Source organism: Schistocerca americana, chromosome 5 (assembly GCF_021461395.2).
Source record: "Schistocerca americana isolate TAMUIC-IGC-003095 chromosome 5, iqSchAmer2.1, whole genome shotgun sequence".
NCBI lineage: Eukaryota > Metazoa > Arthropoda > Insecta > Orthoptera > Acrididae > Schistocerca > Schistocerca americana.
Window position 1 is genome coordinate 177447121 of NC_060123.1, and position 144179 is coordinate 177591299.

General features: G+C 40.6%; 1 protein-coding gene across 1 annotated transcript; it reads left to right on the forward strand.

Annotated features, from left to right (window-relative positions):
* Positions 1-5710: 5710 nt before the first annotated feature.
* Positions 5711-105315, forward strand: LOC124616188 (28S ribosomal protein S29, mitochondrial). The gene is made up of 9 exons (XM_047144482.1): positions 5711-5838; positions 51930-52063; positions 56134-56347; positions 65648-65740; positions 85930-86066; positions 103697-103857; positions 103940-104081; positions 104164-104256; positions 104721-105315. The coding sequence occupies exons 1-9, from the start codon at positions 5817-5819 to the stop codon at positions 104919-104921; spliced, it is 1197 nt and encodes a 398-aa protein (XP_047000438.1). The 5' UTR covers positions 5711-5816; the 3' UTR covers positions 104922-105315.
* The last annotated feature ends 38864 nt before the right edge of the window (positions 105316-144179 follow it).

Consider the following 144179-nt stretch of genomic DNA (forward strand, 5'->3'; position numbering starts at 1 on the left):
CATCCCTCAGTGCCACTCACGCTGTGTGTCCACAGGTGATCCTGCCTTTCCACCTCAGTTGTCTCCTGCACAGTACTAAGACCTAAATGACCATAAACCTTGTAAAAGTGTTATCAGTAGGAATGTTAGCTGTATCACTTAATAAAATAGTTTTAAGGATCATAAAATTCACTAATATTCTTCACTCTTGTGAAGCGATCCGAAATGGATATAAAAAAATAATAACTACACAAAGTTTATAATGGTAATGTGTTTACATGACAGTTGCAAAGGAAGATTCTAACATAACATGAAATGTAGCAAATTCTTAGTCTATCTTAAGATTACTTACGTTGTGCAACTAAAGCGAATTGTTTATGTGGGGTACCTCATTACTATTTTAAGACTACCACTTAATGCCAATGTATACTGATATACACTGAGCAGTCAAAAAAATGTTACACCTGCCTAATATCGTGTAGTGCTGCAACACGATGTGATGTGGACTCGATTAATGTCTGAAGTAGTGCTGGAGGGAACTGATACCATGAATCCTGCAGGGCTGTTCATAAATCCGCAAGAGTATGTGGGGTGGAGATCTTTTCTGAAAAGCACGTTGCAAGGCATCCTAAATATGCCCAATAATGTCCACGTCTGGAGAGTTTGGCGGCCAGCAGAAGCGTTTAAACACAGAAGAGTGTTCCTGGAGCCACTCTGTAGCAATTTTGAACTTGTGGGGTGTCGCACTGTCCTGCTTGAATTGCCCAAGTCTGACGGAATGCGCAATGGGCATGAATGCATGCAGGTGATCAGACAGGATGCTTACGTATGTGTTACCTGACAGAGTCAAAATATAGACATATCAGGGGTCCCATATCACCCCAACTGCAAACACTCAAATCATTACAGAGCCTCCACCTGCAGTTCCAAAGGAAGATCCTAACGTAACATGAAATGTAGCAGATTGTTATTGTCCCTCTTAAGAATATTTATGTTGTGCAACTAAAGCGAATTGTTTGTATGAGGTACCCACTTACTGACTATTTTAAGACTGTCGATTATTGCCAATAAATACTGATATGCACTGAAGGGCCAAAAAACTGGGGCACCTGCCTAATATCGTGTAGTGCCACAACACGACATAGCATGGACTCGACTAATGTCTGAAGTAGTGCTAGAGGGGATTGACATCATGAATCCTGCAGGGCTGCTGACATGCAGGAACCTGGATTCATGAGGTTGTTTCCATACCCGTGCATGTCCTTATGCTTGATACAATCTGAAACGAGACTCGTCCGACCAGGCAACATGTTTCCATTCATCAACAGTCCAATGTCAATGTTGATGGGCCCAGGTGAGGCATAAGGGTACAAGAGTTGGCCTTTGGCTCCAGAAGTCCATATCAATGATGTTTCGTTGAATGGTTCGCATGATGACTTTTCTTGATGGCCCAGCACTGAAATCTGGAGCAGTTTGCGGAAAGGTAGCATTTCTGTCAGAGTGAACGAGTCTCTGCAGTCGCCATTGGTCCTGGTACTGCAGAATCTTTTTCCAGCTGAAGCGACGTCGGAGATTTGATGATTTACCGGATTCCTAGATTCACAGCACAATCATGAAATGGCCATAAGAGAAAATCCCCACTTCTCGCTACCTCAGAGATGCTGTGTCCCATCGCTCGTGCGCCGACTATAACACCAAGTTCAAACTCACTTAAATCTTGACGAACTGCCATTGTAGCAGCAGTAACCGATCTAACAATTGCACCATATATAGGCGTTGCCGACCGCAACACAGTATTCTGCCTGTTTACATATCTCTGTATTTGAACACACATGCCTATACCAGTTTCTTTGGCGCTTCATTGTATAAGACTATCCTCTACCATCTACTATTCATATTATAATTATGAGCTAACATGTAAGATAAGGAAATTAATAAAACTAGCGTGCAATGTGATAAAACTAGAAAGGAAAGTAGGGGATGTTTAAGTGTGGTATTTGTGATCTAAAAAACAGTTACGTAGTCTGGTTTCTTTGTTGGATTAGCGCCATGTCCATGTGTATCCAGTCTCTCTCTGATGTGTTTTGTGAGTGCAGCACCTGTTGAACATATTGAGAACGTACCACCACACAAGGAAACAAAAAAATTCAGGTAACATCGTCTAGGAAAATTCCCCTGTAGTCACATCACATAAAAGATATGGTATGACTTCGATGGGATTTTGAATAAATTTATTTTAATACACATTGAGAGCTAAAAGAATGGGATGGTAGGACACATTAAACCCCTCTAGCGTTTTCATTATGCTGATTGGCGAGGCTACAGAACTAGCGACATGATGAGGCCTTGTATCTTATGATGACTCGCTGTTGAGAGGGTTCATCGGGTTGTGTGCTGGTCAGTGCACATAAGTAGTTGCTCCACATTGATCATGCTGCTGCACAAGAGTTAGGAGTGAAATTCCTCTCATAGATAAATTACAACCTGAAAGGAAGGCATGCGACATTATCGGGTAGACGACTCAACATCTACTGTGCTTGGTCCAGCGTATTGCGTTTGTCATGGGCTACTTCCTATTTCTCCACCTATTCGAGTCTCCATGTCTCAGTAGTCTGCTCACAGGCAGAAAGGTGTGGTGGTACTGTGACAGACTCAAATATCTGCCACAGTGATGACGAGGGTAGGGTCAATAGCCAGCTTAGCACCTTGTGAACTTAGTAATGAAACTTAGTGTACCCAGTGCTGGTGTGCCCTGTCGCTCATAAAAGGAAATCTCAAGTGGATGACTATACACAACAATGGTGAGGGCGAGCATGGTGGCGACCTTAGCACCATAGGCAAACGGCGATTAACATGGAAACAGTCCCACACAAAAATGCATGTCCGTGTTTAACTAAGGAACCAACTGAGGCAGGTGCAGCACTATCAAGGCACGCTCAATGTTCAATGAGGTAATCTCTCGCCTTGACATACCAAAACGCCACCAAAACACGAGTCCAAACTCAGCACATGTCGTTGTTAAAGGTGATTACTCATAGGAGCCTCAAAGGCGACCATACACATGTAGCAGTCAGTTGAGAAAAATCATAGATATGCTAGAACACCTCTGTTATATATGACATCATGACCCTACAAATGCCAGTCTTTTGTTCTTATTAACAGGTATGTGCCCTCAACCTCCGTCACTCACACAAAAATGGAAGGAAAAAAATATCCTATATGATAACCAATATACCTATCCCTTTACATGACTACACTCACGAAAAGACAATAAAAAGGATATTCTATATCTAAAAGAAAACAAACATACTGTTCTAGGAAGTGTTTCATAGGCTGATGTGGTGAAGCCTGATTGATATTTTTTGATCTCAACGGTTTTAGCTCTGCTGCATTTGCATGTGGGAACCTCTGGACTCCGAATGGCCCGTTGCACACGGAAAATAATTTGAGAAGTTTCTTCTTCGCAATCACATGACTGTAAACCCTTTCCATCACCTCCCTTTAGATTTTTAGTATCGTCCATGCGTGTCACATATCGTATATCACTTACGATATATCGCTTATTTTACACTACCTTAGTATGAATGGCGCATAACAGTTACATTTGTACAATTAAATAAATCAGCTAAAACCTAGTGGATATTTTCGAATGTTATAATCAGGAAAATAAGAGTAACATCTGTAGAATGAACTAATCAGCTTTAAACTTGGGGTGCATAAAATAATATGTAACCAGTTTATCTTACACTGCCATTCTTAAATTCTTCTACTGTACAGATGCAGTGCTTCTGAAGCTTTGGTTTTACTTTTCGCCTGAATGCTTCTCTATTCAGCTTTAAGTTTTCTTGTATAGAATAATGCTGATGTGTCTTACACTGCTATGTCCTTTACATTGCCATTGAATATTTATGGATACGACATTGTAATAAAGGATCTGATGATAATAGATTTTTTTTGACATCTTCAGATGACAGGTATTCTGAGGTAAACTCGGGTAGCACCCAACAATGACAACAAGTCACATTGTCATAATATTGTAAATGAACGACACTGATATTCGTCAGCACATACACGTCAAAATGTCAGTAGATCGACAGGGAAGTCTGAAGAATTACATTTTAATTATTTGTAAACCTATTTTCATGAATAAAACATACTGTTTGGTGAATATAAATACAAGTCAGTAACAGGGTAGCGAGATCCATAATACATGTTTAGTTGTGGAGGAGATAGGCATGTGCCTCATTATTTTAATTATTTTGTTCTGCATAATAAATTTCTCTCTTTCGGAGACGATTCAAAGCACTAGCATTGAGTGCTCAGCTGCAGAATATACGCATTTTAATGATTTGATATCATGGGCTTTGCTCAGGGCATGAAAGGCTAACACAATCTGCCCAGCCTATTTACTGACATCTACATACATATCCCCTAAGCCTCTGTGCAGAGCATGGTGGACAGTTTTTTTTCTCCTACAGCTAGTCATTCCTTTTCCTGTCCTACTCGCATGTGGAGCAATGGAAAAACGACTGACTATGTGCCTCTGTTGGAGAAATAATTTCTCTTATTTTGTCTTCATGGTCCTATCGTGACGTGTACATCGGTGGCATTACAATCAGTCATGCTGCAGTAAGTCACAAATGTCACTTCCGTAATCTTGCTCAATAATTCTGAGCTAAATGAACGCCTTCTTTCCCTCGGGGTTTATTTTTCACGGACCAATTCCATATTACTCGGGTGTTGATCAAACCCATCGGTAACAGATCTATCAGTTCACGTCTGAATTGCGTCGATATCTTCCTTTTAATCCGATCTGATGACGATCCCAAACATTCGAGCAGTGCAAAAGAGTGAGTCACACAGGTGTCTGTATGTAGTCTCCTTTATAGATGAACTGTATTTTCCTAGAATTCTCCCAATTAATTGAAGTCGAACATACAATTTCCCCATGACTGACCTTAAGTGTCCGTTCTATATCTTGTAGCTTTGCAATGTTAACCTAGATGTTTAATCAATCTGACTGTCCCAAGCAGCACGTCACTAACATTGTTGTTCAGACATTACAGGATTGTTGTCTTATTTATTTACATTAAGCTACTGTTTTTTTACATTTGGAACAAGCTGCTATTCATCACACCAAAGAGAAACTCTGTCCAAGAGATCCTGTATCCTCCTGTAGTCACTCATCGATAACACTCTCTCTTATATTAAAGCGTCATCAACAAATAGTCGCATTTTACTTCTCACCCTTATCGTGAGATCGTTTGTGCATGTAGAAAATGTAAGCGATTCTATAATACTTCTCAGAGTATTCCTGACGGCTCTGTTACTTAAAAATATACGAGCTACTCATATAATCGAGAACTTATTTAGCAAGCGCGCACCCTTGTTAAGAGCCTTTAGTGTGGCATTGTACCGAAAGATTTCCGAAAATCTGAGAATATGGAATCGCCTGTTGACCTTCATTCATGGTTCGCGGGATAACGTGCTAGAAAATGGCAAATTGGATTTCCCATAGCGATGATTTCTGAATCCATGCTGATTTTTTGACGCAGACTTTTCTCTTTCGTTCAGTTCCATCCCTTTATGTGCCTATGATTGATTGTGTGAATGCCATCACTTGCAATGCACTATGGAATGTTTTTATGTTCGGATCCTTTCCATGTATCGATGCTAATCGACCTGCAGCAATAATTATGATTGGTGCATCTTTCATAGTGAATGTGTTTGCTTTCATGCTGTAAACAACGAGGGCTGTTTAATTTTTACAGAAATTTGGGGAGGTTTATGTTTGTGTTGATTGAACATAATTTTGGTGCTTATTTATGTGATTGTAAATGAAAATGGTGTTGAGAACATGTAAGTGGAAGCACGGAACATGTGTGTGTATGTTTTGCATTAATGCTGTTGGTTATAATATTATACCCTTAAAAAATAAAATGCAGTGCTTTATCAGTTTTTCGTTGTAAATGCCAATTGGTATGCATCTCTGAAGGTCGTATGCGTCATTTTGTTTACTCACTAAAATTAATATTCAGCTGTAATTCGAAATACAGCTCTTCAGCCTTACCATGCGTCTATGTATGCCGTGGGTGTTTAATGCTGTCGTACTGGAAATATGGAGCTAAGATAAAGTGGTGGACCAATGTGCACAATTTTCCTGTGTGCGTCATTGAGATTACAATCTTGTTTGACAATTTACTGTGTTGTCCATTTCCTGTTTTAGATTTATTAGTAAAATTGAAAATATGTTTATGATGAAGTAACAAATGAAGCGGAAATTTTCAGTCTAATCATGCAGCACAGTTACGAATGACCTGTAAAATCTTAGGAGACGGGTTAGAGTTGAAATAAATAGACATGCCTCGTTTGCATGAGAGTATTTATTTGGGATCCCTTCCAGCTTCTCCAAGTAGGCTAGATTTGTTATGTTTTCTCGAACTTTAGGACTCAGTTAGTCCAGATTAGATTTACTGATATTCATAATAACACCACTTGTTGGATTGTTCTTGACGTGAAGCTCACAGTGCTTGCTTTTGCTGGCGTTGAAACCTTATGTACAAATTTGTTTGAGTGTGGGACATATGTTTACGTGCTCACAATTTGACCTTGTATGTGTAAATGATACTGGATGTTTTCTGTGTTGGAAAGGAATTAATAAATTGTAGAATGTTTTGGATAGATATATGCCTAAAGAAACAACATATATTAGCAATTCTCAAAATTTCATTGCACATTGTGTCCACAATATGCATGAGACATTTATACCTTCACTTCATCTCCTGTCTCCAACTAGGTAAATGTTGACAATGTGATGATCTGTACCTGTCATTGGATTGTCAGAACCAGTGCTTTGAAATGAGCCACAACGATTCATTGTGTGTGAACTTCTACCATCTTCCTGTGATCCATTTTTTTTCTATTTTGGCGAGTGGTGAGACAGAACCTACTGTCTTCTCTCAGATATTGTATTGCACAAATGTAGAAACTACTAATAACAGCAGTTTAGATTAATGTTTGACATCCCGTAGTGTTCAAGAATGTGCAGCATCAAGCTCAATATCATGTTGCTAGAAACCCAGAACTACGGATTATTGGCTGTGGCTTGTCCGAAAGGGTGGTGTTAGTTTGAGAACTGTAGCTTTGCGTCCTCCTTGCTGTAACACAGATCCTTCACGGGTATAAACTTACAAATCTTTCACTGTTACATCGCTTTGACCTGTGAATGATTGGCTTCTTTGTAGGCTACCTCCAGTTAACTTTCAGTTTTCTAGTGTTGATAGCAAATGATGATTGATCCTGTTCTTTATCCCGTCCTTCCTCTGTGTTGTTTACAGCCCGTGCTTAATGTTTTGGGGAGATATGTTACTGGGAGTTAGACTGTTTTCATCGATCTTCCAGTATGGTCATCCCTACTAGGTGCCTCATAGTAATTTAAATCTCTAGATCATTGCAAGGTCTCACATAAAGGATACTTGTGATGACCTTTCATCAGCTTGAGACATAACTGAATATTTAGCTCTGTAAGCAGGCAGGCTAATTGTCAGAGAGTTATTGCAGTTATTTTTTATTTTCATCACACAGTTAATGGTGTGTATTACTTTGAGCATGAAGTCATAACAATCTTAATTCCTTCACTGATGATTAGGCATGTGGAGCTTGTGGCCAACTTACGTGTGATCCAACAAGTTGACACTTCTGCACTTGTGACTGCCATTTAAATCTGTGGGACACTACACAACACTTGTTTCCACATATGCTAATCATTTATAAATGGTAATTGGGCAGCAGCGATATGAAGTAGTGTCCTTAACCAGTTGAGGAAGGACTTCTCAGTTGGACATAAAAACTGTGATTTAGAATCGTTGATAAAAGTATCACTGTTGCAATGTCTTTCATAGTTATTCATAGGAAATTTACTGTGGCTTTATCCACCACTCCTATTCATCAGATCTGGCAACATGCAAATTGCAGATGTAATTTTAACAACTGTCACAATAAGATAAAGTGGATGCTAGTATCATAAACCATGGAACTAGAGGTATTGATGCTGTCAACTTCGTGAACATTCTACACAAACAAACTGGTCCTGTGAAACTCTGCACTCCCAGGGCTCTAGTAAATGCCTACCTTGGGTCACACAAAGTCCTTGGAATAGGTGGAGCTACCAACTTCACTGAAGGGTGAAAGGCCCTTTAGTATGCTGGTCTCTAATGATCCAACATATGTGAGGAAATACTTCCAATGTGTGGCAAAAAAGGACGAACTGAAAGTTGCAATTCTCCCTGTCTGCTTTGACCTGTGGTGTCATCAGATGGTGGACGTCCCTATTTCAAGCATATATAATATGAAAATCATAAATTTGCACATTGCACCCATGAAAAAACATAAATAACACATGAAATATTTACAGTGTAGGAAAAGACAGATTGCTGCTTATCGTAAAGGAGACAAGTCAGGTTGCAAACGGGCACAATTAAAAGACACTTACTTGAAATATTTAACTTTAACAATAGAACGAAACTAACAACACAGTTGTGGGGCATGGGATGTTTTGGGTGGGGTCAGACTACATTTACAACAGTAATAATAACACCACCACTCTAAAAATAATATTAACCCAAGTATCAAACACATGAAATTCTCATCATTGAACACCATCCAAAAATGTTAAAAAGAAAAGCATTGGAATCATAAATTTCACTTGATGTATATAGCTTGAATGAAAACCACAGTAACAGTAACCCACACAAAACTCAAAAACCCGTTATCACAAATTTCACTTGATCTATATAGCTCAAACGAAGCCCCCATATTTCACTTGACCTATATGATGGCTAAAATGAAACCCGCAGTAGCAGAAACCAACACAGTAAAATTGTCAAATCACTTCCGAACCTTCACTTACCCTGTCTATTTGAAATGAAGTCCACAATACAACAAACCAAATCTCACTCACAAAACTAATACAAAAAAAACACAACCTAACCAGTGACTGTAAACCTATATCTGTGATACCTATCAACCACAATCCAACACTATTATCAGACACTAACAAGGGAAAATGCGAAATTCAAGAAAATTTGAATCATCACGAAAAATGCAATATACACAAACAACTATAAGCTTAGTCCATATCAATTCAGGCAGGCTAGGAAAAAGTGCTACCTTCATAGTCTCAGATGTTATTGAATTTAACATGTGTTAAAATGAAGGACTAATTAAGGAACATGTATTTTTATGTTTTCTTAAAAAAAAATTCTGCTCCGAGATACAGTCCTCCCAAGATGACACTGTGCGAAGACGCGAATTTTGGAAAAGAAAATTAAAATGCTGTAACTCTGGAACAGTTCTAGATATTTTTGTTTTATTTGAAAGACAATTGCTTTATGATTTACAAAGAAATCCTCATCTGTTACAGTTCTTTTACTATATAGCATTCTGAACCTGCTAATACTTTTTTTAATTTCCTGCTAATTAGTACCATATAGTTCTACATTCTCTGAAAAGGAGAGCTTCCACTTTCAAGTTGAACAGGTTTTATAAACAACTGAAATTTTTGCCAGATGTAAAACCTGTTTTATTACCACAACATTATCACATGACAGGCTTATAAAAATCAAAATCTAGCCTTATTTAACATAATTTTAGTTTTGAAAGATGAGTAAGAGTCTCATTTTTCAAGCATTTTAAATGGTTCCAAAATGTATGTGAAAGGTCCTAAGACTTAAAGGTTTCAGTTTATACAACTTCTGTGCACTTTGTGTTTTTATTGAAATTAGACAGTCAATGAACTCAAAATGTCTTCCACTGCTTCAGTATCTTCATTTGATATAGAGTGATGTCTTGCTGTTGAACCAATAGGAACTGGAGCACTTTCAATCTTCAAAAGATTGTGAACAGGAAGAGAGCACTGATGACGTTGTTGCTGTCCTTCAGCTGGAAACCTATGTCCAGCAGCTGGTCCATGTATTTGCATGAAGTCCACTACAATTTTGTTTAATTCTTAACTGGTGTCTATAATCTGTGCAGTCCACCAGTTGCAGTCATACACACACATCACAAACACCCCCCACTTCTCAGGTTGTGAATCTGAATATTATCCTGCTGTTTCTAAGGTGTTGGTCGAACAACCGAAATTTCTTCTTTCTTCCTCTTTAAAGTGCAGTTTTGAGTCCAAAAATGTGTCTTCACAATTCTGTTCTCAGGAATAGTATGTTTGGAGCATTCTTCTTTTTTCTGTCCACAGAATTTTTCGATTTCCTCTTTGGACAAACGAATGAGGGCTGCGGATGTGTAAGTTTTCACGACTCTCGTAAATTCCTCAGCATTCTGAATCATAGCTGTATTTGGTCTGGAAAGATTATATTTTGTAGCATGGTGCTTCAGAAGGCCTACTACACCATCACAAGGCCCTTGTATACCCAGTCAGTTGGCACAGGTGACTTACTCAATTCAAACAGCTGGTAACAGCTTTTAAAATGACTAGGAGCACCATCAGAAATAATGATGATCTTATCTGCCCCTGTTTGCAGTTGAAGAATTTTGTGCATTGTTGGCAAAGCATGTGCTGAGTAATGTCCTATGTCATCACTTATAACTGCAGCACTTGCGGTCTTGTTTTGAAAATATGTCACTCCTGTAAAAGTTTAAACCTGGTCATTACTCCAATGATACCCTTGTGCTTCTTGTGGGAGAATTACAGACCAGTTCTCAGCAAAATAACAGTGAAGCACTAATCATAGTTCTTCGGCCTGTACACACCTTTTCACTTCTGCAATGTGGTGTTGCAATTTCTTCAGATGTGGGTCAATCCATACCAAGTGGACCAGCACTGGTTGCTTGACCATCTCAGAAAAAATTTTTATTTGCTGGGTGAATTCCCCAAAGTTTTGTAGTCACAAAAATATTTTTTTTAAAAATTTAGTGTTTAATATTTTGAATTGGCGGCCATATTTGTTCAAGGCCGCATGCGTTTTTTCGTATTTGCAAGCACCTACATTTTTTACAATTATTCAGTAGTGGATTGTCCTAAGTTTTTCAGATAAAATGCGTTTAGTTCAACACACACTGGGCTACAGATTAACATCATTATCACTTAGCTGAATATATTCTTCAATATATTTTTAATAGTTCAAAGTTATCAGCCACAAATTTAAAAAACTCAATTTTTGAATAGTAGTTTTCCAAAGAAAGATTAATTTCTCAGCTTTAATATTTTTTCTGCTATTACACTGTATAGTATAGTTACTGTTTATAGAGTATCAATGGTGAGCAGCTTACACTTAAAAAAATACACCATTTTATAAATGGATTTTTTAAAATTTTTCCATTTTATAGCCTGCAATATCTTTGTTGGGGGACCAGATAAAAAATTGAAAATGTCGTAGTTAATAGACTTTTATGATATCAAACTTAAGTATGAATTTCAACTTTGAGATTCAGTTGGAAGTTATGGAAAAAAATTACAAACACAAGTCAAAAATACGTTTTTTTTGGTCTGTCTTATATATCACTCTTTTATGGATATGCAAATAGTCAGCGCACTTCACTCTCCTATGGCCCCAGTCAGAAGACATTTCAGACAGTCCTTTTCACAAAACACACTGCAGCTGTGTCAACTGGCAAATTCCTCATGAAAACACAGAGCTCACTGGATGGTCTCAGATTTCTTAGAAGTCTCTTCAGTAAACAATTAGCACTGAACAACTACAATACAAAAACTAGCAGTGAACAACCGCAACAAAGAAACTGGTAAGAAACTACAACAAACTGCCTGAAATATCTTTAACAAAGAAAGTTATAAGAAAGAACTGCAACAAAGACAATAGAAATAAAAATTGTAACAAAGAAATTAACAAGAAACAACTTCAATGAAGACATACATTACCCTTGAAAGTTAAAAAAATGGTTTTTTAAAATAAAACCTGGCCAACTTAAAAGTGGAAGCTCTCCTTTACAGAGATATCGTACTACATGGTACTAATCAACAGGAAAAAATCTAACTTTTCTGGATTGTCCTTTTTTAAAAAAAAAGAAAAAAAATTTCTGTAAAATTATAAAAAAATTCAAAAGGCGACAGTAAAAGAACTTTGACAGATATGTCCAAGTGGAGGATACCATTGTAACCATAAAGCAATTATCTTTCAAATAAAAAAACTGTAACAAAATATCTAGAACAGTTACAGAGATACAGCATTTAAAAAAGTTTTCCGGAATTCGCATGTCTTCAAAATGATGTTTGGGGTGTCATCTCTGGAGGCCTGTATCTCGAGGCAGGAAATTTTTTTGGAGAAAACAAAAAAATACCTGTTTCTTTCTTACTCCTGAACTTCAACCTATGCTAAATTCAATAACATCTGAGACTATGAAGGTTACCCCCACGCCTGAAGTGATATGGATTATGCCTATAAAAATAAACTCACGTACCATGTATATTACTATAAAAAATAAATAAAACCACAAAAAATACTTAACAACCAGAGACATCATCTGCAATCAGCTCCAATAAATATAGGAACATGACCATAGACAACATATGTTTGCCAAATGCAACAATGACCTACCGAAGAGTTTCTGTCATAGCCATGACATAAAAAAAAGAAAAGAAAAATAATATTAAATCTCTGACCATAAGAACTACATTGAACTAATAATTCCAAACACAAACACGAATCCATCAGCCAAAATATGCAAAATCTTCCAGTAACAACCTGACACCCTCGGCTCACAAATTCAAATGACATACCTAAAAAATAGCTTTGAAACATAAAAAGCCAAACTGTATGCCTTGTGTGCTATGGTTGAAAGAACTGTCTACTTGTGCTAACATACCTGTGTGTTGTAGGTCCCAATGTGCCACGATCGTAGTATACGGGGTAGCCCTCTTTTTTTTTAATTTCTGCATTAAACTGAACGTTTTCGTGGATGGAACTTGGATAATCCAAGTTCCTGCGAAATAGTATGGGTAGAGATTATACTTGTCAATCGGACTAAACTATTAATTGCTTCATTTTACCGACCCCCCTGATTCAGAAGATATAGTTGCTGAACAGTTCAAAGAAAATTTGAGTCTCATTTCAAATAAGTACCCCACTCATACATTTATAGTTGGCGGTGACTTCAGTCTACCCTCGATGTGCTGGAAAAATTATATGTCTAAAGCCAGCGGCAGGCATAAAATATCATCCGAAATTGTACTGAATGCTTTCTCAGAAACTTAGTTTGAGCAATTAGTTCACGAGCCCACTCGAAGCTTAAATGGTAGTGAAAGCAGACTTGACCTTTTGGCAACAAATAATCCTGGACAGATAGGGAGTATCATGATGAATACAGGGATTAGTGACCACAAGGCAGTTGCTGCTAGGCTGAATACCGTAACACCTACAACAATCAAAAAGAAATGCAAAGTACATCTATTTAAAAAAGCTGATAAAAATGCTCTTAATGCCTTTTTAAGAGATAGTCTCAACTTCTTCTGATCTGATCACATAAGCGTAGAAAAGATTTGGAACGATTTCAAAGAGATACTATTGACCGCAATTGAGAGATATATACCACATAAATTAATAAGTGACGGTGCTGATCCTCACCGTACGCAAAATGGATCAGATCGCTGTTGCAGAAACGATGAAAAAATCATGCCAAATTTAAAAGAACGCAGAATCCCCAAGATTGTCAAAGTTTTGCAGAAGTTCAAAATATAGTGCGTACTTCAATGTGAGATGCTTTTAATAATTCTCACAACGACACACTGTCTCAGAATCTGAAAACCCAAGGAGATTCTGGTCATACATAAAGCACACCAGTGGCAAGTCGCAACCAATACCGTCACTACATGATAACAACGGTGAAGTCACTGATGACAGTGCCACTAAAGCAGAGTTATTAAACACGGTTTTCCGAAACTCCTTCACCAAAGAATATGAAGTAAATATTCCTGAATTCCAGTCAAGAACAACTGCCAAGATGAGAAACATACACTATGTGATCAAAAGTATCCGGACACCCACAAAAACATATGTTTTTCATATTAGGTGCATTGTGTTGGCACCTGCTGCCAGGTACTCCATATCAGTGACCTCAGTGGTCAACGTTCATTGCCGGCTGGCTGCAGCGTTTTCACTGCTGAGCTGGTTGCCATCTTTCGTGCCCTAGAGTATATCCGCTCCTGCTCAGGTGAGTCCTATGTGATCTGTAGCGACTCCCTGAGCGGTTTACGAGCTATCGACCAGTGTTTCCCTCGTTCTCGTCTGGTGATGGCTATCCAGGAGTCCCTGCATGCTCTTGCCCGTTGCGGCCGCTCTGTGGTCTTTGTGTGGACCCCAGGCCATGTTGGGATATCCGGCAAAGAAAATGTTGACCGGCTGGCGAAAGAAGCCACCAGTAAACCATCTCTGAACATTGGCCTCCCGGCGCCTGATTTGCGAGCGATCTTCCGCCACAAAATTTTCGAGCTTTGGCACACTGAATGGCGCAACCTGACCACGCCAACCAAACTCCATCCTATAAAGGAGATGACGACTGTGTGGCGGTCATCCCTGCAAGCCACACGCAGGGACTCAGTGGTCCTTTGCCGGCTCTGCATTGGCCACACCTGCTGGACCACAGCTTTATACTGTGGCATGAGGACCCACCTCTATTTCGATGCGGGTCGGCTTTGACGGTGGTCCACGTTTTGTTGGACTGTACACTTTTAAGTGTGCTCAGGCAAACGTTTGCACTGCCTGATGCGCCCTGCCCTTTTAACAGATGACTCTTCCATGGTGGACTTAGTTATGCGTTTTATACAGGCAGGCGGGTTTTTATCATTTAATCTGAGTGTTTATGTTTTTTTGTGTTGATTCTGGCCTTTGGCCTACGATTTTAAACTGAGTTTTTAATGTGTTCTCGGTGGTTGGCTTTTCCTTTTTTATCTCTATGGTCGGCCAACCACTGTCACACTCTGTGTGATTTTAATTCGTTTTGTCTGATCTGTGTCTGCGTCTTTCTTGTCTTGTGTCGTCCGTCGTCTTTTCCACTGTTTGTTTTTATTCTGTGTGGGTGTTTTTAAGTTTTGGAACAAGGGACCGATGACTGTAGCAGTCTGGTCCCTTTAATCCCACAAACCAACCAACCAATCAGGGGTCATCGTGAGAGAGCAAAATAGGGCGCTTCATGGAACTCATGAACTTTGAACGTGTCAGGTGATTGAGTGTCATTTGTGTCATATGTCTGTACATGAGCTTTCCATTCTTCCAAACATTCATAGGTCCACTGTTTCCAATGTGATAGTGAAGTGGAAATGTGAAGGAACACGTACAGCACAAAAGTGTACAGGCCGACCTCATCTCTGATATGACTGACAGAGACCGCCGATCTTTGACTGACAGAGACCGCCAACGGTTGAAGAGGGTCGTAATGTGTAATAGGCAAATATCTTTCCAGACCATCACACAGGAATTCCAAACAGCATCAGAATCCAGTGCAAGTACTATGACAATTAGGCGGTGGGGCGGGCTCGGTTGTCTTCATTCTCTCTCTGAATTATCCTTCCTTCTGACGTCCCTTCACTCAGTAGTAGCAGATACATGCTAGGAAGTGTAAAGCAGTGTTGATGAAACCACTACCTAATACCAACCGCGTAACTCGAGTTGAAAGTCAGTTCCTGAAAGTTCATATTTAAAAAATCGGGCATTTGGAGGATGCAGTCTATTTGCAGAAAGCATTTAAAATCTGCTTTTTATTCATACAGAAACACATGAAATGGCTATCAAGTCTGTATTTAATATGGTAAACTTTATCCTTCAAAATTCACTCTCTGTACAACACATTTTCACTCGAAAAGCAGCCAGAATTTTTGCAAGTCTGACCCGACTAATTTTCCCGATCTAACAGTCACAGACCCACCACTCTTCGTGAGCTAAACATTCGGTCGTTTCAGTGGTCTTCTTAGTAAGAAGTGCTCGCCAAAGTATTCCGCACAGAGCTTGAAATATGCCATGCAGAATTGTTACTGTCACCAGAAAGTTCACACACTCATAAATCTCCAGCTATTTAATTTAGAAACACCAAACTTCCATGAAGATGTTCGTAATTCCAGTTGCTTCAGTCATGACACTTTCTAACCGAAATGAACTCACTAGTTCTTCATCTTACAGACTATTTTAATGGAGATATCTAACATGGTGTTATCCGTAGGTCGGTTAGCAAGTGACTGTCTCGAGCTCCTCTACTCTCTGCCCACCTCACTATATTTGTGCAGGAACAGCTTAATTCTGATTGGCTATTGATCTAAACAACTAATCAAAATGTTCCTTCCTGATCATTCTTGGGGCAAAACTTGTCTTATCCAATCACTAATGTGATAGTAATTCATGTCATTAAAACTTCAATTTCTAGTATATTGTTTAATCAAAATAAGTGAAGTTCATAGTATTCTCGAAATTGATAAATAAATTTATTCCGTCTCTAACTTTCATTCTGGCTGCTTTTTTTTTATCAAAAGCAAACTCACACCGACATACGTCATCTGAATTGTGGTTGCAGCATAACTTTCCCATGGTTCGTTTGTACAAGTTCTTACATAAAATGACGTATTAAGTTTCAGCGTATGTCACAAATACACTCTCTCAATCATTCTCATGCACTCACACAGCAAAATTATAAGCAAATAATAATTTTGGGTGATTTTTATATTATGTAATATAAAGTAACTAGAATTTTGAAAAGAAAATTCTAATTAATTGATTTTATGCACTGATATGGCTTCCAATGACAATGAAAGTCAATTTGTTATTGTTCCTAACTGGGTTTTAAAACATAAGCCATGGTTTTAGGACTTTTGGATAATTTTCATTATCTCTGAAACTATAATAAATAAAAATTTTGACAGCATCATTCCAGTAATAACAAAAGGCTGTGTACCAAATTTGAACTAAATCAAATAATAACTAATATGGATTATTTAGATTCGTAAAGGGTATGAATTTTCATACTGACTGGATGTTACTCTATGCAGTTCTCGCGGCAGGCAGCGACAGCTGCGCTGTGAGTAAAGCGAAAAAAATCGTAGCCATCCAGCAGCCACCATACCAAACGGCTGCGTGCCTTACTGGAATGATTTTCATCTTGTAATAACTTGCTACGTTACAGCAGGAGGTGAGAAAATTTGGATTTCATGAACGAGCGGCTTCTCATAAGCCACAAACCACACCCGGGAATGCTGAACAACGCCTCGCTTGGTGTAAGCAGCATAAACATTGGACCATTGAACAGTAGAAAAACGTTGTGTGGACTGACAAATCATGGTACACAATGTGGCTATCTGGTGACAGGGTGTGGGTATGGCGAATGCCCGGTGAACGTCCTCTGCCAGTGTGTGTAGTGCCAACAGTAAAATTCGGAGGTGGTGGTGTTATGGTGTGGTCGTGTTTTTCATGGACGGGGCTTGCACCGGTTGTCGTTTTGTGTGGCACTGTCACAGCACAGGCCTACATTGATGTTTTAAGCACCTTCTTGCTTCTCACTGTTGAAGAGCAATTTGGGGATGACGATTGCATCTTTCAACACGGTCGAGCACCTTTTCATAATGCACGACCTGTGGCGAAGCGATTACACGACAATAACATTCCTGTAATGGACTGACCTGCACAGAGTCCTGACCTGAATCCTATAAAACGCCTTTTGGATATTTTCGAACGCCAACTTCACGCCAGTCCTCACCGAACAATGTCGATACCTCTCCTCAGTGCAGCACCCCGTGAAGAGTGGGCTGCCATTCCCCAAGAAACCTTCTGGCGCATGACTGAACGTGTGCTTGCGAGAGTGGAAGCTGTCATCAACGCTAAGGGTGGGCCAACACCATATTGGAATTCCAACATTACTGATGGAGGGCACAACGAACTTTTGTTCAGCCAGGTGTCCGGATACTTTTGATCACATAATGTAGAAGGAGATATCCTTGGTGTAGCAAAGCAGCTTAAATCACTTAATACAGGCAAGACCTCTGCTCCAGATTGTATGCCAGTAAGGTTCCATTCAGAGTACGCTGATAAAATAGCTCCATATTTAGCAATTCTATACAACTGCTCGCTCACAGAAAGATCTGTACCTAAAGACTGGCAAATTGCTTGAGTCACACCAATACCCATAAAGGGAAACTGGAGTAATTTGCTGAATTACAGGCCCGTATCACTAATGTCAATTTGCAGTAGAGTTTTGGAATGTATACTGTGTTCGGACATTATGAAGTACCTCGAAGGGAACGATTTATTGACACATAGTCAGCACGGATTCAGAAAACGTCGTTTTTGTGAAACACAACTAGCTGTTTACACTCATGAAGTGATGAGTGCTATTGACAGGGGATGTCAAATTGATTCCATATTTTTAGACACTGTTCCTCTCAAGTGTCTTCTAACCAAACTGCATGACTATGGAATATCGCCTCAATTGTGAGATTGGATTCGTTATTTCCTGTCAGAAAGGTCACAGTTTGTAGTAATAGATGGAAAGTCATCGAGTAAAACAGAAGTAATATCCGGCATTCCCCAGGGAGTTGTTGTAGACACTCTATTGTTCCTGATCTATATTAATGACATAGGTGACAATCTGAGTAGCTCTATTAGATTGTTTACAGATGATACTGTCATTTACCATCTTGTAAAGTCAGCAGATGACCAAAACGAATTGCAAAATGATTTAGATAAGATGGTGCGAAAAGCGGCAATTGACCCTGAATGAAGAAAAGTGTGAAGTTATTCACATGAGTACTAAAAGAAATCCCCTAAATGTCAATTACATGATAAGTCACACAAATCTTAAGGCTGTAAATTCAACTAAATACTTAGGGGTTACAATTAGAAATAACCTAAATTGGAACAGTCACATAGATATGTTGTGGCTGAGGCAAACCAAAGACTGCAATTCATTGGCAAAACACTTAGAAGGTGCAGCAGGTCTACTAAAGCGACTGCCTGCACCACGCTTGTCTGCCCTGTTCTGGAGTATTGCTGTGTGATGTGGGATCCACATCATGTAAGACTGATGGAAGACATCGAAAAAGTTCAAAGAAGGGCAGTTCATTTTGTAATATCATGACATAGTGGAGATAGTGTCGCAGACGTGATAGTGAATTAGAGTGGCAATAATTAAAACAAAGGCTTTTTGATTGTGATGAGATCTTCTTATGAAATTTCAAACACCAGTTTTCTCCTCCGATTGCAGAAACATTCTGTTGGCACCCACCTACACAGGGAGAAATAATCATCACGATAAAATAAGAGAAATCAGGGCTTGCACAGAAAAATTTAAGTGCTCATTTTTCCCGCGTGCCGTTTGAGAGAGGAACAGTAGAGATACGGCTTGAAGGTGGTTCATTGAACCCTCTGCCAGGCACTTTATTGTGAATAGCAGAGTAATCATGTACATGTAGATGTGGATTGTTCGAAGAAATTTCGGGATTGTTGCTGGTCACTGTAAACTTCACTCGATGATATTTCGACTGGACACCTGCCGATCATCTTCAAGTGAGCCATTAGTCTTTGATGGCTTACCTGAAGACAATGGGCAGGTGTCCAGTCGAAATATTGTAGAGTGGAGTTTACGACAATGGCTGCAATCCTGAAACCTCTTCGAATATTTAATTCACCGGAAAATTTTAAAGTCCGCTTAGTCCGTACTTGGTTATTGCCTTGAGGCTGTACCACAAAGGTTTCATCTAAATATTTCCAAAACATTGCTGTTTCCAAACTATCATAATTCAATGTTTTCTTCTCAACAAGAGACTATTAGCCATATGGGTTCCAAGGATGAGTCTTTGGGAGTGTGTTGTCTTGTCTTGCACCAGGGAAGCGATACCCACAAACTCTGGATGAGACGTTTGCTGAACTGTGGTGGTATACTGGTCTTTTACACTTTACATGAACCATGGATGATGCTGAGGTGGCATGGCTTGTACATTTAAACCCACATTGCACAAGCTGTAACATCCCCTCTGCGGAATGACAAACCTTAACTTATAGCGTACTGGACCCCATGGACTGTCTGATATGGTAAGCGGTAGATTTGCAGGGGTGCGTGGCAGGTCCTCTTTGTGACTTATACCAACATGGTGGCAGTGAAGTCAGCCTCCGCACTTCCTTGACCTGTAATCTTACCTGCAGTTCAGCCGCTCTTACATTTTTCAGCATCCTTAGTAAATAAGTAGAACTAAGGTTTTGGAAAGGAATTCCAGTGCTACTAAATAATGCAACGCAGCTCTGATAAAAGCAACTATATTCTAATGATATGTTGGCCTCAAAATCCTTCGATACAATTTTTTACAAACAAGTTGCAAATTCATAGTTTGAATGTCAGGACCCAGCCATATAGCGGTCAGTTGGATATGCCCCTCTAAGTGGGTTTAAGACCACTGTCAGATACTGATTGCATTTGGTTATTGTCTCAGTCAGGCTAACCCCAATTGTGATCGTATTAATATAATTCACTCTGCTACCATGTGGGTCTTTTAGTGCACAAGGCCAGGATCTTGTACTACCGTATGCCACAGAACTTAGTCTTTACTTACACTTGATACACCACATAAAAATAAGCATGATCATAAACAATTGGTCATAATGATGATTGGCAGAAAATAAAAACAGAATTGCAACAGCAGGAGTGAGCACAGCAGCTGACTTACCATGTTCAATGATTGTCGTGTTGTTGCATGCACTAAGCACTGCTCAGTTAACTATTTGCTGCTATACCTCAGTAATTGTCACATATTAAGATAAACATTCATTCACAGTCAAAATAACTTTACCACCTATGCGAACGTTACTTTTTCACGGTCGTATGCAGATTCAGCCAAAAAGTAAAGCAACTAAGCTTTGCAGGGAGCGCAAATGCCGACCATCCATACTGCTCCCTGGTCTAACCGCTAGTCCCTCAACAATGGCGAGGTGTGCGCTCCTCCTCCCCCACTAAACCGCTTGTAATGTCAGCCACCATCTCTGCCCTTAAAACAGACACATTTTACCTTATACTTTCCCTGTTACTTTCTGTACAAATACACTTTTGATTTACACTCCTCTGCAAATTTTACTCTGGCCCTCTGCTCTAATTTAAAGTTTTTTCAAACCAACTACTTTTTTATCCTTCGGCAGCCTCTGGTCGGACCAGTCCACCTTCTCCATCCCCAAGGGGTGTCTGCCTGTGGAAGCTGTGTTGTATTTCTAAGCTATCCCTGGCTTTTTTGTGTCCTTCCGCCTTCATGTTCTTGCAAGTAACTGTGCTGGCGTACTGCGCCCTATTCAGCTCCTATCGTAACCCTTCGGCACGCTACTTCCCCTCTGGCTGTCTGACTGGCTGCCATCCTGCTGCATTCTAATTGGCATTCACTTAATTAAAATGACTAAAACTTTAGTTTTATTGCTTATCTGAAGCGTGGTAATTCGTGCACTGCACATTGCCACATTTCACTCTGCCTCTATTGTTTGTGTAAAATAAGCTTGCCTTTTTCAGAAACAATATAGATAGATATTTTACCTCTGTAGTGCTTTAAATTATGCCTTTATGATTACCCATTTTCTATCTTTTGCTCCTTTGTTTCTCTTTAGGTACATCGTCAATCTGCCGTTTCGATGATTAAGCTTAATACTACTGATTCTCATTTCTCCTCTCAACACACCACTTAATACTATTGCCACTTAAGTACTAGACACCAATAACTTTCTTATTAGATACTACACAGACAGTAACTTTGCACTATGACTGCTATCATTTCATGACTCCAGTTTCTAATTACTGTCTTTGGTTGCCTACCACACCAACTGTGAACATACAAACCTACTGATTTGAGGCCTCAGCATCATTCATGCCACCTCTTACTCTACTTTTTCTGTTTTCTTGTATTTGTTACTTTATCTTATATAATACCCCTTTATTCACAATCTTCACATTGGCATATTACTTTTTTGTGTCTACCAGAACTGCACTCTCAGCTGCTCTCTTATGCTCTTAAATTTTTGAATCACTTTAATATACCTAATATATGTACAAGACTATTCTAGTGTATGTCTGGCACTCATGGCTGCTCAGTCCATTCCAAACATCGTACAGGACTCTCTTTCACATCTTACAACTACGTCATAGCGTCTTGCTCCCTTAACTACTACTACTACTACTACTACTACTACTACAGAAAAACTTTAAACGTATTGCTTCTTTAATAGTTAGTGCTTTCTATGGGCTCTAATCATTATTCCCCATCTTTGCTATCTACTTTCAATTTGTCTCACATTCCAGCAGTGCCTCGCATATAGTACTAGACTCCATGTTCCTTCATCCTAAAAAGTAAACCTTTTCTTTAACCTTAAATACCCCTTTACCACATGTAATTCTGTTACTTTGCATTTCCGCAACTACTTCTCTCCACTAGGACTATTGTCCTCCCTCCTTTTACACCCCAGTGGAGAATTTTTTATATACAAATGGTTAGTAGAAGAGACTGAATCACAGAAAGGAAGAATTGCTTCAGACTGCTGAGGTGCGCACAGTCGCAAACTGTGAAGTCTCTCAAAGACTGAGAGTCTCCCAATGCTTAATTATAACTGTCTCCACTCACATACCTCTTTTTAATTCTACTACATTCCATAGGCCAAAAACATGTTTGGGACCAGGACAGATGAGTCTATAGGCATTAATATGTGGTGAACTTTCCACCTAAAATGAGCCATGATACACTAGCAGAAATTTCTTTATGTCTTGGGAACACCTTTTTTGATCGCTCTTTGGTCTTAACTTGTACCAAATCCCTTGGTTTGGACACAGTTGCCCGAGCCCTAGCATCATGTCTTTTCCTTCTTTAAGCTGCCTGTTGATGCATTCTCTCTCTGGCCAACTTTTCTATTTCATCTTTAGTTAGAACTCTGCTCACCAGAAAAACTACTTCACCCCCAATCACATTTGTTGGTTTACGCCCAAACATTAATTCAAATGGCGCAAAACTTGTTGCTTCGTGCCGTACATATTGATTATCTCTTCAAAATTTACAATAAAGTTTGCCCAAGTTGTGTTTATCCTGTGACATTAAGTCCTACATAACCAGTTCAACTCCTTCATGAACTGCCCATTGGGATTCCCTTGAGGGAAATATGGTGAAATTCTGACATGTCTCAGTCCATGTCGCTCCAACATTTCTGCAAACTTGTGGGATGTAAACTGAGGACCACTGTCTGACAATAAAGCAGCTGGCTTCCCCACCTGCACCAAATAACCTGTCTCCAGTTTTTCAGTCAATATCCTGGCATTCGCCCTCCTTATTGGGTACAACTTTATGTGTTTCACAAATGCATCTAACAGTACAAAAATTTAGGTACAACCACCCCTGGATAATGGGAGAGGTCCAAACAAGTCCACTGCAATCAATTTTCAATGTCCTTCTATTTGCACATTCTGTTGCAAACCTTGAATAGAAACCGTAACTGCTCCCATCTTTTGACATTGATCACAACCTTGGACTCGTCTCTGCACCCTTTGCCACATGTTCTGAAATATTACCAATTCTTGTAACTTTGCAATGCACTTTCGTGCCCTATAATGTCCATAATTTTTGTGCACTAGGTGTGTTAATTCATCTACACATTGCTGCAGAAAACAGAGTTTCCACTCTTCCTGATCCTCTCTCCTCCTCCTAAACAACACACCTTGATGAATTTTATAAAATATTTTCACTTTGCGATGTTGCTTTGATCCTAAAATTTACTTAACATTTGTTAAATATTCGTCCTGATTCTGCTGTCTTTCTGTATCCGTAAACACTCGCCTAATTAAGGCCTCATGCTTCGATCCTCTTATCATCAACACCTTCAAACCATCCTTGTTTCCCCTTTTCTCAAGCTCTGTTCCCCCTACTGGCATTCTGGATAAGGCATCTGCAATAATATTTATCCCATCCTTTAATGTATCTCATTTTCATATCAAACTGCTGTAGATACATCGCCCAACGTCCCAGTCTAGTATTACGCAAACAACATCTCTTCATAAAGCTTAATGACTGATGGTCAGTAAGCACTATTGTGTGATGACCCAACAAATAACCCTCAAACTTCTGAAACCCATATAATATAGCCAGGGCTTCCTGTTCTGCAACACAGTAGTTCCTTTCAGCTACCAAGCGTTCTGCTAGGGAATGCAATTATTTGATGGTGGGGTTCTCCCTCCTTTTTCTCCCTCCTGAAGTATTGCTACCCCAATGCCATACTCACAAGCATCAGAAGACATGTAGAAAGGTCTACTGAAATCTGGATGATACAGAATTTTGCTACTTAATAGTTGCGTCTTCAGTTCCTGAAAAGCCACCTGACATTCCTCTGATCACTTCCAGGGCACATTCTTTTGCAATAACTGATTGAATGCTGGGTTATTAAATGCTTCTGATGACACAAAACACTGATAGAACCCAAACAGTCCGTACATAGCCCTCAAATCTTTCTTATTCTTTGGCCAAGGAAACTCCTCGATTGCCCTAAGTTTTCTACTCTCTGGTTGTATTCCTGTTTGATCAATGATATGCCCCAGAAATTTAATCTTTTCCTTCAGCCAGTCTGTCTTACTAAACTTAAAGTTTCATACTCCCTTTCTTCATTGCCACCAGAACTTTTTCCAATAATGCACAATGGTGCTCCCACGTCTCTGTGGCTATTAATATGCCAACATACACAGTAAGCTGGTCCACTAGCTCAAGTCCCAACACCTGGTACATGGCTCTTACAAAGACACACACAGAAATGTTAAGACCAAATGCCAAGACGCAAAATTGATAACAGATTTCTTTATGCAGGAACGCTTTATATTTCCTAGATTGTTGTGCTAATCTTATATTCCAATATCCACAGGTCACATCCATGGATGAAAAAAAACTTTGCTCCATGGAACTTCTGGAAAAGTTCGTCTATCGATATTGGCCAATCGGTCTCTTGTTCTACAGTTGCATTCAATCTCCTTGCATCAAAGACAAGTCGCACGCTTTCTTCCTTCTTGCTACTACAAACAACAGATTGATATACTCACTACTTGCTCTTTCTGTTAGCCCCCATGACAACATGTGGTCTGTCTCTTCTTGCACTGCTTTTCTCTGGGCAAATGGTACTACATAAGTCTTGGGGAGCATAGACTTCATGTGGCTTAATAGTTAAAATGCACTCAAAATTCTGCACCTCACCTGGTGCATCAGAAAAAACTCTACAATCCTGTTTTAAAATTTTAGTCAGTTCCCTTTTCTGTTGTTCAGACAAACTCCCCAACTCTGACACCCTCTCTCGTATTTTCTCTTGAATCGTCTCCACCACATCCTTACCCCGACTCAAGTTATGTATTGTTACTAATTTCATTTCTACTGTAATGCCTCCCTCTACTACATACTGTGCCTCCTTAGGACTATTAAATACCTCCTTTCTCTTAAAAAAGGGGACCACTAGTTTTCTAGCTTCTACTTGGAATCTCAACTCACATTCTTCAGAATTTAGTTCACCTTTAAACGCATTCAGGAAATACATGCCCACTAATAACTCTGCATTGAACCTGGGAATGAGAAGAAATGAATGTTCTACCATTACTCCCCTTAACTGCACTGGCATCACTACTTCCTGTCGAATAGCCTTTGACAATGTTCCGGTAGCACCAAATATTTTCATTGGGGACACTGGTCACACTGCCATATCTTCTTTTGCTGGCAAACTCGCAAAGTACTCTTCTGATCTGTCATCCACTAACATCTGACTTATCACTCCTCCAACCTCCTCCTCGACAATAGGCTCACTATCTGCAACCATGGCAATGGCTTCCTCTTCAGCTATCAAATCGGCAGTTATCTCTCGTCGGCCAAATTCTGGAAAAACTCAAACATTTCCGGATTGAAATTTACCTACCTGCCAACCGAAGAACCTTCAAGCAATCTGTTGCGAAGCAACAGTTCGCACATAGGCTCAACTTTTGTCCATTCAGTGCGAGATTTGAGGAGCTCAACTTCTCCATCGTTCAACCTTAAGGGTTGTTCATGTTGCTTCTTTCCATCAAACATGAACTCAAACACAACGTCGCTCTCTTGCTCTTCACTACTGGCACCTTCCTGTTCCGTTATTGCAACATTCACATTACTATCTGTACTGCCAGAGTCCATATTTACTCTTGGATGTCATAGTTCCTACACTCTTTGACTAAAAGAGATGTTACTGTTTTTATTATCCTCAGGTCTGGGTGCCGTCTCTTCAAACAATTGAGCAATTTCATAAGTTTTCCTGACTCCTACAATTAATGTGGTGTTTTCATTATCTCCAGCGTGCTCATGGCGCTGCCGATTGCCTGTCAGCTACTCGCATTCTTTCCTGTGTGCGGGATTCCCTACTATCATTCTTCTCTCGCTCTCTCCTTCTCTATTCGCTGTGTGTGCATCTGCTGTCATCTGCATCCAGCCAGCACCAGCTGACTCTCTCCCCTCCAGTGCACCTTGCCAAATGTCAAGGCCATCTCCTACGGCCTCCTTGCTCTTTCCTTTCACTTTGTCCCCCCTGCCAGCTCGGACTTGAACACCTGTTTCTATATGGGCCATTCCAGTGAGCTGCCTGCAGTCAGCCTCTGCTGATTATGGACCTCTTGATGTTTTTCAAGAGACACGCACGTTGCTCGACTAGCAGCCAATGCCTGAATCATATCCTTAACATGCAACTTAAAACTGGTATCTTGTTCAGATCTTATCTTACTACTTTTATTGCCCACTTCAGTATTTATTTTCATTTCAAAATCCCTCTGTTTCACTTTCAACTAAGTTGTGATATGCAGTAGCATGCTCATCCAATGCTTTGGTTACTTTTTCTAACCCCTTGTGCCCTTTAGCACATTCCTGCTTCACTTGGTCCAGCTCACTACCCACTTTATATACCACTTGTTGTAGTTTAATGTCTACATGCTACTCCAATTGCAACTTACATTGGGTGATCTGCTCAGTGATGTCTTTCTTCACCTCCTCAGGCAAATTCGACACTTCCAATGCAGTACTGAAGCTTACTTGTTCATTACCTTGCTTAATGTCTTTACTGATTTCTTCCCGAAATTGCGTCAGAGTTGCAAGAAGCGACAGCAAGAAGACATTTTTCTCTTCCCCTGGTACTGCCAAAATCATCTGGCCTACTACTGATTCTGACCTGCCTTGAGTAGCCTCAACCCCTTCTGAGATTGAATCACTCAAGTTTAATGGCACCTCTTTTATCTGTTTGGTCTCTACTTTGCTATCAACCACCAATAAAATTCTCGTTGAATGCAGATCTGGACTAAACACCTCTGCACTGTCTAATTCTGTCGTTATACTAGCCATTTTAACAACTTGCTCAGTATCACCCTTGGCTTTCTGTGCTATGCTACTTTTATCCTGCCCAGCCATTCTCTTTTCTAAAGCTAAAACGCTGTTCAACAGTTAGTATACAATTTGGTTTTTTAGCTTTTGACGACTTCTCCAGTGTACTGCCTGTTTGCTGCATGCCCCGTGTTGTTCTGCTAGCGCCGTCCTCTTGGTGCTGTGCTTCTGCACCGGCTCCCTCTTCACATGGTCTGTTGTCTGCTGGTCTTCCACCACGTGCTGGTGCCATTCCTCTTTGTGCAGCCGTTCGTCGTGCCCAGTGTAGCTTACCAGATGGTGCTGCACGCCTGCACAACACGCACCCGATCCATGGCTACTACGCAACCCTTTACAACTGGTACTGTCTCCATGTACTAAGCATGCAAGCCTAACTACTTAGTCACTTTACTGCTGCAGTTACTTACAGTGCCCTATCCTACTGTAACGCTTATCCTTTTGCGTAAATTACTTCCTGCTACTCTATGATGCATCATCGTTTACTCGTTTTCTGGCTGATCGTACCACTTTGTAACATCCCCTCTGTGGAATGACAAACCCTAACATATAATTTAATGAACCCCTTGGACTGTATGGTATGATAAGCAGTAGATTTACAGGGATGCGTGGCAGGTCCTCTTCGTGACTTAACTGCACGGTGGCAGCGAAGTCAGCCTCCACACTTCCTCGACCTGTAGTCTTACCTGCCCTTACCTGCAGTTCAGCCGATCGTACATTATTTGGCACGCTGTGGATTCTGGACTTAGTAAATATGTAGAACTAAGGTTTTGGAGAGGAATTCCAGTGATACTAAATAATGCAACACAGCTCCGATAAAAGTAATTATATTCTAGAGACACGTTGGCCTCAAAATCCTTTGATACAATTTATTACAAACAAGTTGCAATTTCGTAGTTTGCAGCCATATAGCGGTCAGATGGATATGCCCCTCTAAGCGGGTTTAAGACCACTGTCAGATACCAATTGCATTTGGTTGTTGTCTTAATCAGGTTAACCCCAATTGTGATCACATTAATATAATTCACTCAGCTGCCACGCGAGTCTTTTAGTGCACAAGGCCAGGATCTTGTATTACCGGATGCCACGGAGCTCAGTCTGTACATACACTAGATACTCCACATAAAAATAAGCATGATAATAACCAATTGGTCATAATGATGATTGGCAGAAAACAAAAACAGAATTGCAACAGCTGGAGTGACCACAGCAGCTGACATACAATGTTCAATGACTGTTGTGTTATTGCATGCACTAAGCGTTGCTCAGTTAACTATTTGCGGCTATACCTCAGTAATTGTCGCATATCAAGATTCGTTCACAGTCAAAATAACTCCACCACCTATGCGAACGTTACTTTGTCACAGTCTTATGCAGATTTAGTCAAGAAGTAAAGCTTAGTTGGTAATCTTGCAGGAGCACAACTGCTGACCATCCGTACTGCTTCCTGGTCTAATCGCTAGTCCCTCAACACTGGTGAACCGTGCACTCCTTCTCCCCCACTAAACTGCTTGTGATGTCAGCCACCATCTCTGCCCTTAAAACAGACACATTTTACCTTATACTTTGCTTGTTGCTCTCTGTGCAAATACACTTTTGATTTACACTCTTCTGCAAATTTTACTCTGGCTCTCTAATTTAAAATTTTTTCAAACATGCTACATTTTTTACCCTTCAGCAGCCTCTGATTGGACCAGTCCACTTTCTCCACCCCCAAGGGGTATCCGCCTGTGGATGCTGCGTTGTATTTCTAAGGTATCCCTGGCTTTTCTGTGTCCTTCCGCCTTCAAGTTCTTGCAAGTCACCGTGCTGGCCTGCCACGTCCGACTTGGCTCTTATCGTAACCCCTTGGCATGTTACCTCCGCTCTGGCAGTCTGTTGGGCTGCCATCCCACTGCATTCTAATCGGTGCTCACTTAATTAAAAAGGATAGAACTTTAGTTTTATTGCTTATCTGAAGCATGGTAATTCGTGCACAGCACATTGCCGCGTTTCAGACCGAACACACAGTGCATCATGGAGGGTACCTTGTACCCCTTGCAGTCATTCCTTTTCTTGTTCCACTCGCAGATGGAGCAAGAGAAAAATGACTGTCTATTTGCCTCTTGTCTTGTCGTCTTTGCCCTTACGTGATATGTATGTTGGTGACAGTAGACTTGTTCTGCAGTAAGTTGCAAATGCCAGTTCTGTAAACTTTCTCAATATTGATCCACAGAAAGAACTGGCCTTTCCTCGGGTTCCCATTTGCGATCACGGAACATTTTTGTAATACTCACATGTTGACCAAATCTACAAGTAACAGTCTAGCAGCATGCCTCTGAATTGCTTCAGTGTCTTCCTTTAATCCAACCTGGGTGAAATCCCAGACACTTAAGCAGCACTCGAGAATGGGTCCACAAGTTTTCTACGTGTGGTGTCATTTGTAGTTGGGCTGCAGTTTCCTAGAATTCTATCAATACAATGAAGTTGACTATTCACCTTCCCTACAGCTGACCTTATGTGCACTTGCTCCTTGTGATGTTACACTTAGATATTTAATCAACATGACTGTGTCAAGCAGCATACCACTAATAGTGTATTTGAACATTAAACGGACTGAAACTTCTTACTTTACTACTTTACTTCTATTAAAAGGATTGTTGTTAATACTTATCTGCATTAGCTTACAATCTTTAGAGCAAGCCGCCTTTCATCACATGGAAGAGAAATTCTTTCAATTTGCTACTCACCCTTTTCATCAGATCATTTATGAATGTAGAGAACAAGAGCAGATCTTATGCACTTCTGTGAGGCACTCCTGATGATACCCTTGTCTCCGATGAACATTCACCAACCACTACAACATTCTGGATTCCATTACTTATAGTAAAGTCTTCAAACCACTCACATATCTGAGAATTAATTCCTTATGCACATACCTTCATTAACTGTCTACAGTGGGGCACTGTGTCAAGCACCTTCTGGAAATTTAGGAATATGGAATCTGTCTGATGCATTTCATCCACAGTTTGCAGGATGTCGTGTGAGATAAAGGCAAGCAGAGTTTTACTTTCATTAGCAATGCTTAATAAATCTTTGCTGTTTTGTGAACTGTAGCTTTAACGTCACAAGGAAATTCATTATATTCAAATTCAGAAAATGCTAAAAAATTCTGCAGCAAACTGACATTAAAGATATTGGTCTGTAATTTTCCCAGGTCTGTTTTTTTTCCCGTCTTATGTACAGGACTCACTTGCAGTTTTATTCCAGTTGCTTGAGATTTTGTGCTGAGTGCGAAATCCTAGCTAAATGAAAGCTACGTAAGGGGCCAATGCCGAAGAGTACTTCCTATAAGGCTAAACTGGGATTCCATCTAGACCTGTTGACTTATTTATTTGCAACTCTCTGAGTTGCTTTTCAACACCGGAGATACCTATTCCTATGCAATGGTCAAATGATGGTATGTCTGTTCGATCTTCTTGTGTGGATGTTATTTTAACATGGGACGTAGAAATCAGTTTTTTTTTTTTTTTTTTTTTTTGCTATTACCACATGAAACTGGTTGGTGACTGGCTTTGATTCACTCAGCGGTTATGCTTAGGACTAGAATTTTCTCAGTTCTCAGCAAGATCTGTTGCTAACGTATGACAGTGGAAGTTTATGCATGCTTCAAGCATTGATCTTTTTACAGATGCATGAATCTCTACTAATTTCTGTCAGTTGACATATCTGTATTCTTTTTTGAACCAAAAGTGTGAAAATCTTGGTTTTCTCTGTGTTTATTTGAATTTTGTTACTGAATCATGGTGGGACTGAAGAGTCTTTAATCCTGTCACTAGGTATATACTCCTCCAGAGGATGATTTACAATCAGTCTGAACTGTGCCTATAATTTCTCTACCTTCATCCATGGGCATCTGCAGAAATTTATCCAGTGGGGAGGGGTGAGACTCTAAAAGTGGCATTTTTGATATAAATGAATTATTGGTCAGTTTTGAGGCTTGTCATGCGACAAGATGTAAATTAATATAATGCTACAATGTTTTGCTGAATCACAGCAGATCATTTCCAGAAGGATAAGAATGCTTACCACTACTTATCTATATAAAAAACTGTACTAGCCTTCTTGATGGTTTTATTAACTTTAGTAACTGGTGTCATTATGATACCAGGATCTGTAAACCTTTTTCTCTATACTGACACTGTTGATAAGTTCAGGTCTGTTTGTAGTTAAAAGGTCTAAATATTTCCATCATGTGCCTCAATTGTATACCATAGGTTTAACCACATCAGAGGATTATCTGTGGAGAAGCAAGATGAACCAGTGGTGGAAAACAGCACCTGTTGTTGTGTTCAAGGTCTTATAACTCTACTGGATAAAATATTCTGATGGTAAATACTCTCCCATTTGTATCTCTGGATGGTGATTACTCAGGAGGATATAGTCAGCAGGAAAAGCAAAACTGGCATTTTATGGGCCAGATTGTAGAACATTAACCCCTTATCAGATAGGTGGCTTAGAGAATTTAATAAGGGAAATGGGGAGTTCGAAGTTAGTCATAATCGGAATCAGTGAAGTGTGGTGGCAGAAAAGGGGCTTTTGGTTGTGTGAATGCAATGTTATAAATACAAAATAAAATAGGGGTAACACAAGAGTAGATCTAATAATGAATATGAAAGTAGAAAGATGTGTAACTTACTATGAACAACACAGTGAAACTGTTATGATAGCCAAGACAAACATGATGCAAACATGTGCCACAATACTATAAGTTTATATGCTTATTGCTTCTACAGATGGGTAATACAGATACCAGTTTCACTGGCATTGAGAAACAGCTGAAATCATTAAAAATGAACAGAGCTCCAAGGCCTGATGGAAGCACTTATTAGATTTTATACCAGATTTGTGGCTGAGGTAGCCCCTCTTTCAGTGATAAACTACCATAGATCCCTTGAACAAAATACCATGCCCAACAGTTGGAAGAAAGCATGCGTCACACCTGTTTACTTGGAGGTAGCAGAATTGATCCTCAAAACCAATGTCCAGTATCCTTGAAATCCGTTTGCTGTAAGAATGTATTCCGAGATCAAACATAATGGGATATCTAGAACAGAATGACCTCCTCTATGCCAACCAGCATGGATTCTGAAAACATCGATCTTGTTAAACGCAATTCACACTTTTCTCACACTACATCCTGAAAGCCACGGGTCAAGGGAATCAGATAGGTGCAATATTTCGTGACCTCTGAAAAACTTTTGATTTAGTACCGTCATTTACGCTTATTATCAAAAGTATGATCATACAGATTACCAAGTGAAATTCCTGACTTAATTGAGAATTTTTTTGGTAGGGAGTACAAATATTTTATCTTTTATGGTTATTCATTGACATATGTGGAAGTAGACGTAACTTTAAAGGGTGTACCCTAGGGAAGAGTGTTGGGACCCTTGCTGTTCATGTTGTATGTTAATAATCATGCAGACTGTATTAATATTAACCTCAGACTTTCTGCAGATGATGCAGTTCCCTATAAAGATGGTTATCTGAAAAAAGCTTCAGTCAGATCTTGATAAGATTCCAAACTGGTGCGAAGATTGGCAACTTGCTTTGAATGTTGAAAACATGTGATATCCTATGACTACAGTACCAACAAGTCACATTTGGAGCCTGTGAACTTTTACAATTCCCTTAGCACAACACTTTGTAGGAATCTAGAATGGAATTATCACGTAGGTCAGATGCAGTAAAGTATGTTACAGACTTCAGTTTGTTGCTAGAATACTAGGGAAATGCAATCAGATTACAAAGGAGGTGTCTTACAAATCACTTGTGCAACTCATCTTAGAATATTGCTCAGAAGTATGGAAACTGTACCAAATGAGAGTTACAGGGGATACTGGACATATGCAAAGAAGGGGCACATGAATGATCACAGGTTTGTTTGTGGGAGAGTGTCACAGAAATGCTGAAGAAACTGAAATGGGAGACACTTGAAGAAAGGTGCGAACTATTCCGAGACAGCCTATTTCGAAGTTTCATGAACTGACTTTAAATTATGTATCTGTACAACCCCCTGTCTATTGCCTTCTTGGGGATCGTAAGGATAAGGTTGGATTAATTACAGCACACTAAGAGGCATTTCAACAGTCATGTTTCTCACGCTCCATAGCCTACATGAATGGAATAGGATGAAGGCCTAATAACTGTCACAGTGGGAAGCACCCTCTGCCATGCACTTCATAGTTGTTTCAAAGGCACACATGTGGATGTAGATGATGAACAGAGTGAAAGACTGTATGATAAGATAAAAATTATTTAGATAGTTAAGGAACACAAAAATTTAATTGTGATGAGAGACTGAAATTTGACAGCAGGAAAGGAAGGGAAGGAAAAGTATTAAGAGATTCTTTATTTTCTGCCTTAAACATAGTTATGAACAAATCACTAAGTACAAGATAGATAAAGCTGTTATCAATAAGTAGAGACAACCTATGATTACACAGCTCACAGATAATGAGTAAGATGATAATGAAACTTGTCATGGCAGATTAAAAAGTGTGTGGTGGACTGGGACTCCAACTTGGGATCTTTGCCTTTTTCGAGCAAGTGCTCTACCAACTGAGCTGCGTGAATGCAACTCACAACCCAACCTCAAAGTTTCACTTCTGCCAGTACCTCATCTCCTCACCTCTCAGCACAAATTCAGCTGCAGAGTGAAAAATTCATTCTGAAAATGATAATAGTAATAGTAATAATAATAATAATAATAGTAATAATAACAATAATAATAATTCACCTATGGATTCCTTTTCATTTATTTCCTTCTTTCTGAAGACACAGATAGTGAACAAAGACGGATAATTATAGTACACCATTCAAACGATTATGGGTCCACTCATAAGTATAAATATTAATATTTAGAAGAAATTATTATTAATATTCAGTCTTGTACTGGCAAGGGACGATAATTAATAAACAGAAAGGTGATGATTAAAAGCTGTTCATGTCTTCCATATCTTATTAATTCATATTGGAATGTTTCTTCCCAGACTCCTATCCTTGACTGTGTAAATTTGTTTATAATATTCCACATTCCAAACCGTATAAAAAATGTATCAAAAAAGGACAAAAATTTGAAAAGAACAGAATTAAAAGAACCGCTTTGTAATAAAGAAAGAAAAGGGAAAGGAATGAAAGGGGAAGCCGACTAGTAGCATTTTGAACAGAGTATAGTGTAATCATTACAAACACTTGGTATGAGAAATATGAAAGAATTTTGTAGATGTGGAAGAGACATGAAGACACTGGAAGGATACAGATAGATTATATAATGGTGAGACAGAAATTTGGAAACTATATTTTAAACAGCAAACTATTTCGAGGGTCACATGTGTACTGTAACCGTAATTTGTTTGTTAAGCACTGAACAGATTGCAAAAAGTTAGGAAATAAAGGAGATGGAACACGGATAAAATGAAAGAACCAGCGGTTGGTAAGAATTTCAAAGGCAGCAGCAAGTAACAATTGACTTAAATAGAGGAAACTAATGGGTAACTTTGGGATATGAAACAGTAAAGGCAGTAGAAGATCAAGTAGACTAAAAGAGAACGTCCAGTAGAAATCCTTGGATAACATGTGTGATGCTGAATTTAGCTGACAGAAGGAGAATATACAAAATTGCAGCAAATGAAATTGACAAATGTGGGTAGAATTCTAAAAATGATGTGACAGAAAGTGCTAAATAGCAAAGTGGGCTGAAGAAGAAATGCAAAGTTTTGTGGCAGACAATGAGAGAGACAGATGCCACATAAAGTAAATTCAAAGAAACATATGGATAAAAGAGAAGCACCCGTATGAATGTTAAGGACTAAGCCGTCAAGCCATTGTTACACAAGGAAGGGAGAGCCAAAAGGTGGAAGGAATATGTAGAAATGCTGCGTAAAGGAAAGAAACTTGAAGACAGTATTGTGGAAAGAGAAGAGGCAATAGATGAGGATGAGAATGGAGTGTGGCACTGAAAGAAGAATTTGACAGAGAGCTGATAGACCTTAGTTGAAACAGGGCACAGTTAACTAAATGTGTACAGTGAAGCCAAGAGGAATTCAGCCATCAGATTTTACTATGTCATTTGCAACTGCCTTGAAGAAAACAGTCATCAAAGTCAATACACCATCAGAAACTCAAGAGACTGAAGCATCTACCAGCACTTGTTAGGGCAAATGTTCCTTAAAATTGGCCTTCATCAGTGCCAATGTATCACCAGTCTATGCTACCAATCCCATTTCAGTGACATAACACACTAAACATAATCAAAAACTTGCTCCATCTCATTGGGAGCTCATACAATCTCTCTGATGTTTACACATAGAGAGAGATGCACAGCACCAACATGCATATGCAATCACGTACCATAAACTATAGAGCCACTCTGAAGATCAGCTGGTAGTCACACTCTTTCATCTACCTGTTTTACAATCACTGCAGGGATGAAAGAGGGAAGGAGAGGGAAAGACGAAAGGATGCGGGTTTTAAAGGAGAGGGTAAGGAGTCATTCCAATCCCGGGAGCGGAAAGACTTAACTTGGGGGGAAAAAAGGATGGGTATGCACTCGCACACACACACACACACACACACACACACACACACACACACACACATATCCATCCACACATATACAGACACAAGCAGACAGCTAGAGGGAAACATTCCACGTGGCAAAAATTATTATATATATATATATATATATATATATATATATATATATATATATATATATATATATATATATAACTTGTAAAACGTGAACAAGTACTATTTTCAATGCAGACTTGTGTGTTTTTAAATGGACATCTCCTATTATTTTGTATGCAATCAATAGCATGAAAAATCACAAAAATAATGACATTGGTTGCATCGCAATATGTCAATTACATCCTGAGCAATTGCGAAGCAAAGTTGATGCTTGAAATAAATGAAGTGCACAGCTAGCGCACATCCTGAGACTTAAGCGTGGACCTCATGCTGCCTGTGTCAGGGGCTCATGCAATGGGAAGGTATGCATAATCCATAAAAATGAACAAGTAACACGTCCAACGCAAATTTATGTTTTTCAAATTGTAAATGTGTGTTTATTCTACTGAAATGACATCTATAGATACAATTAGAGATAACATACTTGTATTCACTTTGCTAAATACATTGACTAGTGCCCTGTCTTCCACAGGAACTGTGTTATTGTGCATTACATCCAGCATAGAAATACACCCACATCTTGACCAGTGAAACTGTGTCACGTCAACATATGTTCGAAGTGCCCTGTGTTTGCATCAGTACAAGTTTGCAGACGGGTAACGAGAGAGTGTTACGCAGATTGCAGAGTTTCTACAGATATTTCCGCACATGCCACAGTAATATAATATTGCATATTCTCTACTGTCGTTGGGGGTTCTTGATACACCCTGTCTCTCACTGCGCCACAGAGAAAGAAGTCTAATGGTATCATGTCAAGGCACTTTGCTGGTCATCGCACAGTACCTCCCCACCCCTTGACACTCCACTGTTGTTAATGAACAACTCGGCAAATCCAATGGGGATTTTGCAGGGACCAGTAGTGCATGTTCCGCAGATTCACATTACCATGATTTGTAAATGGAGCCTCATCCGTAAACAACGTATTGCTCAGGAATACTGGATTACCTTGCAACTGCTGAAATGCAAAACGACAGAATGCAATGCGGGATTCAAAGTTATTCCCGTCCAGTTCTCGGTGCAGTGAGATATGGAACGGATGAAACCGATGTCGATGCAAGATTCTGCACACAGTACTGTGGCTTATTCCTACACCTCGTGCAATTTCTCGCACACCCACCCGAGGATTGTGCGCTACATCAGCCAGAACAGCAATTTTATTTCCATTGCCAGTCGCTGGCGTTGTGCATCGACTTCTTGTGGGAGCCCAGCTTCCTGTTTCCATGAGTGTCTTGCAGATGTTGCCAATGGACACCACCGATCTGGGTAGTATTCAGCATACAGTCTCACAGCTGTGATTGCATTTCTGTGACATTTACCATAAATTAAAATAATATCTAGTTTTTCTTCAGTACTGAAGGCCAGCAAATGTAACAAGCTGCAAGAAAACAGGTTTTAATGTGGTAAAATATGTGAATTACATTCCTGAAGGTAGAGCGTGCCTTGGTGATATTGGTATGTTTATGGCAGGATACAGGCGCCAGTGCAGGTAACCCCTGCTCTGAGCACAGTACTACATGCGATGCATTACGCCAGAAACTGTGACACAGTTGCTATCCTTTACAAGCCACATATTTCAGAACTTGTGAGGTTTAGAAACATGAAACAAAGTGTGTTAAACTAATAGTACCTCTAGTTGTCATTCTGCAACAATAAACATTATGCGCAGGGCATCCATCATTCTGATACCGCATTATTTGACACATTATAAGAGGTGGACTGGTTCAAGTAAGGTACGACTCAAGAAGGGGCGAAACTATCCCCATTTAGGAGCGCCTTCAATGAAATGTGGGCCAATGATGCGTTGTCATAGAATACCACACCATACATTAACACTCCTCTTACGTAGCATGTCAATCACATCACGAGTACTGGCAGCATGAGGTGCATGCTTGAGCCTCAGGACGGGCGCTAGCTGTGTGCTTCATTTATTTCAAGTGCCAATTTCGCTTCGCAATTTGTCGGGATGTAATTGACGTATTGCGATCCAACCAACACCATTATTTTTGTGATTTTTCATGCTATTGACTGCTTACAAAATAATAGGGGTGTCCATTTAAAATACACAAGTTTGTGTTGAAGTAGTACTTGTTTACGTTTTAAAATTTCGCTTAGTATCTAGTTACGTGAGACACCCTGTGTGTGTGTGTGTGTGTGTGTGTGTGTGTAGGAAGCCTTCGGGATCGACAATGACACCTGGGTGGTATCTTCTTTTGACGTATTTCTACACAAAGTCATTGTAGCCATGGAGCATGTCAGAGTAAGACTGGTGTTATTAAACTCAGTCACTCTTGGTACAATAAACTCAATATGTCTTATACAAATGTGCTGCTGAATTGTACACTACTTGACACATGCTCAGTTTCAAATTACGAGTATTGAATTCACAGTTTATAATTAATTAACCATTTTTCAGTAGATGTGAGTTGTTAAGACATGGATGTAGTAAAATGTTGGCTTACCTACATTTAAATCAGAGGAAGTGTGGAAACAAAGAATGTCTGCACAGTGATCAGAGATACCTACTATATTTGGATAGGTGGCACAGTAGCCGTTGCTACAGTGTATTGGTGAGATGATAAAGTGTCAACAAGATGCCTAATGCCAGCTTTGCCGCAGAAGCAGTCCAGAAACAGGTGTGGCACATCTACTAATAGGTTTCCCTTGTCCTTTGTTTAGTGATGTAATTATTCTTTTGCATCTTTTACTTTGATGACCCTTAACTCTTCTTTCCAAGAGGGATGTTCCCTAATATTTCCTGCACTACCATTGGTAGAAGTCTCTCTCCACTAGGGGATTTTAGAAGCAGCTATGTTGTGGTTACAAGTTATCCCAAACCACCGTGCGTTGCACCTAATGTTCAGAAATGTTACATACCATTTCCTCAGTACTTTAATGGTTAAATGATTGAACCAGCTTTGAAATCAACCTGCATGAAGGCACTTTTTCCCCTGGTATGACAACGGAATTAAATTCATGACAATTTGCTGAATGTTTTGGCTCAATTAACATTCAGAAATTGACACTCAAGATTAACTTGAAACCTAGCAGGATTATTAATTATACAAATCATTACTAACTGATGAGTGCTTCTGAAATATGGGCATGGCTTACATTGTGAGGCTACACCTCCCTTCCATTGGATTAAGCAGTCTGAAATCTATAAAATCCATCATTATATTTTTTAAACAAAGAATCATTTTAAACAAGACTTTCGTAATTTAATTGTGTATTTAGTTTAAAAAAATTTTTGACGGAATTGGATAGGTTAAAGTTAGATATAGTGGGAATTAGGAGTTTGTGTTGGCAGCAAAAATATGCCACCAGATGAAGATTATGGAAGAGGATTAATGCAGGAGTAGGTTTAATAATGAATAAGAATATACGAAAGCAGGCGAACTCCTACAGATAGCATAGTGATCTTATCATCATAGCCAAGCAAGACACAAAAATTCTATGAAAGTAGTACAAGATTGCGTGCCATCTAGCTCTGACATTGATGGAGAGTTTAAAATAATGTATGATAAAATAAAAGAAATTATTCAGATTGTTAAGGGAGCCAAAATTTAATTGTGATTGGGGACTGAAATTTGATTGTAGAAAGATGAAGAGAAGGATATAGTGGGAGAACATGGTTTGGGGGAAATTTAATGATAGCTATCATTTGATTTAAGAGGTGTGAAAGATTTTGTATATGTGGAGTCTCCATGGGCAGATGTGTACTCTGACCTCTATTCATTGGTTATGAACTGAGGGTTAAAATGAGGAAACTGGAGAAAGATAAGAAACTAAGCAAATGGGACCTAGATAATTTGAAAGAACCAGGGGTTGGTGAGAGCTATGAAGAAAGCATTAGGCAATAATTAACTGAAAAGGGGAAGGGAATACAATATAGCAAGAATAGGTGAGTTTGAGAGGTTAAGTAGAAAATGTAGGAAAAAAGCCAAGCCCCAGTACAAATTGTTGGGTAATGCACAAGAATTTAATTGATGAAAGGAGAAAATTTTAATTGCAGTAAATGAAGCATGCGAAACTGAATAGACTATAAACATCTAAAAATTGAAATTGACAGAAAGTGCGAAATGGAAAAGCAGGAACAGCTAGGGGCAAAATGCAAAGCTGGAGAAGCATGCATGATTATGGGAAAGAATGCTGCCTAAAGGAAAAAGAACAAGGTTTTCGAGAAAAGTGAAGCACCTGTATGAACATTAAGAACTCAGATGCCAAGCCAGTACTAAGCAGATAAGGCTGAAAGGAGGAAGAAATGCGTAGAAGGACTGCACAGAGGAAACAAACTTGAAATAGTATTATATAAAGGGAAGGGAATATAGATGAGGATAAGATGGGAGATATGACACTGCAAGAATAATATGACAGAGAATGAAAGACTTTAATTGAAACAAGGACACTGGAGTAGCCTTTTGGAGAGCTAATCATGACAAAACTATTGCACCTGGTATGCAAAATATATGAGACATGCAAAATACTATCAGACTGTAGCAAAAATGTAAAAGGGTTGAATGGATGGTAATGGCTTCACCTTTGTAACTCCTCAGAAGGTGGCAGCACTGAAAAATGGAATCTTGTAGAAATGGTCAGTCAATGAAAATTCTTCAGAGAATGAAAGCCATATGTGTCTTTTTGTTAATGTGAGTGCAATGCATCATTGGTCGAGTAACTTTAAAAATAGTGAGTTGGGAATGTCTTACTTATCTGACAGCAACCACTGAGCTGAACATCCAAGATGTTGACAGGCTGATCCAAGATGATCGTTGTATCACAGAGAGAGAGAGAGAGAGAGAGAGAGAGAGAGAGAGAGAGAGAGAGAGAATGGCAAGTATAATCAGCATTTGACAAAAATGTGTGGTCATATTGTTGGTTTGCTTGGTTATCAGGTGATCTGTGGATGATTGGTATGTCAGATCCTGTTGTCTGGAATGAAAGTGCACAAATAAGAAATTTGTCATGATCTCCTTTATGAAATTGACTGTGACACTTTTCTGTGGTTGATTGTGACAGGAGGCGAGACATTACAACACCATTACAAAACAGCAGTCCATCAATAGCAAAACAAAGGCTTTCTCCAGAAAAAGAAATCTAAGACCCTGTTCTCTGCTGGAAAAAAATCATGGCATCGGTGTTTTGGGAGACACATGGTTTTATCCACGTTGATTTTCTTGAAGGTGGAAAAACAGTAATTTCAGAGTGTTACATCCCAAGGTTGCTAACTGTGATATAATTGTTAACAAGAGTCCAAAGGAAAAAGGAAATGTTTTCCAATAGCATGACAGTGCCAGACCACGCATTTCACGTGCCACAGAGCAAAATTTAAAAGACTGAAGCTCAAAACCATATGACATTCTCCATACAGTTCAGATTTGGTGTTGTCTGACTCCCATGTGTTTGTGATAATGAAAGGAGATATCTGGGGATATGAGTACACAGTCAATGAAGAGTTTGAGAGAACTTTTAGAGAATTGTTGTGGAAACAATGTGTTGACTTCATCATTGACTAAGCCTTCAGAAAACTTGTTCATTGTTGGCAGAAGTCTGTCAAATTGTCTGGTAATTGTGTAAAAAAGTCAATATTGGTAATAAGAAGATAATTTTTGCATTTGATTCACTAAAATATACCCATTGAAATACAGGTTAGAAAGGTAGAGCCATCATTTTCATTCTACCTTCATATCAATTACAGGTAAAAGAAAGAGGTGCTTACAGGTGTGATTATTACTGTACCATCTGTTTAATAAGTTGTGATTACAAAATACTAAGATGAATTATTTACTGAAGAATGGAAAGGCCGGTAGAAGCTGCTCTCACCAAAAATCAGTTTGGGTTCCTGAGAAATATAGAAATGCATTGGACAATATTGATTCTGCAAAATATCTTAGAAGATACATTCAAGAAAACTAAACCTACAGTTAAAGCATTTGTATTCTATGAGGTTTTGAAATTGCAGCTGGATCATGTTGACTTCTTGCCACAATATTATGGCTGAATGGTTACCAGCGGCAGTATTGTGGCAAGAAGTCAATGTGATCTGGCTGCAATCCTGAAATCTCATAGAATATTCAGTACACTGGGAAAACGTCAAGAATCACAAAGCTTTAGCAGATTTAGAGAAAACTTTTGACAGTGTTGACTGGAATAAAATCTTTACAATTCTGAAGGTGGGAGGGATAATATATAGGGAGTGAAAGGTTATCTAGAACTTCTACAGAAACTCATCTGCAGTTGTAAGAGTTGAAGTGTAGGTAAGGGAGCAGTAATTGAGAGGGACTGAGACAGGACTGTAGCCTGTCTTCGATGTTATTTAATCTTTGCATTGAGCAAGCTATAAACAAAGGTAAAACAAGGGCAATGGAATGACGCTATGGGAATTAGACTAGGGAGTGAGACATTAAAAGTAGTAGATGCGTTGTTCTATTCTGGCATTGGATTAGAGAGGATATAAAATGCAAACTGGCAATAGCAAGAAAAAGAGAAATTTATTAACTTTGAATGTAAATTTAAGTGTTACGAAGTCTTTGAATCTGTTTGTATGGTGTGTAGCCTTGTACTGTAATGAAATGTGGATGATAGATGGTTCAGGCGAGAAGAAAATAGAAGCTTTTGAAATGTGGTTGTAGAGAAAGACACTGAAGATTAAATAAGTAGATCAGATTACTAATGATGAAGAACTGAATTGAACTGGGGAGGAAAAAGGTTTATGGCATAACTTGACTAAAAGGAGGGATTCATTCATAGCATCTGAGGTATCAAGCGATTGTCAGTTTGGTAATCGAGAAAGGTGTATATTTGTTTGTGTATGGGGGGAGGGGGTTGTAGGAGAAGGGAGAGAGACCAAGAATTGTTGTTTACAGTAAAAAGGTTCAAATGAATGTAAGTCACATTAATGCAGAAGCTTGCACAGGATATGTTAGTCTGGAGAGCTGCATCAAACCAGTCTTTGGGCTGGAGACCACTACATCATCATGTTCCAATGTAACTGTCACCTCAGAAGTCATGACAGTTTCCAAATAACACAGTGTGCTATAAACAACTTGATGATTGGGGTCTGTGATTCAGTTACTGTAATAGATTTTCAAACACCTTGTGTTACATCTAGTTTTCCCTTAAAGAGGAGTAGCCCTACATGTTATCAGCATTTATCATAAGTTAACTTTGTTTTCAAGTTTGCTAACAACTATAATTAGCATCAAAATGTTTTAGGAAACTAGTAATTTTTACCATATGTTTTTCTGTTGCTTTAATAGAAATCTGTTTTGTGTAACTGCTTCAGTTCTTATAGGGAATTAGTAACTTTTTAGCTTAACAGATTAAAAGACAATCAAGAGGCTTAATTTAAAGGTTTTTTTTCTTTTTTCTTTTTCCCCCATTTGTAGTACATTGCACCAGCCAAAATGCAGCCCCACTGTGAATGCTGTTCTCAATCGTGGGTTGAGTTGGTTGACATTCGTAAGCAGCTAGAAATAGTGTTGCCTACTGTCAAATTATTGACAGCTGATGCAAATCGGTGTGTTGTAAGAGCTCCAGAGAGTCGTGTAGCTGTGGAACTGTACCAGAGGTACCTCACGTACTATCCTCTGCTATGACCTGCAGAAAGTACAGGAAATGTCATTACCTGTCCACTAGACTGCAAGTGGTGTAGCAGTGGTAGATGTAGGCATCCTGTACAGGGTGGACAGGGACCAGAGAGGACTCAGGGTGTTGTACCAATCCCCTTAACCAACAACTTTGAGGTCCTGCCTTTCACTGAAACTGAAATGGAGCCAGTGGGACTCACTTCACCTGTTACGGGGATACCTGTTTTGTCTGGCTTCAGGAGTAGACAAATGCAAAAGGGTTGGGGTCTATTAATCATTTGCAGTTGAATCGTATGGCAAATTATGGAAACGGCAACAAGGGACACGAAAGGACACCAGGTACTCTCAGTGTGTATCTCTGGGGCCTCATTCAACATGTTGAATAGGCTATTCCGGCAGCCATTGAGGGAACAGTGAGGAAACAACTGCAGATTGTGGTGCACGTTGGAACAAATGATGCCTGCCGTTTGGGCTCTGAGGTCATTCTTGGGTCAGACCGGCGACTGGCAGGGAAGGTTAAGAAGACCAGCCATGTATGTGTAGTTTCAACGAGGCTCACAATTTGGAGCATTGTCCCAGGAACTGATCGTGGCTCTTTGATTCGGATTTGAGTGGAAGGACTGAACCAGAGACTTTGAAGGTTCTGTGACAAGATAGGCTGCAACTTCCTGGACTTGTGCCATAGGTTGAGAACTGTTGGGCCCCCCTAAGTAGGTCAGGTGTGCACTACACATCAGAGACTGCTAATCGGGTAGCTGACTGTGTGTGAGGTGCACACAAGGGTTTTCTAGATTAGGTGACTCCATCTAATCCAGATATCTATAGCCATAGGAAATCCAGAAGTACCAATATAAGATCGAAAGAAATACATCCCACTGGTGAAACAATTAAAATCATAATGGTAAACAGCCGAAGCATTTGCAACGAATTTCCTGAGTTTAAAGCACTCATGAAAAGCAGTGAAGCTCACATAGTACTAGGTACAGAAAGCTCGTTGAAACCTGAAATTGATAACAGTGATATTTATGGGGAAAATTTAAGTGTATATCAAAAGGAGAGCCAAATGGGAAATGGAGGCAGTGTATTTGTCATGGTAGACAAAAAACTCAAATCCATTGAGAGAGAAATTGATGCTGCATGTGAGATTGTTTGGGCAAGACTCATGTCAGGGGTGAGTGTAGAATGATAATTGGTTCCTTCTGTCGCCCACCTGACACATCACCTGATGTAACCGAAAACTTCAGAGAAAACCTCAGTTCACTTATCTGTAAGTTCCCCAGTCATACTGTAATCATCAGTGGAGACTTTAATTATCCAATTAACTTGGAAAATAACAGTTTTATTAGTGGTGGGTGTGATAAGACATCCTGTGAAACTTTAATAAATGGCTTCTCTGAAAACTATGTATAACAGATAGTTAGGAACCCCACTTATGATGGAAATAAATTGGATGACGCGGTTGTGGCAACAATGATTACTAAAGTATGAAGGACAACTAAAACAAGCAGAAAGATATATGTGTTCAGTAACCAGATAAAAAGTGAGTAATGTCATATCTCAATGAGGAGCTTTTGAGACTCTTAGCACATGTCAGGAGCAAGTAGAGGAAATCTGGCTCAGGTTAAAAAAAATGGTTGACCACATATTGGATAGATATGTACCCAGTAGATCAGTTCATAATGGGAGGAAACCTCCAGTGTATACAGTCACTATAAAGAAACTTGTAAAGAAACAGAGATTACTGATTAATAGGTGTAAAATGAAGTGTAGGGCTATAGACAGACAGATACGGAATGAAAAACATTTGGCTGGCAAGAGAGCAGTGCATGATGCCTTCAACGACTACTGTAACAAAATATTGTCAAATGATCTTTTACAGAACCCAAAGAAATTCTGGTCATATGTAAAAGTTGTTAGCAGCACCAAAGTTAGTGTCCAGCCCGTTGCGAATGAGACAGCCACTAAAAATAGAGGTTAGCAAAGCAAAAGCTGAAATGCTTAACTCCATTTTCAAATGTGTCTTTACAAAGGAAAACCCAGAAGAATTGCCCCAATTTAATCCTCATACCAAGGAAATGATGAATGAAGTAAGAATTAGTGTCAGTGGTGTTGAGAAACAGCTGAAATCGTTAATATTGAACTAAGCTCCAGGCCCTGATGGAACCCTTGTCAGATTGATGGAATCCTTGTCAGATTCTATACTGAATTTGCGGCTGAGTTATGCCCCTCTTCTAACTGTAATCTATCATAGAGCCCTCCAACAAAAAACAGCATGCCCAATTCTTGGGAAAAGGTCACACTCACCTACAAAAAGGGTAGTAGAAGTGATCCACAAAACTACCGTCCAATATCCTTGGCGTCGATTTGTTGCAGAATCATAAAACATATTCTGAGCTCAAACATAATGAGGTATCTTGAACAGAACGACCTCCTCAATGCACAGCAGCATGGATTCAGAAAATACTTATCGTGTGACATCCAACTCTCACTTTTCCCACATGACATACTGAAAGCTTTGGATCAAGGCAACCAGGTAGATACAGTGTTTCTTGATTTCCGAAAAGCATTTGACTCAGTACTACACCTACACTTATTGTCAAAAGTACAATCATATGGGGTATCAAGTGAAATTTGTGACTGGAGTGAGAACTTTTTGGTAGAGTGAACAGAGCATGTTATCTGGGATGAAGAGTCATCGTTAGATGTAGAAGTAACTTTGAGTATGACCCAGGGAAGTGTGCTGGATCCCAGCTATTCATGTTGAATATTAATGACCTTGCAGACAATATTGATAGTAAAATTCGGTTTTTTCCAGATGATGCAGTTATCTGTAATGATAACCATAATGAAGTACTATCTGAAAGAAGCTGCATAAATATTCAGTCAGATCTTGATAAGATTTGAACATGGTGCAGAGATTGGCAACTTGCTCTAAATGTTCAGAAATGTAAAATTATGCACTTCACAAAACGAAAAAAAAGTAGCATTGTATGACTATAATATCATTGAGTCCCTGGGAGTAATATGTCAAACAATGGAAAATCCAGGATGGAATGTAACAATATTAGAGAAGGAAAGTTGCTAATCACCATATAGCGGAGATTCTGAGTCACGATAGGCACAAAAAAAAGATTCACACAATTATATCCTTCGGCCTTTGTCAGCAATAGACACACACACACACACACACACACACGCATGCACGCAGTGCGCGCTCGTGTGTTTGTGTGTGTCTATTGCTGACAAAGGCCTTAATGGCCGAAAGCTATAATTGTGTGAATCTTTTTGTTGCGCCTATCGTGATTCAGCATCTCCGTTATTGGGTGTAATACTTGGTAGGGATATGAAATGGAATGATCACATAGGTTCACTCCTGGGTAAAACAGGTGGTAGACTTCGGTTTGTTGGTAGAATACTGGGGAAGTGCCATCAGTCCACAAAAGAGATTGTGTACAATCACTCATTCGATCCATCCTAGAATATTGCTCACATGTCTGGGACCCATACCGGATAGGACTAACAGGGGATATTGAATGTACACAGAGAAGGGTTGCATGAATTGTCACAGGTTTGTTTAATCCATGGGAGAGTCACAGAGATACTGAAGGAGCTGAACTGGCAGACTCTTGAAGACAAATGTAAACTTTCCCAAGAAAGTCTACTAACAAGGTTTCAAGAACCGGTTTTAAATCATTACTCTAAGGGTATACTACAACCTCCTACATGTCGCTCACACAGGGATTGTGAGGGTAAGATAAGAATAATTACTGCACACACAGAGGCATTCGAACGATCATTCTTCCTGGCTCCATACATGAAAGGAATAGAAAGAAACCCTAATAACTGGTACAATGGAATGTACCCTCTGCCACGCACATCATGATGGTTTGCAGAATATAGATGTAGATGTAGATAACATATCCATACAAATCAAGTTATGACATGATACATGCAAGGATTCAAATAGATATGCAACTTATGTATTGACATAACCTTTATATTGGCATAATTGGCTTCATTAATTCTCATTGACTACCACATACCATCCTCACATTGGCTACTGCCATCTTGGGATTGCCAACATCCACCTACAAGGTAAATGCCTGCACCACTGACACAACGGTTTGGCCCTCTTCTGTGCCACATACCTGTTTAAAGTGTATTGAGCATTACTCTTTAATTGTATAAATTGATACTCCATTTTTTTCAGTTCCAGGTACAAATGTTTGATGTTGACCACTCAGATACGCAGAAATCTGTTTTTTGTCGCACTTGGAATAGATGTAGTTTCCCAACTTTGTTATCATTCTTCTTTCTTGTTTTCTCATTGATGCTGTAACATCTGTGTGATTACTGATTTTCTTCTCTACATTAACTAAATTGGGAAGTTTGGGTATGTTTATCACCAGAAGATCTATTTTGAGTCAATTCTCTAAGAAATTTCTGAACATAAATTTGGACATTGTGTCAGTAATATTGCATTAATCACTGCCCCTGACACTCATTCAGTGTGTATCTGGCTTGTTGTGCTCTTCAGTTACCACAGAATGATCAGTAAACTATGTCTGACATTTTCCAAGTTTCCCTGAAGCATTCTGCAGCTACAATTCCTCTCGAAGATGGTTAATAAAAGCGTCTGATTACCACATTTGATACACCTTTGATGCTTACTTTCAGCCAAATTATTTTACAATCAAAGTCTGTAATAGTGTCACTAAATATGCTAGTGTTCTTTACTGAAATATAAACAACATTGGAAAGAGGATAGATTGCTGCTCATGATAAAAATGACCTGTTGAGTTGCACAGACAGGCATAACAAAAAGACTGTTATACATTATAGCTTTTGGCCAACGCCTTCTTCAGCAAAGAAAGTGCACACAATTCCCACAAGCAAGAACAACTCATGCACACATGATTACTGACACTGACAGCTGCAACTGGAATGGAACTATCATGTGAATAGCAATCTTGAGTGGGGCAGGGAAGGGGGAGGTATAGCTGGGTATGGGTGGGAGGACAGAAGAGCTCTGTCTGATGGGACAGGCAGAGACTAGAGACTGCCAGGCGAGGTGTTGAGAGGTGAGTTGTGGGGGAAAAATTGTATATCTTCATGTTTTTGCATATTTGTGTGTGTTTTGCGTTCTTGTATATCCTTGCATATGTGTTTTTGTGTGCCTGTAAATATTTTGTGTGTCTTTTTCTGTTATCCAGCTCACCTCACAACCATGCGACACTTTCATTTGCCATTTCCTACATCATTTTGTGCTCCATTTTTCTGCCCAGTTCAGCAAAGTACCCATTTCTGTGGCTAAAACACAGTCCAAACTCATGACCTCATTCATCATTCCAATTAACTTCATCCTAATACATAACTACTACTCCTTTGAAGGGAAGATATACAATCAAATCTGAAGTACAGTCACTAGTTCCTGCATGGCACCATCTTATGCCAACCTGTTTAAGGGCCATCTAGAGGAAACTGCCCTAGCCTCCCAAACCCCTAACCCCTGATAAAGTTCAGGTTCATTGGTGATATCTTCATGATCTGAACTCTGGGCCAAGACAGCCTACCCTCATTCCTTAACAACCTCAACAACTTCCCTCACACCTGCTTCACTTGGTCCTTCTCAACTCAGTGTGCCACCTTCCTAGACATTGATCACCTCCTCTCCGATGGCTCCATCCACATTAAACCCATGTACCTGCATTTTGATAGCTGCCATCTCTTCCACACCAAAAAATCCCTCCTGTACACCCATGTCACCGGGGGATGGCATATCTACAATGACAAGAACTCTCTTTTCCGTTATGCGGAAGGTCTCATCAGAGTCTTCACAAACAGGCACTGTCCCCTAGACCTAGGCCACATACAGATTCCTGTGCCATTTCCCCACACATTCCCAATCCTCCCACCACCCCCCAAGAGCCAATTACAAAAGAATGCACCCTTCATTGTCCAACCCCCCCCCCCCCCTCCCCCCTCCCCCCTCCTCCTCTGACTGGAATATCTGAACCGCATCCTTCCTCAGGGCTTTGATTATCTATCATCATGCCAAGAAATGTGGGACATCCTACTCAAGATCCTTCCCACCCCTCATAAAGTTATGTCCTGTTTCCCACCCAACCTCCACAACATCCTAGTCCATCCCTTGCCACTGCCAATCCCAACACCTTGCCACATGGATCATATTCCTGTGGAAGACCCAGGTGCAAGTCCTGCCCTGTCCACTCACACAATACTTCTTATTTCAGTCCTGTCACAGGTTTATCACACCTCATCAAAGGCCAGCCCACGTGTGAAAATGGCCATGTTGTATATCAGCTCTGCTGCAAAAATTGCACAGCTTTCTATATTGTTATGAGTAGCAACCAGCTCTCCACCATGATGAATGGCCACTACTCACTACAGTCAATAGCAAAGTAGACCACCCTGTGGCGTAGCATGTAGCTGAACATATCATGCTTGATTTCAATGGCTGCTTCACAACCTGGGTCATCTGGATCCATCCCTTTACCGTCAGCTTTTCTGAACTGTGCTGAAGGGAGTTATCCTTACAGCACATTCTGAGCTCCTGACATTGCACCTGACAGTCTTAGTTCCTGCATGCTCTCCCAGACAGTGTTCTTCTCTTCCCTAATCCATACCTCACTGTCTCTCCCCCTTCCCTGCCACACTCCAGATTGCTATTCATGTGACACTTGCATTCAAGTCAGAGCTGATGGTGGTAATGGTCTTGTGTGAATGTGTGTGTGTTTTCTTTGCTGAAGAAAGCTTTGGCCAGAAGCTGTCATGTGTTACAGTCCGTTTGTTGTGCCTGTCTGCAACTCAGTGGGTCAGCTTTACAGGGAGTAGCAATCTGCCCTTTTCCTTTTGATGTTACAACGTAGAGTTTCCATTGTTTGTTTTTACTGAAATGTAATAAATATGGCACCACTCTTGATGTCTATCTTATGACTTTGCTGTTATTCACTTCTGATTTGAGTCAGCTTTCTGTTCACTTAAGTATGTGTTATATATGACGGTAGTATCTGTTCCCAATAGTGGTGTGGACTGTTGGGAATGTGGATCTCACGGGGAGCGTGCAAGGGATAAGTCGCTGCAGACGCACTATCCTCTGTGCCCGCGGTGGCTCAGATGGATAGAGCATCTGCCATGTAAGCAGGAGATCCCGGATTCGAGTCCCGGTCGGGGCACACATTTTCAACATGTCCCCAATGAAGTACATCAACACCTGTTTGCAGCTAGGGTGCCCATTTAATTATCATTTCATTTAAATATGTGTTCATTATTACCATCAATATGTGAGACTAATTCGGGGACTTCATTATTGATGCCCATGCCCTTATCCATTGCTGTATTAACATCCTCTCTTTGTGTCTTGCAAGAACAAAATAGTGTCCTCTGTACTTGATGTGGATGATATATTATTCTCTCTGAGTACAGCAGGTCTTTGAACATTAAACCTATGGATGGATTTCTTTAACCTAAAAAAAGTGTCTAATCTGTGCACTCCTGATGCTCTCTGTTTGTGTCATGAGCCAAATCCCTCAGATACATAATACACTGATTTATTGTTTTCATGAAATGAAATGTCGTGTGGCAGGGGCCTCCCGGAGGTTAGGCCTGACCACTTGGTGCCAGTCTTTTGAGGTGACGCCACTTCGGCAACTTGCACGTCAATGAGGATGAAATGAGGATGATGAAGACGACACAAACACCAATCCCTGGGCAGAGACAATCTCCAATCCAACCGGGAATCGAACCTGGGCCCCCCGGCATGACAAGCAGGCGCGCTGTCCACTCAGCTACGGTGGCGGACACTGTTTTCATCTCTTTGTACATTTGTTTATCTTGAGGTATGCAGAGAACCTTTCACCCTTTAAATAGAGATATAAAATCAGACCATTGCATGTCTCTGATGATAAATGAAGAACTCAACTCTGAAAAATATGGGCCAGTATTACGTGTTTGAATATTTCCCTGATATTGTATCATGCAGTGCCTGTCACTTTTTATTGCTGGTAGAGCTTCACAGGCAATTAGAAATTTTATCCCCCCCCCCTCCTCCCCCAGGACCATTAGTCAAAGAAAGGGAAGCAAAAAGTAGTGGCTAGAGTGTGTGTTTATCAGTTAGTCTGTTACACAGTACTGAGATTTGATGTTTTACAACAAAGACATCTCCACTGTTGTGAAGTTAATGCTACTTTGCATAGCTGTATGTTTTCTTTTAGTTTTACTAACATTTTAATTTTCAGTGGTCTGTGATACTATGCGCAATGCTATAAGAAGTCCTTCATCTCGGTTCATGTCAGCTGCATCTGCGGAGCCCGTACCACACATCAACAAGAATGAGAGCACACAAACTTTCCGTACTACTGAAAATGATCCTGTAAGTATGCTAAGTGTAATGCAGTAGATGTAAAGTCTGTCTCTGTAATGGGTTAATATTAAAACAGGAGTAGAGTTTAAAGTAACATTGATGACTGGGGTGTTTGAGATGAATGAATCAGCAGTTTGTTATGTCAGAGATTGTTGTGAATGGTAACATTAAGTTCATTTGAATTATTTCTTTTGCCTAACAGCTAAACTATTACATATTCTTTGTGAGAGACTAAAATAGCTTCTGACCTACGGAGTCTACTCAGATAGTTAAGTATATTACACTGAAGAGTCAAAGAAACTGGTACTCCTGCCTAATTTCATGTAGGGCCCCCACGAGCACGCAGAAGTACCACAACACGATGTGGCATGGACTCGACTATGTCTGAAGTGGTGCTGGAAGGAATTGACATCATGAATCCTGCAAGACTGTCCATAAATCCGTAAGAGTATGAGGGGGTGGAGATGTCTTCTGAACAGCATGTTGCAAGGCATCCCAGATATGCTTAATAATGTTCATGTCTGGGGAGTTTGATGGCCAGCACAAGCGTTTTAAGTCAGAAGAGTGTTCCTGGAGCCACTCTGTAGCAGTTCTGGATGTGTGGGGTGTCACATTGTCTTGCTGGTATTGCTCAAGTCTGTCGGAATGCACAGTGGACAGGAATGGATGCAAGTGATCAGTCAGGATTCTTATGTAGCTGTCACCTGTGAGCATCATATATAGATATCACTCCAACTATTCACGTCCCACACCATTATAGAACCTCTACCAGCTTGAACAGTCCCCTGCTGACATGCAAGGTCCATGGATCGAAGAGGTTGTCTCCATACCCGTGCACGTTGATCTGCTTGATACAATTTGAAACGAGACTCGCCCAACCAGGCAAAATGTTTCCAGTCATCAACAGTCCAATGCCGGTGTCGACGTGCCCAGGCAAGGCAGAAAGCTTTGTTTTGTGCAGCCTTCAAGGGTACATGAGTGGGCCTTCAGCTCTGAAAGGCCAATATTAATGATGTTTCGTTGAATGGTTCAGACGCTGACACTGGTTGATGGCCCAGCATGAAATCTGTAGCAATTTGTGGAAAGGTTGCACATCCGTCATGTTGAATGATTCTCTTCAGTCATTGTTTGTGCCATTCTTGCAGGATCTTTTTCCGGCCAACGTGACATTGGAGATTTGATGCTTTACTGGAATCCTGATATTCACAGTACACTCATGAAATGGTAGTACGGGAAAATCTCCACTTCATTGCTACCTTGGAAATGCTGCGTCTCATCCCTCATGCACCAACTATAACAACACATTCAAACTTTCTTCTTAATGACCTGCCATTGTAGCAGCAGTAACCAATCTAACAACTGTGCCAGACACTTGTTGTCTAAGATAGGTGTTGCTGACCGCAGTGCTGTATTCTGCTTGTTTACGTATCTCTGTATTTGAATATAGCAGTTTCTTTGGCACTTCAGTGTAACATCAGGTGACAGAGCTAAAGCTTTTTCTGTCACAGTTTTGCTTTGCCTTAGTCCATTGATTTTTATGTTTGATTTTGTCACCTATTTCATGAGATATTGAGAAAAATTTGGAGTACAAAATTAATTATGTTTAAAAAAAAAAAAAAACACAGTAAGGCACAGATTAAGTTGCAAGTTAATACCAAATTAGTTACTAGATGAGATAGATTCATTCGTTTGTCTAATGTTTGAGACTGTCTAATATAGTCATAATGAAGTTGGGGTTCAAAGCAGAATTGCTGAAGGAGAAGTTTCTTTAGCTAGAAATAAGGACTTTAACTTGTCAGTGTTAATTTTTGTTGGGAAGCTAAAAAGATGAAATTATGTCCTTTGTTGTGGAATAGCTTTTGTGGGTTGCCAAATACAGTGGTATTCTGGACTGTGGTTAGGAGAGCAAAGGATCAAGTAGATCTGATGACAGTGAGAGTGCAGAAGCAGCAATATCCATTGTAGGCTGCTAATGCAGATACAGCCGTACGAAGTATATATCAAGTATGTGAATGATGTGAAACATCTTTGGCATATTCCTGAATAGTGTGTGTCAGTCAGAAACAAAGGTATTGTTCTACAAGAAGTTTGAAAGGGCTTCTCATGTATCAGTATGTGTAAAAGGTCAATCTGTCCAGAGTGAGAGTTACTCTGATGATTCACTAGCAGTGGTAATGTCCGTACAGAAGTGTCTTTGCAGAATAACAGAAGACCAGCATAGTATGATACAAACACAATTATCTTTTGATACACTGAATACTGCTTACCTTAATCATGCTATAATGACAGATGAGTGTTAAGGAAATGACAAGGGGAATTATAGATGAATCAAAAGAAAGCTACTTCTTTGAAGAGTCAGTCGTTTAGGTTTGATGAATGATTGTTCAGTGTAGGCTGTAATATATTTCTTCATATATTTCACTTTGTAATGATATGGCCACGGAATTATGACACACATGACTGTAAACAAATAGCCATTGTTTTAGCCCCATTTCTGAATAGAACAGAAAGTGGTGCAAATAGTAGTAGTCTGAAGTATCACTTCACATGTGTTGCTCTGGCGTGAAGTGTTCATTTAGAGCCAGCCGGTGTGGCCGTGCGATCTAGGCACTTCAGTCTGGAACGGCGTGACCGCTCCAGTTGCAGGTTCGAATCCTGCCTCGGGCATGGATGTGTGTGATGTCCTTAGGTTAGTTAGGTTTAAGTAGTTCTAAGTTCTAGGGGACTGATGGCCTCAGATGTTAAGTCCCATAGTGCTCAGAGACATTTGTTCATTTAGAAAAGAGCATTGGTAGTAATAAGTACCATAGAGAGATGTGTCTCTGCCAGACACTTGTTGTCTAATATGGGTGTTGCTGATCGCAGTCCTGTATTCTGCCTGTTTACTTATCTCTGTATTTGAATACGCATGCCTAAACCAGTTTCTTTGGTGCTTCAGTGTAACATCAGGTAACAGAATTAAAGATTTTAATCATTCATTTTCTGTCACAGTTTTGCTTTGCTGTAGTCCATTAAGGATAGAACAAAGAATGAGGAAAACTTAACTGAGAGAAAACTAGAGTGGTAGGAGACCAGTAAACTTGTTTATGGAAAAGTAGTTCCATACATGCATTCCAGCAATATGTTAATCACTTTTTATCATAGTTGATGCCAATCCCTTTTCAGAATATTCCCATTATCAGTTATTAAATATATTAAACAATGGAAAATCCTGGATGGAATGTAACAATATTATGAGAAGGAAAGTTGCTACTCACCATATAGTGGAGGCACTGAGTCACAAACGGTGGTTAGAACACTGGACTCACATTCGAGAGGACGACAGTTCAATCCCGTGTCTGGCCATCCTGATTTAGGTTTTCCGTGATGTCTCTAAATCGCTCCACGCAAATGCTGGGATGGTTCCTTTGAAAGGGCATGGCCGACTTCCTTCCCTATTCCGATGAGACCAATGACCTCGCTGTGTGGCCTCCTTGCCCAACCCAACCCAATCCAACCCAACCCAACCCAACCGTTGCAGATAGGCAATGTGGTTTCAGTTGCCTGAGACTGTAGTAGTGTGTGCATGCGCACGCACATGTGCGTGTGTGTGAGGGGGGGGGGGGGGGGGGGCCATGCGCGCAGTTGCGTGCACGGACGTGTCTGTTGACAAAGGCCTTAATGGCCGAAAGCTATAATTGTGAGTGTCTTTTTATTGTGCCTATCTGTGACTCAGCATCTCTGCTATATGGTGACTAGCAATTTTCCTTCTCATAATGTTAAATTTGATAAGCCAGAGAAGAACCATAACTGTGTATAACCTAGATATATTTCAGGCAATGGAAGATGCTTCATAATAAATTGAGATGAAACACAAAACAAAATACATATTGCATTTTTGTACAAGTGTAACCAAAACAACACAGTTCCTATTTTTAAGAGTTCTTTTGTGTTTCAGCCATATAAAATCTTTTAAATGTTTTGCGTAAAAATTGCAGATATTACCCTAAACAAATAAATTACTTTATAAACAACTGTTCACTATAAGCAAAACAAGTTTAGACTATACTTTTCATAAAGAACATATCTATTTTTTGCAGATTCATCACACTATATCACAGGAAGCCAAGTATTACACAATATCTCCTGAGGTGCAAAAACAGCTATTTACTTTTGGAGGATTACCTACAATATTTAAGAAGCAAGTGAAGACTTTTGCAGAAACTTGTGTGATGGTGCGAAGACCTGCTTTGGAGGTTTTTGAGTATCTCAGATCTGCTGATTACTCAAAGCCGGCTATCAGATATGTGCTTTGTATCCTTCATTATCTGGCACGTAATGAAATAGGGTAAGAATACATGTTCTGTTGACTGCTGATCCATGGACGTTGCTGAGATGCCATGGCTTGCGTGCCTCAGTGACACATGTAGCTGCATTGTAGATACAAACACACTGGAGGGGTATCATTCTGGTTGATTTAATGATTTCATCTTGTGCCAGTAGTGTTTTTTATAGTCTTACTTTCAATTGTTGTGATATGTTTCTACATTTTAATACCAGGTTTAACAAGTAATAGCATCTGTTTTCCATGCTGTATGGCGTAGCCGTGTGATCTGAGGTGCCTTGCCACAGTTTATGTGGCTCCCCCCTCCCCTTTGTAGTGTGTAAGCCTAGGAACCGATGACCTCAGCAGTGTGGTCCCATAGGAACGTACGATCCTCCACCCCCACCACCACCACCACCACCACTACTACTTCTCTTTTCCACCTGCAGTTTTGCCACAATTTCTGCTGATGTTGCCTCAGTAACCTGCCCATTCAGGCAGTGTTACAATAAGACCACATCCCTGGGAGAGAATGAGTAAGAAATAGGAAAGTTGGGGTTGGAAAGTCAACACTGTTAGAAAAGAAAGATTGATACTCACTGTAAAGACGACACATTGAGTTGTAGAGAGGCACAACAAAAAGACATTTAGCTTTTGGCCATAGCCCTCTTCAGAATAGGAAACAAAACACACACACACATTCACACAAGCAAGCACACATCATGCATATATGACAGCTCTCTGCACTGGCTGCAGCCAGAATGCAGTGATGTTGTGTCCAGCAGAAGCAGCAATTAGATGGCAGGTGTGCGCACACGCGCTTTGTGTGTGTGTGTGTGTGTGTGTGTGTGTGTGTGTGTTTGTGTGTGTGAGAGAGAGAGAGAGAGAGAGAGAGAGAGAGAGAGAGAGATGTGCTTGGTTGTGTGAATGCACATGTGCTTCTCTTTTCTGGTGAAGGCTGTGGCCACTCAACATGTCGTTTTTATGGTGAGTGGCATTGTACCCTTCCTTCATTGTTGATATATCAACTTGGGCTTTCAATTGTTTGTTACAGTTGGCATCATTCAGACTTTCATGTTCACTATTTAAGAATACATAGGGTTTGATTTTATTCTCGACCATTCCATAGCAAATTTTCCATGTCATTACACATTTCCATATCCACATTTAATTCAATATCACCTGTAAACATAGGCACAACAACATTATCAATAAGCATTTGCTGTATTATCAAAGAAAGCACTCATATTACCCTTTAAATCACAATGATTAATCATATCCTCACTTTCTGCATAATTCTCCGTACTATTCACTAGAGACTTTACCTGTACTCAATCTCCTTTGTCACACCCATGATTACTGAGAACATTGCCCCTTGGTTACATATTCACTTCTGTTGCTCCTTTTAATGAAACCACATCATCTGTCTCATGATATTTCAATGAATTTTGTTGCACACAAACCAATATTGTCCTTATCATCTGCCTCTGATTTCTCTTCTCTCTTAAACATCTTATAAATGCTTAAGTCACACTGTTAGTTACTGATATTAGAATTGTACCATTTTGTCCTTTTTACCTTTTGTCTCCATAAAGTTTTGTTACCTAAGACAGTGTCCATATGACACATCCCAATTTCTCTGTTTTCCTTCTTAATTTTATTCCTTATCCCATCATGTCCTTGTCTGGCCCTGTTTACATTATAATTACCAGCCCCCCAGTGGGCCTTATGAGAGGCATCAGCAAATTTTTTGACTACCTACCCTGTCCATTTTTGCATCTGGCAATTCCTCTATTCCCATACTCTCACCAGGACTCCTCTGATCAAAATTGTCCCATCTCCTTCCAAAATTTGTGTTATCCATTTGTGCCCTGCTTCTCCAGTCTCAACCCTGATTATTCTGACCATTTGTATCCTCTCTCCCCCTCTTATTGTGAGTACTTTGTGTTTTACTGTTTCCCTTTTGTAATAACCTTCCATTCTCCCTCTGTTCCATATATCTAGGTCTATAACACAAAGCCTTGTCCATGTGCTCCACAAAATTTAGAAATTCTTCCACTGAATCTGTTGCACTATAAATCAGATCCCATTGCAGATTGTCTGGTAACCTTCTCCTTAGTGCCAAAATTTATGTTAACACACCTAGTGGCCTATCGCACTCATTTAATTTATACATTTCTCTAAAGCAGAACTCTCGTACTCTCTTTTCCACTTCTGTAACTAGGTCCATTCAAAAAATTGTTTTGCTGGGTCCCAGTATTTATTCAAGAACAGAGGGTCAAAGGTTTTAAGATTAGAGAATTTAGTAACATTTTGGTTAGCCCATTTTTGAGCTCCCCCTTCCAACTGCCTCTTAACACAGTTTTGCCGTATTACTCATCCCTGCCAGAAAGAAATCCTTGCATGCAGCCAAAAATATTGACAACATGGTATTTAATCTCTCTATGAAATGGTTTTGATTGAAATCTTTGCCCCATAGGATATCCCACCTACAAATTTCCATTCCCTGCCACTACAGTATTGTTTCCCCTCAGCACATTCATTTCCCCTTCTATTCCTCTTTATCACCAGGGATCCCCTTATGACAACCTGAAATTCCTACACTGATGGAATTTATGTCTGCCTCTGCTTGTTTTTCAAATAATTTGCATCTTTGTTCATGTAATGGGATTTGCTCCAGAAGATTGCTTTTCATGGCTTCAATTTTATCAGATAATATCTTTTGCAACACATCTACTTGATTAAAAACTTCTTCAACCATTCTGACATTATTTTCAAGGTTATTTTCTACCTCTACAAATTTATTCTCGAGCTGATCAGTCTTATTACTTGCAGTACAGTTTTTATTTCCCAACTACAGAAATTTTGAGTCCATACTACTTTCAGTTTTACTGCTAAGCTTTGGATCCAGTTCCCAAACTAACTCAAATTTCATTCTGTTGCATATGAGGACTGCTGCCATCACTTCCCACATGTGACTCACACTCACTCACAGATTTCTGAATTTCATTTGCCATGGCTGGCAATTCGAATCTCAGTACAGAAAATGCAACTGCTGTTGTACTTATCTTTTTACATCTTTGTGCAATGCAATGTCTGCAGTCAGCGGTGGCAGCACAGCAACATGATGACTCGTAGTCGGCGGAGCAAGGAGGTGTGACAAGGACACCTGACAGCACGTGAACATGTCTGTTGGTGGTGCAGATGAAAGCGTGGACCCTTGGCAGCATGTGGACATGCTGTCGAAGATGGCTTAACCTGTGGCAAAGTGTGGACACAGCACGGACGACTACGTGTGTTCGGTGATGTCACCCGTGGTAGAGTGTGTTCACGATTCATCAGGCAGTGAGAATGACTACGTCACAATCATCGTGGTCCTATAATATTGCTGTAAACATGTGGCGGCACACATCTTGTCCTGTCGTAATTGCAGCACAAACGTGGCCTAACTGAGCTGGGGTGGAGACACACAACAGTGCAAAAATGCCTAATATTATCCTACTGCACAAACTTAGCTGAGAGCCTCAAATAAATTATCTACTGCAGATGACACAAATAAATATTGGGATGCCAGATCCCAAAAATACATAAATAATGACTAATGAGCACAATCATGTATGAGTCAAACCCAGTCACAGTGGTACCTGTGGGGTGTGTGACTTGAATTTTTGATAACTACGATAGAGCGAACCTAACAGTCACCCTATGGATGGACAAGCATGCAACCTGTTAATTATGTGACTTGTGCTCTCTAGGGGTTTGACTGAACACTGTTGCCTTTTGGCCCAATTAACACAATATGTAAGTGGCATACAAAATATCAAATTATGACTCTTGACAACCAAGCAGTTGTAAAGTTATATGGTTAAAAAATGAATGAGATGATGATATAGGAATGTTTATCCTAAGAACTAAATAATGATGGTGAATGCACTATATTGAATATTACCTTGCAGTATTTTTATTGCAAGTGAAATAGCCAAAGAATAATTACATACTATGGTGGTAAAGCTCTACAAAGATTGTAAGTTCTTGAATCACTGATACAATAAATAAACCTGTGTGTAGCAAGGAGAGCATTAGGCAACATTTCATGCACTATCTAACTTAAAGTTTGCACCACGAGTAACTCATTTTAGAAAGCTACATATAAAACTGTTAAACAGTTACAATATTATGAGAAAGAAAGTTGTTACTCACTACTTAGCAGAGATGCTCAGTCACAGATAGGCACAACAAAAACAACTCTCACAATTAAAGCTTTTGGCCATTGGCCTTTGTTGACAATAGACAATAGCGTTTATTGTTGATGGAGCCAGTGGCCAAAAGCTTTAATTCTGAGGTTCTTTTTGTTGTGCCTATCTGCAACTCAGCATCTCCATTACATGGTGAGAAGCAACTTTCCTTCTCATAATATTATTACATTCCATCCTGGATTTTCCATTGTTTGTTAAACAGTTATCCACATTTACCAATAATACTATTACTGTTACTCGCAAAAGTTCTATCAGTCACACTTGGAGACCTTAAGACCTTAGGAGTTCAGTCGTCATCATCATCATCATCATCATCATCATCGTCAGGATTTCCCTCCTGCGAGCCAAGCAGAAACTTTGTGAATGATATGTCTCCGTTGATTTCTGTTCTTGTATAGCCTTTCTCTCACCACTGCATCCACATTATTCCTCTCTTGAGATCTTCATTAACCTGTCTGCCCATATTTTCCTAGGCTGCCCAATCGGTCTTTTTCCTGGTACCTCCATCTCCAAATACTGATGCAGAATTCGAGTTGGGCACATAACCTAACCTCACAATTTTGCAGCACTCATTCTTTACTTTATGGTCAATGTGTTCTGCAGATCTCACCTCACATATTGGTTCCTGACTTTGTCCCTCCTGCCTTTTTTTTTTTTTTTTTTTTTTTTTTTTTTTTTTTTTTTTTACAGCTGACCTAAGGAACTTCATTTCACATGCCTGTATTTTACTCTCTTATTTATGACACAGGTCTCCAGACTGTACATCTTGATCTTGGTTGGCGAGAGAGAGGTTTTATACACGATCTGTTTAGCTCTTAAAGGGACTCCCTTGGTTACTTATTGATTAAAGTGATTTACACAGGAGCAGATGATGGTTGTTGTTGTTGTTGTTGTGGTCTTCAGTCCTGAGACTGGTTTGATGCAGCTCTCCATGCTACTCTATCCTGTGCAAGCTTCTTCATCTCCCAGTACCTACTGCAACCTACATCCTTCTGAATCTGCTTAGTGTATTCATCTCTTGGTCTCCCTCTACGATTTTTACCCTCCACGCTGCCCTCCGATGCTAAATTTGTGATCCCTTGATGCCTCAAAACATGTCCTACCAACCGATCCCTTCTTCTAGTCAAGTTGTGCCACAAACTCCTCTTCTCCCCAATGCTATTCAATACCTCCTCATTAGTTACGTGATCTACCCACCTTATCTTCAGCATTCTTCTGTAGCACCACATTTCAAAAGCTTCTATTCTCTTCTTGTCCATACTAGTTATCGTCCATGTTTCACTTCCATACATGGCTACACTCCATACAAATACTTTCAGAAACGACTTCCTGACACTTAAATCTATACTCGATGTTAACAAATTTCTCTTCTTCAGAAACGATTTCCTTGCCATTGCCAGTCTACATTTTGTATCCTCTCTACTTTGACCATCATCAGTTATTTTGCTCCCCAAATAGCAAAACTCCTTTACTACTTTAAGTGTCTCATTTCCTAATCTAATTCCCTCAGCATCACCCGATTTAATTTGACTACATTCCATTATCCTCGTTTTGCTTTTGTTGATGTTCATCTTATATCCTCCTTTCAAGACACTGTCCATTCCGTTCAACTGCTCTTCCAAGTCCTTTGCTGTCTCTGACAGAATTACAATGTCATCGGCGAACCTCAAAGTTTTTACTTCTTTTCCATGAATTTTAATACCTACTCCGAATTTTTCTTTTGTTTCCTTTACTGCTTGCTCAATATACAGATTGAATAACATCGGGGAGAGGCTACAACCCTGTCTCACTCCTTTCCCAACCACTGCTTCCCTTTCATACCTGTCGACTCTTATAACTGCCATCTGGTTTCTGTACAAATTGTAAATAGCCTTTCGCTCCCTGTATTTTACCCCTGCCACCTTTAGAATGTGAAAGAGAGTATTCCAGTCAACATTGTCAAAAGCTTTCTCTAAGTCTACAAATGCTATAAACGTAGGTTTGCCTTTTCTTAATCTTTCTTCTAAGATAAGTCGTAAGGTTAGTATTGCCTCACGTGTTCCAACATTTCTACGGAATCCAAACTGATCTTCCCCGAGGTCCGCTTCTACTAGTTTTTCCATTTGTCTGTAAAGAATTCGCGTTAGTATTTTGCAGCTGTGACTTATTAAACTGATAGTTCAGTAATTTTCACATCTGTCAACACCTGCTTTCTTTGGGATTGGAATTATTATATTCTTCTTGAAGTCTGAGGGTATTTCACCTGTCTCATACATCTTGCTCACCAGATGGTAGAGTTTTGTCAGGACTGGCTCTCCCAAGGCCGTCAGTAGTTCTAATGGAATGTTGTCTACTCCTGGGGCCTTGTTTCGACTCAGGTCTTTCAGTGCTCTGTCAAACTCTTCACGCAGTATCGTATCTCCCATTTCATCTTCATCTACATCCTCTTCCATTTCCATAATATTGTCCTCAAGTACATCGCCATTGTATAAACCCTCTATATACTCCTTCCACCTTTCTGCCTTCCCTTCTTTGCTTAGAACTGGGTTGCCATCTGAGCTCTTGATATTCATACAAGTGGTTCTCTTCTCTCCAAAGGTCTCTTTAATTTTCCTGTAGGCAGTATCTATCTTACCCCTAGTGAGACAAACCTCTACATCCTTACATTTGTCCTCTAGCCATCCCTGCTTAGCCATTTTGCACTTCCTGTCGATCTCATTTTTGAGACGTTTGTATTCCTTTTTGCCTGCTTCATTTACTGCATTTTTATATTTTCTCCTTTAATCAATTAAATTCAATATTTCTTCTGTTACCCAAGGATTTCTATTAGCCCTCATCTTTTTACCTACTTGATCGTCTGCTGCTTTCAGTACTTCATCCCTCAGAGCTACCCATTCTTCTTCTACTGTATTTCTTTCCCCCATTCCTGTCAATTGTTCCCTTATGCCCTCCCTGAAACTCTCTACAACCTCTCGTTCTTTCAGTTTATCCAGGTCCCATCTCCTTAAATTCCCACCGTTTTGCAGTTTCTTCAGTTTCAATCTGCAGTTCATAACCAAGAGATTGTGGTCAGAATCCATATCTGCCCCTGGAAATGTCTTACAATTTAAAACCTGGTTCCTAAATCTCTGTCTTACCATTATATAATCTATCTGATACCTTTTAGTATCTCCAGGATTCTTCCAGGTATACAACCTTCTTTTATGATTCTTGAACCAAGTGTTAGCTATGATTAAGTTATGCTCTGTGCAAAATTCTACAAGGCGGCTTCCTCTTTCATTTCTTCCCCCCAATCCATATTCACCTACTATGTTTCCTTCTCTCCCTTTTCCTACTGACAAATTCCAGTCACCCATGACTATTAAATTTTCGTCTCCCTTCACTACCTGAATAATTTCTTTTATCTCGTCATACATTTCATCAATTTCTTCATCATCTGCAGAGCTAGTTGGCATATAAACTTGTACTACTGTAGTAGGCATGGGCTTCGTGTCTATCTTGGCCACAATAATGCGTTCACTATGCTGTTTGTAGTAGCTAACCCACAGTCCTATTTTTTTATTCATTATTAAACCTACTCCTGCATTACCTCTATTTGATTTTGTATTTATAACCCTGTAATCACCTGACCAAAAGTCTTGTTCCTCCTGCCACCGAACTTCACTAATTCCCACTATATCTAACTTTAACCTATCCATTTCGCTTTTTAAATTTTCTAACCTACCTGCCCGATTAAGGGATCTGACATTCCACACTCCGATCCGTAGAACGCCAGTTTTCTTTCTCCTGATAACGACGGCATTTTGAGTAGTCCCCTACCGGAGATCCGAATGGGGGACTATTTTACCTCTGGAATATTTTATCCAAGAGGACGCCATCATCATTTAATCATACAGTAAAGCTGCATGGTATAATATAAAAACAATTTAATAGTGGTTTGATTTCTCACTTCCTCTTGTGAGGGATAGAGGCACAGCTGCATATCATAATAAATTCCAGATATGAGAGATAAGATTTCTCTCAGCTCCTGTATGAATCCAAGAAAAATATTAAATAGAACAAAGAAAGAAGAATGGATGGAGAAACAAGATACATACCAGGCACTGTTGTGTACTGTAAGGTGATAATTTTTTCTAGATGGCTGCTTTGGAGAAGTGTTGGTAGATAGTTTACACCTTTGATGTTAATCGCATTGAGAGAAAAGGCATGTTCGCCTCAGCTGCTTTTTGTTTAGTATCACTTCCTCTTGAATGTGTATTGTTATTTAGTTTCCATTGCGTCAGCAGATGGTAGTAAAAAGTAAAGTTGTGTGGCATTGTTGGCTGGGAGACCCTGAAGGGCAGGTTCAGCTGCCTAATTGGAAAGGTTTATCTGTCCTTTGCACACAGCACCACCTTCCTTTGCAAAGTGTGCTAGTTGTGTATTTAAGTGTACCTGATAAGTGTAGGTGAAAGTTATGGTGGAGTGTGGTGTCATGTTTGTGTTGGACGATGATGAGAGAAGGGAGATGGAGTAACCCAGTGCTGGCCATAACCTATTCCTCTCAAACAGCATCAAGGCGGTTGCTGAGCTTGATGTCCCCATCTGATGAATGGATCATGTCCAACAGTGTCACATGCCCTCTCTTCATGAGACACTATGGAGAAATTTGAAATGTAATCCATGGTATTGGTACAAAGTCTGTTTATTGGGAAATTTTTGCCACCACACCTCTTCCTCTTTTTGTAAAGACAGAAGTGAAATAACTGACAGAGTACCCATCCAAGTACTGACCATGCCCAACATTGCTTAACTTCAGTAATCTGACTATAACCAGTATATTCAAGAAGGCTGTTGGTTCAACACGTGGTAATAATTGAAGTATACAGTTTCCAGTTTTTCGTATATATTCGTAAATATTGTGGGAAGTTGATAATACAGTTTGCATTTGCTGCTAGTTAAATAGTGATGACTTTTCAGTAAACTGAGGAAAGAACACTTTGCCATCACTGCCTAAACAACAGTCATATGCTGTCTTCAAACTTTTTCTTTTATTTTGCTTAGCACAACTTTCAGTTGGCCGTGCAGGCAGTGGGAAGACCTTGACTTTGGCCCATGTTCTGCATTACGGTCTTTCTTCTGAGTGGCTGCTTTTTCATGCACCAAAAGGTAAGGCATTTAAAATAAAAAATTCTCAAAAACTATTTATCTGGGTGTAAACCAAATTTGCTTTTTGTTACAGTTGACAGATAAAAGGAGTAGGTAGGATGCAAAACCATTCCCGTAATGCAGGGTGTACCAGGTATACAGTAAGAACCTTTAGCAGGACAGCGATGGCATGCTCTTATTGCGATGACACTGCTGCCGCTCTCAACTCCATTCATTAAGGGACTGATATGATCCAATGATTGAGGAAGTGGATAGTGACGGTTGCTGTGAAGAACAGTTATTGTTATGAGGTCATGAACAGTACTATTTATAGTCGAAGATATGTCACAGCAAATACTTTGAAATGTTCACAATTAATTAATATTCTGCATGCCACTATGTGACTGCTATCATTGCACACTGAAACTCTTAAATGTGAGATGTGAGTAATTATAGGCCAAAACATATTAAAAACTTTAACTGAACATTGCCGGCCCATACATATTCCACAGCCTGACTGTGAGGCTCATGCAACACAGCTCTGCCTGCTGACTGCAGACTGTCAACTGCCATCCAGTATTGGAACTCAGCAACAACAGTCACACTGCATTTAAAAACATTGCCAGTGGGCAGCAATTACTCTAAAATTCTATGTCAGCAAAAGCAGAGGTAGCTGCAACAAAGTCATTGTGATTAATTAGTTCGATAAATTGGCTCCCAGCTATTGGCACAAAATATTACTGTAGCAGCTGATGGTGGCTCGACTACAAGTTTTGGGAGCTGAGCATGGGAAGAGGCAACAAAACTCGATGTGCGAGTCACTCTACGGAGTAGCAGAGATTCCGAACACTGTGCAGCGATGAGCACGCAGCAAACACAACACAACTAGCATGAGCAACGGAGTAACTAACTACATGTAAAACATATCACAGTGCAAGGCAAAGGCTAGGTCTGAGGTAGCTGATGTCTGCGTAAGAACTACTGAGCCAGGCATTTTGCCGTCGGCGATCAGTGGCTCTGCCACATAACTCCTCGCAGTCGCCCTCGGTGTCAGTGTTTTGCACTATTGTGCTATGATACCCGTGCTAGCTCATCTGCACCCCTCTTGACATCTGCCGACAGGAATACTAAAGGGGCCATTGGCTCATTTGTCATAGTTGGCAGGCTTAACTGCTTTTAATTTTCTCTCTTTATTTTGATGGTGTGACTGAATTAAAGAAGTGTGTTTTGCTGCCAGTAGCAGAGGCACTTTAGGATAGACAAAGTGCATCAAGTCAGGGCAAGACTGATTAAAATGTGGAAGGCATGTTGAAGACCTCTAAAAATATAATTTATTCTTATTTTAAAATAATATTTTCTTTTAACATGTACAGTGACAAGAAAGGATATTGTTTTCATTGGAATGGCAAGAAATTTCAGTATCTCTTTATCATTATTCAACTTGCCAGTACCAGGAAGACATAAAATTTTTGAAAACATTATCAGCGATCTTATATTAATATGATAATTAAGAAACAGTCTTGATCGCAAATTTCTTTTAATCGGAATGGCAGGTGGACTTCCATAGAACAGGTTGCGCCGATCCACGACACTGAACTGGCTGCTGCAGTTAAAAGAAATTTGCGACCAAGACTGTTTTTTAATAGTCATTCGAGGAAGACTATTTGGTGATTTAGGGTAAAAAGTTAGAGAGACAAAATAATTTCCAGCTTTTTCAGTACTATTCAGTGATATTAATTTTTTATTTAAATCATATCTGATGTTTTAGAGTGGACTTAGTTTCTTCCAGTTTGTGGTAGAGTTTAGTGATGTAGGGGTTACCAGTCAATTCATCCTTAAAGGACACACAATTTGCATGTCATCTAAAAAAGTGGATGTGCACTTTTTGAGGAAAAGGGCTTGTAAGATAGGCTTATGACACTCACTAGATGAAATGATGATCATTGACCAGTCGACAGTTACATATGGGTTTAAATTTACTAAGCATTTTCCAGAACTGGGAAAAAAAATTGCAGCTTTCTTGTTGTCCTCTTGTAGAGTTGAATCTATCATCTCCATTCTTTGTGTCACACTCACCAGACACTACACTCACGTAATGGCTTGTCCTCTGTCACTCACATGCCTCTAGTTTTCTTAGTGTGGTTTCATACCTTGCATACTTCTATCTCATCTGAGAGAAATTGTGTTTCTCCTCTTTCATCATCACAACTGTTAAGTACTTTTAATATGAAACGTGTACCTGAAATATGTTAATAAGAACTATTAGATGGATATTTATTGCTTGTACATAATTAATTTGCTGGTAACATTAACTAATGGTTGTATCTCGTTACTGTTAGTGTCCTTTTCTTAATCTTTGACAAAGTCTACATCTACATCTCTGTGACTACTCTGCAATTCACAGTGAAGTACCTGGCAGAGGGTTCATTGAGCCGTCTTCAAGCTATTTGTCAACTGTTCCACTCTCAAACAGCACGTGGGAAAAACTAACACTTCAGTCTTTCCCTGTGAGCTCTGGTTTCTCGTATTGTACTACAACAATTGTTTCAAAATATTCATGCACTCAGAGGAGAAAGTTGGTGATTGGAATTTTGTGAAAAGATCCTGCCACAATGAAAAATGCCCTTTTTTTCTGTTTTTTCTTTTAATGATTGTCACCCCAGCTCATTTATCATATCTGGGACGCTCTCTCCCATATGTCACGATAATATAAAACGGGGCCATATGTCGCGATAATATAAAACGAGCTGCTCTTTGTTGAACTTTTTTGATGTTTCTGTGAATCTTATAGGCTGCGAATCCCGCACTGTGCAGCAACACTTCAGGAGAGGACGGACAAGTGTATTGCAGGCAGTCTCTTTAGTAGACCTGTTGCATCTTCTAAGTGTTCTGCCAGTAAATCACACAGTCTTTGGTTAGCTTTCCCCACAACAATATCTATGTGAATGTTCCAGTTTAAGATATTTGTAATTGTAATGCCTAATTCATCATTTGCATTTAATTGTTACTATACGGATGCCATATCTAAATCATTTTGCAACTGAGTTTGATCGTCTGTTGACTTTATGAGACAATAAATGACAGCATCATCTGCAAACAATCTTAAGAAGGCTGCTCAGATTGTCTCCTAAATCCTTTATATAGATCAGGAATAGCGGAGTACATATAATACTTTCGTGGGGAATGCTAGATATCACTCCTATTTGACTTGATTTGACTTGATGTCTTTCCATCAGTTGCTACGAAGTGCGACCTCTCTGACAGGAAATCATGAATCTATTTACACAACAGACACATTACTCCATACACACACAATTTGATTAGAAGTTGTTTGTGAGGAACAGTGTCAAAAGCCTTCTGGAGCTCCAGAAATATGGAATCAGTTTGAAATAGCACCCATTGCTTCATGTTGGTAAGAGTTAGTTGTGTTACACAAGAATGATATTTTCTGAATCCATGCTAACTACTAGTCAATAAATTGTTTTCTTTCAGACCATTCATAATATTCAAACACAGTATATGTTCCAGAATACAACTGCTAATTGGCGATAGTGATATGGATATGTAATTCAGCAGATTACTCCTATTTCCTTTCTCAACTGTTTAGGTGACCTGTGCAACTTTCCGCTCTTTGTATACGGATCTGTTTGCTGAGCTAGCAGTTGTATTTGATTGCTAAGTGTGGAGCTATTGTATAAGTGTACTCTGAAAGGAACCTAATTGATGTACAGTCAGGACTGGAAGAAAAGCCTTTATTAAGTGATTTAAGCTGTTTCGCTACACTCACATTGGCAGCTGTTCTCGATTTGAAATCTGCACCATGCACTTAGTCTTCTTTGGTGAAGGAATTTTAGAAAATCATGTTCAGTAACTCTGCTATAATGGCACTGTCATGGGTAACATTAACATTGCTATTGCACAGTGAAGGTATTGATTGTGTCTTCCTACTGATGTGCTTTAAATATGTCCAGAATCTCTTTGGATTTTACACTAGATTTCAAGACAAGAGTCTTGTTGTCTTATTACTTGCTATGTTTTGCACATCTTTACTTTGGCCACTTTGAAAGTTTTAAACCAGCAACACAGATTCCAGTCTTTTTAACATACAATGATGTTTTTTCTAAGCATTTTTGATAGAGTTTAATGGGTTGGTGTACCCTTACTGACAGCTCCGTAAAGCACCTGTTTGGTAATGATACTGGTCTGGGAGCTTTGAAGGCAAACAGCCATTTCTAAGAGCACAAAGAAAATCACCTTTTTCCATATATGTACAGATAAGTGGTTTTAGAGATATCAGGACTTCCAACCTTTCAACCCAGAGCTGAGCATATTAGTGCCTGTTGTCCTAGTTTTATCAGCTGTGCTTTTGATTGTGTGTTCATTTGCAAGTGCGAAAGTGACTATTATATTTTTACTCACTCCATATGTTCTCTTCATTTGCTGGACAGTATCATCAAAAAACGTACATCTGCATATGGATATAAAGAGAGAACAAGTTGATGTTCTAATTGAAAAAATGGGGTTCTTCAGTGAAAGGATGTCAAATTTGTCCTTAATACACTCCTGGAAATGGAAAATAGAACACATTGACACCGGTGTGTCAGACCCACCATACTTGCTCTGGACACTGCGAGAGGGCTGTACAAGCAATGATCACACGCACGGCACAGCGGACACACCAGGAACCGCGGTGTTGGCCGTCGAATGGCGCTAGCTGCGCAGCATTTGTGCACCGCCGCCGTCAGTGTCAGCCAGTTTGCCGTGGCATACGGAGCTCCATCGCAGTCTTTAACACTGGTAGCATGCCGCGACAGCGTGGACGTGAACCGTATGTGCAGTTGACGGACTTTGAGCGAGGGCGTATAGTGGGCATGCGGGAGGCCGGGTGGACGTACCGCCGAATTGCTCAACACGTGGGGCGTGAGGTCTCCACAGTACATCGATGTTGTCGCCAGTGGTCGGCGGAAGGTGCACGTGCCCGTCGACATGGGACCGGACCGCAGCGACGCACGGATGCACGCCAAGACCGTAGGATCCTACGCAGTGCCGTAGGGGACCGCACCGCCACTTCCCAGCAAATTAGGGACACTGTTGCTCCTGGGGTATCGGCGAGGACCATTCGCAACCGTCTCCATGAAGCTGGGCTACGGTCCCGCACACCGTTAGGCCGTCTTCCGCTCACGCCCCAACATCGTGCAGCCCGCCTCCAGTGGTGTCGCGACAGGCGTGAATGGAGGGACGAATGGAGACGTGTCGTCTTCAGCGATGAGAGTCGCTTCTGCCTTGGTGCCAATGATGGTCGTATGCGTGTTTGGCGACGTGCAGGTGAGCGCCACAATCAGGACTGCATACGACCGAGGCACACAGGGCCAACACCCGGCATCATGGTGTGGGGAGCGATCTCCTACACTGGCCGTACACCTCTGGTGATCGTCGAGGGGACACTGAATAGTGCACGGTACATCCAAACCGTCATCGAACCCATCGTTCTACCATTCCTAGACCGGCAAGGGAACTTGCTGTTCCAACAGGACAATGCACGTCCGCATGTATCCCGTGCCACCCAACGTGCTCTAGAAGGTGTAAGTCAACTACCCTGGCCAGCAAGATCTCCAGATCTGTCCCCCATTGAGCATGTTTGGGACTGGATGAAGCGTCGTCTCACGCGGTCTGCACATCCAGCACGAACGCTGGTCCAACTGAGGCGCCAGGTGGAAATGGCATGGCAAGCCGTTCCACAGGACTACATCCAGCATCTCTACGGTCGTCTCCATGGGAGAATAGCAGCCTGCATTGCTGCGAAAGGTGGATATACACTGTACTAGTGCCGACATTGTGCATGCTCTGTTGCCTGTGTCTATGTGCCTGTGGTTCTGTCAGTGTGATCATGTGATGTATCTGACCCCAGGAATGTGTCAATAAAGTTTCCCCTTCCTGGGACAATGAATTCACGGTGTTCTTATTTCAATTTCCAGGAGTGTATGTATTGTACATGGTTCGCTCAAGAGTGTGACAAACTTACTGTCCATATTTGATACAGATAATGCTAATATTTATGTACAGTTCCACAAGTGGACTGATTGATTCATTTATATCACATATGTTGCTTGATAATGACTCTGCAGTTGAAATTGGCCAGTAGCAAATAAAAGAAAACAATTTTCAGCCTGTAGTGGACAACATTTTCTTTTGAAATTTTATCAAGATAGAACAATACTAACCTGGTTGGAGCCCTACCTTCTTGTTCTTGGCAGTGTTCAACAGTGTTCATCGCCTCAAAAATCCAGACTTTTGGATATTGGACTATGTTGTACGATTGATGCAACTCCAGTGTTGTTGTCGTTTTTTTTTTACTTATATTAACTTTAAATTGATCTGTTGGGCAATGGCCAGTTCACTAACACTTCTGTTCATATACATATCAATAAAAGGGTTGCATCACCCCGACATTTCGTGCAAGTGTGATGCTTTGTGACTGTTCCTGTACTGATTGGATGGTCACCCCTGACATTTGTTTGTAACTGTTACCTGCGGGCAGAACACTGCACTTGAATCAATTGCAGCATTTCAGTTACAAGTAGTTTACCGGTAGGGACGTAGTGGAGACATCCATGGAGCTGTAGAGTGAACATCCAGCATGTCGTGAAGGACAATCGCGACCAGTGATCGTGTCCGCATCATTACATTACGTGTAGAAGGTTGGTCAGCCAGAGAAGCTGCTCATTGTTTACACCAGAGTCAAAGTGACGTGGTGTGGACATGGAGCCAGTTCCAGTTAACAGGTAGAGTTACATCACACAGGTCACCCAGCTTCGACAGGTGTACGTGATCAATATTTAAGATAAAAAATCAAAGGCACTGTGGGCTGAGTGCTCCAGTATTGAATTTGGTGTTCAAAGAAGCTACAAGAACATTAGGTATTACATCCAACTGTTAGGAGATTATTGCGTGATGAGAGTCTCCATTCCCGATGGTCGCAGTGAACACCACATTGAATACCACAACACCATGGACTAAGTGACAGAACGACAAGAAATCATGCAGAATGGATGTTTTAAGATTAGTGTTGAATGCTGTTTGTGGATGAATCTCAGATCTGTTTGTACCCTGATAATCACAGACAATGTTTTTGGAGACAACTTTATAACATTCACTGTCTGCAACAATGTGTCCCATGTCTACAACAAGGTGGTGGTGGAGTGATGTTCTGGGGTAGCATTAAATGGGGCTACCATAAACCTCTTGTGTGTGCTGAGGGCAGTCTCACTGCTCACTGCTCCACGAGGTTCTGCAACTAATAGTGGTACCATATCACCAGTATTTAGGTGACAGTTTCATCTTGGTGGATGACAACTTGCTCACTGTGCTGTTCTCCAGAACATGTTCATTCAGCTTGCTAGGATTACCAGAATGGAGTGGCCTGCCTGTTCCCAGAATATGAATCCAATTAAACATCATTCATTTAATTTATTTCTGTGTCCAGTCAGCATTTCCAGAATGTAACAACTCCGATTGCCTTGTTGTTTCTCTCCATCAGGTCCTATGTTGTGTAGGGTTGTTGAAGTTGAGGACAAATTAGCAGGTTGGCTGGGTCTTGGGTTGTTCTGCACTCTCCATCAGCTGGAAGAATGCCCCAGTTTTGCATGTTGGTCTTGCAAAGAGGAATGCCCACCCTAAGACGATTGAGCGATCTCCAAATAGGGTAGGGCATGTCATTTCCAGGAGCTAGCTCTTCCTTTACAGCGATATCAGGTGGTAGCTTGCTCTTGTGCCTGGTGATGCGGTTAGACTCTGGTGTTCCCTCTAGTGGCCGAGTCCTGACGATGAAGCTCTTTCTTGACTTCAGTCAACTGACTACAGCCTGATGATCATGCAGTGGATGTCGGGGATCATAAGTTTGCTTAACTCTCTCTACAACAGCAGCAACAGCCCTTCTAATAGTGGGCGGAGCTATACCAACAGTCGGATAGATTTTATCAACTGGAGTTGGCTTCATACATCCCGAAAAGATTTGGACAGTCTCATTGATTGCAATATCAACCTGTTTGGTCTGAGTGGATGCACTCCACACAGGTGAAGCACACTCCGCAGTGGACACGCACAAAGCAAGAGCCGAAATTCTCAGGATGAGAGGACTTGCTTCCCAGGTGGTGGATGTGAGCTTCCTCAAGATGTTATTCCATGAACTAACTAACTTTCAGCCTGGTGTTACGGCAATGTTTCTTGAAGGACAGAGTTTGGTCAAGGATAACACCCTGATATACTGGTGTTGAAAAATGCTCCAGTCGTTTGCCTTCCCATGTAACCTCCAGTTCACGCCGAGCTTCTCTATGTCTGGGATTGATTGAAACAAACTCTTTTTGAACATCAACAATGACTACGTACTCTGTGTGACTTATGCAGAATTACAATTGAAGAGTGGGACTATTTGGACCAAGTCTGGCATGAAGGTCTCATTTTTGGTCTACCACGATGGATTCAAGCCTGTATCTGAGCAAGGGAATGTTACAACACATACCAACATTGCTCAGGAATGCTGTGAAAACCCTCCCATGATAAACATGATTTTTTTGTTATACTTTTTTTGTGATCTGGACACAATGCAAATGCATTGAATGACGGGATTGCAAATGAGTTGCATGCCAGGAGCCCATTTTTGTTTTCTGTGCAATGAATGTTGAATTAAATGTGTGATGCAAAACTTTTGTTGATATGTGTGTATCAAGATAACTAGACTAGACCGTCCAGTCACTCACAGTTTCAGTGCCAATACTTATCATGAATCTCCTCATCCCATAAACCACAGTTTTGTGAAACAGAACATTGAATACAGTTTGTTATTAAAGTCACCATAAACAGTTATATGGTATTGCAGTGCCTGTGTTATTCTGAATTACAGTGTAATGCTCCTTTGGACACACATGCATGTCCAAAGGAACATTACATCGTAATTTGGAATAACACAGGCACTGCAATATTGTATTTATCTGCTGACACTGGCAAGCGACTTTCGGGTAAAATGTCTCCCCTGTGCGGGTGTATACATAATGGATATGCAAGTACAGGTTTTAGACACATGGTTGACGAAAAATGGAAGTTTGGGTCTGGTCGTGAGTCATGCTCAGATAGTCTAAGCAGGAAATCCGGGTTCCACTCCCGGTCTAGCACAAATCTTCATTGTCATCATTCCATTATACAGCTGATGGTAGTCCATACACGCAACTGCAAATACATTTGATGTAATTATATATTGTGACACAGACACTCTATACATCCATCAAATGTAGATTGAAAACACAGTTTATGTTCGCAACAATCAAAGTAGTTCTCACAGATATTCCACTAAGACATGTAGTTAACAGGAGAAATAATTTAGAAATGTTAATTGTTCCATAAATGGTGGACTTTCATGTCTTTCATTGCATAACTTAATTAGATGAGCACAAACTTGATTAAAATGTTAATTGATTACTTCCTGGCCATTGAATTTGCTATATGATTGTAGCTAACTAGCTTCAAATGAAAAATTAGGGGGAAAAAATTCATTGTAACACAATAGCAGGTGGGAGACTTCCATTTTGCTTTGTTATATAACCCCCCTTTTGAATCATACAGACATATATTGATAAATAGATGACTGGATGATTCAGTGCTGAACAAACAGGCAAATGTCTTAATCTATATTTTGAAATTAGATGCAGATTGTGGATTGTAAATTCCTGGGCAGTAGAAACCCCCTGGCCATGGTCCTTCATCACAAAAAATAGAAACTCTCTACTATCATTTATATATACATGTATAATGTTTTTGAAACAAAGAAATTAATTTTCAGAATTTGAAACATTGGACAATAAATAACAAAATACACTTTTCAGAAATACAATACCAGAAATTTTTATAAAACTTTTAAAACCAAAATAAAGGGGTACCAACCCCAGAATCTTTGCTTCAAGAAGGAAAATGGACAGTTGGCTCTTAACAACCAAGAAAATTGCAAAGAACTTTCTAAATATTTTAAGAATCTTCTAAATTGCCCCGAGCCCACAGAAAGATTTCCACCAAAAATTCCCCAACAATGCAATCCAGTTTCACTTGCACCAAATGAAGAGGAAATCATTAAAGAAATTCATAGGTTGAAAAACAACAAAGCATCTGGTGAAGATGGAATTGTTGCAGAACTTTTAAAGGCAGCTGGTCCAAAAACCGTTAAAGAAATTACTTCAATCATGCAAAACATTTGGCAAACTGAAAAAATTCCTGATGAATGGAAAACCGCCTTGATTCACCCACTTCGTAAGAAGGGAGACAAAACTGATGTTAATAATTACAGAGGAATTTCTCTTCTTCCAGTCACATACAAAATCCTCTCTCAATGTCTTCTGAACCGAGCACAACAACAACTTGAATGGAAAATTGGCGAATATCAAGCAGGTTTCAGGCCAAATAGATCTTGCCCAGAACAGATTTTAGTCCTCAAACTAATTCTCAGACATCAAAAAATTTACAATAAAAAACTAGTTTGTACCTTTGTAGATTTTAGAAAGGCTTATGACTCAGTGGATCGTGAATCTCTTTTCCAAATTGTGAAAGAACAAGGCCTGGATCCTAAAACCACGGCAATTATCAGAGACACGCTAACTGGTACAAAATCAAAAGTAAAGTTCAGAGGAGAAATTTCAGAATCCTTTGAAATAAAAACAGGCGTGAGGCAAGGTGATGGACTCTCTCCATTGCTATTTAACTGCGTTCTAGAAAAAGTAATACAAGAGTGGCGCGAACGAAAATTAGAGTTCAAAATTGACCAACCAGTGAAATTAGGACGAACAAATATTCGAATAGACTGTTTGGCCTTTGCAGACGACTTGGTTATTCTAACGCAGGACATCCAAATTGCTCAGAAACAAATAGAAATTCTTAAAGAAACAGCAGAAAGAGTAGGTCTCCAAATCTCATTTGAAAAAACACAGTATATGACTAGCAACAAACTGGCACCCAAACTTTTGGAAACTAAGTATGGAAAAATCAAAAGAGTTTCGCAATTCAAATATCTAGGTGAAACAATCTCAGAGACTGGTCTAGAAAAAATTGGAAATGAAATTCATTGTCAAAAGATGGAGACAGCTTTTAGACTTACAAAAGACATCTACAACAAAAAATGTCTCTCGAGGTACTCTAAATTGAGACATTACAACACGGTCATAAAACCAGAGTGCCTTTATGGGGCTGAAACGCTAATTTTAAACAGAAAAAAGGACATTCAAGAAATCCAAAAAAGAGAAAGAAAAGTAATCAGAAAAATTCTAGGTCCAAAATATACTGAAGAAGGAACATACAGGCTAAGAGCAAATAGTGAAATTCAACAATACACCAGCATATATTCGGATATGAAAAAACGCAGATTAAAATTTTATGGGCATATTAAAAGAATGGATGCTACCAGACTAACTAAACAAGTAGTGGAATTCTACGAAAATCGAAGTAAAGCTAAATTTGAGACGATAAAATGGATTGCTGCTATAAAAGAGGACATGAAAGAGGCATATATAAAACAAGATGAAATTCAAGACAGAAAATTATTTAGGCAAAAAATTCATGACTGGGTAGTTGGTCAAGCTGAAAAACCAAAGAAAACTGGAACCACATGGTCTGATGAAAGGAAAAGAGCTCATTCCGAGAGAATGAAAACAATTTGGGCAGAGAGAAAGTCTAAAAGAAAATAACTGAATGCCCCGTGATTGTACTTCGCGTGGTCCAGTAGGGCCCAAACGTGAATAATAATAATAAAATACACTTCGCAAATTTAATCATTCACTATATTGCTGAGTTTTGGAAACCACACTTTTGTTTTGAGTCTGACCCCCAGCTTCCAGTGGCCCAGGCTGTGAGTCTGTTTTCCAGGTACTTTTGTCAGTCCCGTGGTTCCAATAGTACTCAGTGTCCATATATTCAAAAGAGTGTACAACATTTTATATACTTGTCAGTTAATTAATTTAAAGGTATGGAAGCTGCTGTTAAGCACTCAGTTCTCTTGAAATAAAATCTGAATTACTCAATTTCTCAATATTTGCTAAATTGATAAAAAAATGACTTTTTTGTTGTTTTTTCCTGTCAGATTCCAATATAGTTTCTTCATTTGTTGAAACTGATTAATTATCAATTTAATTCTTTTTACTTGGAATCATTCAAATAGAAATAAGTTTACGTGAGTCTTATTTCATGAATAAGTTAAGTATTATAACATTTTGAAAATAGAATATGCAGCAGTGTGTATTTGATTAGCCATTAAAGTTGTGAATTCATTTGGTTTTTTACTTATATTGCCATAGATTAGATAAATTATTTCGCTGGTGCTTCCAGTCATATAGGTGTCTTATCACTACAAAAACATATTGGTTTACCCACAATTATACTTCATTACTTGCTCATGTCTGCTTTCTCATTACATTTTTCTCGTACAAACCTGTTGGTTGAAGTAATGCATTTGCAAAATAAAATAGTGCAAAGACAGGTTTTGTAATTGTTGCTGCTTCATTTACCTCATTACTATTTCATTACAGTCATCATTCCATACATTCTGTTATTATTTCATCACAGTATTACTTGATTAGACTTCATTGACCCATTCCTTACTTATACTTTGTCAGTTCATTGGCTAATTATCATTAATCAATGTTGCTGATGTATCATATATTCCTTCATTACATAATAATTAAACATGAAAGTCCATGCTTTGTCTTTTATTATAAAAAGTGGCTCTACTAAATACCACATCATAGCAACAAAATTTCTTCATTATTAACAAACTTCTCCCTCGCATTATTGACAGACAAAAGCTTATTTACTGTATTTTATTGCGCCAGGTGAGGGTATTACTTTACTTTAAACCTAATTCACTTAAGTTTCTTTAGTTTGTACTTCAACCTGAAGGGCGGCATGGTGATATGTTTTTATGAAACTGGCCCATTAGTGCAGCCTTACCTTAGTTTAAGTAATTAACTTAAATTTAATGTCAAACATTTGCGAAAATGAAACCTAGTTGCTCAACATTTTTCATCTATTGCTGCTATTTAACATTTGTATTACTTGTTGCATTTTAATTTTACTACTCATTGAGCTGAAAAATATTTTTTAAATTATTTATGTAATTTTCACCATAACTAAATCTGACCATGTAGAAAACATTTTTTCATAAAATTTAGCTGACACAGCGTATGCTTCCATACTCTTATTGGTGTATAGAAAAATACAAATACAGACCTGATACTTTTACACATTAGAACTGAAAATAGTAGAGGATGATTATTTTTTTCTTGCATTCTATGGGTGGAATAGTTAGAGAATTAAGTGATTCAAAAAAGGGGAGTCAAATCACTCAGCTGAGAAAGGCACTGTTTGCCAAATAGCGTGTTCAGTAAAGTTCTGTGAAGTTCCTACATATTCATAGAGTCACAGTTACCCTGACCCCCTGCTCCTCCATCTAATTTTGCAACACTGGGTGAAATTTTACTCGTATTATTCACATCACCTGCAAATATTGCACTCCACCCAAAATCTTTGAACATTCCACACCTCACAAAAACAATTCCCTTAAACATTGCATTCATGCTGAAATTTGTCATAAGCCCATGTATATCGAAAACTACATTCAGCATAGTGTCTGCTTCATTATCAGTTTCTAATATGTTCGAAATAGCTACTACTGGTAATATAGCAACAGGCTTATTTACCTTAATAATATTTTCTTCTCCAGCATGCACACATTTCCTCACAATTTTGCTTGAATCAGTCTTTACTAACTTCATTTCCTTTACTTTATTACTAATTACTAAGGCTTTACATTCCTTTTTAATAAGATCATTAACTTTGTCTTCACTTTCATTTCCTACCTATGCCCCGTTCAACTCAACATTGTTGACATTATTCGTAACCATTTGCATCTCATTTACACCATAGTTAATTACTAAAGTTCTACATTCTTTTTGAAACTGGCGCTCATTCACACTGCCATATATTTTATCAGTAATTTCATTCATTACTTGCATATCTTCTGTTGCAGCATAATCACATGCGTTAGTATTTACATTAACAATTTCCTCATCTGCCTCCAGATTCTGAACATTGATGTTACCTCTATGCTTAGTATCAGAAATCAGTTCATTACACTAACATTACCAGAGCAAATTTGCATGCCTTCTGCAACTTTAACCTGGCAATAATTAAAATCATCAACTTCCATCCCCGTATTACAAATGTTTTCCATTTAATTTTCTTTTCGTTTCATTTCCAAAAACATCTAATTTTGAATCCAAATTTTTTGTTATTTCTTCTAATTTATTTTCTAAACAAATTTGTACAGAGTCCATCTTTTTGTTCAGACCATCAGTATGAACCATTACCTCATTAACTTCCTTCTTAATGTCACTGTTGGTATGTTCTGACTCCAACTCTAGATCACTAATGTCACATTTTATTTGGTGTTTAAGGTTATGGACAATTCTTTCGCTCAGTTTACTCAATGCATTCAATAGCCACTCATTATTATCAACATTTACTGCTCCTTGTTGTAAATATCTTTCTGCCTGTATTTTTGGCTTTACATCCACTTCACTCATTACTCCTGCTTCACTTCCCTCTACTTCATTGTCACAGTAGTCTGTAGGGAAGCCCTTGATGTTTCATTGATAACTGGACAGTCATTCACTTCTCCAAACAAGATTGAATCTAACTCTGACTTGAACCAACTGTCCGCACAAGGTACACTTTTAATTTCTACTGCCTATTCTTCATCTAAAGCACGCTGTCTTTCACTACTTTATCACTCATTTTGAACAAATAGTGAACAACACTTAGTAGGAGGACTATGTTACCTTAATTCTTACATGTTAGTTGATACTGTTAGGAGGACTATGTTACCTTAATTCTTGCATGTTAGTTGATACTGTTGCTTGGTCACTCCAGCTAACTCACATCCCCACCCCAGGTTGCAGTGTTGACATCTGAACTCCCAGTTGGGTCCTCATTGGCTGGTGTATCAAGTGTAGCTATTCAATTTCTGCTCTTCTGCTGGCTGCAATTACTTTTAAAGATAGCAGCTGGTTCTCACTTTTCTTATTGATTGTTTTTCAATTTGGGAGCTTTCTTGTTGGGTCTTTCTATGCGGTTTAGCCCATCTCATTCTGTTTCTTCTTTTTAATCCCATATACATTGTTATGTTCACTGCCCTAACACTTTTTTTCACTAATGTACCACATATAGTTTTATTTACATACTGTATGCTGTCACTGTTCTTGAGGTCACTGTCTTTATTAACAGCAGTGCCACTGTCCACTAGGTTCATAAGTTCTTTTCACCGAGCCAAAACAAGAACATTTCTTAACGTGGCAGCACTACTTGGAACAGCGCTAACCTGGTTCCAGCCTCACCTTCTTGTACTTCTCAGTAATGTAGAAGTACAAGTATCTTGAAACCAAAAAGTTACTTGGTGTTGAACTATGTTATATACAATATTTGATGAAACACCATTGTTTTTTAATTTCACTTGGTCACACATTTATTAACTTGAAATTGACCTGTTGGGTGATGACCACTTCGTTAACACTTCCAGTCATATACTATCAAGATAACCAGGCTAGACTGCCAAATCAGTGACATATTCAGTGGCAACACTTACGGTAAACACATTTCATGTCTGCAACAACCAAAGAAGTTCACAGAGATATTTCTCTAAGACATGTTGTTAACAAGATAAATTGCATGCAAATGTTAATTATTCCATCCAGTAGGATGGGGGCAACTTTTGTATCTTTCACTGGATAACTTGATCCAAATGGACACTAACTTGCATAAAAATGTTAATTGATTACTTTCTAACCACTGACTTTACTAACTCATTGAACAACCAAAGTACCATTTGTTATGGAAGGATAAGAAGCTGTATAAATGTTGACTGCTGTTCAAGGCACTGATTTGTAGTCAAATCCACTTTCAAATCATAAAAGATTTCTCATGCAAACCTGGATTCTTCAATGGTGTCCGTGAATGAATACTGTGTGAAGCATGAATGTGAAAGACCTTCCTCTATCAGAACAATCCTCATGTAAACATTATGCTGTGTATTCTTCCATGTTTGCTATTACCTCATTGGATTTTATTTCCTCCAAAGCCTCAGCTGAATACAATAGTAACCTTATGTTTTATGCGGCAGCATAGCTCACTCGCAGTGCTCAGCGAAGAGAACACAGTGCACAATGTATTACTGGCACTTTTAAACAAAGAAGCAGGTCCAACAAGACCGCAAGGATGTGAGCAACTGCAGATAATCGTGCGGAAGCTTTTTGTTTCTCTTCGACATTTCACAATTGAATGTTAATAATGTTTAATGTAATCTATTTCCAGTTGTTTTATTTTAACCCTTCTCTCAGACGGGTATTTTAAAATGCTGGAACACTGAAATTATTCACATCAGAAGTATTACAATTAAAACATTTGGTAACAGATTAGACCAAACATTACACCTGCAGATAACAAAATCATCAAACAGCAGATAAATAATAAATCTTGAAATACTATTAAAATTTTAAAAGGGATGGCTTAATTTGGAGTAATACTCTGGTAATAACTTAGAAAAAGAGCATAAAAAGAATATTAAAAAAATACGTGAATAAACACAGTATAATTTGTCTGTGAGAGTAATTAGTGATTTTAAGAGTATATTGCAGAGATTTCACTTTATAATGAAATACTGAGGTCACTTAAGGTATTACTCATGTGATAACCTCTGAACTACTTCAAACGTCCACCCCCACTAGCTGAATGGTCAGTGTGATGGATTGTCGGTCCTCTGGGCCTGGGTTCGATTCCTGGCTGGGTCGGGGAATTTTCTCCGCCCAGGGACTGGGTGTTGTGCTGTCATCATCATCATTCTATCGTCCTCATCGACTGCAGGTCGCCGAAGTGGCGTCAAGTTGAAAGACCGGCACCTGGCAAACGGTCTGCCCGGCGGTGGACCCTAGCCATACGATTAAATAAAAAACTCCTTCAGTCTCTGAATCTGAAGAAGATACCTTCAACTTTGATGAGTCGCCAATGAACAACACAATCTATGAAACCCTAGAAATGCCACATTTTGTCATCTTCTTTTATTACGTGTTGTTCTGCATCTCACCAGCATTTGGCAGTGATATGCGACAGAGCCTCTTGCATTAATTTAAGCACATCTGGTGCCTTACATGTCTTATTATTTCTTTCGACATATCTTTTAACATGTCTCCAGGCAAGTTCTAGGGCGTTCAAGTTGCAGTGGTATGGCAGTAAGCTAACAACAGTGTGACCAGCAAACAGTGCTGTTTCATCAGTACTGTACTGATCTACAACGTAAGCTTCAACCTGTTTCAGTAATTCAGGCTTAGTTGCAGTAGAATCAACATGTGCTCCCTTTTCCATCAGCCAATATACAATGTCTTCCTTCCTCCAATGTTTTTGTTGCCTATATTCAAACTAGGATATGAAGCATTGTCCATAATTTCAACACTGTAGGGATTGAATTTGGTTGGTATATCAATGAATCATTTTATAACAGAAAAAAAAACAATCAATTATTGACAAAATTATTTCATTGTATAGAAAAAAAATCTATTCACCAAGTGGCGGCAGAACACACGTATAAAATGCCGGTTGTAATTGGCAAGCTTTTGGAGCCAATGGCTCGTTCTTCAGGCAGAAGGCTTGAAGGGGAAGGAAGAAGGATGAAGGAAAAGGACTGGAGAGGTCAAGGAAAAGGGATATATTTTGGGAAACTCATCCAGAACCGTGGGTCAGGGGAGACTTTCTGTATGGGATGAGAGGGAAAGACTTTATTTTGGAAAGGAAAGTTTGCTACAAACCATATAGTGGAGATGCTGAGTCGCAGATAGGCACAACAAAAAGACTGCCACAGATAAAGCTTTTGGCCAGTAAGGCCTCAGTCGACAATATACACACACACACACACACACACACACACACACACACACAACGGCAGTCTCAGGCAACTAAAACCACACTGCGAGCAGCAGCACTAGCGCATGATGGGAGTGGCGACTGGATGGGGGTAAGGAGGAAACTGAGGTGGGGAGGAAAAGGGATAGTATGATAGGGGTGACAGACAGTGAAGTGCCGCAGTTTAGACAGATGGCAGGGGAGAGATGGCGAGGGACGGGAGTGGGGGTGGGGTGGGGGGTGGGGGGGTGGGGGGGAATAGTGGAGAAGGAGAGAAGTAAAAAGACTGGGTGTGATGGTAGAATGGCAGCTGTGTAGCGCTGAAATGGGAACAGAGAAGGGGCTGGATGGGTGAGGACAGTGACTAATGAACATTGAGGCCAGGAGGGTTAAGGGAACGTAGGATGTATTACAGGGAAAGTTCCCACCTGTGCAGTTCAGAAAAGCTGGTGTTGATGGGAAGGATCCATATGGTACAGGCTGTGAAGCAGTCATAGAAGTGAAGGATGTCATGTTGGCAATGTGCTCAGCAACAGGTTGGTCCCTTGGAAACAAGGCCACGGTTTGTCGGTGGCCATTCATGTGGACAGATAGCTTGTTGGTTGTCATGCCCACATAGAATGCAGCACCACACACCCACCCCCAACCCTCCCCATCTCTCCCGTGCCCTCTGTCTAACCTGTGGCACTTCACTGTCTGCCACTCCTACCATACTATCCCCTCTCCTCCCCACCTTAGCCTCTTCCTTACCCCCATCCAGTCGCCACTCCCATCATGCGTTAGTGTTGCTGCTCCCAGTTGGTTTCAGTTGCTTCCTGTGACTGCAGTCACTCGTGCGTGTGTGTGTGTGTGTGTGTGTGTGTGTGTGTGTGTGTGTGTGTGTGGTGTGTGTGTGTGTGTGTGTGTGTGTGGGGGGGGGGGGGGGGTGTCTATTGTTGACAAAGCCGTTACTGGCTGAAAGTTTTATTTGTGGCAGTCTTTTTGTTGTGCCTATCTGCGACTCAGCATAGTCAGTTTTTGTTACCTTGGTGATAGACCTGCAACAAAAGCTTTTCTCTATTAGTCACTGTTTTGTCAGTGCACACTTTCTGTGTTACATGTCCCGCGTTAACCCATGTTTTGTTAGGTAGTAAATCTTCCATTTCTCGTATCTGAACTTTGAATCTGCTGGAGATAACATCTCCTCCACAAAGCAATATCCTCTCTAACGGTAATAATGCTATTTCATTTCCTACTTTTGAAATGAAAACCAATATCCTTTATCAGTTTATGAAATGTTCTTTTAGAAGCAGGCAATTCGTCATCATTATCTACTGCTTGAAGTATCTTGTTCATTGTAGGCACTTTGTTCCTGAAGAAAAGTGCATGCACCTTTGAGCACACAGCATTTTTAACGAAATAGTGATGGTTTACTAAATTATGTGACATATGTAACTGAACACTCATGTACAGAGAGATCACCACTAACAAACTAAGAAATGATTAGCAGGAATTTACTCTCAAGTGTACAACACAGGAAATCATCTTGATAAACATTAAAAAAAAGAAGAAAAATTTTGGAGTGTGATCGAACCACAACCTTCCATATACAAGTCAATTACTATATTCACTTCACTTGGTGATATTTGGTGATATTTTTATAATGATGTTATACAATGTTTCTCAAATTTGTTAAAAAGGAGAAAATTTAAGTGCTTTGGCATTTCACATGCAAGGGAGAAATGGAGAGACTATTTACAAACCAGGCCAATATGTACCAGTCAGAACTAACTATAATGTTGCGCACAGAACTGTTCAGAGAAAGTGATTGTACACTGATATTAAAAATAAGAAATATGCATTTAGGGTCCTGATCAGCAAAACCATTGCTGTCTGTCAGTGCTTTAGACTGTCCTAAAGTCTCATTAATGGTAGTAAAACATAAAATATTTAATATGTAATTAGGGTGACAACACTCATGAATGTGTGCTACAGCAGGTAACCTATTACCACATATGTGTTTGTTTACATCAGGGTTGTTCTTATGAAGAACATAGGATACATATATAACTTGTAATTTTCAACTGTGGGTTAAATAGAATGTTGCTGTCACATGTGATTCTTGAAAATATAACAACGGATCAAAACCCAGGTTGTTGCAACTTTCAATAGTGACTGTTTTCTCTTTGTTTATAACTGATATATTTGAACTGCCTGTTTTGTGAAATCATTTTTTTTTTTTCTTTTTGAATCAGTTCGAAACTGGCTGAACATGCCCAAAGAAGTTGCCAATTCACAGACAAGGGAGGGTTGTGTGGATCTACCAATAGATGCTGCAGAGTGGTTGGCTCATTTCAAAATGCAGAACAGTACTCTCTTAAACAGGCTTGATGTAAGCATTTTTACAGAACAAGAAGTTTATTTATTTTGTATTCTATCCTACTATCTTTCTACTGTTTGAATAATCAACTATAACTCACTTGACCCAACAGCAGCAATTGCAGTATGACTGACAGAAACATTTATGTGGACAGCCTGTATAACATTCACTATTTACTCACTTTAGACATTTATGTAATTATTTAATTAATGACCCGTATAAAATGTAGATAGCTAGACAATCAGACAGTAATTGTTAGGGATTTCTTTATCTCCCAATGATTCATAATTAATTAATCAGTTTAATTATTAACTTCAATAATTATAGTCAATAGCATTAAATGGTAATAATAATAATAATAAATATGTTTATACTAAAGTGAATAATTGTTCTAATGTTGGTCACCTTGAGCTAATAAAATCTTAGCTAATCACCTATTCTGTAAGTCCACACAATCATTACCTAGTCCGCTACTAGGAAGAATGTATGAAAACTAAGTATCATTTATTGCACATCAAATAAATAACATATCAAAAAAAGCAGTTCTGATTCCTTCATCATCTCCCACATTTTCCAGTTCAATAATAGATGACTTACATAACTTTGTGTGCTATACGTAACTCGACAGGTAAACTGAAAATCGTCCGTTTTAGTTCATGACAGTATAACAATGTAAAGTCTGGTCATTGTTCAGTTTTTAAGCATCATTAAGTGAGAGATCAGAGTGAAAAATATAAAACAATACTGAGTACTGTTTATCAAAGAATACTCAACTGATAGATATCTAGTCCAATAATAAACATACAATGCATACTGTTGTGGTTGTGGTTTGGAGACAGCTTTGTTTTACATGGCGGTTAAGATCCTTGGACCTTTTCTCTTGATTGTGCTATTGTGATCAGATTATTATTCTCCAAAGGCAAATTATTAATTCGTGACTATATGTATCAAAACCTCTAAAATATCTCTGTCGAGATACGCTTGGCACCAGTCGCCACCCGTGAAAATATAATGAACACACATTTGTTTCATCATGTTGTATATAGACTCAAGATATTTGAATTCATTCTCTCACTTTTACAAAAAAACTTTTTTACAAAATATTCAAAAACTTTAACATTCACACATTAATAATTACAATATATTCTTACAAACTAATAGGACAAAAATACAGCTAGATCCATATAGCAGACTTTTACCATAGTTGTAGTACTACTATTAGAGATGGGTGGTGGCTTTCATGTACTCTTAGCTGCTACAGTTCTCAATCAAGCATTTGATATCCCATTATGTCAGAGGGTCTTTATGAGTAACTAAGAGGTAAACAACTGAGAGTAAAAAGTGCTTGAAAATAACTGGAGAAAGTGGCAAAGTGTTTCTGATAAAGATTTTGAAAGGTGAAACTGTCTCATAAATGTTTCTGTCAGGTATGTTCCAGTTTTTGCTGTTTGTAAGTGCATGTAATGTGAATATATTGCATCTGAGCGGGTCAGAAGCAAAGGGTTATAAGTGTACTTCATGCTGTTTTGAGAAGGCTGAAGTTAAAGTTCACAAGGTTTCAGAATTGTCTTTAGATTTCAAAATGGAATTTTAGAATTTTTTATGTGTATTAGGCACAAGAATACTCTGTAGCACTTTCTTTTTCCATGTTGGAATAGCAAGTGATTAGTTTTATATCACGTATCGCAAAATCCATATGCACTTGTACTCCTTTGCTTGTTGTACATTGTGAGTTAAGAAGAATGTGATTTATGCTTACTCTATAATGCTTTATTATTGGTTGTTAACAATTCAGTATCATGAAACTTCTATTTAGAGCTGTAACAAGGAACATTTCTGTAATGCTACTTGAATACCATTTCTTTTGTGGCTTACAATAGTGAAACAAGATAAGAAAGAATTCTTGTCAATGCATTAACCCATTATTGAAAATATTTCGATCAACCTGGTCAGTGATCTCTTCTCATGTATTACAAAAAGATTATTTTGATAATATCAACATTAAAAATCACTATACCCTATGTGAATATAATTCATTTTCTTAGTATAGCATGTAAAATAGTGCTACAAAAGAAGAAACAATCTAGAATGAGATTTTCTCTCTGCAGCGGAGTGTGCGCTGATATGAAATTTCCTGACAAATTAAAACTGTGTGCCGGACCGAGACTCGGTCTCGGGACCTTTGCCTTTCGCGGACAAGTGCTCTACCATCTGAGCTTCTCAAGCACGACTCATGCCCCATCCTCACAGCTTTACTTCTGCCAGTACCTCATCTCCTACCTTCCAAACTTTACAGAAGCTCTCCTGCGAAACTTGAAGAACTATCACTCCTGTAAGAAAGGATATTGTGAAGACATGGCTTAGCCACAGCCTGGGGGATGTTTCCAGAATGAGATTTTCACTCTGCAGCGGAGTGTGCGCCGATATGAAACTTCCTGGCAGATTAAAACTGTGTGCTGGACCGAGTTGTGCTTGGGTAGCTCAGATGGTAGAGCACTTGCCCACAAAAGGCAAAGGTCCCAAGTTCAAGTCTCGGTCTGGCACACAGTTTTAATCTGCCAGGAAGTTTCATATCAGTGCACACTCCGCTGCAGAGTGAAAGTCTCATTCTGGAAACATCCCCCAGGCTGTGGCTAAGCTATGTCCCCGCAATATTCTTTCTTTCAGGGGTGCTAGTTCTGCAAGTTTCGCAGGAGAGCTTCTGTAAAGTTTGGAAGGTAGGAAACGAGGTACTGGCAGAAGTAAAGCTGTGAGGACAGGGCGTGAGTCGTGCTTGGGTAGCTCAGATGGTAGAGCACTTGCCCGTGAAAGGCAAAGGTCCCAAGTTAGAGTCTCGGTCTGGCACACAGTTTTAATCTGCCAGGAAGTTCCAAGAAACAATCTATTAATAATCTGATTCCAGGAAGTCTTTCTCTTCATCTGGTTTAAGTACTTCAAGTGGGTCATCCCTGGTTGTTCTTTTTGGTTGTCTGTCTTCATGTGAAAGTGAACAGAATAATTCATGATGGTTAGCTGGGATAAATGGAAGCAAATTCAAAAGATTTTTGTAATTTGGAAGCTTAAACTTTGGAGATTGGTTGTATAGAGGTGACAAGATGACATTTGTGGGAGTTCCACCTTTTCTGTTGTGTATTGTTAGACACAAGTATGCCTGTATCTCTTTGGTGTCAACTGTTAAGTGATTTTTTATAACTAGTTTTCTTTTCATTCACCAGGGAGCAGCTATGTTACATGCCTTAGCATGCACCAGATGCACTTATCCCATTTTCTAGGAAGTGTCACTTGTATCCCATTGCCTCTGACCCCTCATATATTAGGACTATATTAGCCACTCCTATAATTTATCAGAATATTATCACTCTAGGACATAAAATCTGCATAACCCTATGTTCCCATTAAACAGGTTTTAATTTTGCCATAAGTATATACATGATAGAGTTCTATGGAAAATTGAATAAATGATTTGGTAGAAGAATTTTATAAACAAAATAGTAGTTAAGTAGTGTAAGAGAAAGAGCATAATTTTTTTATTTAGTACTTACTTATTTTCAAATCAAAGTAGTGGCTTCGCTCCTAATATACATATATAAAGTTATATAGAAGTAATTTCAAAAATTATCAGTTTCACTAGATTGCAGTGGCTGCTTCTCATTCCACATTCCTGAAGGTTGTCCTTTATGTAGAGATTTACAGAACAGGAAGTGCGAAGAAATGTTTTTAGCTTTCATTAAATTATTAGGGTTATTCATTGTTTCTAGATGGTAATTACCAAGTATAATGTAACAAGATGTTTCATATGACTTTGCCACATCGAATGACTTCTGTAACCTTCCTCCTGTGACTACTAAATGTGTGAAACGTTATTAGATAATTTACACAAGACTATAGAATTTGCTTTTCATTTCTCTTCTCATTTATTGGTACCAAGTTCAGTTTTGATGATCAGCTTTTGAGAATATGTGAGCATCTGTATGTTAACAAGGACTGGTAAGCTACATCATCTTGAAGTTTGAAGTTTCAAACATTTCATAAGTGGCAATGATCAACAAAATTGTTATACAACTCCATAAACAATGAATTGCTATTAGTATATTAAATGATTATTTACAATAGATTGACACTGAAATTACACGTTGACATAGTAACTGTACAGACTGAAAGCTAGTCCATGATTTCTGAAAACTATACTGTATTTATGTATTGAATGCTCACCTCTGACTGATGGTGGGTTTGTGTTATACATCTCTTTATGATACCTGTAGTATGATATTAAAAAATATTAAAGTATAGAGCCATTACATTTTAAATGTTAACATAAATACAGTGAAAATAGAAGATGCAAAGCTATAATAGGCCGTTAGGTAAATTAGCTTAACCAAAATCTGAGTAATTAGAAAATGACAATAAGTACTACTTTATTAGCAGGAAGTTTTAATATGCACAGGGATCCTCAAAGTTCCCCAAGAATTTTCTAGAAAGTGAGATTTTGTATTTGGGAAAATTAATAAACTGACATATTATTTTAGATAAAGTATACATTTCCATAAACATAAAAATTGTGGCTACTAAACTAATACTGGATTTTGAAAAGAATTACACTTTAGTATTGGAACATTATGTAACATGGAAATTTTGAATGCAAAGGAATTCAGGTACTACAGCAGATGATGAGTAGAACGAATAGTAGCTTATTATCTAAATCACTTTATTCAGCAGATTAATATTGTACATATATATTGTCACAGAAGAAGCTGAGTAGCACTGTGGTGTAGTGGTTATGATACTAAACTGTTGCATGGAGGGTCGTGAGTTCAAAATTCACCCGGAATGTACAATTTTAATTTCTATGTTTGGTTCAAGTACATTCCAGAAATATCCACAGATGTCAAGCATCATTGTACTGGAATGTTCTGTAGCTGTATATATACTGTATGTATTTTGGCTGGAGGTAGTTCGCTCCGCACTCTTGTACGTGCAATTGCTGAATAAACCTTTGTTAAGTGAAGTTAGTGTTCATCATTCACCTAATTACACCTTCTTTTGTGTGACACTGTTTTGGTGGAGGCGCCAGGTATTGAAACTTCTGATAGCGCACATTATCGACAACACAGTGGCTCCCGTCAGACAATGACAGAGCCACCATTTACATGGCGAGAAACCCGAGTTCGAGCCGTATTCAACAGATTGCAATCTACCAGAGACAGAAGAAGGAGAGGACGTTACGATGACAGCAACTGTGTGCCATCACATGAGACATCCTTCCGGGTTCTCTGGGTATGATGGTCAAGATCCAAACAAGTGGCTGAAGGTATATGAGCATATAGCCAAATCTAACAAATGGGATGAAACCGTGTGTTTGGCTAACGTATTTTGTTACTTAGAAGACACTGCCAAGCAATGGTATGAGAACAACGAGGAGAAGTTCACAAACTGGGAAGTATTCCAGGCGGAACTGCGAATGTATTTCGGCGACACACAACAACATAAGTGCAAGGTTGAAAATAAATTAAAGTGCAGGTCACAGCGTCCAGGAGAAACTACAGCACTACAGCATCCTACATTCAAAATGTCTTGGATCTGTGTGAAATAGTGTATCCTAGAATGAAGGAGGAAAATAAGGTTGCACATATCATGAAGGGTTTGCTGAGGACATGTATCAATCCCTACTCTTGAAGGAGGTATCGACAGCAGATGATTTAATAAAATGGTGCCAGTATATCGAGACAATGCATCAAAAAAGAATTACATGCAAGAAGTTTGAATGGCTTCCAAACGTTGTATTGATTACTGTGATGGAGGAAGCAACTGTTTTCGCAAGTGTTCTTCATCAGATAGTGAGAGAGGAAGTTCAGAAGGCACTTGGATTGCACGGCAAGCAAAAAGCTGAGACCTTTCAAGAGGTCATAAGGGAGGAAGTGGAACAGACATTGAACCCAATCTCTCATCCTTCATTTACTTTAAAGCGTTGAAAAAGTTGAGACCCAGGCGGAGTTATGTTCCTACAATGCCGTACAAGGAACCTGTTTGGGCACCAAGGAAGACTGACGTCTGGAGGATCCCTGATGTCTGGAGGACCCAGGATGACCAACCAGTATGTTTCCACTGCGGATGAATGGGACATGTGGTGTGCTGTTGTCGAGAAAGACGGTGGATATTTGATGACGCCCACGCCAAAAGACAGCAGACAGATCTTAGCTGATGCTAACTCTGGGGCGATGAAGATGAACAAGAAGATGTGGGTGCAGGATGACGCAGGTCACCATTGCCGCAAGCTAGCCGCTGGAGAGGACGCTTCCCAACATGCCAATCAAGGTCTCCATTGCTGTTTTGAAGCTCCAGCCGATCACCTAGCCGGTGCAACCTGGAAAACTAAAGGGTGCGACCTTCCTTGGAGGTGAGGCCACTGAAAAGAAAAATCCTCTGTCGTCGATCACTACAGAAATGTAGGAAACTACGTCGATATCCTCATGGATGGCCAACCAGCCCAAGCTCTTGTGGACTCCGGAGCATCAAATTCAGACATTTTGGAGTAGTACTGTCACCTGTTGCAGAAAATCATGTTTGTTGACAGCAAAATATCTCTGCTGAAGGTGGCTAATGGTAAATTTGTAGAATTTACAGGAAACTGTACCATTCGTGTGGGTATAAGTGGCCATACACAGCCCTTAGAATTCTTCGTCTTACAAGAGAGAAGTCATGACGTCATTCTCGGATGGCTTTTTGAAAGCTTCCCAGTTAATTATAGATTGTGGTCGCTCGAAGATTATGCTAGACGAGATAAGATACTGTGGACAGGAAGATGTGTGTGTGTGCTGGATGAAGTGATCATTCCTGCAGTCAGTGCTAGAAAGGCAACTGTCATGTGTCATGCTATGCATCACCCCGTGGATCTTGTAGTGGAATGTAAGAGAAGCACACCACTGAAGCATAACTTGGTTATCCCAGCCTCTGTCGTCTCGTTTAAGAACGGAATCAGTGAATTGTGGATAGTTAACTGTCGCCGAGAACCGCAGATCCTTCCAAGATGCATGTGCGTAGCAAACACTGAGCTGTTAACTCCCATGCCGAGTCTGTATGCGAAATTAGCGCTACCACTACGAGACAAGATCTTCTAGTTTGACTATCAACAGATCTCTTTAAGGAACAACAGAAGTCAACAGATCTCTTTAAGGAACAACAGAAGTAGCTACTTGCCATTCTTCAAGAGTTCTCTGAATGCTTCAATCCACAGGTGAAGAGCAAATTAGACAAATCAATGGTGAAGCACCAGATTAACACTGGAGACCATCAACCAATAAGCTAGAGAGCATACCATGTGTCAGCAATGGAACGTTGAATAATTCGCGATGAGGTAGAGAAAATGATGATGAATGACATCACTCAGTCGTCACACAGCCCATGGTCGTCACTAGTGGTTCTTGTCAGGAAGAAGGATGGTAGTTGTCGCTTTTGTGTTGATTACAGGAAGCTTAATAAGATGACTAAAAAGGATGTTTTCCCTCTTCCACGAATTGATGGTACACTGTATTGTCTGAAGGGTGCTAAGTTTTTTTTAACCATGGACATGTACTCGGGATCCTGACTAATCGAAGTAAATGAGGCTGATCATGAGAAAACTGCATTCATCACCCCTGAGGGCCTGTATGAGTTTAAGGTAATGCCGTTTGGTTTGTGTATTGCACCAGCAACTTTTGAACGGATGATGGATAATCTTCTACGTCACCTGAAGTGGACGATGTGTCTTTGTTATTTAGATGACGTTATAGTGTTCTCAGAGACATTTGATGAACATATGAAAACACGGAGAGCCATTCTTAAGTGTCTCCAACAAGGCGGACTGAAACTTAATCCAAGAAAGTGTCTCTTTGGAGCAAAAGAAATCAAAATACTTGGACACCTTGGGTCAAATGAAGGTGTGTGGCCAGACCCAGAGAAGGTGAGATCTATAACGGAATTTCCTATTCCTAAAAGTATTAGAGATGTGAGAAGCTTCCTTGGATTATGTTCTTATTACCGTCATTTTACCTAAGACTTTTGTATCAAAGCCAGGCCACTCTATGAGTTGTTAAAAGCTCATGCTAAAGGTATCTGGAGTGGTGCTCAACAAGATTCTTTCGATGTGCTGCGAAAAGCTCTGACGACTGACCCTGTACTTGGTCTGTATGATGAGAGAGCACCTACATAACTACACACGGATGCCAGTGAGTATGGGGTTGGTGCTGTTCTGATGCAAATTTCGGATGGAGAAGATAAAGTTATAGCCTATGCTTCTAGGGCACTTACAAAAGCTGAGAGAAAATACCCAACTACAGAAAGAGAATGTCTTGCTGTGATCAGGGCCATGTGCAAATTTGGACAGTATCTCTATGGAAGGCCATTCACAGTTGTTACGGACCATCATTCACTTTGTTGGTTGACGTGTGTTAAGGATCCAACAGGACGACTCGCCAGGTGGGCACTACGTCTTCAAGAGTATGACATTACCATAGTGTACAAAAGTGGAAGAAAACACCAAGATGCCGACTGTCTCTCAAGAAACCGTGTGCAAGACCATCAAGACTTTGATGAAGATAGTGACTGTCTCGTTGCACTCCACGATCTCTTTGCTGAGCAGAAGAAGGACACCAAGGTATCTCAAATTATGCTTGCTTTAAATCGGTCAGAGTATGTGAAAGGACAATTTAAGGTTGTTGATAGATCACTTTGCAAGAAAAACTTTGATTCGTTTGGAAAGAGGTGGCTACCAGTGGTTCCTAAACATATGTGCTTAGATGTTCTATAGAAATTCCATGACACACCTGAGGCCGGACATGTAGGATTTATTAAGACCTACGATAGAATCCGCAAAAGATTTTTCTGCTCAGGTTTGTTTAGGAGTGTCTGTCACTATGTGTGTCACTGTCAAGAGTGGCAGAGGAGAAAGGCAGTTCCTCAGAAACCACCTGATCTACTCATACCAATTCCACCAGCCGAAACACCTTTCCAGCATGTTGGGATTGACCTCATCAGACAATTTCTAATGTCTGCTAGTGGCAATAGATGGATTATTGTTTACACTGATTATCTGACACGCAATGCCATTACAAAAGCCATGAAAACAGCCGAAGCATCCGAGGTAGCCAAATTCATTGTGGAAAACATTGTATTAAAACACGGTGCCCCAAGGTCGTTAATTATGTATTGAGGGAAAGTTTTTCAATCAAATCTTGTGACAGAGATAAACCATCGGTAGAACATTACTCATCACATGATGATTGCCTACCATCCACAAACTAATGGGCTTACTGAACGCCTTAATAAGTCCTTGGCTGACAAGCTATCAAAGTTCGTTAATGTTGAGCAGAACGTATGGAATGAGGTGCTACCTTTCGTGACTTTTGCCTACACCACCGCCAAACAAGACACCATAGGATTTACACAATTTCCTGGTGCATGGGCGTGAGGCGACTGTGACGATGGACACTGTGTTTCCGTTACAGCCTGATGACATGGACGACGACTTCATCGGCCAGGTGTTAACCAGAGCTGAGTTAGCCCGGCAGTTAGCTCGACTCTGCACGCTGCAGGCTCAAGAAAACGACCGCTGAAGGTATGACACGAGCCACCGCCCTGTTATCTACCAGCCTGATGACCTCGTCTGGATCTTCACTCCTATTCGGAAGGTTGGTCTCTCTGAGAAGCTCCTTAGGCGCTACTTTCGGTGTCATAAGGTTGTAAGACAGTTGTCTGATGTTAGCTATGAAGTTGAAGATTTCGACCCCGGCGCAAGATCAGAGATATGGTCCATGTCCTTCGAATGGAGCCCTACAAGGGTCCTGCCACCCAGGGTAAATTTGAAGCTAGAGCGATAGGCAACAAGCGGCAAGGTGATGAAGAGTGTAGCGGGTAGCGGCAAAAGAAGTTATAAGAAGATCACCGCCTGGGCGAGCACCAGTTATTGGGAGTTGGAGTATGCTGGACTGATGACTTGTTCCCGGACTAAAATGACGTAACACCGAGACACTGTTATCTTAAGGAGGGAGCAATGTCGCAGAAGAAGCTGAATAGCACTGTGGTATAGTGGTTATGATACTAAACTGTTGCATGGAGGGTCGTGAGTTCAAAACTCACCTGGAATGTACAATTTTAATCTCTCTATTCAGTTCGAGTACATTCTAGAAGTATCCACAAATGTCAAGCATCATTGTACTGGAATGTTCTGTAGCTGTATATACTGTATGTGTTATGGCTAGAGGCAGTTCGCTCCGCGCTCTTGTATGTGCAATTGTTGAATAAACCTTCGTTAAGCGAAGTTAGTGTTCGTCATTCATCCGATTACACCTTCTTCTACGTGACAATATTAAGGACATGGCGGAAGAACAGAGACTAAGAAAAAAGCAAAGATTTACAAAATATATGCCAAGTTATGGCTTTCAGAGCTTTCTTTGTGGTTGATGTTCACCACAGAGGGTGCCTCACAGTCCCTCAGTAGCATGGAGCATGGTGAATATGGCAAGAGGGTGAGGCTGAAGACTGAGAGTGTGTCATCACGAGGTCAGCCGCACTGAACTACTGTCAGTAAGAGGAGTGGATGTTGGGGGTTCATCAATGGCAGAAACATCCTTGGACAATAGCCTTGTGTACCAGTGACACAGTGAATGCTGTGATGTAGTGTGGCACGTGCATTGCAGTTTAACTGACGTGGCAGTGGTCCATTGTTTGAGGTCGACATAGCAATGCGTGGGGCGTCATTTGTGGAGTGGTTGAAGGGAAGCTCGACCAGTAAAGTGATGAGCTGAGCAATCGGTGTGGAGCATTTGTTGTAGTAGTAGTAGCAGGCAGCGTCATTGAATGGCACGGTATTGGCATGTGGTGGCAAGGGAAGACGTGAAAATCCAACCTTATGATGTGTAGTTAAGATGTTTGTCATAGGTGGGGTGGAACATGCCATGTCTTGCTGTATATGGCACCATGCATATTGAGTTGGTGAGTGTGGTAACCAGGGAGGATAAAACCAGTGTGGCTGAGTGTAGTCTGGGTGAAGTTGGTCAGCATGTTCATATCCATGAGTCACTGGGCTTGAGTCGTCGATAGATCTGGAAGGACTAGTGAAATCAGGGTGATCGGTTTCCTCAGTGGTTGTGCATAATCAAGGCATATGCGACATGGAGAGTAATGCATGTGTGGCGCAACAGTGTCACCTGGAAGTTGGGTTTGACAGTTTCACTCATGGAGAATGTCCATTAAAGGCAGCTTGGAAGGGTATAGATGAGATCCAGGGCATCGAACTGTGAAGAGGAATGAGGTCATTGTCGGTTTTGGGAAGAAGCAATGGCGAGTGCCCATTTGCCATCAATGAATCAAAACACGAGGCACGTCGAATTCGGAACTTGTGTCAGTCGAGTGCAACAGCTTGGAACTGACCGCAGAGTCACATTCAATGCGAGCACAGCCTGGAGCATGCTATTCGACAGCAGTCGTAGTCAGTGAGGGACATGAAGAATTGATGCAGTGTGAAGTGAGAAGGCAGCTAGAGAAGAGCCAAGCCGGAAAATAGACACACTCAATGTCTGCAGCACAGTAAGCATGGGCACGCAGCTTGTTATTGTGGGGGTATGCTGGCAACAAACTCCTCCCGCATGAGTGCACCAGCGTAGAGGGCACGGTCGCCCGACGTGTTACTGTTTGTGTTGACAGCGTGAAGGTCCAGTTGCTGGAAAGTGACTGTGACGTCACTGTCAGTAGCACTCTTGTGGGTCCAGATGGACCATGGTGAAGCATGAAGGTGGGCATCACACGTAATAGGAATGACCTGGGGCTGCATGTTATTGTTTATGTTGACCAAGCAAATGCTGGGTTGCTTGGCAACATCTGTGATGTCACCATCGGCAGCATTCTGTGGGTCTGGACAGACTCAGTTGTAGCACTGTGGTGGGTGTCGTACACAGTGGGAATGTGTTGATACTGTTAGCTATAGTAAACTTGTGGAGGTGGCACAATGGAGGCAGGCAAAACTTGTTACACGAGTGCCGAATTCGCAGCACTGTACTTATCGTGAGTCAGTGGTACAACAGTAATGTCACTGATAACCACATAGTAGCCACTTAAATGTTGGCATCTTGCATCATGTTGTTAACAGCAAGCATATTTTCCATAATTGTAAACAATGTTTGGGAGTTGTCTGGACAAAATGGTGGCAATAGCAGGTTTGACAGGTTTTGACGGCAGGAATGGTTGTGAGTGGCAAAATCGTGATTGATTAGAGTAGTTTATCCAGCAGGATCATCACCCGAGGTCATCATGGTGTAGTACATAAGGAACCAAACGTAGTGGATGTGGTGACAGAGTCAACCGGCGTAGCAGCAATGATCAGTCTGTGGGTGTGATGAGAATGTGTTGCACGGTGGATCACCCGAGAGTCCCATGGAGGGGTGGGTGATACAGAAGCACAGTCGCCATTCACAGAATGTAATGCGAACACCAGATCAGTGTGGCTTCGATGGCCGTGGTCACTGAGGGCATTGCCCTTCATGGTGGCACGTAATGTGAGTGCCTGTTGTGGTGTCAGTGTGGCTGTGATGGCTGTGGTCATTGATTGCATTATCGGTGTCATTGCAAGATGTGGTGTGTCACATGGGACCCTTGTGGAAGGGGTGAGGAATGCAGAAGTGGGCAGCCCATTGCGACAGGCTGCGTTTCACATGAAAGGCAACTGTGTGGGAAATGAGTGCGGAAAACAGGTGGCCTCGTGCATGGAATGTTGCGCAAGATCGCGCCGTCATGGGTTAGGGTGTGCGATTGCAGTGTGCTTCACATTCTTATTACGTTTCTACAGTATTCTGCACTGAGTGTTGCACTGGAGCTCCACAGTTCCATTGCAGAATGTTCTGTGAAAGCACTGGGTATGGCGTTGGAAATGGTGGATGAGGCATTGTGTGTAGTAAACAACATTGTGCAATAAATAAACTTTGCAATGATGAGCTGTCTAGCGAATGATATTTGGCATCGCCACTGTGGTGTGCAGTGCAGTGAACACTGTTGGTGACATGTTGAATGTTTGGAACACAATTCTCAGTAACAATCAGGTCCTGTAGCAACAACAATATGAAGAGTGTCATTATCTGTTGTGTAGTAACACTACAGGAAAACACACAAGTCAAAATAGTCAATGGAAGAACACAGTATCACTGTTGTGCACTGTACATGCCAAGTAGATAATCCATGTTGAAAAATCTCTTGGATATGATGAAAGGCAAAACATCAGAACAGCACTGAATTGCCAGCTCGTGGTGGATGTCAAAAACACATTGTAGTCATCGAAAAACTGATTGTCTGAGTGTTGGGGTCTTCGTGATCATTAGGGTCAGCAATGTGGGATTCAGGTACCGTGCTGGATTATGAGTAGAACAAATCCCAACAACTTATTATCCAAATTACTGTATTCAGTAGACACAGTAAACAGATGTGAAGGACATGGGAGAGAAGCAGAGACTGAAGAAAAGTCAAATACATACAAAAGATATGCCAGGATATTGATTTCAGATTTCTCTTTGTGGTTGATGGTCACCACACAATGTTTGAAATATTGCGTTTTCAGAGAAAGTAAAATACACTCCTGGAAATTGAAATAAGAACACCGTGAATTCATTGTCCCAGGAAGGGGAAACTTTATTGACACATTCCTGGGGTCAGATACATCACATGATCACACTGACAGAACCACAGGCACATAGACACAGGCAACAGAGCATGCACAATGTCGGCACTAGTACAGTGTATATCCACCTTTCGCGGCAATGCAGGCTGCTATTCTCCCATGGAGACGATCGTAGAGATGCTGGATGTAGTCCTGTGGAACGGCTTGCCATGCCATTTCCACCTGGCGCCTCAGTTGGACCAGCGTTCGTGCTGGACGTGCAGACCGCGTGAGACGACGCTTCATCCAGTCCCAAACATGCTCAATGGGGGACAGATCCGGAGATCTTGCTGGCCAGGGTAGTTGACTTACACCTTCTAGAGCACATTGGGTGGCACGGGATACATGCGGACGTGCATTGTCCTGTTGGAACAGCAAGTTCCCTTGCCGGTCTAGGAATGGTAGAACAATGGGTTCGATGACGGTTTGGATGTACCGTGCATTATTCAGTGTCCCCTCGACGATCACCAGTGGTGTACGGCCAGTGTAGGAGATCGCTCCCCACACCATGATGCCGGGTGTTGGCCCTGTGTGCCTCGGTCGTATGCAGTCCTGATTGTGGCGCTCACCTGCACGGCGCCAAACACGCATACGACCATCATTGGCACCAAGGCAGAAGCGACTCTCATCGCTGAAGACGACACGTCTCCATTCGTCCCTCCATTCACGCCTGTCGCGGCACCACTGGAGGCGGGCTGCACGATGTTGGGGCGTGAGCGGAAGACAGCCTAACGGTGTGCGGGACAGTAGCCCAGTTTCATGGAGACGGTTGCGAATGGTCCTCGCCGATACCCCAGGAGCAACAGTGTCCCTAATTTGTTGGGAAGTGGCGGTGCGGTCCCCTACGGCACTGCGTAGGATCCTACGGCCTTGGCGTGCATTGGTGCGTCGCTGCGGTCCAGTCCCAGGTCGACGGGCACGTGCACCTTCCGCCGACCACTGGCGACAATATCGATGTACTGTGGAGACCTCACGCCCCACGTGTTGAGCAATTCGGCGGTACGTCCACCCGGCCTCCCGCATGCCCACTATACGCCCTCGCTCAAAGTCCGTCAACTGCACATACGGTTCACGTCCACGCTGTCGCGGCATGCTACCAGTGTTAAAGACTGCGATGGAGCTCCGTATGCCACGGCAAACTGGCTGACACTGACGGCGGCGGTGCACAAATGCTGCGCAGCTAGCGCCATTCGACGGCCAACACCGCGGTTCCTGGTGTGTCCGCTGTGCCGTGCGTGTGATTATTGCTTGTACAGCCCTCTCGCAGTGTCCGGAGCAAGTATGGTGGGTCTGACACACCGGTGTCAATGTGTTCTTTTTTCCATTTCCAGGAGTGTATTTCCTTCAAACAGGTGTTGGCATTTGAACAAGCTGTCAGTCTGGAAACAAGCAGTTTTTAGGTGGATGAAATTTTTATGAGCACTTGGTTTACAGGTGTAGTAAATTATTAATATTACTTTAAATAAAGTGTTTCCATGTGAACTAAATATACCATTGTCATCAATAATTGGTTAGTTATACTGTGAATAATGAAATTTTGAGAAATACTGCATGAATAAGAATCTGGTAATTCTGTGTACACATAGTATATGCATTAGTAATGAACAGAATCAGAAAAGGGGAAAAATATTATTGGCATCAAGACTGGTATGGGAACAAGTAAGATAATCCAACCTTGCTCTGTTAAACAATGTCATCATAAAATGGTTCAAATGGCTCTGAGCACTATGGGACTCAACTTCTGAGGTCATTAGTCCCCTAGAACTTAGAACTAGTTAAACCTAACTAACCTAAGGACATCACAAACATCCATGCCCGAGACAGGATTCGAACCTGCGACCTAGCGGTCTTGCGGTTCCAGACTGCAGCGCCTTTAACCGCACGGCCACTTCGGCCGGACTCATCATAAAAATTAATTTTGAAGATAAAGAGGAATGTTACTCAGGATTGTTAATGCATTACTACGTCTGCTACATACTGAAGGCCTTGATCTGTCTTGTTCACACTGTGGATGACATTTCTGCTTAATTAACTTAATAAATGTCCTTTATTTGGTGTCTTAGATTGGAAATTGTACAGTACCAAGATTTATGAATGGAGTTTTGATGTGTGAAGTATGATAAGAGGCACTTGCCACAGGAACTGCTGAGACCAGTGAAATTAGTAGAAGTCAGCTGGTGTTGAATTGTTTTTGCTCATAGCCAACCTTAATTAGCAAATAGTACTGTTCACATTGCATCGTGTAGCAGTATTTTGTGATTTGCATAAACAGTTTTTCAGTGTTGATTATATCACATCATTTAACGAAAATAACAATATTGTGAGAAGGAAGGTTGCTACTCACCATATACTGGAGATGCTGAGTCGCAGATAGGCGCAACAAAAAGATTTTCACTCTTAAAAGCTTTCGGCCAATGGCTTTTGCCAACAATAGACACACATATGCACACAAACACTCGTGCAAATGCAATACATGAGTCATGTGTGTGAGTTGCGTTTGCATGTGTGTGTGTGTCTGTGTGTGTGTGTGTGTGTGTGTGTGTGTGTGTGTGAAAATCTTTTTGTTGTGCCTATCTGCGACTCAGCGTCTCCGCTATATGGTGAGTAGCAACTTAACTTCTCATAATATTGTTACAGTCCACCCTGGATTTCGATTGTTTCATTTAATGAAAATTTTGACTATATAAAACCAGTGCATATTTGATTTACATCTTGCCTCACCTTTGGGAAGAGAGTATCTGGGAGGCAGGGTTCACTTACAACTGCACCTACCGCCCCCAGGTGCCAAGTTACATAGTGTGTACAATGCCTTGAGTTGTACTACATCCCTGGAGAACCTTATTTGAGAAGGAATCTGTGTAACTCAGAATGAACTGTTGAATTAATATTTTCTGTGTGAGATATGTAGCATGGCAGGATACTTTTGGTGGATAATCATTCTACTGTCCTTTACTACATTTACAGACTGGTTGTGTCACCATTTTGCAGTAGGTTTGTGTTTATCATAAGGGTCTTAAACTGTGCTGTCAGCTCTTGGATCATGTTGAATCACGCAAAGTCCATAAACTGGAGGGGCACTGTCGTAAACTGCTGGACACATGTTTGATAAGAGCTAGCTTCAAATCCTAAACCAGGTGTTCTAATTTAGATTTGCCATCATTTTCTCAGTTACTCAGGTAGCGGCAAACAGTCTTCTGGAGCTACAGCTAGTTCTACTCTTAAGTCACTAGTCGTTAGAAATAGAGAAAGGGAAATTACATTTTTAAACAAACACTATATACATGCACAAAAAATATTATTGAAAGTCTCTGTTAGTATGAGGATTTCATAGACCTTCCACATATAAAATGGCCTTTACATATTACCAGTCCACTGCCCACAAAGAGACGTCTCTCTCTCTCTCTCTCTCTCTCTTTCTCTTTCTCTTTCTCTCTTTCTCTTTCTCTCTTACTCTCTCTCTCTGTCTGTTCAAGCAGGCCTTAGAAGGCTGTATCATCCTCAGGTGGTAGGCATTAGGCATCACTGGATGCAGATATGAATGGACATGTGGTCAGCACACTGCTCTCCCAGCCATCATCAGCTTTCATGACTGGACCTGCAATGTCTCAGTCAAGTAGCTTCCCAATTGGCCTTACAAGGGCTGAGAGCACCCCACTCACCAACATTGCTCAGCAGACCTGGGCAGTCATCCATCCAGGTGCTAGCTAAGCTTGACAGGCTTAACTTCGGTGATCTGATGGGGACTGGTGCCACCATTGCAGGAAGGCCATTGGCAAAGAAACTTTTAAACTTCCACAATTTAATTATTTAACTTATTTAGGCTGTTATCTCAAACTCAGTTCTAGGGCTTGATGGGAGAGGTTTGTAAGAGGTTAATGTCTTCACACTCTTTTAGTGATTATTTATTTGTGTAGAAATTTCTTACCAAATTTGTGTTAGATTCATAAATATATGAATTAATTTGCAGCTCAGGGTATCTAGGGATCTTACGTGGAGTAAAAGAGAATCAACAAGTAAAGATGCACCCTTGATGGAGTTGATTGAATTGGGAATTAACCGAGTAAAGTATGCTTGTGACATTGTCAGTGTAATTGCAGAAGAAATTAAATTACACTCAACTGCTGGGAGGTAAATTGGAACATACTGAAATCATAGTTAAAGAAAAAATAAAAGAAAACTCGATTATTTCCTACTCGTTATTTTGTTTCAGGTGCAAGACTCTTGTTGTCATTGATGGCTTCAATGCATTCTTCTACCCCACAACTCGTGTCTTTTCAGAGACAAAGAAAGCTGTTCCTCCATCAAATATAACTTTAACTGAAGCATTGTTAAACATCACAAAGTTTGACTGGGTATAATTTTATTAATTGACTGTTTATAATAGCACCGTAAGCATAATAATGTGCAAAATTTTGATTAATTTTGTAATTTCAGTGCAATGGTGCAATAGTTCTCACTGTAGATAAACTTCTCGCTTATGGGGAGAGACGACAGAGTGATTTACCAGTAAACCTGCTTGGGAAAGAGGTGGGTTACATTTTATGTAAACACTGTTTTTAGCGTAGCGTGATTTTTGCTGCTGTTGTGTGTATACTGAATATAAATAATATTGAGATAACATCAAACTGCATGTCATGACAAACTGCTGTCTTTCTTCAGTAAAAAAATTGAAACAGAAAATGGATTAGGTGCAAATAGTTCACTAAATAGATCACTGTCTTTCCACTCTAGTTATTTGATACATAAATAATGGCACATGGGAAGCCTAGTTCTTTTATAAATTTCCTAAAAATAAATTTGTTAGCGTGATCAAGTGAAATTCATGGATTCCTGCTTTTTCCCTATTTAACCATTTGTGCAATGTAAACTGAGAACACTTCAACAGTGTCTGTCATGTCACATGCACTTCTTTGTGTTTTACTGCCTATCTACTAAATTTGTTCTCTTTTTTCCCTTTTTTGCCATGGTGCTGTATGCTCTATACATTTCAGGGTTTTGAGCATCTGGATCCATTTGTTCCAATTCATGTGCCTGAATACAGTGATAAGGAAATCCATAGCTGCCTGGACTATTATGCAGACAGACGATGGATACAAAATGAAAGAGGACTATCTGAAGACGGGCGCAAGGAATTGATATTTATCAGTGCCTATAATCCAAGACGACTAATGTTAGAGTGTGCCTCTTTATAATTTTCTGTTCTTTTTAAAAAGTATTTATATAGTGAAAAAGAGAGTTATTAACCATATGCATGAAACTCATAGGTATGAAAGCTACATATGTGAAATGTCAGTCATTAATTGTTTGTAAGGCTTTACTATGTATTGGTGAGTGAGAATGAATTCTCTGGTTTGTCAGCCATCAGAAACTTGTCAGAGAGTGTAAAGGCATAGAAATTGCCACACAGTTAATGAAAAATAGTAGTGATTGTGGTGTACTTAAAATATGAAAATGGAATGAACAGTTGTGACACTGAATGTATTTATTATAGTGCAGTACAGTGAAAAATATTTAAAATTTGTGTTCACAGAAAATAACATTAACTGAATGTATTTAAGTAAAGATAAAAAATTGTTTGCTTTTTAATTTAATTTTTTATTTTTCCCTGATACGTGTTGTTGATTTGCAGTTGAAGTGTTAGGTGTGGCATAAGGCCAACACTACACAAGCCATGTGGAACTGGTGGCACTGTAGCCGTCCATTCTGTGCTACTGACAGTTTCTTATTGGCCCTTTCCTCAGCAAAAGTGTATGCTTATGAATTGTTAAACATTATTTGCTGTATCACATAACAGGGACTACATTTCACGTGAGGCATCAGGAAAATTCAACAGCATGTTCTGAAAAATAAAAAAAATAAAAATTTATTGCATCCCCCAACTTGCCTCACCAGAAGAATCAGTGATGATCACTGGGAACTGAATCGAAGACTTCATTTTCAGTTGCTAATGACACTAATCACTAGATCATGGAAGTTGCTGCCAGAATGATGAAGCGTGTGACAAAGAGGAAATGCATAAGATGTTTTTAGATGGCTGTGAAACCAATAACGAAGTAATTGATTTCAGAAGACCTCAAATACTTTAAATGTAGGGTATAAAAACAATGAATTCGTTCATAAGACTAGATCATTTATAACAATGAGGCTTATAACAAGCAAAATTATATTAATTATTGAGTTATGTATGGACTTTTAATTCATAAAATAAATACAGAGGCAGTCTTTGCTAGAAATGTCAAGGAATTTGTATTTGGGTTGATGGAAAATCACTGAAAATATGTTTTGCAACTTGTCCAGCCATCTATCAATTATTACTGAGATAGCTGTTGGCTGGCTGTTGATATGCAAGAAGGTTGCAGAGAAAATAAGCAAATGGCCAGAAGGTTTCATTTGATTCTCTGACAGTCATTGGATCATCACAGAATGAATTTTTTACCTTGAAGACAAAGTAATGAAGTCTGCTGTCATGCAGCAGTGATTAGTTATTTGGGTGCTTTATTACAACAGTACTTGTTTATGAATTTCTAGTCTATTTCAGAAGCCAAAAGGTTACCATTTCAGATTTTAGTCCATGTGGCATTTTTATTTTATGTGTAGTTGCTGTGCTGTTTGTAGCACTCTGATGCCGTAAAGGACAAAATGAAAGTGATTTTTCTGTAATGTGACCAACTCAATTTGCACTATTTTTGTGAAGGAAACAACTCTGTTGGTAATTATTTTACAGCTGCTTTATTACCCTCCTGTTGGAAACTGTTATACTTACGCACTGAGGACAGATATTTACTTTGTGCGCTGACCTTTCACAGGTCAACACATAATGTAGCATGTAAGTTCCATCCAGCTTGGTGGTACCACTGATAGTGCTCTCTCTTTAGTGGCTTATTTGAATCATTTGCCTGCTGCGCTGCTTACATCCCGTATAGGGCCACAAACTCACCAAGGGAAATGGTAACTCATAGCTCATGGTTCCATCCATCATAAGTATATGCAGTCCGGCTTGTAGACCGTTGACATTGTTTAGAAGTGAGAAGAAAGTTATTGTGATAGAAACTATAGTTTCTTTATAGTAAACAAACTGTGCTATCACTCAGTATTTTGCACTTCTATATGAAAAACAGATTTCTTCTCTATGGAAATACTCTCACAGTGGTTTTTCATTTATGTATTTGTGATAGTCTTCCTGCTGTAAGCAGTAGCATCAGCAAGTGGAACGGATAGCACCAGTATCAGTAACATTCCTTTCAATTTGCTTTGTACATTCAAAGATTACTGTGTCAGTACAAATAAGCACAGGCCATTTTGGCATATACAGTAAAACTTTGTTTATACGTTTTTTTCAATGGACTACAGCCGGCCGAAGTGGCCGTGCGGTTAAAGGCGCTGCAGTCTGGAACCGCAAGACCGCTACGGTCGCAGGTTCGAATCCTGCCTCGGGCATGGATGTTTGTGATGTCCTTAGGTTGGTTAGGTTTAACAAGTTCTAAGTTCTAGGGGACAAATGACCTCAGCAGTTGAGTCCCATAGTGCTCAGAGCCATTTGAACCAATGGACTACAGAAAAAAAAGTTTAAGAGTGAAAAATGTATATATGAAATATAGCACCGTACTATCAAATTAATTTGTAAACACAAATGAAACATCCAGTAAATAAAAAGATTACATTCTACAAAACGCAATATAGGCTTACTAGATACCATACTTAACAAAGATAAATGTAAACCTCTACACAGAAGAAAACGTCATTTTGTAAAAAAGATCATAATTTTTGCTTGTTTTTCTTTGACTCAGCAATAGCATACACTGTACCCCTCAAAACGGGATAACTTTGTCATTATTTCATCACAAACATTGTGGTGCGTCACAAATTGTTTAATTAATTCTAATGCATTTACTGCATCGGTAGTCATGGAGGAATGCTGATGCTCTTCTGTTTCATCCTCATCGTCAGTTTCTTCCTCGTCCATGTCCCGCGATGCACACTGAACTATCTCAGCGATAGTCATGGGTTCTGTAGCGACGATGCTTTCATCAACGTTCACGTAATCCTCAAATGATGCCTGCTGATCAAATTTGTTCCATTCTTCGTCATTAGGTGAAATATCATCAGTATGACCATTTCCACCATGATCGTGGACTTCATTTCCAAATCCAGATTTTCGGAAACTGTTCCGAATGATATTGTCTGAAACTCTGTGTCATGAAGCTGAAATGGAGTGCATTGCCTATCAGAAGAAACAAATTCATTAATGATTTCTTGAAGTGTTCTTTGTCTCCAGTAGCTCAACATGAAATAAGTGGCAATTAAAAATCGTACCTGTAAAATGTTTATTTTCATTTCTTCTTTTTTTTCAATGTTTACACAGTGAGGTCGATTTCACGTGGAATCAAATTTTTAAACAAATGCCCATGTTCTTCGAGCACTTCCTTTAAGTGTAGAATATATAACGCGCACGAGAGTGGCAATCACTTGATAGAATCTCCTTTCGGTCATTACCATTTTCCTTTCTTCTGTTCAATTCTAATACCTGTATCATTTAAATATACACTACTTGCCATTAAAATTGCTGCACCACGAAGATGGCGTGCTACAGACGCAAAATTTTACCGTCGGGAAGAATATGCTGTGATATGCAAATGATTAGCTTTTCAGAGCATTCACACAAGGTTGGCACCGGTGGCGACACCTACAACGTGCTGACATGAGGAAAGTTTCCAACCGATTTCCCATACACAAACAGCAGTTGACCGGCGTTGCATGGTGAAACATTGTTGTGATGCCTCGTGTAAGGAGGAGAAATGTGTACCATCACGTTTCTGACTTTCATAAAGGTCAGATTGTAGCCTATCGCGATTGCGGTTTAACGTATCGCGACACTGCTGCTCGCGTTGGTCGATATCCAATGACTGTTAGCAGAATATGGAATCAGTGGGTTCAGGAGGGTACTGCAGAACGCCGTGCTGGATCCCAACGGCCTCGTATCACTAGCAGTCGAGATGACACGCATCTTATCCGAATGGTCATAACGGATCGTGCAGCCACGTCTTGATCCCTGAGTCAACAGATGGGGACGTTTGCAAGACAACAACCATCTGCACGAACAGTTCAACGACGTTTGCAGCAGCATAGACCACGGCTGCGTTTACCCTTGATGCTGCATCACAGACAGGAGCGCCTGTGATGGTGTACTCAACAACGAACCTGGGTGCACAAATGGCAAAACGTCATTTTTGCGGATGAATCCAGGTTCTGTTTACAGCATCATGATAGTCGCATCCGTGATTGGCTACATCGCGGTGAACGCACATTGGAAGCATGTATTCGTCATCGCCATACTGGTGTATCACCCAGCGTGATGGTATGGGGTGCCGTTGGTTACACGTCTCGGTCACCTCTTGTTCGCATTGACAGCACTTTGAACAGTGGACGTTACATTTCAGCTGTGTTACGAGCCGTGGCTCTACCCTTTATTCGATCCCTGTGAAACTCTACATTTCAGCAGGATAATGCACGACCGCATGTTGCAGGTCCTGTAGGGGCCTTTCTGGATACAGAAAATGTTCGACTGCTGCCCTGGCCAGCACATTCTCCAGCTCTTCAAAGCTACAGCGGTGTCTGTCAGAAATGTACTGGTCCTGAGAGAGCGTCTGGAGAGGTCTGTAAATTGGTTCACACAGATGTCATCAGTGAGTGGATTCCCCTCCACATCATCTTGAAAGCTATAGAATTGTAAGGAAAGTACAATCGTCTTACAGGGACCTTCTGATTGGCCAGCTTCTTTTTTATCATGATGTTTCTCCCCTCAGTGACGGTACTCCTACCCACTTTAGTGCCACATGTAGCACCTTTTTAGCTATCTACCTCCCCGGTCTCCTCGCACAGTATCTTGGCTTTGCTACAATGGTTCTGCATGCCAACTTTTCTGACAATGGCAACTTTTCGGTGATACTGTCACTTTCTTGTCACTGTTCAGCAGGCCACTTACCATGCTGGTAAGAAGGACCGACTAGCAGCTGTATGCTTCTGTTACCCTAGGTGTGGGTCAAGCTCTGTAGCGTTCTGGGCCACCAAAGATCAATAACTTTCTGGTGTCCTCTTTATTGGTTGTATGTCTACTGATACATTGGTTCTTGCCCAACACCTCATGATCTACTTGGCTACTGCACTGGTGTTCTCTTACTACACAGCTACCTTTCGAACACATAAAAGACCAACTGAAGACATCTCTCACCATCACGCAGAACCATACAATGAATTCTTCACTGACTGGGAACTACTTCAAGATCTTGACTCATCACATGACATTGCCTCCGTTCCTGATTCGATTCATAATGAGATGCCCCGAAACCTGAATGTTACTCAAAGACTCCATCTTCTCAGAGCTTTCTACTGTATTTCGCTGGAAGGTGTTTTCTCTTCACATTGGCGAGATAGCATTGTTATCTCAATCCTTGAACAAGGCAAAAATCCAATGTCCATGCACAGATAACATTTGGTTTGCTGCCTGAAACGATGATAGCTTGACAATTATGCTGTATCCTTATCAGTGTGGTTTCTGGGTGGGACAGTCCACACCAAATCATCTGGTTAGATCAGAAACAGCAATCTGAGAGGCTTTTCTAAACGCCAACCTCTCATTGCAGTCATTCTGACCTACATAAGGGACACGCAATCACTTGGTAACGTCACACTTTATTCACTCTCTTTGACTTGAGCTTTCAAGGCTCCCTAATGATTTTCATTCGACTTTTTTTTTAATTTACCAGTGGTTTTGGGTTGGGTTGGTACAACACTCAGCTCCTTAAAGGATGAAAAGAGTTGAGGGCTCATGGATGAATGTTACAGTCTTCCTCATCACCATCAGTGGGCTAGTGATCTCTGTTGGTCCACTGGCCACCAGCAGGTTACATGTCAATGATTTTTCCTCCTGATACATATCCCTATCTATAGCCTTGGCTTAACGCCAGCTCAAAGGCGCTATCTGTAGGGCCTCCACTTGGACCATTTCCCATGGCTTCCAGTTTTCTCCTGAGTAAGCGCGATTCATTCATTGCTGTTGTTGTACAACAGTCAATGCTGGTGGGTGCTAATAGCAGCATCCAGTAGTGTCAGTGATGAGATTGCAGGCTGATGAAGCCTAGTAGATACGCTGATGACTGAGAAACAGTAATTTATTAACATCACGTCATTAACAATGCGAGGCAGACACGTCCAACTCGTGCAACCCAGGCCGGTGAACGCTCGCAGGCGTCGGATTCTGCTCTGGCTAGAAAGAACAGTGTCAGAACTCTGCGGTACTTAAGCTGGGCAGCATGATGGCTGATGGCCTGACTGTGGGTCTCGACCTTGTTGTCAGCATCACCCTGTGTTGTGCTGCTGCGACAACACCCTGCAACAGTGGACACTCGTACTTAGGCTACTCAGTCCCTACGTTATACACTGTGGTAGCTTGATGCAATTTTACACAATGGCTTCTTACAAATTATTGAAAATTCTACTTAAACTAGGTAGTGACAATACATTAACTCCTTCCATGGCGAAGACATGGACCCTCTGGTCTTGCTTAGGGCTGGTTCCACGATAATACTAAGCTGCCAACTACAGATATTGTACATTTACTATATTAAATAAGTTTTTTTAATTTACGTCTATGGTCACAATCTTTTTTGTTTAACAGACTACCGGTTTCGATCTTTAATGACCATCATCAGATCTGTTTCATAAAAACAACGTCCTAATGTACTGCAGCCATAGTGGCATCGTCAAATGTTAAATGCGGAATCAGCACCAGCATCGTTAAATACATATAAATCACATCACATGTACGAGTCATGTTGTCAGTAAAACTATATTAAAATTTTATAACTACTTCCTATCCTCTTCACTCTACAGTTTCTCTTTCCATATCTTGCACTTAGGATCTAGTCCACCAGATTGTGGATTACCCATGGATCAGATTTCTGAACAACTCAACGTCTCAGATATACAAAAGCTAGGGTAAGCGAAATCAGAGTCAGTCACAGTTATTTACTGTCTACCAACTTGATCCAACTCCACGTGCTGCATTAACTGCTCTGCAGTGATGTGCACTTTCTGTGTGGCTATCGCCTGACTTAGTGAATGGACTAGGCTTGGTTCCCATGTATCATTCAAGAAGGTTAGTTTCCGCTTAGGAAACATCTCCATGCGCTAGTCTGGCCAATACAGCTGCAGTTGCGTTATATTTAACAGAGTAACTCATGTCGTGATAGCCAGTAAATGAAAATTTGGTCACCTAACATCACACATGGTTCTGTTTATCAGCTACCCACTGCATCTTAATTCTTAGCGTCTGGCCCCCTGCACTTCCTTTGCTCGTAGCAACTCCCAACCACTACTGTGTTCTTTGTGATGTAACAAAATAAAAGTGATGATGTCATTCAATGGAAAAGTTGGAATTTGAGATTTCACTTACTGTTTTATTAATCACAATTGGCGTAAGAATCATGGATTGACCATTATCATAAAATATTGCATTATGAAATGTGAATAATCTTTACTTTCAGTTTCTCATGGCTTGAAGCAGTCACAGCTAGCGTGCTATTGATTAAGAAATTGCATTATTGTCTTTCTAATTACTTCATGATCGTAGATATGCTACAAATCTGCGTCCGTCTTACTTAAGAAAAAGAGTACAAGTCTCTTAGCGCTCAAGGCTTCATTTGTTCTCTAGCGAACAAAATAGTGAAGGATCGCATATCTATCCATATTTTTCTGTTTATATGGTGCCCAAAGACGACGAGTTACATTATTTAGAAAATTCCACCGTCGCTATGCGACGCCTATTATACATTAATCATTCTTTATAAACAAGTATTTGCCTTCTGGCTGAAAGTATTAACTATTTGCTGTTTTAATGAAGCCAAAAATAGTGAATACACATCTTGTTCACTGAAAACACTCAATGTAGCCCTGCTCGCTGGAGGTTCAGCTTTGGTTCCATCACTTCTTTTTGGTATGAACTACCCTCTGCATTGCCCATGAACAGCTGCATGGCACGAGTACCTCCTCCTATCTGAATCTCACGAATAGAACATACAGTAACCTTGAGAGGCACCCACATGCCTTGCTCATACTGTGGCATCAAGCAGTCAGGCCTGCAAGATGAGTGGTCTGCCAAGCGAGTGGATTCATTCTTATTTATCGAGTAACATGAACTCTTGTACTCACAATTAAGTTACAAATTATCCTCCTGTATGAATAATACACAACGGAAACGCAACCCTGACTATCAGTAATTTACAGAACTCTGACTGTTCACTACGCACTGGCAATAGCACATTTTCTTTTTTTTTATTTAACAGCTTTTATCAACACGTGGCCATTGCACTGAATATGAGTGGCGCACACATTATAAATTCTGGATATCATGACAACATACAATTCGAAAGAAAAGGCCACCAATCTTTTTCTTTTCACTATCTTATTTATTCCGATAAATTCTATAACCTAAACACACAAATTCTATAACCTACAACAATAACACATGAGAAATTCCGCCCAGTGGGCATGGCTTTACATTGGTGATTCTCTATCTTATGGTCTCGTAATTATTTAACACTACAGTGCACTTTCTGGATAGGATGGTGGATCTTTTTCTATATCTCACACTTCGACTCTCACAACCATCATCACGAAACTTTCCTCCAGACCGAGCGGTACAAAAGGAACATGCATAACCCACTACCTCTGAAACTACCTAGCTACTCTCCCATGCAAACCACACATACTTAAATTACATGACATACACCACACTACAACATGGAATACAACACAGGGAATAGTCACAACATTATCACTTTCAGCTTTCCCACTTCAATTAGTATTTATCCCAGTTTCACACGACACTGCCCCACTTCGTAATTCTACTTTCCTACTATGAACTCTGGAGATATATGGACGTCTTCCTGTGCAATGCAAGCCAAGTGGCGTTGCTGGATAGACGGCTGACTCACCTTGCTTCTCTTTCAGAGTTTGAATCAAGCGTCACACGGAAACATATCACACAAAGTAATATTAAGAACATATTCATCACACATGCGAGTCCTCAACTGATACCATGGACGAGTACTTCTCTTTATCCTTTGTCTCATACACAGATTGAGACTCACACAGTACTCACCACGTGGAAGCACTCGTCTCTAATTTCAAGTCCTGCACACGCCATTTCTTAAGTATTTCAACTTATAGTACACACGCTAGTAATTCAGCTTAACTTAAGCACACGGAAGTATTTCAACTTATTGCTACACGTGGTTTCATTGTGACCGTTGGTGACTTCCGAAGATTACTAAGGTCCCATTAATAGTACTTGCCTGACATTTAATTCTCCCCACAAAAGTTCCTGAAATAGAGAAATTATTATTTCAAACTACTGTTAAGTATTCCACATGCATACCAGGTCTCCACTCTTTTGTCTTTATGGAGCACACCTAAGACAGGTCTTAACAACACAAGATCCAGTGGCAGAGTGCCGAAACATGGCCGTTCTTCAGGTTCTCTCGCACCTCTGCCGAAGTGGGGGAGCACCTTGCTACCGTATTGGTCAGCCACATTTCAGGCGCTCAAAGCTCAGGTAAATTTCATCTCTTTGGTCCCACCAAAGGTGGCCAAAGGATCGTCTCAAAGATGATCATATATTCACATTCACTATCTGCGGTTAGCAGACGACCATACATTCATTCATTTCACAGATCTCACCAAACTGGATGTAGGGATTTATTTTGTGTGAGTGCACATGTGATCAATTAAATAAATAAATTGTCATTCTTTCCCACACTGGTATCCGGCTTTGCTGTATGAATTGAAATTGAGTTATTATTAGAAAAAAATGTGTTGTTCTGATAAAAATAATGAAGTATGTTGTACCTATTTTCAATGTCATGCGGTACTGTACCCTTTCACCACCGGCTACCCATGCAGAAAAAAATGGCACGGTACTATCCTTGCAATGCGAGGGTAGTTCCGAACATTTTTTTTAAGAAAGCTGTATTAGAACAAACGTAGCAAGTCATCAAAATAACCAGGGGAGACCTTAGCCCCTGGTGACCTCAAATAGACGACCAAATGCTGTTACTTTACCAAATTATTGACACAGTTGTTGCATTATTGTACTCTCCACAATCCGGAGTAACGTACACATACAAATTTACAACAATCCACATGACAAATAAAACATTACATCATACAAATAAAAAATAATGGTGAGATAAAAATTTGCTTAGTTACCGGGATCTCCGTTATTTTTAGGAGTAATCCAAACTTCAATAATTCTAAAACAAATAAAAAAATACTAATTGTACTCATAAAATTTTAACTAGCTCACCGTCCAAACACAGAACAAGTAATCTGACATTCATAAATTGCATTGTAATAATCTTTACACGGCAATGTCTAAATACAAAACAAAATCAACAAAAGAAAAAAAATTGCGTACACTAGTTACATGTAGAATATCAGGCTCCATACCATTACTCTAAAATGTACATCAAACCTACAGAGAAATTAAACTGAGAAAAAAAAAAAAAAAACAACGAAATATACCACAAGTTACATGCTGGTTACGTAATATAGTCAGTCTATGACATCATGTCATACCTCATAAACTATCATCACTTAAGCAATAGCCACCACTACTCGACTGTGAGTTTAACCTTATCCTTGTCCACCAGTACAAAGACCTGCTGCTGAGCTAGTCAGTCCACCAACTTTGATCAATACACGCAGTAAATAGTTAGCAATAAGTGCTTGAATCCACCAGTAGCTCTCGTATCTTACTCTACTGCTCATTTCTCTGTTGTTACACATTTAGACGACAAGAACTTGCATTTCGACTAGCCTTCGTTACACTTTAATGTGAAATATCACCACTGTGATAATCCAAATAATTGGCTTCAGTAAACACACCAACAAGATCATTACTGTCTACGACATCAAAATGCATCAGTTAATTCCGATATTTGTTGTGCAATGCAAACTCTTGTCCCCTGTGACAACCTTACTGACCAATGCAACAAGAGCCGCTACGTTAGTATTACGTCACTGGCTAATAATTAAAGCATCATTGTACCAAATATTCTAATAAACATGCTATGTGAACTGGTAACCCAAAACAACAACAAAAAAAACACTAACTATTCTAAACACAAATGTTAATGAAATACAATTACACTTGCTGTCCCTTCAGGAATGAAACATATAAAAAAAATTACACAATTACAAGTACAAATACATTATTCCCTATTTTGCGAGTCACACGGAATCATTTCATTCTGTGATTTTCTTGGGGTCAAAAAAGTTGCTGACAGGTTCCCTAGTAACACTGTCTCAGTGTCAAAGCTCTCCCATGGTTACCCGGACGAAAGTCTTTAGGTCACTCAAATCGGCCTTTTGAACATGCACTGAACAGTAAACTGTCTCTCACATTAAACACAAATGTCATACGCACTCTCAGAGTACCATCCACACGAATCTGGTCATCCAGAAATGGCCCTACAACTACTATTACCCACGGTTCTGTCCTTTCAGTTCATGGTGTAATTAAAAGTCATAAGTTCCAACAAACAGCACTTATTCCCGCACCAATTAAAGAAATGTCTCCTACTACAAATGCAAATGTCAATGTCCCACTCGAGTCTCTTGCGTTCATACAATAATTAGTCACCAAACGACAACTGTCCTCTTTAAGTATACCAAGCGTCCCACATGCAATTCACAAAGCACACTTAAGAAGTCACTGCCAAAAGTTTATGGATCCCACCGTTCAGTGGTCACGATAAAACAAAACAATCGTCCTGTCTGCTAAAGACAAAATCTTTTCCACCACTCACAATGTGTGAACACCAGTCCTTCACTTTCCACCTTATGGAGACATACGAGCAGTCATCTTGTTTCACGGCTCCACAGTCCAGTACTAGTTAATAGTTGCTGGTAAAAAATGCCCGCCGGACTTTGCCGTGCGTCGTTCATTCTGCCGCACGAGCCGTTGAGGAGAAGAAACCACCCGCTGTTGCCTCTGCGGGATAATGTCTCCAGTCGTAAGGGTGGCGGAACTTATGAATGGCCAGTGGTATGTGCGTGTCGCTCCAGGCCGTTGACCTGCTGTAGCGTGCGCGTGGAGTGTACCCCGACCAGCAGTGGAGTGGGGAGTGCCGCGGCTCTGTCGCCTCTCCCATGGCGACGTCAGCTCGGCCTCCCGCTAGTGGTATGGGCGCGTTCTGCGTAGCACCTCAGCGCTACGACACCCAATCAGTCAGACCCTTCCGTGCATCTTGCAACATTACAGACAAAAGGATATTCTTACAGTATTTAAATACTCATTGATTACATGTATGATCTATTCGATAGATTGGTATTAAAAGAATCTTTGTTCTAAAAAACGTAAAATCATACACCCTAGTTTTCTACACATACAACATCAACATTTATCCCTTTTCTATATACAGCCCACACTTGTGCTATTGGTTGTACCTGTCATCCCTCATACAAAACATGCGACAGACTGAAATTAGTGTCTCTTTATATATTTTACCTTTTTATTATATATAACAACATTTCTAGGACATGTGTGAACCATCCACATGATGTCAGATCTTGACCTGCCATCGAGGTTCATCCAAATCAAACAATAAAACACAATAATGTTTTAGTTATGGATCGGTAGCATCCCCTTTGCAGGAGTGTGCGCATTGATCACACTACTCTACGACTCTCACTCACCAGACATCACATTTTCCTTCTCATTCAATCCATTAATACACTAACAGAATATGTCTAGAAGTCAGCTAACCTTAACACCACCACATTCACGACAACATACCATACCTTTGCTCCCTTATACTCAACCACATAACACATGAAGCTGTTTCGGAGATAGCATTCCAGTCTCCGAATTCGTCCTTTCACTCTGGCACCTCTCTCCATCGGCTTACCTCTGCATTCACTTTACCGATTATTCATCCTGCTAAATATCAACTTAGAATTGCGACATTTCATCTAAGAACAAAAAATACACAAATTATTCATCCTGCAAAATAACTATACACATTCTTGGTACCGTTTTGCATAGTTATACTGGCACCAGGCTTCAACAACAACAACAAAAATATTATTTTTGCAATATTGCAAATGTTATGGTAAGAATTAGATTTACACTCATACATCTTACGTCAGTATTCCACAACGTTCACCATCTGGATCTCATACTCCCTTTATGTCCTTTCACGTTGTGCAGTTGTCCTCCTCTCTTCATTCGTATTTCGGCTCTCCGTCCGTCCATTACTCCGTCATTTCCTGGTCTTCCTTCGCCATTGGCATCAATCTCGATTGCAGTATACACAGGCCTCTCTGTAACATACATCTAAGACATCTCCACATTATTTATTCTACTCACCTTTATTTACCACTGTTTCATCACGTCGAATCTCTCTTTATTAATCACACTGCTTCACGTCGCTTCTCTCCTTAAATATCACCTTTATCCACTACTATTTATCACGTCGCTTCTCTCTCTATCTACCATCTTTATCCACTCATTAATCATCACATCGTTTCTGCTTGATCCTTATTCATATGACAAAAAATACGTACATACACCACTCTGTCGACTCCTGTTCATGACTCATTCGACCAGTCTATTCCGTCATACTTCCTGAGATCCCGCCTGAAAATTGTTATGTTCGATTTGACCCTGCACAACGTTACACACCACAAATAAATACACTGACTATCTACCATAAATTGCCTACTTTCGATCTATCCTTAACTTTTCCATAATTTGATGTTAGAAATGTGATGAAGCCCACGAGATTGTTTTCCCTTGATCGTCTCAATCAGTACAGCATTTTCATGGACAATCCGCCTCACTCTAAATGGTTCACTGTATACAGTCAATAATTTGCTAGTTAGGAATCTGTGCTTACATGAAAATTAAATGTGTGCAGAGAATATACAAGCTGAGAGAAATGTACGGCACAAGTGTTAGAAATTTTGGTGCTAGTGGCCTCTTTCCCTAACCCCAGATTTTGAACAACCATACGCAGCACTTTATTATAACTGTCACCGCAACAATGACATACTATATATCAGATAGCAGCTAATCTAAAAACTTCGATCACATTGCTGATATTACCTGTAACAGCAGTGTAAATGTACCCCATGCCATACAGATCACAATGTTGACTTTTTACATTACATGTTAAGTACCTCCAATAGTCAAATTGCACTAATTAATCTGGACTCATTGGCATTATTACATAACATTTTTAGCAACTGGTTTTTGAGGAAACAGTTCTTTTACTTTAGTGTTCCAAATAATAATTTGCAAATTTTGCTCTGAGAGACCAGCCTAACAGATGCCGTTACTGGTATTTTTTTTCTGTGATCAGAAGTATGGTATTTGCATTCCTACATATCAGTAGAGTATGTCTGCTACCTAGACAATTTTCAGTGCCAGCGGCATGTGTTTTAAGGCAAGATGCTAAGGGCTGATATGTTGGATTAGTTTCTCCTATCCTTCAATCCATTATGACAAGAATGAAATGCCAGGATTCCATGCTCTCCTGTCATTCTGATAGTTTCTGCCATTCCTATCCTCGACACTGTCTGACCTATGAGTCGTGTCTCCGTTCACGATGTTGCTCTCATTACCCAGTTCCTGTAAGTGCTGAAATGACGCGGAATCGTCTAAGCCTCTGCCTGCTATCACTATATCTCTGTGCAATCGCACTGGCAACTTCGTTATACAGATCCTAATGAGCTCCCCAGTTTCGTATGGCACATCCAAATACCTATTTCGTCTCAGCATTTCATGATAACACGCCACTGGATCTCTTGTACCACCTTCGTTACAATTTGGCATCATCAATATGCTTTGCTTAACCTGGTCCTGCATACTTTTCGACCAGAATTCATTTAAAAACTTATCACAAAATATCTTGTAACTACTACAGTCTTTAATAACTTCCTGCATTTTCGCTCTAGCCTCGTCCCTCAAATGATTACACACAAACTTCATTTTGAGGAGCGGTCCCCATGAGGAAGGTAATGAATCTTGAAATTGAGACAGCCTTGGACTATACCCAATTGTGTTTGCCACCTGCTTTATCTCACACAACTGTTCTTCTGACTCTCTGAATTCGTCTTCCTCTTTCTGCCTATTTTCCTTTTTTGAATTTATCTCACCCTCCGTCTGCAGTCTACCTGGTGGTGTGTCACCTTCGCTACTGCACGCTAATTGCAACTGTGCTAGTTCTTCCCTATGTTTCCTATTTGTTTCTAATTGTGCCTCTTTAAACTGTAATAGTGATTGTATCTCCCCCTGGTTGGCACAAACTTTTCGCTGCATACTGTCAGAGCCTGTCTCGCCTCTTATACTGATCTTTTCTACATCTGCACTAATCGTATTCATTCTGACCACTACCTCTTTGATTCGCTCATCTGGCAACACGTCCCTACGTTCTGTAATATCACTCTCTATTGCAATTATTCGTACCTCCAAATTATTGGCTTTTTCTTTCACGGCGTCACATACTTGCTTCAACGCACCCAGATTCTTCTCCCCTTTATCTAACCGATTATTAACTGCGGGCAGACGCTCATCGATAACTGAGTGTAGCTTCCTCATTGCCTCTTTATTTCCCTTATCCATTGCCTCCAATCTTTCTATCTTTATCCATCGCCGCCAATCTTTCCTTATTATCTTTATCCATCGCTTTCAATCTTTCCTCATACGCTTCCCATCTTTCCTTATTATCTTTATCCATCACTTCCAATCTTTCCTTATTATTCCTATCCATCGCTTCCAATCTTTCCTTATTCTCCCTATCTCTCTCCTTATTATCTCTATCCATCCTCTGTAAAAACTGCAGTAGCACATTGTCATTTGCTACTTTTGGTGCGCTCACCTCGTTCGCCTGAGAAACTGTAGCTTTGCTAAGGGTAGCTACACTTTCACTGCATATCTGTCCTAGTCCCGGCTCGCCCGCGTCGTCGGGAAAAGCCCCCGATTGTGGACAAAGCCCGCCGCTTAAAGGATCACCTTGCCGCGGTCCGCTGACCAATTCAGCCCCTTCCGAGTGTTCGCCGTTCTCGCTCATTAACCCAAGGTCGACACCTACTTCCTGCTGCACTGCTACGTTCAACTTTCCCTGTCTGATGTTGCTGCAATTCTTTGTTAGTCATCGCCACGTGCTAATCTCCATCTTCTGCTATGAATAACACCTATCCTCTTTAATTTACATCAACTGCCCCACTATTTTCAGCCTCACCAGGCAGGAGAGTACCACGTAACTCTTGAACAAGGTATGCTTGTCCGCCACTGCTGTTTTCACTGATATGTACAAAAAGTGCTTTATCTGTTCTCACTTTTACCTTTACCCATGGTAACAGACAGGCCGATTCTGGTTGCTAGGCTCTACTTGGTACTTTGTGTGGTAATTCTTCCCCATTTTCCTCAACCCATTCAGATAACGTTTGGGTAACATTAGGACCACACCCAGTTGCCCATGTAAAGCCTGACGAACAGCTTCTTGCAAATTGGTCAGGTCCACTTTTGCAATGCAGGTATGGTTGCCTAGCGACTTCTACAGTGTTATTAACTTTATTCTTGCATCTAAAGCTTGCATCTAAGCTTGCATTGCCTCTAAATCCGGGTTTAGAGTGTCAGCTGATATTTTGGCGCACTCCATTGCCTCTCTAGTTAGCTGCTGAAGGATATGTGTATTGTTGAGAAAACCGGTCTCCAAGTTCATGATCTGCGTGGAATGGCACTGCACAGTTGTCCTGTTCTCCTCTGCCATTTCTCTTGCGTCTTCTGCTGTCCTATTCAGCTCATTTACGTTACTCGCATCTGCTCTTCCAAATACTGTCTTACGTAACCTGCCTCACCTTTTGCACTTCGCGCTGCACAACTTCCATTATTTCGTGTTTTCGCGTTCTGCGTCAGTGGGAAGAGGAGTGGCTGGCAGTCGGTGAAAATAAGCTGCGTCTGGTCAAGGCCACCACGCGGCCATGACGTACGTCCTACCAGTCATGCAGGCGGGATGAGGTTCTCCTCCGCATCGGGAACAGTCCCTTCACACATGGCTTTTACTCCGGTGGGAGGATCCCCCAATCTGCAGTGCTTGTGACGTCCAGATTACTGTCCGCCACATTTTACTTGACTGTCTTTTATTCTCTGACCAGAGGGCGGTGGTTTCTTTGCCACCAGATTTGCCCTCTATTTTGAAAGACGACGCAACGTCTGTGGTTAAGGTTTTACGGTTTTGTGCCCTGTCCAATTTGTTTCCTCGGATTTTAGGGAGAGGGTTTTAATGTGCTGCTGGATGACTGGCTCACCCAGATTTTAGGTAAGAGGTCCGCCAGTCACGAATACCTCCTTGTTTCCTTTCGGTTTCTGTGCTCCCTTCCTTGTTTTTCCTTTCCTTTTTTAGTACACTCCTTCTCCTCTTGTTTTGCCTCTGTATGTGAGGATTTGGAACTGCGTCAGGTCTGTGTCTTTTAGCTGTTCCCCTTGTTCGCTGTTCGTCTTAGTCCCTTCACTGCATGTGTTCCTGTTTTTATGCGTTTGGGCGCTGATGACCCCGCTGTTTAGCGCCCGTAAACCTCAAACACACACACACACACACACACACACACACACACACACACACACACACACACACACTTCCGAAATCTGCTCCCACAGTCGCACATATGCCAAAAGCAACTTCTTGTGTTCTTCTGACACCTCCCTAAATACTCCCTTACTGCTCGCTAATTCCTGAAACTCTGTTAACATTGCCTCCAACCTTCTTATCTCACTCCTTAGTTCCCATTCATTGAATACTAAACTTAATTTCCATTTGTGGCTAGATATTATCACATTGCGCTGCCTGGAAAACAAAACTCCTCCATTCAACGACGGTTCCGCAGCGCCCCTACTCTGCCCCAGGTGAAGAGATAGGCATTACCCTAAAATATCCTTCCTTCTTCCCCACTTCCACCAAATGCCAACCTAAGAACAGGGATCATCATTGTCTCCCCTCCCCTCAGAAGCCCGCTTTCTGCTACCAGCATCCTTCATATAATTACTACAAATATTTCATTGTTGTTGTTGTTGTTGTTGTGGTCTTCAGTCCAGAGACTGGTCTGATGCAGCTCTCCATGCTACTCTATCCTGTGCAAGTTTCTTCATCTCCCGGTAGCTACTGCAACCTACATCCTTCTGAATCTGTTTAGGTATTCATCTCTTTGTCTCCCTCTACGATTTTTACCCTCCACGCTGCCCTCCAATACTAAATTGGTGATCCCTTGATGCCTCAGAATATGACCTACCAACCGATCCCTTCTTCTAGTCAAGTTCTCTTCTCTCCAATTCTATTCAATACCTCCTCATTAGTTATGTGATCTACCCATCTAATCTTCAGCATTCTTCTGTAGCACCACATTTCGAAAGCTTCTATTCTCTTCTTGTCTATCTATCGTCCACGTTTCACTTCCATACATGGCTACACTCCATACAAATACTTTCAGAAACGACTTCCTGACACTTAAATCTATACTTGATGTTAACAAACTTCTCTTCTTCAGAAACGCTTTCCTTGCCATTGCCAGTCTACATTTTATATCATTTCATAGCCTTACAAATACACATGACCCTACTCATAACGGTCCTAACAATCTACAACACACAAACATAGTAACCAAAGTCGCAAAGACCGTAACAAAACATATCACATATTAATTACTTCCTTGAACTTAATGCGTATGGTGTACAATGTGTATGGACCTCCTCCTCCTGTCGTTAGTTCGTCTGTTCCTTCTTTCTTGCATCGTTCCTTGGTCCCACTAATATTCTCCCTGTAATTTCTTCTGGGACACCTTTGAACAGGCCTAGATGCCCAAGAAGTACAATTGTTGACCTCATTGACAAATGTAGCTACATATTCACAAGTGACGTGGTATCAGTCACTTAGTGCTGGCACTGGTACCGTGTCACAATCGTCTATATCTTTCCTTTTGGAATGCACAGACTTGACAACATTACCAACTGGTTCGCTTTGTACTCAGGTAAAAGACGCCCCTACGTTTCACAGCCTCTTCTTGCGTTTACACTGCCTTGATTTTTTCTTTCTGGACCTTCTTCAAAACTTCTCTTACTGTTCTTGCATATTCCGGGACCGACTCTCCGTCCCTGCATCCTTCCTGCTTAGTCATATCGAATGGCGATAGCATCTTCTTACATACACCACCTTGAATGGCGAAAACCCATTTCTAGCGTATGCTTTCAAATTATTAGCGCTAACCACATTATGCTCCTCCATATCCTTTGAAAAAACATTTACGTCATCTAGATACACAAGACATTGAAAAGGCTTGAGTCCTTTCAAGACCCTGTTTAACAAACGCTAGAATGTTGCTTAGCCATTCTTTAAACCAGACAGCATTCTTGTATGCCGATAATGTCCCCAAGGTACTGAAAATGCAGTTTTCGCTCTATCCTCCTGAGCGACTTCTAACTGGTGATAACCACTCTTCAAGACCATTATTGAGAAGTACTTGCACTATCCAAGATTATCAATCATCTCCATGATGTTTGGAATTTCTAGGTATCTATTGTAGTCTTACTATTCAAATGGTGGTAATCACAACAGAATCGATATTTCCTTGAATCCCACATAGTACACTTACAGTTGCTGCTCCCAAGGGGCTACTACTCTCTTCTATTATACCATCGTGCGACTGTTTATTAATAAATTCTGCTAAAATCAGCTGTACAGCCTCCAGTACAATGGCGGCTTATTCCCTGTTGGTATCTTGTACTGCGTCATAGGTGCTGCAGGCAATGGCCCTCATGGAAAGAACAACTCCTGAAATCCTAAAACACATCTTCCATCTGTACCCCCTCAGATCCTTCCAAATGCTTTAACTTTTCAAAAAATGCAGACTCAGGAGTATCCTGTGCCCTCATATAGTCTGCATATTCCGTGCAGCGACCCTTCTCTTCCAGATTTTCTAACATCGCCACCAATGTTCTCTTTAACAACTTAACCTCCTCAGTGCCAAAATTAACCACATTGACAGGCAGTACCTTACTTTATCCCCCTCTTGTATGTGTATGATACTTTGCTTCACTAAACAACATCGTGCATCTAACATATCACTTTCTCCCACCACACGCAACACACCTGCTGGTAAGTTAGGCTCCACATTCATTCACAGTGTCTTTCTGTCTCCACTTGACACACAGTCATGTGATTTAAGACTTAAAGACATTAAATAAATGAAACTATATGGTTCCAGAGACTTTTTCAAGTCTCAGACATCTATGATCTACATATGCAAACAGAACCGATGAATAAAAATTTGTGTCAAGGCTGGGAGTTGAACGCAGGTTTTCTGTTCATCAAGCAGATGCACTAACCACTACGCCACACTGGCACAGTGGCTGTGCGTAACTGCATGGACTGCCGTAGCACGTCATACTCCTCAATCCAAATTCCCATTCATGCCTCAGTTCACTTGGTATTTCCCCTAAACTCGAACAGCGTTGCAGAGGCTCGCTAACTGTACTGGAATGGCACCTCAGCATCGAACGAAATGGGCCGTTTGTTGCGATTTACCTGTATTGCCTGCTACAACAGATGCTCCTCGCGACAGATCAACATTGACGACATCTTCGTCTAACTGGGATGTTTTTCCATTAATGTCCATCAGTTGTCGTCAAAGGTCAATTATGGCATGATGCTGATACACGAAGTCTAACCCTAGGGTCATGCTATAGCTTTCGCTTGCACGAGACACCACTTCCACACACTTAACTTTGTTGCCTCTAACGAAAAATTCTTCATTATCGACTTCACTGAAGTCGTATATCGCTATCCCCTACCCCACACATAATGTGGTGGGTTCCATTGCCTCTTATCCAATAACTCTCTCGAAACTAGCAACACATGAACTGCCAACACATGCGCCCCTGCCGGCCGCGGTGGTCTAGCGGTTCTAGGCGCTCAGTCCGGAACCGCGCGACTGCTACGGTCGCAGGTTCGAATCCTGCCTCGGGCATGGATGTGTGTGATGTTCTTAGGTTAGTTAGGTTTAAGTAGTTCTAAGTTCTAGGAGACTGATGACCACAGATGTTTAGTCCCATAGTGCTCATAGCCATTTGAACCATTTGAACATGCGCCACTGTCTCCAAGAAAACCTCATACTCTCACATGCTATGGAACAGTCCGCCTCTGCATTTGTTTTCACCGCATTTAATTTTTCTAGGCAGGTCTGCAGTTCCCTATTCAGTTTAATGGGTGACTATTGCTGCCGGCCGGAGTGGCCGAGCGGTTAAAGGCGCTACAGTCTGGAACTGCACGACCGCTACGGTCGCGGGTTCGAATCCTGCCTCGGGCATGGATGTGTGTGATGTCCTTAGGTTAGTTAGGTTTAAGTAGTTCTAAGTTCTAGGGGACTTACGACCACAGCAGTTGAGTCCCATAGTGCTAAGAACCATTTTGACTATTGCTACCCAGAGTACCCCTACCATTACTCCCATTCCACTGCTGCTGATCCATACTACCCTTATTGTTATTCCCATTAAACCTCTGGTAGTTCATACCACCCCTGTTACTCTGTGGCTGGGGGCATTGCTTCTGTACATGCCCCATACTCCCATAGTTAAAACATCTTATATTTGATGTGAATACGTTTCTCCAACATTTTACCCTCGTCGAAATATCAGTCCTCTCAAATTCCAACGCTAATCTAACACTCCTTAGCTACTCACATTACCAGGGTTATTTCTTCTGTCTAATCATGAGCCACCTGGATTGCCTACATTGCTTAGGGTTTCGCTACTGTTAGGTCATATGAGTAGGCAAGTACAACAAAACGCCCAAGTAAATTACACTGCAAGCATCGCAAAGGATCTAGCCATTCAACCCTTGATTAACCTTCAGAATGAGCGGTATTCACTACTTCTTCCGCCCTCACAAAGTAGCTCTACACTTGTCACGACCGTTAACTCTTGACCCCATGATTGTCACCACACTCAAAAACACTCACTCCACAACGAAGATATCGTAGACTGTGGTCTGGACGACTGGCTTTGTGCAGTGGTGGGAAGACAGTGCAAGACTTCTGACAGTCAAGAGGGTGAGATTTCTGACGAGGTAGTGAACAGATCTTTGAAATTCTAAAAAGAATAAGTACAGGCTAAAGGAAAAGAATGGCAATCAACAAGATGTAGGAGAAATTGTAGGTAAACATAAGAATGTAAGTTCAAGAGAAAGATTCTTGGATTGAAAAGGGATAGGACAAAGTTGCAGGCCTACTAACCTAGAGTTGAACCTATACATCGAGTGAGAAATGAGGGCTACCTTGATATTTCAGACAGTTATTACAACATCTATTTTAACATCAGTCAATTCCACTTTCTATTGTATGATGACAGGCTTTTTTTAGATAGCTCCCTGTCAGTTTACCCAGTATTCCTCCTGCTGTCGCACTGTCATTGCAGTGAACGAGAAATAGTGTTTCTTCCGTGATGGTGTCTCTCATAGAGATGAACTTGGAGAATTTACCATGTATACAGCTGTTAAATGCGCCACATACATTTCAAATCCTTCTACATTTCAAATCCTTCATCAGTTGAATTCTTCTTCCTACCAAAAAAATGAAGGTTGTTAGACACTTTAGAACAGAACACGCATGCTTGTGGGATGGAGGCTGCTCCCTGTGAGTACCACTCTTACGTATGGGATAGAACAATATGGCAACCAGCGAACTAACAGCATTATGCAGTGTCTAACACAGTTCTCTGATTACATTATCTCGACTGTGTGGTGTGCAATGCGATATGCTGGATGCAATGTCTGGATTATGCAGTGTGTGATGCAGTATGGCAGTCTCAATGCCTGGTCTGTGAACCACACTGCATGGCATCTGCACTTGATATCCGGTGTGTGGAACAGTGTGGCGTCTGTGAGTGGCAGCCTTCATCCCACAAATGTCTTGTATGCTTACAGGGCTATTACAAATGATTGAAGCGATTTCATAAATTCACTGTAGCTCCATTCATTGACATATGGTCACGACACACTACAGATACGTAGAAAAACTCATAAAGTTTTGTTCGGCTGAATCCGCACTTCAGGTTTCTGCCGCCAGAGCGCTCGAGAGCGCAGTGAGACAAAATGGCGATAGGAGCCGAGAAAGCGTATGTCGTGCTTGAAATGCACTCACATCAGTCAGTCATAACAGTGCAACGACACTTCAGGACGAAGTTCAACAAAGATCCACCAACTGCTAACTCCATTCGGCGATGGTATGCGCAGTTTAAAGCTTCTGGATGCCTCTGTAAGGGGAAATCAACGGGTCGGCCTGCAGTGAGCAAAGAAACGGTTGAACGCGTACGGGCAAGTTTCACGCGTAGCCCGCGGAAGTCGACGAATAAAGCAATCAGGGAGCTAAACGTACCACAGCCGACGGTTTGGAAAATCTTACGGAAAAGGCTAAAGCAGAAGCCTTACCGTTTACAATTGCTACAAGCCCTGACACCCGATGACAAAGTCAAACGCTTTGAATTTTCGGCGCGGTTGCAACAGCTCGTGGAAGAGGATGCGTTCAGTGCGAAACTTGTTTTCAGTGATGAAGCAACATTTTTTCTTAATGGTGAAGTGAACAGACACAATGTGCGAATCTGGGCGGTAGAGAATCCTCACGCATTCGGGCAGCAAATTCGCAATTCACCAAAAGTTAACGTGTTTTGTGCAATCTCACGGTTTAAAGTTTACGGCCCCTTTTCCTTCTGCGAAAAAAATGTTACAGGACACGTGTATCTGGACATGCTGGAAAATTGGCTCATGCCACAACTGGAGACCGACAGCGCCGACTTCATCTTTCAACAGGATGGTGCTCCACCGCACTTCCATCATGTTGTTCGGCATTTCTTAAACAGGATATTGGAAAACCGATGGATCGGTCGTGGTGGAGATCATGATCAGCAATTCATATAATGGCCTCCACGCTCTCTCGACTTAACCCCATGTGATTTCTTTCTGTGGGGTTATGTGAAAGATTCAGTGTTTAAACCACCTCTACCAAGAAACGTGCCAGAACTGCGAGCTCGCATCAACGGTGCTTTCGAACTCATTGATGGGGACATGCTGCGCCGAGTGTGGGAGGAAATTGATTATCGGCTTGATGTCTGCCAAATCACTAAAGGGGCACATATCGAACATTTGTAAATGCCTAAAAAAACGTTTTGGGTTTTTGTATGTCTGTGCAAAGCATTGTGAAAATATCTCAAATAATAAAGTTATTGTAGAGCTGTGAAATCGCTTCAATCATTTTTAATAACCCTGTATTCTGCTCTAAAGTGTCTCACAGCCCTCAACTTCTTGGTAGGAAGACAACTCCAACTGATGAACACCTCGAAATTTATACGCTGCATTTAACAGCTAGCTTCGCAGCAAATTCTCCAGTTCATCCCTGTGACAGACAGTTTCAAGGCAGAAACACCATTTCTAGTACATGGGAATGACAGTGTGATAGCAGGAGGAATGATGAGTAAAATTAGCAAGAAAGCATCTGAAACACATGCGCTCATACCTCATAAAGTAGGATTCACTGATATTAAAATGGATATTCTGATGGAGCAACTATCTGGAATATTACAGTAGCACTCAGTTCTTCTTCACAATACATTTTCAGTTGTAGGTTAGTAGGTTGTCTTGCCCCTTTTCAATCCATGCATTTCTCTCTCAAACTTACATTCTTATGATTTCTTATAGTTTCTTCTACAGGTTATTACCAGACTTTATGTATTGGCATTAGCTGTCGCCAGCACCCTGGTCGGCAAAAATGAAGTGCGAAGGTCGATTAGTTGGCGGTGGATCAAGCATGCCTTTCATGAGAATGGCCAGAGACGTACTTACAAGCAACATGCCGCCAACGCCCTCTCGACAGCGTGTATTTAGGCTGCTGCCGCTGACTAGAGGGCTTCACTCACTCAATCGTCCAATTTGGCGTCTGTCAGTTTACTCGCACAGCAGGTTTAGTTTGTCACAGGCTATGACAGTACATAGCGACCAGATTAGCGACTATAGTGGGACTAGTTTACCTCAACCCGAATTGTACCTTACTAGCAGTTCAAATGGTTCAAATGGCTCTGAGCACTATAGGACTTAACATCTGCGGTCATCAGTCCCCTAGATTTAGAACTACTTAAACCTAACTAACCTAACGACAGCACACACATCCATGCCCGAGGCAGGATTCGAACCTGAGACAGTAGCAGTAGCGCGGTTCTGGACTGAAGCGCCTAGAACCACTCGGCCACAACGGCCGGCTTTACTAGCAGTGAGAAACTAAAGTGTGTAATATCAAGATTACTGATATTGAATTGCATCAGTCTGCAAGAAGACTATTACTGATGAGCTACACCACAAAGTATGGACTCTGTTCAAGTTAAGTAAATGTTTCCAGTTCATGTAAATAAAGAACCGTATTAATCCATGTGTGAATTGTGTTGTAGAAAGAGGATACCGCCAACCCACAACAAAATCCTCTTCCTGGCTTCCTTGCGGTACAAGTCTCTCCAGTGGCAATGAGGATAATTCAGTGGCTATCGAAGTTAATCCGCTTGGCCAAAGATTTTGCTTGCAGGGGTTTGTTAATTTGTTGTTGTGATCTTGCATGTATTTCAGGAGGGGAACCGCAGAACTAATCAAATTTCTCTTTCCAGAAGCTTTGCTTGCTTTTTGATATAGCATCTTTGTGTAAACCACAAATTCTCCGCCCCCAGTCGCCGTGCCTCAGCCGCAGACGGTCAGTATGATGGATCTAGCACACGTTTTTTAGTTTCAGAACCAAAAAATCGCTGCCTTACTGACGACGGTACAAATGCTGACTGCACAAGCAGAGACCACAATGGACCAACCACCCAGCCCAACAAGTGCCGCCGACCAGTGTACCAGTGTTCTGGCAATTTAAGCACATTGTCAAGTTCTTCGTGTTCAAGGTACTGTAAAGTTACAATACTTCCCTTCGATTGCAGGGTCACCAGTGTTCATGTTAATACAAAAACTATTCCCAACTGCGTCTCCCGGCGATCTCGTCTATGACCAAGTATTCGCTACATTAACTCAATACTGTGACCAGATAATCCTTGTATCTGTAGCTGGATATCAGTTCTTTTGCTTCCAGAAGAAGCCGAAACAGACATACCGCCAGTGGTACACAGAATTAACGGGCATGAGTAGGAAATGTAAATTTCAGTGTAGTTGTGGCAATTGTTACAACATTTGCAGTGAATCTTACTGTGTTGAAATCAAGAGACAGTGAGAACATATTCGGTTTAGATGCCTTTGATTTGTTTGTCCTTAGCATCCAAGACAATGTACCTTCAGTGTCTACTTTTGAACCAAAAGACAGTGTAGCCAGCTTACTTAAAAAATATCCCGAATTATTTTCAGAGAGGATGGTTTTGCTAGTAACTTTGTAGTGCATGTTACATTGAAAGACAATGCACAGTCTGTTTTTCCGGGCCCGCTTCGTTCCAATTGCTTTATGAGACAAAGTAGCATGTGAACTGAAATAATTGCAAGACAGTAGTGTAATTGCTCCCATTCAAGCTAGTCAATGGGCAAATCCTCTCGTTTTGTTGCCTAAGCCTTCTGGTCACATTCGCATTTGTGTTGACTTCAAGTCTACAGTGACCCCGCAGTCAGTAGTTGGCTCTTATCCGTTACCTCGCCGTGACGAACTCATGGTCAGGCTTGGTGCAGGGCGTTACTTTTCTTAGATAGATTTGCGTCATGCCTACTTACGAATTCCATTGGATGAGAATCACAGAATGTGTTTGTTGTAAACACACACTTAGGACTGTTCAACTACTTGCATTTGCCCTTCGGCAGTGCTTCAGTACCCGCCATTTTTCAACGTTACTTGGAACAGCTGACTGCAAAGTGACATTTTGTTCCAACTACCTTGACGATATGGTCGTCTCAGGTGGTACACCAGAGGAACACATTGCTAATTTGCGCACTCTTTTTTGAGTGTTGTCAGAAGCAGGACTCAAGTGTCGTCTCGAAAAGTTGGACTTTTTTTCAAACTGATCTACAGTACTTAGGCCTTGTGACAAACAGTCAGGGTGTGCACCCCCTCCAATCTCATTTCCTTGCAATCCGTTGCCTGTTCCTCGAAATGTATCTGAACTGCAGCCAGTCCTTGGCAAGACGACATACCACATTCTGTTCATATCGAACGCCGCTCGGATCGCAGCTCCATTGTATCGCTTGCGTCTGAAAAATATGCCTTTCTTGTGGACCAAACAGTGTCACGACGCATTTCAGAAACTCAATAATGCCTTGCTCAGTGACAGATGTTTAGTGCATTTTGACCCTGCCAAGCCAGTAGTTTTGCATTTCGACGCTTCTTCCTACGGAAACGGCGCTGTGCATTCACACAGAATTGGTGCACAAAACAGACCCATTGCTTTTGCCTCAAAGTTGTTAACACAAACTCAGTGGAATTATTCTCAAACAGAAAAAGAGGCCCTCGCTATTGTGTATGGTGTGACCAAATTCCATCACTATTTGTGTGGTCGCAAGTTCTATTTAGTGACAGATCACAAGCCTTTCCAGTCCCAAGCACTGCTCAAAAATTGCAATGATGGGCTTTGTCGCTTTCGCAGTATCAGTATGAAATTGTGTACAGACCTACGGCAAAGAATGGAAATGCAGACGCGCTATGTCGCTTTCCGATTGGCCCAGACTCTGATTTTGATGCCTCTATCGCATATTGTTGCCAAATCAATGCGCAGGACTCTGAATTGCTGATATCTTTCCCTTTGCACTAAAGAAAAATTGCACAGGCCACGGAAGTGGACCCTGGTCTGAAGATTTTGTTGTATTACATTCGCACATCTTGGCCTCGCTCACTGAACCGTGTTCAGAACCCAGTAGTGCACCGATACGTTGCTCGTCAGCATAACCTTTCATTACAACAAGGTGTGTTGTTTATTCAAAATGACAGTGGACAATCACATGTGCTCATTCCCAAAGTGTTCCAAAAGGATGTGTTGCGATTGCTCCGCCAAGGACATTGGGGAATTGTTTACATTAAACAGTTAGCGCGACGGCACTGTACTTGTCAGGATATGGACGCCCATACTGAACAGATGACATCACAGTGTAACGCATCCGCGGAAAACGAATCCGCTCTGCCACAGACATCCTCAGCTTGGCCTCAGACTCAATCCCCATTGCAACGAGTGCACACAGACTTTGCAGAATCAGTCTGGAACACTAATCGGTTTACAGTGGGAGACTCTTTTAACCAGTTCCCATTCGCGGTGCCTATGGCTCCTACCACATCATATAGCACCATTCAAACATTGTCTTCCATATTTTGCATAGAAGGTTTGCCAGAAGTACTTGTGTCAGACAATGGACCACAGTTCACGTGATTTTGAACAGTTTTGTGAACGAAATGGCATTCGTCATCTAACAGGTGCTCCGTTTCACTCCCAGTCCAACGGAGAAGCAGAACGCTTTGTATGCACTTTTAAACATCAGATGGCAACGCTTCGCATCACCCGCACACAGGAAAAGGCGCTGCAACTCTTTCTTGCCTCTTGTCGCTACCACTCACTAGATGGACCATCACCGGCAGAGCTTCTGTATGGCCGCCGCCATCGGACGCTGCTACACTTGCTACACCCACAGCAGCATCCGAGACAGCCAATGGTCCGCAAGTATAGCTTTGCGCCGCGCGATCTTGTTCTTTATAGTGTTTATGGCAACTGTGGGCACTGGGAAAGAGGTGCGACACAGGAACGCATTGGCTCTTTTATAAACTTGATTGCAGGCCCCAATTGTTTCAAGCGCTGCCTCCAGAACCAAATTCGTGCTTGTCACTTGCCCCGTCATTCTGCTCCTTTCTTCACCCAGATTCACAGCCTCACGGAATCGCACGGCCTTCGCAGCCGCCCGCTGGTGCCACCAAGGCACCACAGGACGAGTGGACGGACGATGCGCCCCCACCCCCGCCCCCGCTGTCCCTGATCACCGACCCGATGGACGTGAACCCATCGTCACCGTTGCTGCCACTGTCGCAGTCATCATCCCAGGACCCGCTCTCGGGCCTGGACATGTGCCCCAGCAGCAGTTTTCTGGGGGATGTTCCTGTTGCCTCGCAAGCCAGGTGGCGGGGTACGGTCGGGAGTACGAAATTCTCCACAGTCACGGCTCCGGGCTCATCTCTACGTCCTCCCTACATGACAACGGTGTGGCATTTTGAGGGTGGGGGAGAGGAATGTGCTGGCGAAATTTGTCACCAGCACACTGGTCGGCAAAGATGAATCGTAAAGATCGATTAGTAGGCGCTGCATCAAGCAGACCTGTCACGAGAGAGGCCAGAGACACGCCCACAAGCAACTTGCCACCAAAGTTCTCTCCACAGCACGTATTTAGGCCACCACTGGTGACCGGAGAGCCTCACTCACTCAGTCAACAGGTTGGTGTTTGTCAGTTTACCCGCAGAGGGAGTTTAGTTCGTCACAGGCTATGACAGTACATAGCGACCAGATTAGTGACTGTAGCGGAACTAGTTTACCTCAAGCAGAATTGTACCTTATTAGCAGATGTGAAAATTACCGAACTATCAGTTTAATAAGTCACAGCTGCAAAATACTAACGCGAATTCTTTACAGACGAATGGAAAAACTGGTAGAAGAGGACCTCGGGGAAGATCAGTTTGGATTCCGTAGAAATGTTGGAACACGTGAGGCAATACTAACCTTACGACTTATCTTAGAAGAAAGATTAAGAAAAGGCAAACCTACGTTTCTAGCATTTGTAGACTTAGAGAAAGCTTTTGACAACGTTAACTGGAATACTCTCTTTCAAATTCTGAAGGTGGCAGGGGTAAAATACAGGGAGCGAAAGGCTATTTACAATTTGTACAGAAACCAGATGGCAGTTATAAGAGTCGAGGGGCATGAAAGAGAAGCAGTGGTTGGGAAAGGAGTGAGACAGGGTTGTAGCCTCTCCCCGATGTTATTCAATCTGTATATTGAGCAAGCAGTAAAGGAAACAAAAGAAAAATTCGGAGTAGGTATTAAAATTCATGGAGAAGAAGTAAAAACTTGGAGGTTCGCTGATGACATTGTAATTCTGTCAGAGACAGCAAAGGACTTGGAAGAGCAGTTGAATGGAATGGATAGTGTCTTGAAAGGAGGGTATAAGATGAACATCAACAAAAGCAAAACGAGGATAATGGAATGTAGTCAAATTAAATCGGGTGATGCTGAGGGAATTAGATTAGGAAATGAGTCACTTAAAGTAGTAAAGGAGTTTTGCTATTTAGGGAGTAAAATAACTGATGATGGTCGAAGTAGAGAGGATATAAAATGTAGACTGGCAATGGCAAGGAAATCGTTTCTGAAGAAGAGAAATTTGTTAACATCGAGTATAGATTTAAGTGTCAGGAAGTCGTTTCTGAAAGTATTTGTATGGAGTGTAGCCATGTATGGAAGTGAAACATGGACGATAACCAGTTTGGACAAGAAGAGAATAGAAGCTTTCGAAATGTGGTGCTACAGAAGAATGCTGAAGATAAGGTGGGTAGATCACGTAACTAATGAGGAGGTATTGAATAGGATTGGGGAGAAGAGAAGTTTGTGGCACAACTTGACTAGAAGAAGGGATCGGTTGGTAGGACATGTTTTGAGGCATCAAGGGATCACAAATTTAGCATTGGAGGGCAGCGTGGAGGGTAAAAATCGTAGAGGGAGACCAAGAGATCAATACACTAAGCAGATTCAGAAGGATGTAGGTTGCAGTAGCTACTGGGAGTTGAAGACGCTTGCACAGGATAGAGTAGCATGGAGAGCTGCATCAAACCAGTCTCAGGACTGAAGACCACAACAACAACAACAGCAGTGAGAAACTAAAGTTTGCAATAAATTGTTCAAATGGCTCTGAGCACTATGGGACTTAACTTCTATGGTTATCAGTCCCCTAGAACTTAGAACTACTTAAACCTAACTAACCTAAGGACATCACACACATCCATGTCCGAGGCAGGATTCGAACCTGCGACCGTAGCAGTCGCGCGGTTCCGGACTGAGCGCCTAGAACCGCGAGACCACCACGGCCGGCTAAAGTTTGCAGTAAAAAGATTACCATATTGACATTAAATCAGTCTGTAAGAGGACTGTTACTGATGAACTTTTAACACAAAACATGGACTATATTCGAGTGAAGTAAATGTTTCCACTCCACGTAAATAAAGAACCGTAATATTCCACGTGTGCATTTGTGTTGTAGAAAGGGGATACAGGCCACTCTTAACAACATCCTCTTCCTTGCTTCCTTGTGGTACAAGACTCAACACTTTACCGATAGCCTATGCTTATTTTTTTTTAGAGTTTCAAACATCTGTTCACTATTTAGGCGGAAATCTTGTCCTTCTGACAGTCGAATGTGTCGCACTTTTTTCCACCATGGCAGGAATGTGTTAGGTAGATAAAATGGCTCTGAGCACTATGGGACTTAACTTCTGAGGTCATCAGTCCCCTAGAACTTAGAACTACTTAAACCTAACTAAACTAAGGACATCACGCACATCCATGCCCGAGGCAGGATTCGAACCTGCGACCGTAGCGGTCGCGCGGTTCCAGACTGTGGCGCCTAGAACCGCTCGGCCAACCCGGGCGGCGTTAGGTAGATATTCGGTAATGGTCATATGTTGGAAGAAACTGCGAGAAGCCATACCAGAAAATATATCCTGTAGATCTTTCGTTTAATGACCATACATGCATCGTAATGGTTTTACACATTATTTATCAGAATATTTAGAGATTTGTTCTATAACATTAAAAGGCACACACGTGAATAATACTCACTTAACTTAGACGTTAAAGTCATTTGTCAATGGCTGACTTGTGCTGTCATATAGTGGAAACTAGAAGACATTTCGATGAAACAGCATGTTAAACACTAGTAATAAACATGTGTATAGGAAGGAAATGAGAGTTGTCTTGCTTTCAACTGATGTTGTTGTTGTTCTCTTCAGTCTAAAGACTTGTTTGATGCAGCTCTCCATGCTAGTCTATCCTGTGCAAGCCTCTTCACCTGCGATTAACTACTGCAACCCACAACCCTCTGAATCTGCTTACTATATTCATAACCTATCCATTTCCATTTTTAAATTTTATAACCTACCTGCTTGATTAAGGGATCTGACATTCCACGCTCCGATCCATAGAATGTTTGTATCTTCTGATAACGACGTCCTCCTGAGTAGTCCCTGCCCAGAGATGCGACTGAGGGAGTATTTTACGTCCATAATATTTTACCCAAGAGGATACCATCATTATTTAACCATACAGTAGAGCTGCATGCCCACAGGAAGAATTATGGCTGTAGTTTCCCCTTGCTTTCAGCCGTTTGTAGTACCAGCACAGCATGGCCGTTTTCGTTGATGTTACAAGGCCAGATCAGTCAATCATCCATCCTGTAACTACGGAAAAGGCTGCTGCCCCTCTTCAGGAACCGCCCCCATGAACCATGGACCTTGCCATTGGTCATTGGTAGGGAGGCTTTCATGCCTCAGCGATACAAATAGCTATACCAAATGTGTGGCTTTCAACTATCCACATTCAACTACTTTAAAAGTCACCCAAACATTGTAATGTCTCCATGATAATTAACATTATCTTGCAGCTCAGAACGTCTGCCATCTTCTGCTGACAGTGTTAAGTTAATCAATCACACAGTGACAACTACATGACACTTAACCCACCCTACATCGACGCGTTACAGTAAAACTGAAACAAAACGACTCGTATAGCGGTGGAAAACCTAGTAGGATGAGTATCTTCTACTTTATACTTAGTTCAAGTGGTCATCTTAGGTTCTAAAGTTAGACAAATAACCTACTTCCATCATGATGTCAGGAAAAACTCAGCAGGAGATGGAAAATCTGTCAGCCATACAGGCTATGGTAGGTACGGAATGTTTGTGAACTAGAAAGCCGATGGAATGTGCTACAGTCCCCTCCAGGTTGCCTGTACGGTAATGCCATAGAAATACCGTTATTATGCTAAATGGTTTACTGTGTTACTTTCCTCACAAGTGAACAACATGTTTGTGTGCTTGAAATAGTGTTGGGGGAAGTAGGTCAGGTATAAACAACTGATGCAATGTGCTTCTGGATTAGACATGTCCATGCTGGTTACTGCATGCACGGTAACAGTATAGGGGAATGTAGACCAGAAATAGCATGCTTCGTCTAAGTGGTTTACCATTTTGGAATGTCAGTTTCCTACTGAGTGAATAATATGCTCGAAATTCATAGCAAAGACTTCTTCTGTTGCCTTCATCAACTAATTTCACAAAATCTGAAGATGTAATGATGTCAAATGCTGGATGACTTTACTGACATACATAAGGCTTTTAAATGTGGATTCCTATAATGTGCGTGCATTGCATGGTATTCTCGTTGTTGATGTATATTTTCACTATTTCTAATGACAATCCCATAACAACAAGTTTAACATAGAAGAGAGTAACACAACATTCATAGGTGCACTATGCATTATTAGTGGCATAAGACAATGGAATCTCGAAGTCTGGAAACAATACTGTGTCTGTTCTTTCGCACTTGTCCAACTGTGACGCTATTTCAATTACCTTTGGACAAGAGAGGGCAAAACCAGAACTATTTACGGGGAAAATCCTGATCTATTTGATTTAGTTCAGTCAGACCTTGATAAGATTTCAAAGTGGTGCAATTATTGGCAGCTTGCTTTAAATGTTCAAAAGCGTAAAATTGTGAATTTTATAAAACAAAAAAACATAGTATCCTATGAATAAATATTAGTGAGTCATAGTTGCAATGTGTAAACTCATACAAATACTCGGATGTAAAATTTAGTAGGAACATGAAGTGGAACGAACTCAATAGGCTCAGCCGTGAATAAAGCAGATGTCAGACTTCAGTTTATTGGTAGAATACTCACTACGGAAGTGCAAACAGTTTTCAAAGGAGATTGCTTACAAATCACTACTGAGAAACATCCTAGAATATTGTTCGTGTGTGTAAGACATGTAACAAATAGGACTAGCAGGGGATATTGAATGTATACAGAGAAGGGCAGCACGAATACCCACAGTTTTATTTGAGACATGGGAGAATGACTCTGAGATGTTGAAAGAACTGAACTGAGAGACTCTTGAAGGCAGAGCGAAACTATCTCAAGAAAGTCTACCAACAAAGTTCCAACAACCGGCTTTAAATGATGACTCTTGGAATATATTCCATACCCCTAAATATCGCTGCTTTAGGGATCGTGAGGATAAGTTTAAATTAATAACAGAATGTGCAGAAGTATTTAAACAATCATTTTTCCTGTGCTCCATACATGAAAGGAACAGGAAAAAGCCCTAATAACTGCTACAGTGGGGCATACCCTCTGCCATGCCCTTCACATTGCTTCACAGAATATAGCTGTATATGTGGATGAGATTTCATAAACAAAAAGCTAGCGTTTCTAAATTATTCGTTTTATAATTTCAGTTCCAACCTCCTACAAGTTCTTCATTATTCTAGTTCATTTCACAACTCACTTTACACGTAATTAATATAATTCTTGCGTCATTTTATCGGCATTTTCTGGCCATTTTAGCGATAATTTTTTATAAGGACAGGGGAGGGGGAAATGGAGTGTAAAGTGCTAGGGGTAAACCTATTTGCCAGGAATATTGCACAACATTTTATTAATAACCGTTTAACACAAAGTTACAAAACCTATTAATCGCAAGATCAGTAGGAGTTATAAAATTACTGACGGAAATTCAAAAAAGGATACAGAAATTGTAGGAGCCATTTTAACACACAGTTTCAAAAATTTTTAACCAAAGAATCAACAGATAACCATTTCAAAATGGTTGACGAAAATTCAAATCAGGATAACAGAATTCGTAGAAGACTATGAAAGGAATCAGAAAGCAATGCAGTTTATATAACAATCACTGATTGCCGAAACTGCAAAGAAGATGACTTGCCGCAGTCAGAGAATAACACATCAATAAAAATTTTAGTCTAAGTGCTTCCATAATAACAAAACAATTTAACAAACTCGCAAGCAAATTAAAACTGAAGGATTGATTAGCTGAAGCCTTAATTAAACAAAAGTCACAATCATTGAATTACAATTCTGCAAGAAATTCTATTGTAAAAAATATGGATACAGGGCAGTTTAGCAGAAATGTGTGATTACTCAAATTGCACAGAAGTCAACTTACAGCATTAAGAAATTATGTTATGAAAGTAACAATAATATTAGGAAAAGGATAAGCTGCTACTCACAAAAGCCATCTTCAGCAAAGAAAACACCACACACACATTCACACAAACAAGCACATCTCAGCACACATGACCGACACCACCGGTAGCTCTGAGCAGAATGCGACTGTCATGTGAATAACAATCTGGAGTGGGGTGGGGAAGGGAAAGGGATAGCAGGTACAGGTGGAGTGAGAGAAGAGAGCTGTCTGGCGGGGCATGCGGGAACTAGAGACTGCCAGGTGCAGCATTGGGCATTGGGGTATGGGGGAAAAACTGGGAATGGGAAAGGAGCGGAATGGGGAAGGGAAAAGAACAAGTAGGTACTTTGGCTTAGGGTGGCACACAAAGAAGGTGAGGGAATATGAAAAGGGAGGAGGTATTGGGACTAGACGGCAGAAAGAGTTGGGTGGAATATGTTGGGACAGTAGGTTACCTTAGGGTAGAGCTGGTATAATTTCGAGATGGAAGAATGTGTTGTAAGGATAACTCCCATCTGCACAGTTCAGAAAAGCTGGTAGTGGCTGGAAGCATTCAGATGGCCCAGGTTGGGAAGCAGTGATTGAAATCAAGCACATTGTGTTCACCTGTATGTTTTGCCACAGGGTGGTCTACTTTGCTACTAGCCACAGTTTGGTGGTGGCCGTTCATCCTGGTGGCAGCTGGTTTTTTGTTGTTTTTATTTCTTCTCCCTGAATTTTAATTCCTACTCCAAACGTTTGGTTTGTTTCCATTACTGCTTATTCAATATACATATTACATAATATCAAGGATAGACTACAACTTTGTCTTACTCCCTTCTCAACCAATGCTTCCCTTTCATGCTGCTCGACTCTTATAACTGCCATCTGGTTTTCTGTAGAAATTGTAAACAGCCTTTGTTCCTTGTATTTTATCCCTGCCACCTTTAGAATTTGAAAGAGAGTAGTCCAATTAACATTGTCAAAAGATTTCTCTAAGTCTACAAATGCTATAAAGATAGATTTGTCTTTCCATAACCTATCTTCTGTGAGAAGTCGTAGGGCCAATATTGCCTCGTGTGTTCCTGCATTTCTCTGGAAGCCAAACTGATCTTCCCTGATGTTGGCTTCTACCAATTTTTCCATTCTTCTGTGATGAATTCAAGTTAATATTTTGCAATAATGACTTATTGAATTGATGGTATGGTAATTTTTACATCTGTCAGCAACTGCTTTTTTGAAATTGGAATTACTACATCCTTTTTGAATTCTGAGGGTATTTTGCTAGTCTCATACATCTTGTATGCCAGAAGGAAGAATTTTGTCACAGTTGGCTCTCCAAAGGCTATCAGGCTGGTGGAATACCATTTACTCTGGGCGTTGTTTCGACTTAGATCTTTCAGAGCTTTGTCAAATTCTTCTTGCTGTATCGAGCCTCCAATATCACATTCATCTACGTCCACTTCATTTTCTATAATATTGCTCTCAAGTTCACCTTGCATGTTCAGACCCTCTACATACTCCTTCCATCTTTCATCTTTCCCTTCTTTGATTAGGACGGCTTTTCCATCTGAGTACTTGATATTCACGGAGCTTCTTTTCTTTCCGCAAAGCCTCTTTAATTTTCCTATAGGCGGTATCTATCTTTTCCGTAGTGAAACACGCTTCTAAACCCTTACATCTGTCTTCTTCCCACTCCTGCTTAGCTATTTTGCACTTTCTGTCAATCTCATGTTTTTGACATTAGTATTCCCTTTTGCCCGTTTCATTTGCTGCTTTTTTGTACTTTCTCCTTTCATTGATCAAATTCAATACGTCCCGTGATATCCAAGGATTTCTACAAGGCCTTGTCCTTTTATCTACTTGACCCTCTGCTGTCTTCACTATTTCATTTCTTAACGCTACCCATTCTTCTTCTCCTGCATTCCTTTCCCCCAGTCTAGTCAACCATTGCCTAATGTTCCTTCCGAAACTCTCAAGAGCCTCTGGTTCTTTCAACTTATACAGGTCCCATCTCTTTAATGTTCCATCTTTTTGTAATTTCTTTATTTTTAATCTACAGTTCATAACCAATACATATGGGCCAGAGTCTGTATCTACCCCTAGAAATGTCTTATAATTTAAAATCTGTTTCCAAAATCTCTGTCTTACCGTTATATAACCAGTCTGAAATTTGTGGTGTCTTCAGGCCTCTTCCACCTATACAACCTTCTTTCATGATTCTTAAACCAAATATTAGCGATGATTAAATTATGTTCATGCGAAATTCTACCAGGCGGCTTTGTCTTTCGTTCCTTTCCCCAAGTCCATATTCACCTACTACTTTTTCTTGTCTTCCTTTTCCCACTATCGAATTCCAGTCCCCAATAACAATTAAATTTTCGTCTCCCTTAAGGATCTGAATAATTTCTTGTATCTCACCATACATTTCTTCAATCTCTTCATCCTCTGCAGAGCTAATTGGCATATAAACTTATACTACTGTGGTAGGTGTGGACTTTGTGTCTATCTTGGCTACAATGTGTTAAATATGTTCTTCATAGCAGTTTACTTGCATTCCAGTTTTCTTATTCAGTATTAAACCCTCTCCTACATTACCCCTATGTGACCTTGTATCTATAACCAAGTATTCACCTGGCCAGAAGTTGTGTTCCTCCTACCACTGAACTTCACTAATTCTCCCCATATCTAAATTCAACCTATCCATTTTCCTTTCCACCTTTTCTAACCTACCTGCATACCTGCACGGTTAAGGGCTCTAACATACCACGATCCAATCTGTAGAACGACAGTTTTGTTTCTCCTGATGACGACATCCTCCTGAGTAGTCCCTGCCTGGAGATCCCAATGGGAGCTCATTTACCTCTGGAATATCTTAACTAAGTGGATACTATTGTCATTTAACCATAGAGCAGAGCTGTATGCCCTCAGGAAAAATTATGACTGTACTTTCCCCTAGATTTCAGCTGTTTTGACTACCAGCACAACAAGCCTATTTTTGTTGGTGTTACAAGGCCAGACCGGTCAATCATCCAGACTGTTGCGCTTGCAACTACTGAAAAGGCTGCTTGCTACCCCTCTACGGGAACAAAACATTTTTCTGGCCTCTCAACATGTACCCCTCCACTGTGGTTGCAAATACAGTATGGCTATCTGTATCACTGCATGACATAAGCCACCTTACTGACAATGACAACAAGATCCATGGTCCATGGTTGGTGGTCATACCAATATAAAAAGTTGTGCAACGGTTGCAGCAGAGGTGGTATATAACATGAATGCTTTCACAGGTGGCATGACCTTTGATGGGGTAAAATGAGCCTGTAATGAAAGACCTAGGCGCAAGACCTGCCCAATTCACTGACCCAGTACTTCTACCCCAGTTCTGTCACAGGCTTATTTAAGCCTATGAAAGGCCAGGCCACCTGCGAAATCAACTCTACTGCAACCATTACATGGCTTTTTATGTTGGAATAACAACCAACCAACTGTCCACTGCCTGATTGTGGCCAAAAACAAAGTAGACCATCATACGGCACAACAAACAGCTGAACATACCATGCTTGATTTTGATCACTGCTTCACAACCCAGGTCATCTGGATCCTCCCTCCAACACCACCAGTTCCGAACTACACAGATGTGAGTTATCCTTACAACACATTCTCCACTCCCAAAATTGCCCTGGTCTCAACCTATGGTAACCTACTGTCCCCACACCCTCCACCCAGCAGTTTCTGCCCGCTCGTCCTCGCATCTCGTCCCTTTTTATATTCCCTCAACTTCTTTGTGTGTCACTCTTTGCCAGTGTACGAACTTGTCCTCTCCACTTTTCCGCTCCCCGTTTTTTCCCCCACACCCCACCTCCCAATGCTGAGCCTAGCAGTCTTACAAGGGGAGGCCGTCAATTGTGAAATTCAGATTCGATTCATACTGCGCATAATAAAAGCTCATGACCAGAGGTGTAATGTGGCAAAGCACCAAGATGCACTTCTCAGCCGTTGTCGAGAAAATCGACAGTTAAAATAAACCGTTGCTGTGAAATACTCTCTACGATTAAAAATAATTTTCTACGGCGTCGTGGCGCAGCGGTAAGCGCTCCGGTTCGTAATCCGAAGGTCGCCGGATCGATT

Bases quoted from the DNA above. Each gene is read 5' to 3' on its own strand.
- LOC124616188 (XM_047144482.1), top strand. From the start codon at position 5,817: ATGAAAATGGTGTTGAGAACAT. The intron at 65,741-85,929 runs GTAAGGCATTTA...TTTTTGAATCAG, and splicing joins GCTTTTTCATGCACCAAAAG to TTCGAAACTGGCTGAACATG. The intron at 104,082-104,163 runs GTATAATTTTAT...TTGTAATTTCAG, and splicing joins ACATCACAAAGTTTGACTGG to TGCAATGGTGCAATAGTTCT.